The sequence below is a fragment of the Callorhinchus milii genome, unplaced genomic scaffold (genome assembly GCF_018977255.1).
Source record: "Callorhinchus milii isolate IMCB2004 unplaced genomic scaffold, IMCB_Cmil_1.0 Scaffold13, whole genome shotgun sequence".
Taxonomy (NCBI): domain Eukaryota; kingdom Metazoa; phylum Chordata; class Chondrichthyes; order Chimaeriformes; family Callorhinchidae; genus Callorhinchus; species Callorhinchus milii.
In genome coordinates this window covers 14093454-14237632 of record NW_024704754.1, presented here as the reverse complement: position 1 = coordinate 14237632, position 144179 = coordinate 14093454, and the positions used below count along the sequence as shown (strand labels likewise).

At 42.9% G+C, this 144179-nt stretch overlaps 3 protein-coding genes across 3 annotated transcripts; 1 reads left to right on the top strand and 2 right to left on the bottom strand.

Moving 5' to 3' along the window:
* Nucleotides 1–40821: 40821 nt before the first annotated feature.
* On the bottom strand, nt 40822–66432 carry LOC103177314 (fibroblast growth factor 18). The gene is made up of 5 exons (XM_042339963.1): nt 66287–66432; nt 65522–65558; nt 59758–59935; nt 45171–45277; nt 40822–41691 (listed from the first exon to the last, which is right to left on the bottom strand). The coding sequence occupies exons 1-5, from the start codon at nt 66316–66318 to the stop codon at nt 41425–41427; spliced, it is 621 nt and encodes a 206-aa protein (XP_042195897.1). The 5' UTR covers nt 66319–66432; the 3' UTR covers nt 40822–41424.
* A 13042-nt stretch (nt 66433–79474) lies between these two features.
* LOC103177312 (eukaryotic peptide chain release factor subunit 1) lies at nt 79475–116753 on the bottom strand. The gene is made up of 10 exons (XM_042339918.1): nt 116512–116753; nt 99721–99896; nt 96385–96524; nt 95459–95597; nt 93145–93335; nt 91478–91607; nt 89807–89962; nt 89583–89647; nt 88583–88730; nt 79475–82658 (listed from the first exon to the last, which is right to left on the bottom strand). Exons 1-10 carry the CDS (start codon nt 116595–116597, stop codon nt 82576–82578), a joined length of 1314 nt encoding a protein of 437 aa, XP_042195852.1. The 5' UTR covers nt 116598–116753; the 3' UTR covers nt 79475–82575.
* A 6905-nt stretch (nt 116754–123658) lies between these two features.
* Nucleotides 123659–136557, top strand: lman2 (lectin, mannose-binding 2). The gene is made up of 8 exons (XM_007891428.2): nt 123659–123815; nt 127574–127692; nt 128378–128495; nt 128962–129041; nt 129863–130024; nt 132731–132845; nt 133742–133861; nt 134837–136557. The coding sequence occupies exons 1-8, from the start codon at nt 123683–123685 to the stop codon at nt 134995–134997; spliced, it is 1008 nt and encodes a 335-aa protein (XP_007889619.1). The 5' UTR covers nt 123659–123682; the 3' UTR covers nt 134998–136557.
* Nucleotides 136558–144179: the final 7622 nt, after the last annotated feature.

Here is a 144179-nt window from a genome sequence, read left to right as displayed (position 1 = left end):
CCGGCTCCAGCCTGCTCCACGTACCCCGACCCACCCGCACCACCATTGACAGGAGAGCCTTCAGCCACTCTGCCCCCAACCTCTGGAATTCCATCCCCCAGTCACTCCGCTTCACCCCCTCCTTAGCCTCCTTCAAGTCCCACCTCAAGGCCCTCCTCTTCGACTATGCCATCGGCCACACCCCTTCCCCTCCCCTCCCCTCCCCCCCACAACCCCAGCTCGGGTCTGAAATGCTGTACTCTGTCCAGTGCCTTGGGACGTCCTCCCGACGTGAAAGGCACTATACAAATGTAATCTTGTTGTTGTTGTTGGTATCTTTGTATCTCCATCACATACAAAATTTAGCCAAGAGGGAAAATGGTAAACAAGTAAACATGCCCTGAAAAATGACCACAAATGTATAGGAATGAAAATAATGTGGTCTTACGGCAATGTCCGTCCTTCAGATGAAACGGTCTATCCTTTGGATGAAACATTAAGCCAAGATCCTGTTTGCCTGTTCAGGTGGACGTTAAACATCCCATGGCACTATTCAAAAAGAGAAGGAAGTTTCTCCCAGTGTGCTGACCAATCCCCCAAATATAAAAATGGTCACTGACTCCACAGCTATTTGTGGGACATTGCCATGCATAAACCAGCTCCCACCTTTACCCCCCAAAATATGCAGTCAATCCACAGTATATCTTTTGAAGCGCTTTGAGACATCTATGTCAAATGCAAGAATCATTATTATTACAACACTATCACCAACAAGCACAAATAATATACATGCTAATAGTATCTGAATCTGCAGTAGGTCTTATATAGATTTACATAGACTGTACAGCATGGAAACAGGCTATTCAGCCAATCCAGTCGGCACCAGTACTCCATCCACTCTATACTTTCACCCATACGCTTCCATTCCCTTCTCCCTAATGTGAAGGTCTAGCTTCCTCTTAAATACATCTATACTGTCAGATTCAACCACTGCTTCGGGGAGCGAGTTCCCTGAAGACCTTATTGGAACAGCTGAGAGGTGAACCAATTGTAACCTGTCCTCAGCTCATTTGTACTCATTTTTCTCTCTTACAGTCAAAGGATTTTCAGTTAAATTATGCAACGTCTCTACTTGTCAGGTGCATTGAAAATGACAGGTCGGGGGTCAAAGGTCAGACCTGATCAACTCCTCTTATAACACATACAATTGTTTTCATGAAAATGACATTAGGATTGGGGTTAAAGCAATGGTATTTATTGTACAATGTGTCTGGGTGTCTGTTTGTTGGCCCTCCATTGACCTTAGCCCTCAGCTATCCCTACTCCTCAATGTACCTCTTGAGTCATTCACAATCTATGCCATGAATGGAGTTGTGAATGGAGGCTCCGAAGTATCTATTTAACAGAACTATGCGTCAAATAGTCCTTTCTCACCCATTCCATTTCTGGTCAGAATCAAAGTCAGGTGCTCACTGTGAAGTAATGTCACCTCACTCCATGGTACAGCAAAATACATTGCAATATTCTTGCGACCTTAGAGAACAACACTGGTTTAGACAATGATATTCAGTCTTGTATCCCCAGAATACAGCGACTATCTGTCTCAAATAATTAATTCAGCTTAGATCTGACAGTCACTCCTTTCACAATGATTTCAATTCTGAACAGGTACTTCCTTGCACTCTGGTTTTCGGCTACTTTTTATTAATTCACAATAATCATCTGGCAAACCCCAGTGTCCTTTCCTCCTATGGTTTCCTGATGACAATCATTGACTTGGGTACTTTCCAGAAAGGATGATGGAATAGTGATCAGCAGCCAATTGCACCGCTCCTAATACTCACCAGGGATATATCTCGTGACCCAGAAGAAGTTCCCGGCTCAGTTTTACATTGCGCAAAGTCTTTACCAATTGAGGCATCGGGGAAGTCTAGTGCCAGGTTTTAATAAAACCTGACTGAGATCTAACAATGATTTACTTAAGTTTGCACCAGGCAACACAAGACACAAACATACTGGGTGAGCGTTTCTATAGCAACAAATAAATATTTCAAACAAATCTCAGCTGGTGTGACATGAAGCCTAGTCTGCCATTGAATTTAAACCCTAACCTCAATTCATAGGGTTGGTAGTCTAGACTCACTCAGAGTGGGGTAACCTATGAGTGAATGGAACAGATGTCACAGTCCAGTTTTCCTGTGCTTCTTGGGATTGGGGTCAAAGGACAAAGACTCCGAATTCAACTCAGAACTGAGATCAAAAGGGTTCTTATGATGCATTCCTCTTAATACCCCATGTTGCTCCTCCCTACAAAGTCTTGAGTCCCAATCACTCCCTGATATAACACTTCATCCTTTACTCAGCAATGCACAGTCTTATGGTGGGCTACAATACCACAGGCAATTACTCGTGTATTGTCCCAGTTCAAGAGTGAGCCAAGACAGAGTGTGTTTGACTATAAGGGGGAGGAAGTGATCAGAGCCAAGCCTAATCTGTTTTCGCACATCATCCACATACCTTCATATTTAAAGTCGGGGAATCATTGGGTAGCAAAAGAATTGGAGTAGCCCAGGGAGACTGTGACTAATTATAGGCTTTCACTCATTTGATAGTACTCTCACCTCTAGGTAAGAAGGTTTTGGGTTCAAGCCCCGTATCATCTGATTTGAGCTCCCAATCTAGGATAATACTTCAATGCAGTGTTGGGAAGGGGTTTGGTATTTTGAAGGTTCCATTCTTCAGATGCAATATTAAATCGATATCCAATCTACAAGTTCAGGAGGCCATTTAAACAACTCATAGCACTATTTGAAATGAGAAGGAAGTTTTTCTTCCAGTGTCCTGACCAACAATCATCCAGTTAAACTGGTCCTTCTCCAATATTTGTGAAAATTGGCTACTGTGTTCACCTACAAATGTAATAATAATAATAATTCTTGCATTTGATAAAGCACCTTATCAAGTCTTCGAAATGTTTCAAAGTACTTCACAGAATATACTATAAAGTGAATTGACTGTATATTTTGTAGGCAAAGTATATTTTGTAAAATCATTATATTTTGTAATGATTCTGTCTGTAATGTAAAATCATTACACTTAACAGTAATTATAGAAAGCGCTTTGATGGAATACAGACTATATAAAATGTAAATATTACTCATTCTTTTTATTTATTATTACATAGCAGCCCTATTGTCACCGTGGTTGAGATCAATTGATTTCACATAGACCAGGGATTGAACTTTGGAACTTGCTGATCTGTATGGTGTGGTATAGCGTACCACATTTATCCATTGAACTATTGAGAGAGGAACAATTAATTCCAAATAGCACTCGTTGTAAATCAGTTTCCCATTATCTTCACTACAGGTAAATCAATAATTGATACCTAGGCCTGGAACATTTTTAAACTTTTGTTTTCTAGTTGTCCAGGGCAGTCCAGCATTCAAATAGATGCACACACTCTTTTCAATGGGCAACCATCTGTTTACAACAGAATCAGCTAATCTTAGATCACAAGAGAGGTTTAGATGAACCAGGTCATTCAGGCCTATTTGATCGCATCCTTCCAGAATTCCCATTAATAATAATAATAATAATAATCCTTGCATTTGATATAGCGCTTTTCACGTCGGGAGGACATCCCAAAGCACTTCACAGATCACACTGTAAAGTGAATTGACTGTATACTTGTGGGCGAACGCGGCAGCCAATTGCGCACAGCAATGTCCCACAAACAGTCGTAGATTGAAAATGACCAATTTATTATTGTTTTTTTTGGAGGGATTATTATTAGGCTCTGTGTGGAGTAAGGAAACTTGCCCAAGGTTTCACCCTCTGCCTGGGATTGAATTCAGGTCTCTCACTTGCAAAGCGAGTGCTCTAACCACTGAGCTACAGGACTCCACATTGTGACTTTCCCCTTCAAAACTCTAAAGTCCTTCTGTCTGGGTTTACGTTCTTAATTTCACAAATGGCATTGCACACACCTTTATAAGGTGCCCCTCAAAGACATTCTAAAACCAACAAACTTAGTTGATCTCAACCCTACCCTCCTACCTTCTGACCATATCCCTCCATCCTTTTTTTTTCCTAGAAACACATGGGCTTGCATCTCTTCAACCCATTTATGCCATTTGATTTATAAGCTTTCCAAACTAATGGGTTCCATATGTCCATTGCCCTTCATGTAAAACAGTTCAGATTAACGTCCCCAATTATTCCAAACCTTTAGGAATTATTCAATTCATCTGAAATGCAAAATAATTCCTGACCCCACCCCCAAAACACCTCCTCGCCCTCCCCACCCCCACCAAACAATCCGGCACAAGCTAATGAGAAAGGTCCATTGAGTGGGATGTGGTTTCTAAAACCCGGAGCGGATCACGCGAGGTTCTTTTTTTGTGCCCTTCATCTGACCTCGGTTTCAGAAAAGTATTTCTCAGTGAATAATTTGTTATTCCTAGACCTGCCGTAGTCCCTATGGGTTGAGGTCTCCTTTGCTCGGAATCACTAGAAACAGCCATTGCACAATCTCTCCTAGCAGCTGGAGACAGATTCCATTAGTCACAGAAGTTTATTTTCTAATCTTTAGAATCCATTTCAAGCGCTGCTCCACTGTAAAGTACACTTTAGCAGTGCTTATTAAAATAAGATGTTTTAGAGGTTTTTTTTATATTTTGCTTGCTGTTGGCAGTACCTTGCACATGGAATATTCCAGAACCAGAGAACCGCATTGGAAAATTATTAGGTGGGAAAGAGTTAGGACAGGTTGATTATGGGAAAACATCTCCAATGATCTTCTCAGTTAATGGGAATGATTCAGATGAGTTCAGGCCCTTTTGTTCATTCCTTCCCTTGATTCCTTTGAATGTTTTTCACTGAAATAATGAGGATTTGGTAAACCAGAGCACTTTCCACTCTGAGATTTGGTTTGCAGGAGACAGAGGTTGAAGGGCCTGCCAGCACTCACTCTCAAGGCTTGCACATGTGTATTGGCTCCTTGAGTGAAGCACTAGAGGACGACTGGTGTTTTCTGAAATCATAGAGAGAGGAAAGAGGTGAAATGTATAGCTTTCAGAGCCCTTTAGCATTGAACTGTCTCAAAGCTAATTATTTTCTATTGTTTTTTTGTAGACAAAACAATTTTGCACACAGGAAGATCTCATATCAGCAAGTGACCAATTAATCTAGAAGATTTTGGCTGGGACACTGGGAGAAACTCCTTTTTCTCTGAGTATCACCAGATTTTTAATGTTCACCTGTTCATTCAACTCTAACAATTCAGCAAGCCTCCTGATACTGCACACGATGTCAGGATAATAATAATGATCTTTGTATTTGATACAGCGCCTTATATCTTTGAAATATCTCAAAACGCTTCACAGAATATACTGTAAAGTGAACTGACTGTATATTTTGTGGGTGAAATGCGGCAGCCACTTCCGCACAGCAGCGTCCCACAGACAGGCATAGATTGAAGTGACCAATTTTTTGGGGAAGGAATTATTACCCCCAGAAAAGCGATCCGCCAATCGACTAACAAACGGGTTCCTACTTACTGTGAGGTAAACAGAGGCGTTTGGAGTAAGGAAACTTGACCAACATTTCACCCTGCTGGGAAACGAACCCAGGTCCTCTTGCTGGCGAGGCAAGTGTTCTAACCACTGAGCTACTGAGGATAGACTGTGAGCTTAAGTCCTGTCCACGGCTTGAACCATTTTCTGACTTAGAGTCAAGAGTGTGATTGACTGAGCCAGGCTGATATGTTGAAAATGAGAGGAGAAAACAAAAGAAAAAGAGGAAAATCACAGGGCTTCCTATCTCATTGCTACTTTCTTTGTCACCTTCTTACCACATCTATTTGTGACAAAATACTGAAATAAAAGTCTAAACATCCATTCTTTTAATCATTGCCCCTCTGGTTCTCAAGGCATTGTGTGATGGATAGAATTAAGCTCTGCCCAATCTTCTGGCATCCCTCGTGGGTGAAATTGAAAGTTGTAGACGTCCCTCCATTTTGTATGATCCCTGGTGTATTAATGACTAACTTCTTTGCTGGGTCATTGGCCTCAGACTTGACAAAGAAGGTGACAACCTCTAAATTGAGGAAAAATGGTTTCATTAGAGAACCAAACATTGAACCTAATACAATGACTTGAAGTTCCTCTTAATGTGCCATAGATTTCTTTGGTTTGGAGGTTCTATAGTTTCTCTCCCAGTACCAGCTTCATACTCTAATCAACCAGACAGGAACTCATGGTCATGTGGCCCTGCAGTTAACACCAACCAACAACACAAACAACAACATCTTGCACTTATATGGTACCCTCAACATACGGTAGCATCTCAGAGCACTTAACAGTGGCAGAGCCTGACTCTGAGCTGGGGAGGAATTGGTGGCCATAAGCATGGTCAAAGAGGAAAGTTTTCAGGCAGGACTTGAAAAGGGGGAATGAAGGGGCAAGGCGGGGGGATTGGGGGAGAGTGTTCCAGAGTTTTGGGGTGTAGTGGCTGAAAGCGCGACCTCTGATGGTTGGGCAGACGGTGCGAGGGACAGGCAGGAGGCCGGTGCCAGTCGAGTGGAGGTGCCGGGTGGTGGATTGGGGTGTGAGGAGGTCAGAGAGGTAGGAAGGTGCCAGAGAGTGAGGGATTTAAACACGAGTATGAAGATCTTGAAGTTGATCCATTCCACAGTGGATCATCAAGCCTATGAACCATCTAGCACTCCACCTTGCAGTGTCCTTTATTTTTCCTTTTCCTTTATTTCTTTTCCAATTGTGTCCTTTTTTTGAGGCCACTAATTCACACTGAAGTACAGTACTGCTGCTATCAGCCACCTTCCGGTATATTGTCCCAAGTGGACATGTGAGCCTGGACATTCAGTGCCAGCAAGCTAAGTGAGATTGAATAAGAGATATTGCAGCCCAATTGTGTCTTCATTCCAGAACCATTACAAACATCGCCTCGAGCAGGGATTATTAGATAGCATTCGGACCAGGAGTACTGGCTAAATTCTGAGATCAAATTTTCTGAATAGCCTTCTTCACTCAAACCTCTCTCGTAATCTCGTGTGATCTTTCCCCTCTTGGACAGTAATAATGAGGCCGAATGTATCTTCCTTACCGCCACCCCAGCCGAAGTACAACAACAACTTGCATTGATTTATCTCCCCTCCACACAGGGTGGCATCCCAGAGCGCCAGTAAAATAACCTAACTCAGCACAGACCAGGAATTCAACTCAGGATCTTCTTACGTTGTATGGCTCAGTTCTACTCTGGCTGGTACAATGAACTCTGAGCCACCATTCCAGAACCTCAATTGAACTATATTATGGTGCTAATCAAACGGTCTTAGACTGGTTTCCTTTCTATTTGTGAACTTCCTGCCAGCAGAGATTCGGGTTGTTCTCTCTACATTCTTATCATTCTTCCCATCTGCCTGTCTACCATCACTAAATTTAGCAGGTGTCACAAAAGAGAGATAGAGAGAGAGAGTGAGAGAAAAAGAAAGAGAGAAAAACTGAAAGGGTAAAATAAATAGAAAAAAATATCCCAAGGAAGCATGCTACACTTCTATCTGGCTGCTTTGCTCTGTGGTTTTCAATCCTAAAAGGCTTGTATATTTACATATGTCTCGGCAAGTTTTTTTTTCCTGAAATAGCCCACAAATCCTGCAGCTCCAGAAAAATTCGGATCTTTTTTCTTTGGCTACTTGCAGTCCCGTGCAATGCAATCTCTCCTGAAATGTTTATACTGGGTGGGTAATGAATACAGGTTTAGTGGTTAACAGCACAGAATTCTTCCCTGTCTGCCTTTTACAGACTGTTTTTAAGAAATACTTTTATTCCAAAAAAAATCTCCTTGCAGCATTCCTCTCTACATGCGTCGAGATCCACACCTCACAACCCGCTCACTGTTCTGTTAAGAAATCCAACTTGCTTTTGGAACCCATGCATTGTCATAACCATGTAAAGTAGGTGTGTCAGTCATTGACAGAATCCCAGTAAAGAAATCCCAGTTAAAAGATCCTCATAACTAAAACCTTGTTTAATTTTTAGAATCTATTAAAAAGTACCAGCGGGTGGCAATGACTTTGTCTCCACACCTGGCATGGCATGTGTCCTGTCTGACCAGTTTAAAGAGATTAAATGACATTTTCTATTTATTTCCCAATCTGTTTACTATTGTAACACTCCTCGCTTTTCAATTGATGTCCGTTGGAATTCCACCCTTTTTTCCACTACTGTTTTCCCAGTCAGCGTGCTTGGATATGAATTGGGATCAGTACCACACACAGCACATCAGCACACTGGAGTCCCCTGTTGCCCGGAGGAGGAGGCAAGAGAGCGCACATCAAAAGCCGGTTCCGATGGCATACCAGGAATCCACGAATACTCTGCCAACACTAGTGTTACATCAGTCCAAAGACCACAGCCAGAGGGTGTGTTTTCATACCAGTATGATACCCATGTGGGGAGGGATTTACTCTGGCAGCTTTGTCCAAAAGTAAAGTCCGCACTGGAAATGCTCCCGTCTGAATTTGGCAGCAGAATCTCAGTTTGAGTTACAGCACATCAGCAAGCCCGAAAATCAAGGCCAAAGCAATGTTATCGCTCAGCCAAGGTGTAAATTGCCTGACCTATAAATTAAATAATCTCTTCTTTTATGTGTTTACATTCCTGCACACTAATGCATTCAAGTTCATCATCAAACAACTCCTCTCGTCCCGTGTCCACCTGACTGTTATTTTTAATACCAGGTGTTCCCTTTCACAAGAATAATTTGTTTTTGGAGCATTCTGACCTCACTGAGATGAGAGATATTAGGTTCTTGATAAGGTTTCCATGGGTTAAATGGTGAAAGTGGTGAGAAAGACTCTTTCTGCTGATCAGGGGTCAGAAACAAGAGGACATTAAATCGAGCATTAAATCGACATTAAACAATAATGACCAGAAGCAAAAGGCAGAAGTTAGGAGTAAATTTACACAGTTTTTGTACAACTATGCATTGCTTTACCACAATTAGCTCACAATGGAGTCCTGTAGCTCAGTGGTTGGAGCACTCGCCTCTCAAGCTAGAGACCTGGGTTTGATTTAGGGCGAACATTGGGCAAGTTTCCTTAATCCACATGACTATTTAATAATAGTAAGTAGGAACCTGGTTATTAGTCGATTGGAGAATTGCTTTTCCAGGGGTAATCATTCCTTAAATTTTTTTTTAAAAATTGGTCACTCAATCACGACTGGTGTGGGGCACTGCTCAGCGCAATTGGCTGCCACATTTCGCCCACAAAATATATAGTCAATTCACTTTACAGTATTTCTGCAAAGTGCTTTGAGACATCTCGAAAATGTGATAAGATCTCATTATAGAATTATATACAGTAAACCTCTCATAAATCATATCAATTGAGACCATACAGTTAATATGGTTTATGCAAAGTATGAGTTATGTGAAAGTTATATCATATATGACTGATGTAAATTTATGTATAAGTCAGATCTTATATGACTAACACATAACAAATATACAAGTACTGAACTGGCTGGTGACATTAAGGCAAGCTTTCTGGATCACGTTTAACTCGTGCATATTAAAGCTATGGTAGACCATTCTTCCCATACACAGTACTGCACATTACCACTGGATGATTATTCAAAGTCTGTGGCTTCAAATCAAATTTGGAGGCAATGTCCTTTTTCATTTCAGGATTTGCCTAGAAAAATTGGAGAATCTGATTGTTCTTCTGATAGATATTTAGTTGGGCTATCTGCATTGCCTGATGTCATGATGGCCAGTCAAAACCTCGTCTGCCGAACTTGTTCGCTGTTCTGTACTGCTCACGTGATCCTTCAGCCAGTAAGTGCACATGACGGTGGTGACTTAGGTTCCCACGATTGTCTCACATGGAGCACTGTGTGTGCTGCTTCACATGATCAGTCATTTCTCACCCACTCACTCACTCATCACGTGATCAGTTGACACTCTTTCCTCTCTCAGACACCCCACCCCCCACGCCCCTTATCCCTGCTGTGCGTGATGGCATTGATGCTATGCCCCCTGGAGGGAGGATGTGAAGAGTGTTGGGGTGTGCACGTGTGGAGGTAGGTGTGGGAACTGAAGTTTTGACTTGGTAGTCGATAAGTTTGTCAGGGTTTGTGTGGTAGCAATGTTATGAGTTGTGCAATTGTTAATCCACAGTAATAATAATAATAATAATCCTTGCATTTGATATAGCACTTTTTACAACTATTGCAGATACATTTAAATGGATTTAATGGAAAATTCAGTGGGACTTGGGCACATGTACAAGTTAGGTGATTATACAATTTATACAGATTAGCTTTATGCAAATTTTACTGCAGCACACAACACAATACAAAATTATATTTGTAAAGTGCATTGGGAAGACATCCCAAGGTCCTGGATAAATAAAGAAGATAAAAACAACAATAATAATTTGGTCACTCAATCCACAACTGTTTGTGGGACACTGCTGTGCGTAATGGGCTGCCACATTTCACCTACAAAATACACAGATACAACAACAGCAACAACAACAGCAACAAAAGTACATTTATAGAGCGCCTTTCATATCGGGAGGACGTCCCAAAGCGCTGAACAGTCAGATGTCAGGGTCCGAGCATGGGGGAGGGGTGGTGTAGGGGTGAGGGAGGGCAGAGAGGTGGGAGGGAAACCAAAGGCACGGTCGAAGAGAAGGGTCTTGAGACCGGCCTTGAAGGAGGCAAGGGAGGAAGCGAGGCGAAGGGACCGTGGGATGGAGTTCCAGAGCGTGGGGGCAGAGAGGCTGAAAGCCCGGACACCAATGGTAGGGCGGGAGACATGAAGCAGCCCGGAGCCTGATTAGTGGACGGAGTGGGCAGGTTGGTAGAGAGTCAGCAGGTCAGAGAGGTAGGAGGGGGCAAGGCAATGGATGGCCTTAAAGATGATGGCAAGGATCTTGAACTCGATCCTCCAGGGGATGGGAAGCCAGTGGAGTCGGGCGAGGGTGGGAGTGATGAGGTTACGGAGCCTGGTGTGTGATAGTACACGAGCTGCAGAGTTTTGGATGATCTGCAGCTTGTGAAGGGAAGAGTTGGGAAGGCCGATGAGGAGGGAGTTCCCGTAATCAAGCCTTGATGTGACGAATGCATGGGTGAGGGTTTCGGCAACCTGAGGGGTGAGGCAGTGGCGGAGTCTGGCAATGTTGCGGAGGTGGTGGTAGGCAGTGCCGGTCATGGCGCGGATGTGGGGGAGAAAGGACAGTTCAGGGTCAAACAAGACACCCAGGTTCCTGACTGGCTTAGTGAGGTTGAGTGTGCAGCCATGGAGGCTGATGCTGCCAACGCCTGAGGTGCGGAGGCGCTGGCGCGAGCCAATCAGGAGAGCCTCAGTCTTGCTGATGTTGAGTTGGAGAAAGTTGGCCCTCGTCCAGGACTTGATGTCGGACAGGCAGTCGGTCAGGACCTCAGTAGTCCTGGAGTTCAGGGTGGAGGCAGAGAGATAGAGTTGGGTGTCATCTGCATAAGGTGGAAATTTACCCCATATCACTTTACAGTATATTCTGTGAAGTGCTTTCAGATGACTCAAAGACATGATAAGTAGCTATATTAAATGCAAGGATTATTATTATTATTATTATTATTTGTATACCGCTTTTCACATCAGGAAGACGTCCCAAGGCATTGGATCCAAGTCCTCTAGTCACTGAATCCCGGAATCTTTCCAGGAAACCCAGCCTATCATCTTCCCATTACAGCACCAACAATAATAATAATATAATGCAATTATATGTGATATAGCACTTTTCATGTCAGGAGGATGGTCCAGCTGTTTTTTAATGTGCTGGCCTTATCCACCCTTACTTATAGCTGTTGATATCTTCGATATAAATAATTATAAGGGAATTAGAAGAGTTTAAAGTGGTTAATTCCACAACCCACACAAAGCTTATTGTAGATTTCCCTCTATCCACAGTATAACCTGGGTAATGTTCTGCACAGACACACCCTGATCCCCAGAGGTAATTAAGCAGATTACTCATGAATTCCTACACCTCTATAATTGAATCCCCATTTCCCTCTGTAGCTATATCTATGAGATCTCTGAAATATTCTCTAAGGCCATCTGTTTCCAAGATTTCTGTTTCTTGTACCTTGGAACCTACTTGAGATTCAACAGCTTTGCAATGGTCCATTTAAGAGGCTCACAATCTGCTGAGCCCTTATTAATAATACTTTTCACTACAGCCAACCATTAATCCAACACATGTGGCAACTGGAAAGAGCTTTCAATCTAACAAACCTCTCATTCATCACATTTTCCTTGTTCTCTTGTTGCTCCAACAGTCTTCCTCAAAGGCCCATGGACTGCTACCTCACTCCATTCTCCATAGTTCAGCTATAGGTTGCTCTTTATCTGTTGCTCTCTCTCTCAAAGTGGTGCGTCCTCCAGAGAGTAATACAAATCTATGTGGGGTAAAAATTGAGAGGTCTCTGATGAGTTACTCATCACATCATCAAGAATCGTTTTCCTCCAGTTGTTGAAGAATCAAAAACTAGAGGACATAAATGGCAGCAGTAAATCTAATAGGTGGTTTAGGAGGAACATCTTCTTTAAGACACACTGGGATGCATCTAAAATACAGTAATTGGAAGATTGATTTCAGACTAATCCCATCTTCAATATTGTTCCCATCCACTGTGCCAATATCAATAAAAATCCTTGCATTTGATATAGCGCCTTATCACACTGTAAAGTCGATTGCCTGTGGGGGAAACGTAGCAGCCAATTGCACATAGCAGTGCCCCACAAACAGTCGCGGATTGAGTGACTAACTTATTATTATAGGATATTGCCAAGAGCTTCACAGGATTTTTACCATAAATAATAATAATAATAATCCTTGCATTTGATATAGCACCTTATCACGTCTTCTAGACGTCTCAAAGCACTTCACAGAATAGACTGTAAAGTGAATTGACTGTATATTTGTGGGCGAAACGCGGCAGCCAATTGCGCACAGCAGTGTCCCACAAACAGTTGTGGATTGAAAATGACCAATTTATTATTGTTTTGTTTTGGAGGGATTATTATTAGTCGTGTGGAGTAAGGAAACTTGCCCAAGGTTTCGCCCTGCCAGGAATTGAACCCAGGTGTCTCGCTTGTGAGGCGAGCGCTCTAACCACTGAGCTACAGTGTACCAATTGCATTTTTCTAGACAAATGAAGTGGCCAAGGGGAGGTAACGCATTATAATTAACAAGTGACAAACTTTTATCAACAAATTGATAAATGTCACCTTGTAAAATCACACTTTGCATTGCCACTTTTAGGTCTGATGCCCCTCAGTTGAATTCTTCACTAAATGTCAACCTTTGAAAGGGCTGTTTGTAACATTTGTTAGTAACCTGAGTGTCATCACTATACCAGAAAGAGTACTTTTTCTCACTCTTCTCTTCGGTTTCGTGACGCAAATGCTGGTTCTTTACCCATGTTTACAGTCTTCATATAGAGGTAGAACTGGCATTCCCATGACCTAGAGCAGGAAATTGAATTAATGATCACTTAGCTCTAAGGAATATAACATATGGTAAAAAGGGAGGGGAGGGGGGGTCACTAGATGTAATTTGTTGTTGTAGATTATCGGTTTGGCTCAATTGGTAGCCCTTTGGCCTTTGAATCAGTAAGTTTGGAATCAAGCCCAACAGTGATCAGTTAAGTCATCACACAATGAGATCCAAAACTGCAACTTTCTAGTCTTACAGTGTAGCCCTATACAAGGCATCACCTTTAGCCACTAGGTCAGCTGTCTGATTCAACAAAATTTGAAATCAGGCAATTTAAGTCAGTGAATTAGTACATTGCCATGTCTCAATGAGATTACACGGGGTGGAGTGGGGTGGGGGGGGTTGGGGGAAACCACAGCACAGTACACAGAGAGCATGTCATGGCACTTCTTTGGGAGCAAGCTTTAACATGACTTGGGCTACACTTGGCTCATGCAGACTTGGCTGACTGGCAGGACGCTGTAGAACCTGGGAAGTGTGCCCACCACCAAATGAATACAGCTCCGAAACTGCGAGAATGTTGCCAAGTGTACCTGGTCCTGCCAGAGAGCAGTTATTCCTCAGTAAGTTGGTGAGATGTGCTGGAGAGATCCTGCACTTCACAAGATCTCACTTGCTGATCCATTATAACCCCAGCAGCATTCTATCCATCATAAGACACAAGAGAGATGGGATGAAGATCACCCTTTGGTCCATTTGATCTCATCATTCCAGAATACCTAGCAGAGTGTTTTACAATTACTGCATTTTAGATGACTTGCAGTGTCCTGGCCTCTACCACCCTACCTATTAGCTTGAACCAGCTGTTAATTACCTGTGGGTAAAGAAATGCTTCTTTGTATGTCTTACAGAAGATGTTCTTCCTAAAAGTTCAAAGTTTCACCCACAAAATACACAATCAATTCACTTTACAGTATATTCTGTGGAGCGCTTTGAGATAATAATAATAATAATAATAATAATAATAATAATATGTATCGAAGACGTGATAAGGCGCTATATCAAATGCAAGGATTATTATTATTACTATTATTTCCATAAATAACATACACCTTAATTTATTTTTTAAATAATCCTGTAGCAGCATTTTATCAATGCCTTTTGAAATTCATTTAACAATATCCACTGCATTCGGTTCATCAATGCTCTCACTTATTTCCTGAAAAGTCTAACATTTATTTTGCAAGACTTAAGTTTTACACATCCATATTGACTGTCAATAATTAACTCACATCTCTCTAAATTATTATTATTATTGCTATACCATATTATTTTTAAAAATATTTTATTCACTATGGATACCAGAAGAACTATGTACAGTTATTCCTTTCTGTCTTCTTGGACAGAGGCATTACATTGCCTCCAGTCTTTTCGCACAACGTTCACTTCCAAGGAGGTTTGAAAGATTGTGGTCTCTCTGCCATTGGTGTGGTCTCTGCTATTTCCTCCCTGAATTCTGAACATTCTAGGATCTGTGCTCTTAGGTTTTGATGACCTGTATACTTAATGTTCTGGTTCTGTCAATTTTTTTAGACGCACTTCCTTTTCTACAGCTATACCTTCAAATATTTTCATCTCTTTTTATATTTTCACATTCACACTATAGCACTTTTTAGTAAAAACTAAGGCAAAATACCCATTTATTATCTCTGCCATTCCTTTGTCTTCCATGTTGAGATTTTGTTTTGCTTCTCTAATTGTGCTTATGCTTTCTTTCAACTATTCTTTTATATAATATAATACAATACAATACAATAACTTGCATTTATATAGCACCCTTCATGTGGGGTAGCATCCCGGAGCAGTTGACATTGGTGGAGTCTGACCCAGAGCCGGGGGCGAGGGAGGGAGGAGGTGACCGTAAACACGATCAAAAAAGGTCTTTAGGCGGGATTTGAAAGTGGGGAGGGAGGGAGCAAGGCAGCAGAATTGAGGGACAAAGTTCCAGAGCTTCGGGGCATAGGAGTCCTGTAGCTCGGTGGCTAGAGCACTCGCCTCACAAGCGAGAGACCTGGGTTCAATTCCAGGCAGGTCAAAACCTTGGGCAAGTTTCCTTATTCCACACGCCTGATAATAATCCCTCCAAAACAAAACAATAATAAATTGGTCACTTCAATCCACGACTGTTTGTGGGATACAATTGGCTGCCGCGTTTCGCCCACAACTATACAGTCAATTCATTTTACAGCATGTTCTGCGAAGCGCTTTGAGACGTCTAGAAGACGTTAAAAGCGTTATATCAAATGCAAGGATTATTATTATTATAGTGGTTGAAAGCATGGATGCTGATGGCGGAATTTTTTTGCTAATTATGTGTTTAAAAACCCTTTGATATGATACCTAACAATCTTTCTTCATACCCCTCTTGGCCCTTCCAATTTCCTTTTTTACTTCTCTATATTTCTTTGACTTTCGTTTGTAGTATTATTGTCATATTTAGGTAGACATTGCTTGTTGAGCTATTGTTGGAAGGTGCCATTTTTCAGATGAGGAGATGCAAACTCAGACCCCAACTGCCTGATCAGGTAGATGTTAAAGATCTCATGGCCTTCTTCAAACAGAAATGGGAGCTCCTGTCAAGGCCAACAAACTTCCAGATACCTCCCAACACTCTCAAAGCATTATGCCTGCAACTCCTCAATTCAAAGAGATGGTAGCCCTGAGCAAGGTGTACCGTTGAGGTAGTTTATCTTCTTGGTCTGTGTCAACTTGTAGCTTACATTTAAGTGGATGAAGAATAGATTTTTCAATCAAGGTCTCCTTCTTGCTGACTGAAGCCATTGCTCCACTAGCAGCCTGTCGATCTCCTGAACCGTCGATAGAAGGTTCCCCATTTAGAATCCCTTTGTTGGAATTGGCAATACAGCCCCAAGTTGTTAGTGTTCCTATTTGGAGCACGAGGTGAAACCACAGAAGAAGGTGGGGGAAAGTTCCATTCATCTGGCAGCCGAGTTGGGTGGTGGGTAAAACATCAGCAGAGGTGAAGTGGGTTCAGTGAGGAAAGTAAACATTAAAGTAGAAAAGTAGGAAGTAGAAAATTGCATTTGTAGAGCGTTTTTCATGGCAGGAGGATGTTTCAAAGCTGATTTACTGTGAAGTGACTATGTTTGGAGGTGAAATGTGGCAGCCCAATCATGCACAGCATTGTCCCACACACAGTCATGAAACAAATGACCAACCAAAGCAGAATCAATACGGTGGATGCTGTAACACATTCAAAGTTGTACCACACATCCAGTACATGGCAGAGCAGGGGTGTGATCGCTAGCATCGTGATGTAATCATTAACATCCCAAGCGCTCTGGGACACTACCCTGCGTGAGGGGTGCTATATAAATGCAAGTAGTTGTTATTGAGCTCAAGAAAATGCAGTCAATTCATTTTACGGTGTATTCTGTAAAGCGCTTTGAGACGTCTCGAAGATGTGATAAGGCGCTATATCAAATGCAAGCATTATCATAAGTGATTCCAAATATTTTGAAAGAAATTCTCATCCTATGAATGAGTGCCAATTATTTTGTCCAACTAAAAAAAAAGCTGCAACATTCATAAATAGGATTTCATTGATTTGTGGTTTGTTGATGAGGTCCGTTTTGTCGAGAGAGTATTCGCTCTGGGTGTTTTTTTGGAAGAAGGTGTGCAAATGCTTTCTCAAAGCTGTAGCAGTTCTTCAAAAGAGCATATCCCTCCTTTCCTCTCTTTGTTGAATGTCTATCAAATGTTGAACTGATATCCTGTACTTGTTCAGTGAACGGATGTTACCAATAATAGCTTGATTCCCAGGTGATCTTCCCAACATTACAAAATCTTTTTATGGACATAACTCAGGATGAGCAAAGAGTCTCTTCCACAGACACTGCAAAAGACAGATATTTATGGCTGAAAGCAGAAATAGGTGAAATGAAAGAATGTTTGACATAAAGTAACAGATTCCCAATTCCACCTGTTTCTCCATTCACCAGGATATAATAATAATATAACAATCCTTGCATTTAATATAGTGCCTTATCATGTTATCAAGACACTTCAAAGCACTTTACAGAATATACTGTAAAGTGTAGTGACTGTGTATTTTGTAGGAGAAACGCAGCAGCCAATTGCATACAGCAGTTTCCTACAAACAGTCATGAAGTGAGTTATTATTATTATTTTTGACCGGGTTCCTACTTACTGCTAAGTAACCAGAAGAAAAATGGTGGTTCCTTGAATATTAATTTATAGGTTAAGACTAATGTATGATCTATGTTAGCAGTGGTGTTAAAAGCCTCAGAAAACACGGAATTTTAAAAAGGAAAACAACACTGCTCTGAACCCCACCCATTAATGAGGACCAATAAAGAATTTTACTCTAATAATGTGGAAATGTTTGCTGCACAAAAAAATGCCTACTATTTGTTTTATAGCAACAACTTGTATCTATGTAATCAATGCATTAATAAAAATACATTTAATAAAATAGGTGCTACATTCCCCCCACCCCCACCCCCCATTGCTGTTACCTTCAAATTATTTTGCAGGCATAGTGTGTGTTGGTGTAGGTCCTCCGGACTGCAGTGCCCCCTATTGGTCTTGGAGGTCTTATATTCAGCCCACATATAGAGTAATTGAGCTCTTTTCCCTTGGAGTGACCATATATGAGGAGTTTAGGCAAACCCAACTTCCCCCTCCCTCATACGTACCCTCCCCAACTCTCCACTCACACCACTCTCCACAACCATCTCTCCTATACACCTGAAAATCCTCTTCGCATCACTCTCTCCTCCCTCTCCTCCCTCCCCTCCCTCCAGCAAACCGTCCTGCATTTCCCTCCAAAACGTCCGTTCCCTCTCAAATAAAGCTCTCACCATCTACAACCTCATCCTGGAAGAGCACCTTAATATTCTTGGGCTCACCGAAACCTGGCTCTACTCCAATGGCCCCGTTCCCCGTAGTGGAAGCCTCTCCTCCAGGCTACACCTTCCACCACACCCCCCGTCCAAACTAACGTGGCGGCGGGATGGCCTTCATTTCCAAAGACTCCCTTGATCTTACCCCCTACTCCTCTGGCTGCTTCCCCTCCTTCAAGCACATCACCCTCTTCCACCCCTCTCTCCCATTGAAAACCCTCCTTGTCTACCGACCCCCCCACTAAGCCCCCCAGCTCCTTCCACACAGACATCTCTACCCTCCTCTCTTCCCTGTCCCTCTGCTCCGAATGCCTGCTCATAATGGGTGATTTCAACTTCCACCTAAACTCCCTTTGCACTACTTCTGCCGACTTCACTGCCCTCCTCTCCTCCCTAAACCTCACCTTTCATATACACTCACCTACCCACAACCGTGGTCATGCCCTTGACCTCGTTATCATCCACGGCCTTGACATTTCCGACCTCAGCATAGTGGACAAGGCCATCTCGGACCACTTCCTCATCTCCTTCTCCTTTCATATCCCTCTCTCCTCCACCAAGCCCTCAACCATCCTCTACCACCCTTGGAAAAGGCTACCCTCTGAGACCCTCACAAAGGCCCTCGCATCATCAAACATGCTATCCCTCTGGCCTTCCAACCACAGAGATCCTGAAGCAGCCGTCCAGCTGCTCCATGATCGCCTCTCCTCCACCTTCAACTCCCTCATCCCCCTGAAATCCAGGACCATCTCCAAACCCACCCAATCCCCCTGGTACAACAACCATCTCCGCCGCCAAAAAACCAAAGCCCGGCTGCTCGAGCGCAGATGGTGGAAAACTGTCCTGAAAGTCCACCGACAACTGTGGCTCGAGCATCTCCACAGCTACCTCCATTCTTTGACGCACAAAAATGGCCTTCTACTCCAACATGTGGAGTCCTGTAGCTCAGTGGTTAGAGCACTCGCTTTGCAAGTGAGAGACCTGAGTTCAATTCCAGGCAGGGCGAAACCTTGGGCAAGTTTCCTTACTCCACACAGAGCCTAATAATAATCCCTCCAAAAAACAAAACAATAATAAATTGGTCATTTTCAATCTACGACTGTTTGTGGGACATTGCTGTGCGCAATTGGCTGCCGCGTTCGCCCACAAATATACAGTCAATTCACTTTACAGTGTATTCTGTGAAGCGCTTTGGGACGTCCTCCCGACGTGAAAAGCGCTATATCAAATGCAAGGATTATTATTATAACATCATATTGGAGGCTAAACACAACCCAAAAATCCTTTTTTCCACCACCCACTACCTCCTCTGTGCCCCCTCAGGCCTCCTCAATCTTCATATCAAATGCCAAGTGCGAGGAGGTCATGGACTTCTTTTCATCTAAAAAACGCCCTGCCCACCATCCCCATCCTACGTTCCTTCCTCCCCATCTCTCCCTCCTCCCTCTCACCCACCATCACCTCCAAGAAACCCACCACCTGCTGCCTCGACCCTCTCCCCACCAACTTGCTGGTCACCCAGCTCCCCCTCCTCTGCCCACTGCTGGCTGACATCATCAATCAGTCTCTCTCCTCCAGATCAGTCCCTGCATCCCTCAAAACTACTGTCATCACCCCCCTCCTCAAAAAATTTTCCCTAGATCCCTCAAACCCCAGCCACTACTGCCCCATTTCTAACTTGCCCTTCCTCTCAAAAGTCCTAGAATGCATTGTTGCCAATCAACTTCGCGCACACCTCTCTTCCCACTCCCTCTTCGAACCCCTCCAGTCCGGTTTCCGCCCTGCCCACTGCGCTTGTGAAAGTCACAAATGACATCCTCTCTATCTGTGACCAGGGCTCCCTCTGCCTCCTTATCCTCCTGGACATCTCCGCCGCGTTCGACACAGTCGATCACGCCATCCTCCTCCACCGCCTTTCCTCCGTCATCCACCGCAGTGAGACCGCACTCACCTGGTTCGAGTCCTACGTCACAAACTGCCAGCAGTACATCTGCACAAACGGCTTTTCCTCCTGCTCTCACCTGGTCACCTGCGAAGTACCCCAAGGATCCATCCTTGGCCCCCTCCTCTTTCTGATCTACATGCTCCCTTGTGGGGATGTCATTCGCAGACATGGGGTACACTTCCACATGTACTCAGACGACACCCAACTCTATTTTTTCACCTCTCTTTGCAACCCCCAGGCTCCTGATGTTCTGTCAGCCTGCCTATCAGATCTCAGGGGCTGGATGAGCACAAATTTCCTTCAGCTGAACATTGACAAGATGGAAGCCATAGTCTTTGGCTCTTGTCAACATCTAAAATCTCACAGTTCTCACCACCTCCACCTACCCAACCTCCCCCTAAAATTCTCCGAATCCGTATGCAACCTCGGCGTCAGGTTCGACCCCCAATTATCCTTCCTCCTCCACATCCAGTCCCTCACCAGCACCGCCTTCTTCCACCTCCGATGCATCGCCTGTCTCCCCAATACCTCTCTCTGAAAGCCACTGAACCCCTAGTCCATGCCTTTGTCACCTCTTGACTGGATTATTCTAATGCCCTCCTCGCCGGTCTCCCATCCACTACCATCCATAAAATCCAGATCATTCAAAACTCTGCCGCCCGCATTCTCACCCGCACCAAACTCCACTCCCCGATCACCCCAGTCCTGGCCAGACTGCACTGGCTGCCTATCCCAGAGAGGATCGACTTCAAGATCCTCACCCTTGTATTCAAGTCCCTGCACTCCTCTGCACCCCCCGACCTCTCTGACCTCCTCTCACCTCAAAACAGTACCCATTGTCTTTGTTCCTCCGGGTCTGGCCTCCTCCTCACCCCCCGAATCCTCCGCTCCACCCTCAGCAGCCGTGCCTTCAGCCACTATGTCCCATGGCTCTGGAATTCCCTTCCTCACTCCCTTCACTTTGTCCCCTCGCTTCCTATTTTCAGATCCCTGCTGAAGACCTTTCTTTTCGACCGCGCCTTTGGTCACCTTTCTCCCCATCCCACTGGCTCAGCCCTTGGATCCGTTACTGTGAAGCGCTCTGAGACGCCGTCCGGCATGGAGGGCGCTATATAAATCCAAGTTGTTGTTTACTGTATTATTATCCTACTTTCTCTTCAATGCACTACCACCGTAGACTTTGATTCATGGGGACACAGCTGGCATTAGTACAGAGTAAAAACAGCTATGTATAAAAAACACCAGAGAACATCTAACATCAGTCGATGAGTCATATGAACAAAAGAATGCAATGGTGCCAGTGCTGTCTTAAAGCAAATTCAGTTCTCCAGTAAATAGGACCTGAATGATTTGTGGGCCCAACATTCACCAGTGGTTTATTTTATGATAAACCACCAACTTCTGTCTCTATAAATCTGCAAAAAAAAATTCAACAGAGCAAAGGAGAAAGGAGCCAACCAAAGGAAATAGCTTAAAGTTGGACGCTGGTTGAATCCTATTTACAGCTTTGATCTTGAAAGCTGGCATACTTTGGAGAGATGTGTAAATAAAAGTATGTCCGTTTTCTTTTTCCTGATGTAGTCCACAAACCCTTATAATTCCTAAAAAAAAGATTTTTTTTTCTTTGGCTACTTGGAGTCCTATGCAATGCAATCTTTCCTGAAATGTTTATACTGGGTGGGTAATGAATACAGGTTTAGTGGTTAACAGCACAGAATTCTTCCCTGTCTGCCTTTTACAGACTGTTTTTGAAAAATGCTAATACTTTATTTTGACTGTTCGCAAAGTTGGAATTCGTTGAAATTCAAACTGGATGTTTTGTTTGCGCTGAATGTGACCTCACCGAGCTACATTTATTAGGGTGTGAAGTGACAAATGGTACTAAGTAAGCATCAACAAACAAACTCCATGTAACACTTCCTCCAGACTCAGTGGGCAGGTGGATGGACAGGCCAGCAAATCAAGGGCCACGCAACAAATAGTTCTTGCATCGATGGGAGAGATGGGAACTGGATTGGGAATTTGAGAGAATCTGATTGGGATTATTTTGTTTCTGAATTTTTGGTTATATTTCACTCCTTTCAGAGTGAGTGTCACTGAGCACTTTAAGGCATAGCTCCATGGAACAACTAGTGGGATGACATTATGTACCTTCATATTCTATTGGTACCTATTAAAAATTAATGTACCACCTGCTTCACTAGCATCAATTGCCACATCAATTTCTTTACCTTGTCATCTCTAGTTTTCCTATCTTTAAAGCAACTATTCCAGTTACCCTGATATCCAATGGATATCTGTCCAATTGTCTACTATTCTTCCATCCACATATCTGATCATCCAGCATTCTGCCTACCCATCTGCAGCTCATCCAGCTGCCAACCTGTCTGTCCCCCTATCCATGCAACCACCCATCCATCCATCCATCCATCCATCCATCCATCCATCCATCCAATTGTCCCAGTGTCACAGTTACTCTGATCCAATCTAAGGTCTTTACTGATCTGAAGCTATCAAGTTTCCTGGCCTTTTGGTGATTCTGTGATGTCTGAATTCTCTGGCAAACTAGAGGGCCAGATGTCTGAGTTTCATTGTGGTTTAGTATATTTAATACATCTGAATTTTCTGGCGGTTTAGTAGGTACATGGTGTCCGCGTTCTTTAGTGTTTCCCTAGGTCCATGATACCTAAAGCTGCTCATCGTGTATGAAATCCAAAGTTTCTGATTTTTCTGGCACTTGTTGCTTTTCATCTGGGATATGCTCTTAGTCCTCCAGTGCAAGAATAAGGTCTCACTTTCCTGAAATAGTGAGGACAGTTTGGGGATAGAAACACTCATCGGAATCCTAAGAAGTAATGGGGATACTAAGTATGGGATTGGAGCGACAGAGGTAGACTATAGAACCTACAGTATAGATAGAGAGAGAGATTGGAAATGGAGAGGGATAGAGTGTGGAGATGGAGATATATTGAGGGTGCAGATGGAGAGAATTGAAGATTGACAGATCCAAGCCAGGAACATCCAACTTATCTTGAAGCTGCCCTCCTAGTGCTGGTCAACAGGACACTCTCAGAGGCAAGCAAGCTGTCAGTGTTCCAGAGTGCAATTTTGCTTTCCATCCACAAGAAGAATAACCCTAGTGAGACCAAGAACTACAGAGCAATCTCACTGGTTTCAGTGGTTCTTAAAGTGATGCTTTGGGTATCAGTTCCAGTTGTTGATTATTATGTTGGTGGACACCAACTTCAGCCTGGACACTGGACTGAAGGACCATTTAGAGAAATACAAAAGGCCACTCTGTTCCTGCTCAACTCTCTTCAAGGACAGCAAGGTCCCCATACAAGTGTAGCTTGCAGCATATAAGATCTGTGCATGGATCTAAGCTACTGGGGATGCAACGGGGAGGCTTCCTCTGACCCATTTGCAAAGTCCAGGATCAACCAGTGAGGTGGAATTGTGGCAAATACGGGAAGCAGCTGCAGGGAGGGAGGGCTCTGGCCTACACTGACCTGTCACTAAGCATCCTGGAGGCAGAGTTGATTTCACAGCTGTCACGTTTATTTGCCTAGGCTACTCAGATAAGAAACCCGATTAAGCAACTGGTGCTAGTAAGTACTCAGCATTGGACTTGGATCTCAAGAACATCATAAGATATAATAATAATCCTTACATTTGATAAAGCGCTTTTCATGTCTTCTCGACATCTCAAAGCCCTTCACAGAATAATAATAATAATAATAATAATAATAATAATAATAATCCTTGCATTTGATATAGCGCTTTTCACGTCTGGAGGACGTCCCAAAGCGCTTCACAGAACACACTGTAAAGTGAATTGACTGCATATTTGTGGGCGAACGCGGCAGCCAATTGCGCACAGCAATGTCTCACAAACAGTCGTAGATTGAAAATGACCAATTTAATTATTGTTTTTAGTTTTGGAGGGATTATTATTAGGCGTGTGGAGTAAGGAAACTTGCCCAAGGTTTCGCCCTGTCTGGAATTGAACTCAAGTCTCTCGCTGTAAAGTGAATTGACTGTATATTTGTGGGCGAAATGCGGCAGTCAACTGAGCACAGCAGTGTCCCACAAACAGTCATGGATTGAAAATGACCAATTTATTATCGTTTTTTTTAGGGATTATTATAAGGCATGTGGAGTAAGGAAATTTGCCCAAGGGTTCACCCTACTGGGAATCGAACCCAGGTCTCCCACTTGCAAAGCAAGTGCTCTAACCACTGAGCTACAGGACTCCAGCTGTCCTGTTATGGTCTTCCCAACATGCTGGAAGCAGATGTCCGTCAGATAGCTGATGAGGAAACTCTGAGGCTTTGGGTGACAGCTGATGGAAGGCGTTACCTGAGTCCAAGTTTGTGATCGGCCAATCCACCTTGATTGCCTTGCACAGAGGTAAGCAGCTGCTGCTTAAACTCGGCACCTCCAACTGGTCGAAATATTGTTCAATGGAAGGGATGTGGGCCCAATCTGCTCACAGGAAGATGGTGGCAATGTTCTCAAGTATTCATGCTGAGTGGTGTAGCCCACCAGGAAGCTCACATGGAGTTACTAGTACCTACCATCCACCTCAAACCCACGCTTGTTGGATGTCAATGATCAACTAGTGACTATTGTCCTTGGAGGTAAGTGCGGTCTCCTTGGAGCTGAACTGGCTGCAAAGTGACACATTTGGCAATGGAATGTTGGACTCGAGCCCTCTGTGGTGGTCTCGGCAGTCCAATTTCCTGAGCCAGGTGGTTTCGCAGTACTCCAGGCCACTGCTTTTGACAGCACAGCCAGGATGACTTATCGGCAGGACTTGGAAGGACAGACCAGTCATTGGGGGCACAGACTCTTCTCACTCAGCTCCCATTAATCCTGCAAGTCAAAGTCCTAAAGGGGAGGGTGGTTCTAGCTGGACAAGCAGCAGAGACAGCAATATCAATGGCAAGCTGTGCAGTTTTAGTTGTTTAGACTCCAGCTGTTACCCCAATACACACTTTGGGTTCCCAAAGTTTCTGTCATTATATAAGCAGGATGCATCCCTCCAGGGTGAGAGTGTGCATTCAATTTCAGTAAACATCTCTGGAATTTCCATTTATAGCTGGGATGCATGGAACTCTCAGTTTGGTTTGAATACTTTATCAACTACGGTGGTGGGTTTCTACGTGTGTCAGACTAGTCAGGCTGATCAAAAAAATATCTACACAGTGCTATCTCATGACTCTGTTGGAAATTAAATAGTATCTAGGGGAATGAATGATAATAATAATCCTCGCGTTTGATATAGGGCCTTATCACGTCTTCGAGACATCTCAAAGCGCTTCACAGAGTGTACTGTAAAGTGAATTGACTGTATATTTTGTGGGCAAAATGCGGCAACTAATTGCGCACAGCAGTCATGGATTGAGTGACCAATTTTATTTTGAACAAGAAGGAGCTGAATCAGAACTTGTCAAGCTCATCTATAATGCATTCCAAGAACACAGCATCTCACACAGCTGACATATTTTAGACGACACTACGTTAGTTGAGCTTTGCCAGGGCAGCAGTTGAGGCTTCATTTGGTCTCGGTATCCTGGAGAAAATCAGCCACTGTGAACACTAAGTGAAAATGGAATTGGGCTTCCCTGCCAACACTCATTTTAATGGCTCACAAGTGAAGTTTGTGTCTCAGTGTGAAGAAGTGCTCCAGATAAAAATGTTCATTCACTTCATGCTGTTTCTGGGACATCGCTGTGTGCAAATTGACTGCTGTGTTTAGTTACAAATCCACAGTCACTACAACTCACTGAAACTTTGCAAAGTGCTTTGTGACATTTTGGAAGTTACAGGAACTATACAAATGCAAGAGTTATTTTTGCTGAACACAAAATCCTGTAAAAAATTCCCAAATATTAATTTTACTCCCCATGTAAAACCCAGATAGGGTCCAAGGCAAACAGTACATCCACCGTACAGCAGGGCAGTTCTGAGAAGAGGCTCAGCCAACTCATTTGAGGCATTACCCAACCTCATCCACAATCCGTAGAACCACAGCAAGATATCCAATTCCTGGAATATACGTCTTTAAAACACGATGTGTCTCAGAGAACACAAGACAAAAATCCAGCAACATTAGAATGGTGTGCATTATGAGACGGAAATTGAGGAGGGAATTTTACCACTTGGATTGCATAGAACCTTGGCAGCATGAGATTATAATGAATTCTTGAATATGCATTGATACCACCAGGGTCCATATCAATGACTAGGGAATCTCCTCTTTACGCTTATTGAGGTTTTTGTTTCTGACAGGTCAAGAACTTTCTTTAACGTGAAACTAGGGGAAATTTTGTGATGTGTTAATGTCTATGTTATGATGAACACAGGTACCCATTTTAGCAACTTTATGATGTTTAACACATCAACTTATCCCTAGATGTACTTGAGGAATTCAATGCCATAATCCATTAACTGGATTAATTCAGTAGATGAACTGAAGTAATAGAGTAAAGTTTGCAGTGTTTCATAAAGCATTCCCAACTGCCCTACCATCAGTGGCCGGGCCTTCAGCCTCTCAGCCCCGAGGCTCTGGAACTCTATCCCCCAGTGCCTTCGCCGCCTCCTCCCTTTCCTCCTTCAAGGCCGGTCTCAAGACCTTTCTCTTTGACCGTGCCTTCAGCTCCCCTCTCGACTCTCTACCCCCTCCTCGCTCCCTCCCTTCCCTCCCCCTGACCATTTCCCCCCAATGCTCGGTTCCTGACCCAACTGTACAGCGCCTTGGGACGTCCTCCTGACGTGAAAGGCGCTCTATAAATGGAATCTTGTTGTTGTTGTTGGATGTCCATTTTTTCTCAGACATGATCATTAAGAAAGAGTCATTAATACAAAATCTTTGGTGTGTTAACCAGTTGTCTTATTAGATACTCCAATTCATCCAGGAGGTCTATAATGAGGGTAATTCAGTAGATGAACTGAAGTAATAGAGTAAAGTTTGCTGTGTTGCATAAAGCATTCCTTGTGTCACAACAAAATGTCATAAACTTAACCCCAGTGTGCCTTAGTATCACAATAAATCTGTTGAATCCTGAAAAAACAATTAGTTCTAAAAAAATTCTAATTGGGTGGAGGAGAGGACACCAGAGAAACTTCCTTATCATTTTGAATAGCGCCGTGCGATCCTGAACAGACATCACATTGCCAGAGATGCTGTCCTTAAGATGAGAAGTTAACCCAATATTCCCCTGCCTGTTCAGGTGGATAATAACAACTTGGAGAACTGTTTGAAAGAGAAGGGAATTTCTACTAGTGACATTGGCCAAGAATCTTCCAAACAAAATTGGTCATTTTATATCCCGTCTGAAGAGCTTCCGCTTTGACCTCCTGATCCAATTCCCAGCTCGGGTCCCAAACCCTTGATTGTCCAGCAGCCTCCTGGGACATCTTTCAGAAGTGAAGGGCGCTGTACAAGTGTAATTTGTTGTTCTTGTTGTTGTCATTCACTTCTTGACCATTTGTAGAACATTCCTGTTCATAAATTGGTTGCCATGTTCGCCTACAATCACTAAAGTACAATATAGCTTGTGAAGCACAATAAGATATTTTGACTACCTGATAAGGTGTTATATCAAATGTAAGGAATATTATTATTATGACAGCATTGTCCTACAAACAGTCATGTAGTGAATGACCAATGTTAATCGGGGGGAGGACAGAATACCTGAGAAACTCCCTTATCATTTTGAATAGTGCCATGGGATCCAGAACAGGCAAACAGTACCTTAGTTGAACATTGCATCTAAAGGACAGCACCTCAAACAATGCAATAAGCCACACTGTACTGGAGCATCAGTCTAGACTGCAAGTATATTCAATGCATATTGAAGAATTCTATTATAAACTTCACAGTTCAGAAATCCTGATAAAGAATGAGTTACAGCAGGAGATTGAAATCAAAGTCTGAGACCTCAGAATGGAGTTGGTAGGACATTTGTTCTCAATACACATCATTGTTCCTCACCACTGCAGTCAGGACTTAGAAAGTCCTGTACAACTGAGAAACCAATATCCTGGTGTCTTTAGTTTGGCCAAGTGTTTCTGACTCACAGCTTCACCACAAGTAGTCAAATCTGCTGACGGGAGGTAAATATAACAATGGCCATATTATTACTGTAATGTTCTGCAAAATATTTCTTGTTATTCAGCCAACCTCCCTCTTGCCCCTCTCTTAACCCTCTAAAGGGCTTAATATAGAAATATCCCTTTGAAGAGGGTACAGAATATCCAATGCTCCCCTACCCCATCATAAGTCACACAACAGCACCCCCCCACCCCTACCGCCCTCAAAACCTAGTCCCTCCAGGAAGTGCCCAGTATATTTAAAACACAGTGTGATTTCAAAGCTGTAATTTCATTTTAAAGTTAAGATGGTGGTTTTGAATGGTCCTAGATTACCTCTGATGCTGAATAGATATTTATTAGGTCAGGGTATTAAGGTATTATGGGCAAGGGTAGATAATTGGAGTTGAGGTTCAGATCAGCCATGTCTTATAGAATGGTGGAACAGGCTCAAGAGGCTGAATGGCCTACTCCTGTTTCGAGGTTTCTATGTTCTGTAAGGTCTCATCCAGAAAGCTCTCAGTCAGAATTATCTTGCAATAACTCCTAGCTTCCAGGTCATTCTCTATACTCACGACTTCTGCACTGAAGTGCTTGCACTCTCTGTGTGTCAGAGGTAAAACTAAGCCAGGTTCCAGCATAAACAGACATCTCAAATCTCCAGTTCAATCCAAAATGCTCTCTCCAAAAACTGATGATCATCCGATGTTATGGAGCTCTGCCAAGCAGGTTTGTAAACGCCAGTAACAGCAGTGACCTCAGGTAATGAAACTACCAGAAGCACTGGCAACCAAGAGCTAAATGTTTGAGCAGCATATCTTACATCTAAAGCACTTAATTTATATTCTCTGTTCCAACAATCCAAAAGTCAAAGCACATTTCTCTACACGTTTTGTTTTGTTCACTTCACACGAGTGGTGTGTGCGCTGAGAGATCTGCATGTAAGGGTTTCCCAACGTGATTAAATCCTTCTAGGTGCCTGTCTTGTAGAGATTTCAATTAGCCCTCATGTCAAATAAGTAAGTACTGCAGATGGGAGGAATGTAGTGCAATCTTTGGGACTGTTCCAGCAGCATGCCTAGGAACAATAACGTCAGTGGCAGACAGACTGGGGCCGCTATTATTTTATGGGGAAGATCAAGAGACTCAACAATGGAATATCTCTACATATTCTTTAGAGGAGACAGTGAGCAAGAGGGATATTTGATGCTCCAGTAGATCCTCTCCTCTTTGTCTTGATCACTCCAATCCCAACTGTCTTTCAAATCCCACATCTAGGCTTTTACCCACTCAGCTTTCTCTCACCTCCGTCACATTCCTGCCTCATTGGATAATACCAATGCCCTGCTCATCAAACTTCCCAGCTCTTCCCTACACAATCTGTAGATTATCCAGAACTCTGCAGTCCATATCCTCTCGTACACCAGGCTCCCAAACCTGTCGCATCTATCCTTGCTCAGCTCCGTATCCCCCAGCAGGTCATATTCAAGATCTTCATTATCACCTTTAAATCTCGCTGGACTGTTATCCACTGTTATAAACTGGGACTCAGCACATGACCTCCTTTGCTGTGTGTGCTCACAGGCCTGCCATTCTGGTTGGACACTCTGCTAAAATGATTATTTTTGTATCGTCATAACGAAGACATGAAGACATCAAGGGTGGAAATTGAAAAGGACATTAGAGTGTGAGTTGATTCTTTGTTCAACATGTCCAAACAGTGTGAGGCAACAATACACTAGGAAAACAGGATGCTAATTGACAAGTCAGTTGAGTTCAGGTCACCAGATGTCATGCTTAAGCTGTATCTGCTCTGGGCAGGGTGTATCTACCTGTGTACAGTTCTGGCCATCATGACATGTAGGGGCTACCCAGATCCCAGATAAACTAGAGCTCTTCAGCCTTGAAAAGGGTTGTCTCATCGGAGATCTTATTGATGTATATCAATCCAAGTTCTAGACACCACATCCTAACAACACAACCAAAATTAACCAAATTATTTTGATTAACCAAAAATGCTGAGCAAAGAGTCAACTGATACTCTCCCTCTGGTTAATCCATTCATTAAAGGACCCAAGTCAGCTGATGTCAACTAATGGGCCCTGCCAGGAAGCAGTTCTATAAGATCCAATATAGATTGGGTGGCCACTGCTGGAATGTTTGGGTTTTGATGTCATTGCATTGGCATCGGGAATGAAGAGTTGCATTGTAAGCTGTAGAGATCAGGATAAAATCATAGAAACTACGGCAAGAACTCCCACTCCACCCCGATCTGCCTACTCCAGTACTGCTCATTCTACAAATCCTTGAAATTCCTCTTTAAACACTGTATTAAACCTTCCCTTTTGAATGCCTTTGGCTTCAATTGCTATTTGCAGTACAAGATTCCATGTTCTAATAACCATTCGTCTAGATAACAGTATTTGAAATGTAACGTATGGTAGGAGGTTACAACCCTGTATTTTGTGGTATTTTATTTTAGTGAGTGACTCAGAAATATCATTTGTCTTGTTTGTGAGGCTATCACTTCAGAACTCTGCAGCTCGCGTACTGTCCTGCACCAGGCTTCGCGACCACATCACTCCCACCCTCGCTCGCCTCCACTGGCTTCCCATCCCCCAGAGGATCGAATTCAAGATCCTCATCCTCACCTACAAGGCCATTCACGGCCTCGCTCTGTCCTACTTCTCCGACCTACTACACCCTACCTGCCCATACCCTCCGTTCCTCTGGCTCCGGACTGCTCCACATTCCCCGCCCCAACCGCCGTACCATCGCTGGCCGGGCCTTCAGCCTCTCAGCCCATAGGCTCTGGAACTCCATCCCCCAGTGCCTGCGCCTTGCCTCCTCCCTTTCTTCAAGGCCGGTCTTTCTCTTTGACCGTACCTTCAGCTCCCCTCTCGACTCTCTACCCCCTCCTCGCTCCCTCCCTTCCATCCCCTCACCCTGACCATTTCCCTCCTGTTTGGGTCCTGACCCAACTGTCCAGCACCTTGGGACATCCTCCCGAAGTGAAAGGCGCTCTATAGATGGAATCTTGTTGTTGTATCTTATCCTTTGCCATCTCATGATGGGGAGAGAGCAGCAAATGGGATTAGAGTAGAGCGCTCCAGTGTGGGGAGTGAGCACCAACATGATGGGGGAGAGCAGGGAATGGGGATTAGAGTAGAGAGCTTCAGTGTGGGGAGCAAAACCCAGCACCAACACAATGGGGAGAGAGCAGAGAATGGGTTTGGGAGTAGAGAGCTCCAGTGGGAAGAGAGCACCTGCACAGACATGATGGGGAGAGAGCAGGGAATGGGATCACGACTGTTTGTGGGAACACTGTAGTGTCTGTAAAGCGCTTTGGGACGTCTCAAAGACATGATACGGCACTGTACGAAATCCAAGTATTATTATTATTTATTTATCGCTCTCCTGGACCTTTGCAGACAGAACTGGGAATCCTTTGAAACGCCCACAGTAATTCATGCCAACAAGACCTGCATTATCAGCTGATTTTGCACAAACACACAACTGCTGCTGCAGTGAGACTCATCATCCCCGCAGTATTCACCTGTACAGGAGATGACAAAGCAAAGGAAGATGAAACTCAATTATATTGGATCAACTATTCTCTTGTTGTTACTAATTTTATTAAACATTGATTTTGGAGTCTGGGTGGCAAAAATGTGCATTGGTGATCAAATGAGTGAAAAAATAGAGAGTTCAATTCCTCCCAAATCCAATGTGTGGAATAACTCACCTGAAGTATATTGCTGTGAGAAATATAAAAGGATCTGGGTAAAGGCTGGAGAATGAGACTAAATGGATAACACTTTAAGAGAGCCAGTACAGGCATGATAGACCGAATGAATTCACAGTGCTGTAAATTTCTATAGTTGTATAGTCATGAGACAAACACATGCTAGAAGGTGTGGACATCAGTTGAAGATAGAATGGGGCTCAACTGCATTCCCCCACCCCATAGTACATTGCCTGCTGACACTCACTGAGGACAAGATCCCGATGGGCACCATTACACTCTGCTCCTGATTCACCTACAAAAATACACTTTACAGTAAAATTCTGTGAATGTCTTTGAGACCTCTTCCCAATGTGAATGGTACTATTTTTAAAAAAATGCAAAGATTATTATTTATTATTGTAAAACTGAACAGTGAAAATTTACAATCTTACTGTCCTGTAATCCTGTTATTTTAGATTCTTGTTTATTGGATGTTCTCATGAGACGAGAAAAAGTGGTCTATTTGCTAGTTGGTCATGAATCTGGGAATGTATTGGCCTCTGTTGACATATTCTGAAAACTGGTAACTTGTCAACGGAAGGTGGCCTGGTGTGTTTGTCTGGTGTGAACAAACTCCAGTCACCAGTCATTGATCTAATTGTCAGACCTGTTTGTGGCCGACATTAGTCATTAGGGTTTCTGGTTTTCCATAGACACACAGATGTTGGAAAGTTCCAGAATTATTTCCTTACTTTGACATTTGTCAACAACACTCACCTTTCCCAAACCCCTCATGTCACCAGAATGGTCAACAAATGATTAACTGCCTGTGAACAGGAACAACAACAATAACAACAACTTGGATTTATATAGCGCCCTTCACGTGGAGTAACGTCCCAGAACACTTAAATAAAGCTCTGTAAGAGGGTGGATTGATATAGATGTCAATGAAACAGACATTATCAGCTTCAAGTAGGCGATGATTTGGGCTTACTTTTGGGGGGAAATGGGAAAGGTATTCAGGAAACATCTGAAACAATTTGCTGGAATCCCACAACATCTTACTAGCCCTGTGGCATTCATTTGAAGGGACGTACCCAAAGCACAGGGAAACTTGTTTGACAAAGACACCATACCTGACAATGTTTCACCTAATAATAAAACTAATTATTATTTTAATCTGATCTAACTAGTCAATAGAAATTATTATCACTGCTTAAGATATTTTCTGGGTCATAAGACAGTGAGATCAATGTTGGTTACCCCCCTGCACTGCAAGGCGAGACTGTACCAATGGGTGTATAGAAAAGGCCATGATGGAGTTGAAAATGTGGATTCACTACATTCTTTGATAGAGACTCCTATTGGTAACCAACAGTGAATCAAGCCACCCCTGGGAACTCTGTTGTAATGCACCTGGAAGTCTATTTTCATTGCATTGTTATTGAAAACCACATTAGGAGGCAAGGGACACCCGCCCCTGGCACATTCAATGTAATAAATATTGAATGTATCATTAAATTGACCCAAGGTCAAAATTGAAGTCCATGTTTTAGAAGTGCTTTTGCAGTGCAACTGATGCTCTTGGATTTTTAAAAGTCTTTGGAGAGAGTACATATTCATTGAATCTGTCTGCATTGGACTTATGCCCAGATCCTATTTATGAAAGGCCAGTGTTTCCAAACCAACACCACAGCCAGCCAGCATCCTACTACACTCAGCCATCTGTAAATAGAAGTTAAAGGAATGGACTCCCAGTGTTTCCACACAATACAGAAGTGCTAACAAGTTATTTCTATGAGTCAATATGAGATGTCATTCAATCAACATCTTTTTTTTCCTTAACCTTTAAACTATCATGTTGTCTGGAGAAATGGCCATATCCCAGGGCTGGTCAGTATTTTTTGCTTCTTGCTCAATCACTGTGATACTGAAATAAACATTAATACAGGGGACCTCTATGTCTTCATTATAGACTGCCTCACTGATAGCAGGAGTCTGTTGTGGACACACACCAACTGGAAACAGCTTCTGATGCGGACTATCTGTCTTCCTGCACTAAACAAATGGCAACTTCCAGGTTGCCAGATGATACTAACACCATTTCCTGTGTCCTATGCACAGTAAGCACTGCTGACATCAATTCTATTATTGCTGCTATCCATGGAGAAAGGAAAGTGAGTCAAGGTTTAAGGTCCACGACTCTTTGTCAGAACTGGGGCATGTTGGGAGGGAAAGGTTTTTAAGGGCTAATAGAGAGAAGCAAGGCAAGGAAGACAAAGGAGAACATGAGGTAGAGGACAGGGAATGATGCGTTAAAGAGGTGTTAATGATGGAAAACAAAGGGGGGGATTGCAACAAGGCAGGGGAATAGAGGTGTTAATACTGCAGAACAAAGGGGGGAAAAGATTGCAGCAAATAGGCAGACCAGAGAGAGAAAAGGCATGTCTGAGACCCAGATTATGTGGTAATGGTCCCAGAAGAGGGGAAGGGAGAAGGTGAGCTGTTATGGTTGGAAATTGTTGAAATCAATATTGAGGCCAGAGGACTATAATAATAATCCTTGTATTTGATACTAGTGCCTTATCACGTCTTCTGGACATCTCAAAGTGCTTCACAGAATATACGATAAAGTGATTTGACTGTATATTTTGTGGGTGAAACACGGCAACCAATTGCGCACAGCAGTGTCCCACAAACAATCTTGGCTTGAAGTGAACAATTTTATTATTATTGCTAGAAGAGTTAATATTTCTCTTTTTTAAGTATCTATGCAATTGAATTTGTAAGAATTGATGCACTCTGCTCAACTTTGGTTTGAGGTAGAGAATTCCATGTTCCACGTTCCAACTACCCTGTAAGAAATGTTTCCTAACCTCCTCTTTAATTATTTTAATGATCATCTTAAATTTGTGCCCCTGTTGTTACTAACTTGGACCAATGCATTGCTAGTTATACTTCAGAATATTGACAGCATGTCTCACTTCCTCTTTTAAGCATAGAGCTCATCCTGCCTCCACTATTACACTGTTCAATATAAAGGCTGGATATTGGCCTTTGATTGCTTCATTAGGTCATCTTTACAGCCATGAAATGGCTATGGTGTAAAAAATGGGCAGGCTCTCTCTCCCCAGCTTTAAAGCCCACATTAAGACCTTCATTTTCGATCTGCCACTCCAGCTTCAGACTGAACCCACACTCGACCATCTGTTCTGGGAAACCAAAAAGTTTAGAAGTTTCTCGAAAGGAGCAAAAGCCGTACAGGATGTGAAAAGGGTTAGAAACTCCTGGCCACATTCAGCAAGTGCCCAATGCCATTATTGGTAATTTTTGATCACCTTTCCCCATCTCTGAGCTCCCTCTTGACCCCAATTTAGACTCCCAGTTGGATTTGTGAAGGACTGTGGGACATCCTCCCGACATGAAAGGCTCTACATAAATGTAAAATGTTTGTCGTAGCCACTCATGTATTCAACATATCAAACACAACAAAACAGGATGGGCTACCGACTGAATCATCAGTGGCTCATATGCTCCAACTGTGTCCAAGTGAAACTCCCCAATGACATTGCAAGGGTGAGATATTCCCAGGAATCTGTATTTTAGTTACCTCTTCAGTATTGGAGGAACATCGCTGGGTGGATAGATTCCCTTCTAAATGTGTCAATGAGGAAGTTACGCTGTTACTCCTTTCTATTCTTGAACAATATTGTGTTTATTTTTTTAACAAACCAGAGGAAATTTCACTAAGTAGAATATAATAATCTGTCCATTTGGTGACTGTCTGTATTTAAAGTTGCTTGCGTCTTTCCGCATGCGGTTCAGTATTTTTGACTAATGCCACATTTTGTAAATATTGTAGTAAACCTAGGTGGGTGCTGCGTCACTCGCTGTGTGTGTCAGCTCTATATCTAAAAACCACACAACACTCTGTGACCACAATTTCACTGTGAGCAACTCCAGGGATTTTTACTTTTCCTCCCACTTACTACCTCCTTCTTCTCTTCCAAAGACGCAAACAGGGATATAGTTTTGGCAACAACTTCTCTCTGTTACTTTGCCCAAGAGGTCATTCTTCATGTGAGAGTGAGAACGTAGCCCATGAGTGTTTACTGGTGTGCAATTGCGAGTGGGAGGTATCACATGCTGAGCCCGACCATGTTCACACCAGTCATCCACATGTGTGGATAATGCTTCTCACGCCTCGCCCATCCTCCCCTCCAATGTCAACTTTGAGGTGATGCTGGACTTCCTTGAATCCAAAGTTGAGGGGTTACGCTCAGCTGCCTCTACCCATCTGTCTACTACCCCCTCCCCATCTTCCCCTTTCACCCCAGCCCCTACCCATCCCTCTCTCCACACCTTTGAACCTGTCTCTCACTCCTCCCTCACCACCACTATAATCCACATGAAACCAACCACATGCTTTGGCCCATCCCTACCCCTCTCCTTACCTCCCAGCTCCACCTCCTTGCCCCTCTACTCACAGACATCATGAACCTCTTCCTGTCCACTGGCACTGTTCCCAACCCACTAAAAACAGCGCCATCCCTCCTATCCTTAAAAAAACCCTCCCTGGACCCATCACTGCTCTCAAACCTCCCTTTCCTCTCCAAGGTCCTGGAATGATTTGTTGCTTCCCAGTTTTGCTCCCTCTCTCCTGTCACTCGCTTCATGAATCCCTCCAATCCGGTTTCCGTGCCGTCCACAGCACAGAAACAGCCCTGATCAAAGTGACAAATGACATTCTGTCCATCTGCAACCAGGGCTCCCTCTGCCTCCTCGTCCTCCTTGACCTTACTGCTGCCTTCAACCCCGTTGATCACTCTATCCTCATCCACTGTCTCTCCTCTCACCTCAACCTTCACGGCTCTGCCCTTCACTGGTTCAGATCGTACCTCTCAGACCTCCTCCACTTTATCTCCCCAAACGGTTTCTCCTCTAGCCCCCGCACTGTCTCGTACAGCATTCCTCAGGGCTGTGTCCTTGGTCCCCTCCTCTTCAATATCTTTATACTCCATCTTGGTGACACCGTCCGCAGACATGAGGTCGACTTCCACATGTATGCCGATGACACCCAACTGTACCTCTCTACCTCCACCCTAGACTCCAGGACCACTGCTGTCCTGACAGACATCAAGTCCTGGATGAGAGCTAACTTTCTTCAGTTGAACATCAACAAGACCGAGGCTCTCCTGATTGGCTCTTGTCAGCGCCTCCTCACCTTAGGCGCTGACAGCATCACCATCCATGGATGCACACTCCACCTTACTAAGCCAGTCCAGAACCTTGGCGTCTTGTTTGACCCACAACTATCCTTTCTACCCATGCCATGACCTGCTCTGCCTTCCCCCATCTCCGCAACATCGCCCGGCTCCGCCACTGTCTCACACCGGAGGCCACCGAAAGCATCATACACGTATTCATTAAGCCAAGGCTTGGCCATACAAACTCCTTGCTTGTCGGCCTCCCCAACTCCTCCCATCCATAGGTTGCAGATCTCCCCAGAACTCTGTAGCCAGTGTCCTCTCCTGCACCAGGCTCCGTAACCCTATCACCCGGCCGCCAATAGTGTGGTGGGCGAGCTGGGGGACGTGAAGCAGGCTGGTGCCTGCTGAGTGGAGGGAGCGGGCAGGATGGTAGGGGTTAGGAGATCGCAGATGAAGGGGGTGAAGCAGAGGACTCCTGGATAATAATGAATGATAATCCTTGCATTTGGGAAAGCACGTTTCATGTCAGGAGAATGTCCCAAGTGGTTCACAGGATAAAGTTTTGAAGAGCAGGACAGAATGACTGAAAGCTTGCCTACCAATGGTGGGGAGTGGGAAATGAAGGGTAAGCAGTGGCTGGGGTGGTAGGGTTACAGGAGGACCTAGGGTAGACAGATCTCAACGCAAAGTAACTCCTAAGTAATTACATTCTGCGTAGCACTTTGAGGCATTTATTTTATGTCAGGGTGCTGTATACATGTGTGTTGTTGCCGTCTTTCCCAGCTGTGTCATCGGAGGAGCTCAGATAGGTCAGGTGTCGGAAGAGTGGCAGGATGATTTAGAATAAACATTGGTGGTTTATTTTCTGTTGGAAGTAACACTTCGTCATATTTTCTGATATTTTCTCTCTGTGGCTTCAGTGGCTCATCTCTCTGGTCATCTTGGCCACTTCATAATACCTACTAGATTTAACATTTTCTAAGTCAATAAACTACAGTGACCACAGGCTACTCACGGCCTGGGGGTAGGAAATACTGAACCAGGGCATGCTGGCAGCACTCAGCTCCTTAGTCCATCAGCTCACATCAAGTGAGGATGCAGGCACTGATAACAGCAATGCTTTGGGTATCTGCATTAACTCGCATTGCACAAGTGCCTCTTACATGTAAATCAGGCACTTGCTTTTTTTTAAGAGACAAACGGTTCGTAACATTTATTTTAAGTGCAGTTATGTTACCAAAGATTTGTTTAAGTGAGAAGGCAGTGCACTAAATTCTGCTATAACCCTAAAATTTCTAAAGGAAGCTTGCATAGCTTTGTCTCTCAGCCACTCTTTGTCCCCCTTTAGACCCTCTTGTCATTTTGTGGCCTCATCACATGGCAATGTGAATTGTCGGCAACTCTCCGCAGATATATTGCGCTGCACAAAATGGCTGTTTCTGGACTATCTTCAGAGAGGTGAATGTCAGAACAATTTTTAATTTGGAGACCATGACAGAATATTGCAATATACCCCCACTATTTTAGATTGATAAGACTTATGCAAGACATTACTCAAGTGACTGTTGTGGGTACTGTGTGCAGTTCTGGGTGTCGCAGTACAGAGAGAACATCAGAGCCACGGTGGGTTGGATTCACACAGATGATATCAGGAATGAGGATTATAGTCCTAAGAAGAAACATGTAAAGTTGGGTTAAATATGTCTGGAACAGAGAGGAGGATTGAGAATGGATCTGAATCAGATTTTCCATATTGTGAAAGATTTTGAAAGGATATATAGCAAAAGATGATACTAGCTGGGCTGGGCAATCTGTAAAAAAGGGGGCAAAAGCTCAGGACTGTCCCTTGGAAGAGTTAGGGTGAAATTAGAAGAATTCTTTTCAAAAAGAGTAGTTGTAACTTGCCACGACTATTGAAATAAATCACAACATTTAAAAGAGAACTGATGAATATTTGACAAGGATGCAGATTAATCATCATGGAAAAGAGCAGGGAACTGGATAGGTTATAACAGTAAATATCTTGAGTGTAGGAATTAGCATCACATGGGACTCAGTGGACTGATCAGTCTCCTCCTAAGCTGTAATTTCTAATTCTACAATTTACAGAGAATTTCAGAATAATTCCTAGATCCAACACTGAGTGCGGTGAAATGGTCAATATGAATGTACAGAAACTGCAACTCAGGCCCTTCTGTGGCCATAAACTTTAATATACAGAATCGTGGGATTCTGCAGCAAAGAATCATGGTTGTGCCAGCTCTCTGAAAGATCTATATTTAGTTCCACTCCACTGCCTTTTTCCCAAACATCTTTATATTTTTCCATTTCAAATATTTGTCTAATTCCTTTTTGAAAGCTATTACGGATTTTGCTTCAACCACCAGTTTTGCAGGTTATTCCATGTCCCAATAAACTTGTGTGGAAAAAAAATCTCCTAACCTGTTCCTTTAATATTTTGGTGATGATCATAAATTTATAAGAGTTACTTTATTGCTACAACATGGAAACAAGCCAATTTGCCCCAATTAGTCTGTGGCAGTGTTTGTATTCCATTATATAATTATTGCCTCATTGACCAGTGGAAACATTTCTCACTATTTAGCTTATAAAAACCATTGTATCTTTAAACAAGTCGGTCAGGCCTCCACTCAACCTTCTTTGAACTAATGAAAACAGCATTATAAAATTAGGCTATTAATCTCTTGTGTCTGTGTTGGTGATACTGAAAGGCTAATTTTCACTCCAAATGTTTAGGGAGTGATTTACCACCAATTCTCACTGAGTTTGTGATTTTATTATACTTAATCGATTTGTATCTTCATTTGACCAGTTTTGGTGGCTCAATTTACAGCTAAGAAACAGAGTAAAGCTCCCTCTACATTGTCCCTTTCAGCACTCCCAGCTCAGGTACACCATGAGTTAGTTGCAGAGTAAAGCTCCCTCTACACCATCTCGAAGTGGTGCACTTCCAGGTCAGGTACAGAGTGGGTTAAGCTCTGAATAAGTCGGTTTTCCACCGATTTTAAAAAGAACTGGCTTCCAAGCTAAGACTGAAACTTAACAATTTTCCTCATTTCCACATTATCTTAAAACTTTTGGGGGTAAAATGGCCTTACAGGCTAAGACTAGGTGGAATTTCTGCCTTTCCAGATGTCATGCACAGCACAACACAACCTATTAAGAAGGAGAAGATGAGACAAAACTCCAATCGGGATTTTGAAATGTCCCAGTAGAGCTGACCCTATACAACCAGTAAAATTACCTCAGCAAAAGAAATTGGCTTTGACCATTCGACTTGTGATAGGACACAAAATCCCCCCACCTGCACGCTGTAGCATCCCAGCAGTGAAAAGCTCTCTATTTTGCAAAGAGACGGAGAAATGTTTGAAATATTTTCTTGCAATTTTAATCACTGAGGCAGTATAGTTTGCTTCAAGGGACTGTAATATACACAGAGGTGAAATAAATAGTTGCTCACAATACAGCTGGTTTTAAAATATTTCCTCGTCATTGTAGCTTTCTTTTACTGGAGGGGGAAGGGGAAAGTTTTTCCTTTGATGTATAGCAGCATATTGGTAGCAATCCCCGGTGTGGAACACACGGCAGAGTTTGACTGTCGGTATATGGTATTTATATCACAAAAAGTTTGGTCTTTGCTGCGAGTTCTATGGTACTCCCTGGCTGCAGGTGTGCCAGCATTGATCAAACTAGCTCCACGCAAATCCCACTTTGATATTCACCTTTGAAGTTGTTCCGTGTTTCGTTGCCTGCGGAATCACGGCCATCCGCTTGCTTGCAGATCCAGTCTCATACACAATATATCTTCATTCCTTTGACAACCACCAATGCACCTGTTCGGTATGGGACACCTGGTCATAGTTGAGTACGCTCAGCTCCCCGCAGTTTCCGTCCAGTTTGACACACAAATGTACAAAAATAGAATATCTTCCTTTTTTTTTAAAAATGCAAAAATATTCCTCTGGTGCCATTAAGAGTCTGTGAAGTTCCTAACTGGGGTTTGAAGGCCGTATTCGCCTAGTCCTTTTGGTTACTGTGGTGAACTTAAACGGTTTCTGTGTCTCTCCTTGCACCTTTGGGTACCTTTTCATAAAGTGTACGTCCTGCTGATTTTCCTGGGTCTTTGGCCCTTTTCTCGGCCGTCCCTTTTTGGTGAAGCCGACGTACCAGCCGGTGTACTTCGCAGACATCAGTGCAGTGTAGTTATTTTCTAGAACTTTCTCTATGAAGACACATTCTTTGCTTCGACCATTGAGCTGTGTTTTATCAAAAAAAAGTTTTAAAAATTTAAACAGTGACATTTCTCTGCTGACAAGTTCTGACAAGCTTTCTGTTTCTATAAGATTATTTTAGGGCTCTTCAACCTTGACAAGGCTCCACTACAAGGACCTTATAGAGGGCTGTAGAGCGCTAAAAGGATTTGAGAAAGTGAACCCAGAATAGTACTTTCAATGCCTCAGGATGTCTGGACAAGTACCTCTCCCAGGTCAAGTACAGCATGGATTAGATACAGCAAAAAGTATGTTCTGCCCCAACTATCTCAGTCTTACCATCAGCAGAGGTCCTACTGCATCTGTGTGATTTTTGGGTCCAACTTGTGAAAGGGTGTTAAACAACAGGTCCTGTAGGTAGCTGGGACCAACACTCAGCAACTCCCCTTGGATGCTGATCTCAGTTCTGGCTTTTGTGAAGCCGGGCAAAGGCTATTTGTGCTGCCCGACACAATTGAAGAGTTGAGTCCCAGCACGTTGGCCCAAGACACATAATAATAATCCTTGCATTTGATACACTGCTTTATCACACAGTTGAGACGTCTCAAAGTGCTTAACAAGATATACTGTGAAGTGGATTGATGTATTTTGTGGGCGAAATGTGGCAGCCAATTTATGCACAGCAATGTCCCACAAACAGTCATGGAGTGAGCGACCAACTTTATTTGGGCGATTGTTGGTCGGGACATGGGAAAAACTCAATTTCCTGCTTTAACATTTTGATAAGATTAAAGGTCAAAAGTCAATTTTCAAAACAAAACATCTTGCCGTTTTATCACTTGAGGTAATGTTAACTCCAGCCTTAGCCTCTGAGCAGTGATCATTGTAATCCCACAATGATGAACTATTTTTTTTTAAATTACATTTTCTTTCAAGATTATTGGGGTGGGGGGTGGGAAATTGATTCGATTCTGAAAGTACTGCACGATAGTACCGTTTACAGTTTTGAACCGGTAAAACAAAGACAGCAGTGTGAGTAGGTTTCTGTTTAGAAGCCATAGTGAAGGGGCAAGGACCCAGGAAGAGCAGGATAGAAGATTAAATAATTCAGAAAATCGTGGTTAGTTTGGGTTAAAAAGCCTGTAGCATTCAAAGAGAACCGAGGCATACAGCTAACCAGGTATCCTCAACTTAAATAGAGGCAGGCAGTGTAACTGTGTTCCCATAGCTCAGTCTCTCATTCATGCTGTGTTTTGTTTACTAAGACTATCCTCTATGGAGAGAGCAATTTAATATTTAGCTCATCGTACAGCCCAGGTGACTTGTTACCCCACCTCCCTCTCCCCTCCCTGAACTCCAATCTCAAATGATGGGAGCTTCATTCTGCTGCCAGTTAGCTGGATACAACAATATCAACTTGGATTTATATAGCTCCTTTCACGTGGGGGCAGACAGTGGTGGAATCTGACCCCGAGCTAAGGGAAGGAGGGGTAAGGTGACCATAAGCAAGCACGATCAAAAGGGAAGGTCTTTAGGCAGAATTTGAAAGCTGGGAGGGAGAGGGCAAGGCGGTGGATTGAGGGAGGGAGATCCAAAGCTTCGGGGCGTAATGGCCGAAAGCAAGGCCACTGATGGTGGAGCAGAGGGGGTGAGGGGACAAACAATATTTGGATAATGTCACCAAAATAACAGAAAATATTGGAACTAACTGGCAGTCAATGCACAACTTCTGTGAACCACAGGTTCACTGCCCGACTCACAGACAATGCAAGTAAACATAATTTGATGGACCAGAGAACTTACTGTGTGTGACAGATACATCCGGGTCCATTTAACATTCTAAGAATGAAATATATCTTGTCTCTCATTTGTTTTTTGGTGGCTTTTTTTAATAGTTTTGTCTACTGATGCTTTCTAAGTGATAAACATAGGAATCCCAGCCTGCACAGAGCAATAAACAGCTCGCACACACCAAATAAACACCATGGCTGCAAGACGACGTGTTTATTGGTGTGCAGGACCCATTGTATTTCTGAGCACACACTGCTATTGTACTGAATGGGTTTTATTGCAATCTTTGTTCAGGAAGAATGGTTTACAGGTTAGGTGGGACAGGGTGCACGGCACAGAGACCAAGAGAGGCTCCAGGTGCATCCTTCTGCTTCAGGAGAAGGGCTTTGTGGAATGTACTGCCATAATTGCCTGTTACTGTCCATCTGTTTAAGAAAACAGTTTGAGTCAAGGCAGCATTGCTTGAATAAGCTTGAAAGGTATTGCCTATCCCAAAATCCCAGGGTGTTTTGGCTAGGTTTGGGCCCTAGATTTTTTACCTGGTTATCCGGTTTTATTTCCCCTCTTAATCCAAATTCACCTTAATTAACATCTCATTTCATTGTTTCTTATGAGACATTGCTAGTGCAGATTTTGCTGCTGCAGTTTCCCCTGTTAAGCACTTTTATTTTATTTGAAATGTGTTATATAGATGCAGCCAATTATTGTGACCAGTATTCAAAATTCGGGGTGGGATTTTAAAGCATAGCTTAATGCCGTTCCTTGGCTAAGGAATAGACTGTATTTAGGAATACTGCATTTTTTAACCCCAATTTAGCTGTGTGGTATAATGCTTTTTTTACCTGGAATAGTTAAGGTGGGTGAGGAGGCTGCTCCAAGGCATCATCTTATTTGGTGACTTTTTGGGGTTTTTGACACATGCAGTAACCTATCACCTATCATGCTTAAGGATATCCCAACCAGATTGAGGATTACATGCATCCCACCTACACATGGAAATTCCCATGTCTTACGCCAATCCCAATTCAGAGCCAGCCAGTGGGAGGAGTACAAGGGAGGACTGGATTTCATCGCTGTAATCTTGCATTAAGCCCCAGGACTCTTGTCCTCCCTTCGTGTAAAATCACCCTACAGGAGCATCGATCATAGACATAGTACCCATTACAGCATTCAGTGCATCAGTGGATGATAATAAACACTGATCGTACTGAAAGGGAAAAATATTGTAAACACTGTAGATGGTAGGACGATGGGAAGACTGAGAGGTGAGGCGTTCCACAGTCTTGAGGTGCTGAGGAAGAATGAATTAAGATGATGAGATGGTCTGATAAGCATTCGTTTGCTGTGCGTTGTTTAAAGTTTTAGAGAATTAGAAAAGAAATCAGTGATCATAATGGTACCAGCAAAATAGAAGACAATAAAGCTTGGCGGTTAGAAATAAAAGAAAGTCGCTTGTCAGACATTAACATTTAGTTTTGGGGAAAAAACTATAGAATAAAGTAAGTAAACTCAAATTTTAAGAACTATTGGGAGATTTTACCGTAACCATTATGTCAACTGCATCCTTTAGCCATTTGCTTTGTTAAGGAAAGGTCCAGATGGACAGGTCCATTGTCAGTGTGCTGTGGCCCAGCCCATTGTAACACTAGCCCAGGCACAGAGTGCAATCAAATAAATAGTCCGGTTTCATGAGTAGCCAAGCTTGTCAGAGCGCTTCAATGAGCAACACTCACCTTTCCCACCAGCTTCCCCTTCTTGTTCATACAGAGGTAATGGTCCGTCTCCTTCCCTTTGATCCTCACCTGGCTGCCAAATGTGTCCGTTTCCACTAAGAGCTGGGCTTGTAAAGTCAAGAGAGATAGGTATTAAACATGGCTGAGAATTCACAAGCCTGAAGTCGCAAGTTAAACTATAGAAACTTCACCGATTGCAACTAAAACTTATCAGTACTGTAGAGATTATTTGATGGAATAATCCATTGGACACCTCACTCTTTCCAGAGGCATAGATAAGAAATAGGTTCATGGATTCAAGAAAGAAATGGATAGGTATTTTGGAAATAAAACTCTGAAGGGATACAATGAGAAAGCAGAGGGATGGGACGAGAACGGTAGGATGGGGGAGGTGATCATGCTCTTATGCTACTGATTAGCAGGAGAGCCGACCTATTGACCTAATGACCCTTTGTTCCTAATTTTTAGATAATCATATAAAAAAAAGGAATATTAAAGAGTATGGGAAAGCATGCAGGAGAATACGATTAGATTATGTGACTGACGTGGAGAAAAACACCAGCTGAGATTTGATGGGCTGAATGATCTGTTTCAGTGCTACAATTTCTATGAAACTATGAACACTGAATCCTACAGGTTTATTTCAGCATCAGTCACCAATGTTTTGCCATGAACGCATTGAAGATCAAAGCTTGTTCAGCCTCAACACACCAACAACTATTAGCTCCTGAGCTGCGAGGTCCAGTTATGGGGAGGATGACTCAGAGCTGATTAAAGGCTCTCTCCTGTACTCCAGCACTAAGCAGTTCAATGTCAGAGCATTTTCCCAGGTTGAAATACCTAAGGAAGGCTTAACTAGCTTGAACTTGACAGGCAAACCCTTTCATGCCGGTGAATTACCCTACCATTAGCCCATGCCAGGATTAGCTTGTAAATACCCCCTGCCCATTGAGGGTGTCCTTTCATCTCTGCAATTCTAATTTCTAAACAGTTTGTTTATAGGCCTGTTCCTTCTTGTAGTTTTATCTGTATCTACGGGATAATGAAGACCAATCGCTGAGTGACTAGCTGCCCAGAAATGGCCAGATTTGGACCCTGCACACAGTCAGTCTCCTATATTAGTGATCAAAAATCATCCTAGTCTTAACCTTTAGGCCCTCACTTAACATTTGGGATTGCACAGAATTTTGGAAACGTCCCAAGTTCAGTCTCAACTTGGAAGAGTGTGGTTATTTTTAGCACTTCTTAAAAGGAACTGGTTTCCAATTAAAACTGAATTAAGGATTTACCCCCAATTCTGTATGATGTTACATTTTAAAACAATGGGCTCGAGCTAAAACCACAAAGAATTTTGGACTCAGAGATCAAAGAGAGCTGCAGATGAAGACAGGCCACCAATTTATCTCATCTTTCCAAATGCCAACCCTACTATCTTCCTATGATATTATTAAGCTGTTTCTTAAAGTGCAGCACAGGTTGGAGCACAACACATAGCACACAGACACGCAGCTGTGTGATCTTCAGTGTTGGAACAGACATGGGATCCTGGATTTTTCTACCTTTTCAGTCCATTTGCTGTGGAGAGGCAGTGATGTGTTGTCACGTCCCCACAGCAAGGGACCTCCAAGGCAGAGCCGCCCTTGTCCTGCTCTATACTGCTTCCTAGTGACCACATTTGGATCAGCATCACTAGAGTCCTGGGAGCAGACACAGTCAGTTTGGAGGGAGGGAAGAAAATGACTATTAAAAAAAATAACAGGGAGGTGCTGGCCACATATGCTCACACTCACACACACACAAAGATTCCCATTTGCACAACCCCCACACATAGATATTCACATTTGTGTACACACATGCACGAACATATAACCAACATATACATGCACCCAGAGCTGCAGTCACATGCCTGCACAAAAGCACATTTGTGTGCACCAAACAGGTGGTAGAGATGTTACAATTGGTCTCAACATTTCTCGCCAGAGACAAGAAGGTCAGTAAACATTCTCGCTCCTCATCGCCATTCGGTGACCTCTGGTGGAATGTGTGTGTGTGTGTGTGTGTGTGTGAAGGCAAGAATTTGTACATGTACATTGGATGAGGACAGCTGAATGGCCTACTCCTATTACTATATTTCCTCCAACTACAACTCACATTTATATAAGCACCTTCATGTTGGATAACTCTCATTGTGCTTTCAGTGAGACTCAGACACCGACCGAGCAGGAGAGTGAATCAGCTGTCAATCTGTACAATCTGTACACACATAGAAAGAATATCCACCTGGTGAGGAACTAGGTGGGTCTGGCACCAGGATGCCATATCCATAGCATTGGTGGTGCTCACATGTTGGCCCTTCTGTGCAGAACATTTCTGAGTTCTGTTTTACCTGAGCACTAACAGGGTAGATACGTGGGGAATCCAGAACAAGGGGACAGTCTTAAAATTAGAGCGAGGTAATCAGGAGTAAAATCAGAAGGCAGTTTTCATCCAAAGGGTAGTAGAAATCTGGAACTCTCCCCCCAAAAAAGCTGTGGATGCTGGATCCATTCACACTTTCAAGACTGAAGTGGACAGAGATGGGTTAGGTCAGGGTATCAAGGGATATGGGGCAAGGGTAAGTAATTGGAGATGAGGTACACGTCAACCATGATCTTATAGAATGGCGGAGCAGGTTGGAGGAGCTGAATGGCCTACTCCTATTACTATGTTTCTGACCATCATCTTCAGCAGAAGAATGAAGAAAAATTGGTGATGGGGGGAAATATAGCCAGACCTTTCTATACTTAGACCAGACTTTCAATATTACTCATATTTACAGCAGTGAAAGCAGATGGTTAAACATTAGCCCTCCCATCAGTTGATCATTGCAGCAGGCAATCACTCGTGTCTTGCTTGAAGCTCCAGCCCAAATAACTTTGTTTAACACGCTTCGGGAGCAATCAATATAAAAAAAACCAAAAGAAACAGGATTGCAATACAATCCTGGCAATTTTATATATGAAATACTGTTAATTTAAATAAAGGGAGTCACAGGTGAACATACACATCTGCTTAGTTTGAATTGGAAAGTCTCAAATTATTTTGGTCAGCAGGATGAGGCAGATTAACACTGACAGTTGGAACAATATCTTATTTCAGGCACCTGGTGTCATCATTTCTCTACACAGTTCCATCTAATACTCCCAGGTCAAATAGAGCACGGATTAGACACAACAAAGACAAATTACATTTGTATTGTGCCGTGGAGTCCTGTAGCTCAGTGGTTAGAGCACTCGCCTTGCAAGCGAGACACCTGGGTTCAATCCCAGGCAGCGCGAAACCTCGGGCAAGTTTCTTTACTCCACACGCCTAATAATAATCCCTCCAAAACAAAACAATAATAAATTGGTCATTTTCAATCCACGACTGTTTGTGGGACGCTGCCGTGTGCAATTGGCTGTCGCGTTTCGCCTACAAATACACAGTCAATTCACTTTACAGCATATTCTGTGAAGCGCTTTGAGATGTCTAGAAGACGTGAAAAACACGATATCAAAATGCAAGGATTATTATTCACGTCGGGAGGACATCCCATGCAGAGTAAAGTTTCCTCTACACTGTCTCTTCCAGCATTCCCAGATCAGGTACAGCATATGTTAAGTACAACCCCTTTAAACATGGTGTGGCCTGAGGTGTGATTGGCATTGTGTATAGTGTGGCATGCAATGGTATAGCGTGGCATAGTGTGGTGTGGTATGCTGTGGCGCATGTGTATATGAATGTTGCCACTGATTATTGTACACATGGATGCACAGAATATGAGTTCTTAATATTGACCTGATTATATATCTTGTAGCACCCTTAGTATTGAACAAATCAGGAAGAATCTGTATTAATGGTTCACCAAATGAGCTCATTGTTCATTCCAATGTGTTTTTTCCTGAGGGAGCATTGCATGGTCAGAGGTGCTGTCCTTAGAGGACCTGCCTGCTTGTTTGGTGGAATGTTATAGATCCCATGATACCATTGGGGAAAAAAAATCAAGTTTCTCCCAATGTACTGGGCACAATCATTCCAGATAAATTGGTTATTCACTTTGTGGTTGTTTATGGGACCTTGCTGCCTGCAAAACTGGTGCCACGTTTGCTTACAAACACCTATTCTATCATTTCAACCTTGTAGTGGGTCCTATTCACACAGCAGGGTATCATTTTCAGGCAGAGGTTCATCCGAGCATCCAACAATCAAAAGATTCATTTGACACATCAATCTGGAAAGAGGCAAGGTAGCGATCTGATTGAAATGTTTAAAATAATGAAGGGAATTAACAAGCAAGGAGGCAGAAGAGACCATAAATACAGAATCGATGGGGATCTTTAAAAGGGAGAATAATACAGGAGATACTTGAGAAGTAATTGGCTGCCGCATTTCGCCCACAAAATATGAAGTCAATTCACTTTACAGTAATATTCTGTGAACCGCTTTGAGACGTCTTCAAGATGTGATATGTGATATCAAATGCAAGGATTATTATTTACGGATATGGAGAAATGGTATTAAAAGATCTGCCATGATCTACGAAACATCAGAACAAACTTAATGGACTGAACAACCTCCGCTCATTCCTAACCACTATATTTGTCATTTATCTTAAGTCTCTCTCCTACTCTTCTTAACTTAGGTGGTGTCCTGCGCTGTGGGCCTTGACCCTTTACTTAAGCTTCACAATGAAAACTACAAGAGGACAAGTTACAAAGAGCCATGGTTATGATTTGTGTCCCAAGGGAACTGATCTGCTTTTCTTAAAAGTAAAGTCACCAGGAGGCTAGTGTCAGAGTCTTGACTTAGATATAAATCACATCTCTAAAGGTCAGGTAACAATCAGAAAAAGACAAAGTGAAGCACTAAATGGCTTCATAATGGGCAGTTCACAAGATCATTAATAATAAACAAAATGTGACCAGACAGGAAGCAAATACTATTTATATGACCAGGCAATAGAAAAATACAGTAAACCTCTGGCTGTGCGGAATTCGTATCTAGCCAGAAACATTTAAAAACATTTGTAGACTGTGGATTACCGCCAGCCCACTGTTATATGCTTATTCTCTATCTTCTTTTCACGGGATTCAAACAATTAGAATGCCGCTACCTGCGTTTTGCGGCACTAAAAAGCCGGTAAATGCCGGTACTAGTATTATAATTGCAATTAGCTGGAAATTCCAGCTCGTCAAAGAGACCGGATCTCCCCCACCCCATCTCCCCCAGGAGAAATAGACGACAAGAGGGATAGGTTTCACCGAGGCTCAAGTTGCATAGTCATTCTATTTTTTTTTAAGATTTGTAATTTTGAGTTCTTATAATAAACCATTAGACTGTCAATATCACTGAACTGTTATTGCAAAGAGACCAATTGCAGGTTCCCTGCGCTCCTCACTGCACACCTCACAGAAGTCAATGTGGATTTGCAAGGATACAAAAACTCAAGATCAGATTCCCTCTGAACTCAGTGTCACACATACACAGCACTGGTACAACATCTAAAGCATTCTGAGCCAGGCGGGTCTGCAGTCCTGTACTACTCCATGGCACTGCTGACAGACCGATCTGTCTCATTAGCAGGATTTGGGGGACAGCCAACAGCAACTTGCATTCATTCAGCGCCCTTCACGCACGGTAGATCTTGGGAGACCGGTTACTAGGAGCATTCTTCCCACTCATCTTCTGTTAACACTGCAAGTCAAAGCCATGAAAGTAGTGTAGTTCTAGCTGGACAACAGCAACAACTTACATTTATATAGCACCCTTAGTACGATCTCAGAGCGCATGAACGAGCAGCAAAAAGCTTTCCACACAGTGCTCTCAACGGCAAGCTATGCGGTTTTAGTTGGTTAAACTCCAGCAGTACCCAAACACGCACTCTGAGGTTCCTAACCCTTGCCAACCTGTACCTAATACTTTCCAGAATTAGGTAAGCAGGATGTGTTCCTCAAAGGAGACAATACACTTGAATTCAATTTAATTCCAGAGACAGGGAAAATTCTATGTGTAGGTAATATACTTATTATGTAGAACTCTTAGTCTGGTTTGGATACTCTTAAGCATGTTTATGGGTTTTCACAGGTGTCAAACATCCAGCTGCCCAAAAGAAATCTGAACCAGCTCTCAGCCCTTAAAAAGAGCTCGCCAAAAAACGGCTTCAAAATTGAGATTGTGTTTTTACGAGTTTTCCATAATTCTGCACAACCTTACATTTTAAGACAATGGTCTTAAAGCTGAGATCATGAGATTTGGAACTCTTACAGATGGACAGCTGGAAATATTATTTCTGTATTAATCACAATAATCCTTGCATTTGATATAGCGCCTCATCACGTTGTCGAGACGTCTCAAAACACTTTACAAGTTTTTATTGTGAAATAGTGCTATGAGATCTTTCTCATTCTCCTGAACAGGCAGTCGGGCCTCAGTTTATAATAATAATAAACCTTGCATTTGATATAAGTACCTGATCACATCATGAGATGTTTCAAAGCACTCCACAGGGTATACTGTATAGCAAAGTGACTGTATTTTGTGTGCAAAACCAGTTTGCGCCCAGCAATGTCCCACAAACAGCTATGGAGTGAGTGACCAATTTTACTTTGGGGATTTGTTGATCAGGACACCAGGAGAGAGGAACTCCCTTCTCTTTTCAAATAATGCCATGGGATCTTTAACGTCCACCCGAACAGGCAGTTGGGACCTCGGTTTAACGTCTCATCCAAAGGACGGCACCTCCGACAATGCAGCTCACCCCCAGCACTGCATTGGAGCGTCAGCTTAGACTGTGTGATTCCAAGTCCTGAAGTGGGGCTTGAACCCACAACCTTTAATTCAGAAGAGAGTGTTACCACTGAGCCAGGCTGACACACTTTGGATAAGACCAAAAGCATGATCAAAGAGGAATGTCTTCAGGTGTGAATTGTAGATGGACAAAGAGGGAGTAAGACAGAGGGAGCTCCAGAGATTTGGGGCATAGTGGCTGACAGCACAGTGTTGAAGTGGAGTGGACAATGGACATGCACAGGTCTGTGCCAGCTGAACGGTGGTGGTGGGTAAGGAGTGCGGTGTGAACAGATTGGAGTGGTAAGGAGGTGCTAGGGCATGAAGAGATTTGAAGTGATGAGTGATGATCTTGAAATTGATCCGTTCTGCAACATGGAGCCATTGAAGCATGGCAAGAACTAGGGTGATAGCAGTGAGGAGCCCGGTATGAGTGAGAACGCAGGCGGCAGAGTTTTGAATCACTCGAACCTTGTTAATAGCAGAGTTGAGGAGACCAGAGAGGAATACATTATGAAAATCGAGGTGGGAAGTAACAAAAGTGTGAATGAATGAAAATTTCAATATGAACAATATAGCTGGATGTTTGTTAGAAAAGACACCAGGAAAAAATTCCTTCACTTTTCAGTTAATGTAAATGTAATAGTCCACTCGACCAAAATGCATACAGGTCCTCTGTTTAGCATCTCACCTAAATCGCCAGTATGTATCCACATAGAACCACTACCAAGTGTAACTAAGCCCAGCCATCAGCCATTACAGACTGTCTGGCTTTAATTTATGAAGAAATTAATCAATAAATGAATGCAGCGATTAATCATTGAATCAATCAATAAATAGGACTACAGGAACAGGAGGCCATTCAGCCCACGTCTACCACTTTATTAGATCATAACAGATCTTTTCCAATTTCCTAATCTATTCTCCATATACCTTAATATGTCTAGCTAGCTGATTATCCCCCTCTTAAACATCACAATTATTCCACCTCTATGACCTTCTGGGGCAATGCATCTCACATTCTCACAATCCTTTATGTGAAGAAATGCTTTCACTTCTAACAGTCTTTGTCTAATTTTACGATGATATTGCCTGGTTTTGAATCCCTCTATCAAAGACAGTCATCCACTATCTAGCTTGTCAATTCCCAGCATTATATTAAACACTTCAATCAGGTCACCCCCTTAAACTCCTTGGTTGGTAGGAATGTAACCCAATTTCACCCAGTCTCTCAAAGTAGCTAAACTTCTCAATTTCTGCTAATAATAATAATCTTTGCATTAATATTTTACTTGTTAATGGTTAATCACTAAACCAGTCAATCGATTAATGAATCAGTCTCAGACAAAATCAATTCCGCGATCATTAATTATCAGTTATGAATGTATGAACAACCAATTGATCAAGCATCTATTGATCAGTGAACAAATTCATCATCAAATCGATGGAATGGGCCATTGACCTAGTTTTTTCTGCAGAGATCTCAAGTGCTATATGAGAAAGCTGTGGGTTTCTGGAGCTGTGTTGCAGCCTCACTCACTGCACATAGAATTATATCTGGGTAGAATTGGGTCAAGAAGTAAAATAACGGAATCTAATTTGTCAATGGGATTTTGTAAGAAATTCAAATTGTATCAATCCGCTTCCAGGAGGTCGACAGGAATTCTAATGAGATTCATAATTAAAAATTCCCATCAGCAATACTGTAAATGAGAACCCAGTAGGGTTCATCCGTGCAGTACAATGCTTTGCAGAATGGATCCAGTTCAGCTGCAGACATGGGAACGCTCACATTCATTTTGTGCCTTCATTCTCCTGTTTTCTGGCCACAATCTCCCTACTGGAGACAGCTCACTGAAAACCCCTTCTACTTTGTTGATTTTCTTTGCCAGCGTTTCTGTAGATAAAACTTTGCTAACTTTTTAAATGTTGTATTTATTAACAGTTACTAACAGTTAACCTGAGCCTCACCATGCACACCAACTCAACTACTCATGTCGACAAGTCACCAGAATGGTCTGAAAGAGCTGAGCAATGATGAGGTAGGGGACATTTGGATACTGTTCCCCAAGTCTTGAGGAGGTTAAAGGATAATCTAATGAGACATCTAAAAGTTCCCTACTTACTCCTCTTCCAAATATTTCCATTGATCTTTAAAGTCTACCTAAACAGACAGACACACAACAGTAACACAGAGATGTCGTCGATGCTAACCATGTATAAAATTGTAGTCAAAGCCATTGAAATTATATTATATAATAATAATAATCCTTGCATTTGATATAACACCTTACCACATCTTCGAGAAGTCTCAAAGCGCTTCAGAGAATATAGTGTAAAGTGAACTGACTGTATATTTTGTGGGTGAAATTGAAAGCCAAATCGAGACCATTGGTATTTAATCTAATATGATTTGCAGTGCGATTCCTTAAAACCAGAGTAAATCACACCGACCTGTGGACATTCTACTCCAATATGATCCAATTAGCTTGGTTCAGCTCGGAACTCTGTCGCCTCTTGATTAGAAGGTTGTTGGTTCAAGCACCATGCTGAGACATTTAGCCCAGAGTTCAGGCTGATGCTCCAGTGTGTTACTGGGAGAGTGCGACATTGTTGGGAGTTGCCACCTTCAGATGTGACATTAAATCGAAGCCCTGTCTGCTTGTTCAGGTGGATGTTAAAAGACCTCATTATACAAAAAGAGAAGGTAATTCTCCTAGTGTCCTGGCCTTGTGTCATGCACCTGGTTACCAGTAGGAGTCCTCACTAATATTTGTTAAGCAATCCCAGAAGAATGTACTGTATATCTGAGCTAAGTGTGTATTAATTTCTCAATCTGTCCGACAAAGTAATCAGACTGACTATAAATGCCATAAGGTCTGCTGGTACTCACTTCCTGTGTCACCTAATGGTGCTAGTTATTAGCAGAGGCCATACAGCTTCTATTCTGCAGCAGGGCACCTTGAGCTGACCAAGTGATTACTCTAAACTGCTGTAGCTCTGTGCCAGAGCATACCAGCGCCATATCCCATCGACCAATTAATTCATTTGTAAAACAAGATGGGCATAACTCAGCACAATTTGAAAACTGACCTCCAATTTTGCTGCCTCGTTTTTAGCAGTTTCCACTGCTGGCTCCTCTCACAGGCTGACTTGCAGGTTTACATTCCATTAGAAACATTGCACAACTGAATTTAACATAAAAATGCAATGGTATGATAACAAAGATTGATTAAAGCACTTTGGAGACATTTTGAGGTGATAAGCCACTATAAAAATGGAAGTTCTTTCTTCTTTTTATGAAAATACAGGATAACCCTGTTATAATGCGATGCTCTGGGCACTCAGACCTCCCCACCCCCCCGTCAAAATGAAAGCAAAAATCAGCCAACTTCTGAGTCATCACTTAAGGTCACTGACCGATGTCCTTCCTGTGAAATGCGCAGGAACTGACAAGTAGCGCTTCCTGTGCATAGCGCTCGCTCACGGTGCTTAAAAAGTGATAACTGGGCTTTTCTGAGCTATCTATTAGTGCGGAAAACCAACAATATGTGCCGTACCGTGCTTCCAGTAACAGATAATTAGCAAAGGTTGTTTTTATCTCATTTTACTTATCAGGAGATTCCACACAAAACTGTTACCAATCTCATTCCGAAAGGCCATAGATAGTTTATGTGCAACGTTGGAACAATTGACAGGGAGCTTTACTTGCTAATTAACTTCTGCTGTATGTATTAAACATGCACCTGTGAGTGTTAGGTAAGACAGTGTGGAGCACACTTTACTCTGTATCTAACCTGTGGTGTGTCTAAACTAGCAATGGTAAAGAAAGTATAGAAGAGGTTATTTAACCTATGCTACGAATGAACTGGGATTGGTGAATACTGTACTAAAAAAACGTTCGATTAACAGCACAGAAGAGTCTCCTCTCGACGAGTGCATTGACTGTCTAACAGGAAAGGTTGTATCTCCATTGTTACCAATTACCAAGCGGAGCTGAGATGCTTGATTTTTTGTTTTTTACCAAAATCCCATGAGTTATCATTCAAGGGGAAACAGAATATCAAGACTCACAGCCTTGTCAGCAGGTGTAAATAGAATGAATCATTCACCGTGTTAATCCAGAAAAGTAGCCACACAGCAATCCTTTCTGTCTTTACAGAAGATGGTCTATATTAATGAAGGTTAAGAAGGCCAATATCAAGCTTACTTTGCAAAAACAACTTGCTTCAGTCAAAACTGCAACCTATCCGTATAATGGAGCAGGATTTCGGTGCTGACACAGTATATCTGATGCCTCTGCTGTGCATCAATATCAGTCCTTGAGAGGCTGACCACAGCTTGCTGGAGGTCATACAAAAATCAATAGCCACTCTACGCTGCCTACAATCAGGCCATTCCAAACAAAGGCAGGGGATTTATTAGCTGTTGCAAACACCTAACACAATCATCCACTGCTCCCTGCATTTGGAATAAGCACCGGAATTAAATCACAGGACAAGGTGCTTTAATGTTCCCACTGTAAGCTTTCCAATTCAGCAACAAAGGCCCTGAGTCTACCATTTAAAGCCATTGATCGCTTTTAATTGATTAGATTTATATTTAAAGGCTCTCGTCAATTGTTTGAATGCCAAAGAGCAAACACTCTGCACCCCTGAGAGACAGAAAGTGAGCATCCCTAGCTTTCCTAGGTTTATCACATTCACAGCAAGAGTAAAAGAGAAAAGCGAATTCAGGGGCATCTGTCACTCAGCTGATCAGCTTGATCTTTCTCACCCCCCCCACCCCACCACCACCCAACATACACACATACACACTCACTTTTCTACCCTCTCTCCTGAATGTACTGCCTCAGGCCAGGATTCCTGACAGGACCTTGTCCCAAGTGCCCATTCTTCATGTTAACCCTAGACAGCGTGGCCAAGGCAATTGATTACATAAGAAATGCTGGACGAGAAAAGATCAAGGTCCACCTAGTTTGCCTTCCACCTTCCAGGCGGTCGCATGCACATAGTGCCCAAACTACCTATTGTCTGGGGGGGCATCACAACTGAGCTTGATTACGGATGTGAAAGACGCTATATAAAATGTAATTTGTTGTTGTTGTTCTCATGATGTCCACACAAAGGCACATACTCATTCGCTCACCCACAGAAACACAGTTATACATGCATTGGATGGAGACACACACACAAATACAGGCTCATACACGTATACAGACATGTACATACAGATACGTATTTACATACATGCACCCACACAATTTTCTTTGTCAGAAGTTAGTTTTGTAGAGTGCACAAATCCTTGCATTTGATATAATGCCTCATCACGTCTTCGAGACGTCTCAAAGTACTTCACAGAATATACTGCAAAGCGTACTATTTTGTGGACGAAATATGGCAGCCAATTGCACACAGTAGTGTCCCACAAACAGGCGTGGATTGAGTGTCAAATTTATTTTGAAGGAATTATTACACCTGGAAAAGCAATCCGCCAATTGACTAATAACCGGGTTCCTACTTATTGCTAGGTAAGCAGAGGCGTGTGGAGTAAGGAAAACTTGCCCAACGTTTTGCTCTGCCAGGAATCGAACCCAGGTCTCTCGCTTGCGAGGCGAGTTGCTCTAACCACTGAGCTACAGGACTTCATGTTGCTCAGTGGTATAGCTCAGTACCACACTGCTAGCAATCATATGTGGTATATTTACTCACTAAGCCATCAGAGGAGTCTCTGCCAACCCCTTGTGATTGTTTAGAGCTTTTCTAATCCACAAAATAAACACACTGTCTGCCAGGCTGGTCATGTCGCAGTAGTTAATGCTATTAAAGGAGTTTTTGTCTATTGGTGAAGGAGGGATCGCAATTCAACATCTATTAGAAGCTGTGGCATTTCAGGTGCTGTCCTGGAGAAGTGGCTCTATCCCGAAAGCAACATTTTAAATTTATTTATATTGTTTGACCATTTCTAAACCATACCAACAATTGGATTGCCACAACACAATAGATGGGGGAGGTGGGGAGGAGGAGAAGAGAACAGGTGGATATAATAAACTCAATTCACACAGCTCATGATTTTGTTAACTGTGTAAGGTCGAGATTAAAAATAATTCTTCAAATATCAAAAATGGAATCTGTTTCTCCCTCTGTCCCTCACTTCCAATGAAGGAAACTGTACGATATAGGGGAGAAAGAGAGGGTAATAAAATAACACAATAAAATTTGCACCAACATCATTGGATTTTTCCCCATAATTTTCAAGGAAGAATTATGCATCCAACTATATAGTTTAGTGACCATATATACATATTTTTAATTTTACTTTCTTTTCAGTCAGTGATACGCCACCATCGGTTCTTAACTGTAGTAATAATCTTATGGGAAGGGAAGTAGAAGAGAACTGCAAACAGGGAATGATTGAAGATTTTCCACTAGTTATATGAATAATAATAATCCTTGCATTCGATATAGTGTCTTATCAAGTCTTCTAGACGTCTCAAAGAGCTTCACAGAATATACTGCAAAGCATACTCCTTTTGGATGAAACGCGGCAGCCAATTGCGCACAGCAGTGTCCCAAAACAGTCGTGGATTGAGTGACTAAATTATTATTACCACCGGAAAAGCAATCTGCCAATTGACTAATAAACCGGTTCCTACTTACTGCTAGGTAAACAAAGGCATGTCGAGTAAGGAAACTTGGCCAATGTTTTGCCCTGCCAGGAATCGAACACTGGTCCTCCTACCTGCGAGGCGAATGCTCTAACCACTAAGCTACAGGACTCCATGTGGTACTTAATTGCACTTGTGTATACACACAGAGGGTTAGAAATATAATTACATAAAAAGCAGTGAGACACGGACAGGGCAGCCTGATAAACTAATGTATAAACACAACACGTGAGGATTTAACTTACCCTGATCATAAAAATAACCAACCTTTTTGCTACGTCTAAAGATGTATGACAAGGTACAGAGGGGGAAAAAATCTCCTTTAGTTGGAAAAAGAGGCATAAACTCAGTGTTGCTAGCAAAAGAATCAGAGGAGAGATTAGAAGGAATTTCTCCAACAGTGGCTTAGTAGGATTTGTGATTTATAGTCATAAATGATGATTGAGGCTGGATCAATAAAATCATGAACAAAAATGCATAAGAACTAAGCAGTAAAAACATTAAGGGATATGTAGAAAGAGCTGCAAAATGGGATGAATAAAAAAAACAATAAAACAAACACAGATGTAACCATGGCAAAGACATGGATGGGCCAAATAGCCTCCTTCAGTTCCAAAAAATGCCTGTTCCTCTCTCGGTATTTTGTGCTGCAGGATTTACCCCATTATAAAGACTGAGTAAAGAGATCGCTATGTTTAAGGATCACAGTAAAATAGTCATTGTGCCTTATAGACCATGAAAATCCATGCTGAGTCAGCTGACGTCAGCCAGAGTAACAATGAGACATTGCAATAATTGGGTAGGGGGTGAAGGCTATAGCCAGATTCCTTCTCATCACTATACTACGCTCCAAAACACACTCTCAATATCAGGGGGTCTCGGATGAACAATAACAATTGAGTCGCACTGTCCTCAGGAAGAAACAAATGGGAGAAGATTGGGACAAGGACAAAGTGAGGAAAGCAACTGTATGGTAAGCTACGGGGTGACAATGTACTGAGTGATAATTATCACCTCACAGACTACATTTTTATCCACTTTTCAATTATTTTCTTTAGCTTTACTCTCAGGCCCACGTACGATTCCATTGCCCTCACCCTGCTGGTCAGTGCTTACCATACTTGGCTCCATCCTCTCCCTTAGCGTTGATCCGTCTCCCCAGGACCTGCAGGTGTTTGCCGCTTGTGCGACTGTACAGTTGATAGAGGCGAACGTGCTTTCGGCTCACATCATCCCTCAGCCTGGTGTGATTCTCCACATGATTCCGGAAATCCACATTCTCCTCCGTGGAAGCCTGTAATCAACACCATCGAGACAGATAACAACCCCATCCAGCAGTGTCCAATCAACACCCGCGCACAGCTAACACTAAGCCCAACTCAATTATCCCTCTGAGCTCCACAGCAGCACCTTATGCGAGAAATTGTTGAGTTTCACTCTGTCAGATTGTTCAGAGAATAGCACTTACTGGAAAATTATTTTGCCTCCTTAATGCCGGATAATTTTTATAATAGCAATTATTCGGCCTTTCCAGAATTTTCGAAAACTTCCGATTGTACGAAAACTATATCGAGATGCATCCTGTGAAGAATAAAGGGTGATGTAAAGCCCCCTGCCCTCCTCCAACCCTGGCACAGCTGGTAAAACCCCCATTACCCAAAGTCATTGACATCAGGAAGTTCACATATTCAAATCGTGTTCTGCACTGATCTATCTGATCAGCCAGTGGAGTGTTTAAGACGATACAATTGACCTGAGTGGTCCTGACTGGGAAGCGAAAATCAGGGAGGGGTCTTGCCATTGATCACTATTCGGTTTTGTCACTCAAATTATCCCCCATCCACTTCCTCACCCCCAGTGGAAAATTTCAAGTGAGCATAGGAATGGCCTCAGCGGTAACACGTTCACATGAAGAATGACGTCAAGTGAGGTACCAGAGCGAGAGGACACCTGTCACCCATTGAACTATAACCCAGCATGAAGGCAGGGCGAAGAGAAAACCGAAGGAAAACTAAATAACAAAGGGTTAATGAGACACTAGCGACTCTATACCCTTCCTTGGGCTGTCTGACCCACACAAAGTCTCAGCCAGGTAACAAGAACAAGTTGCAATTATACAGCATCCTTCAAGCAGCACAGTGTCTGAGAGTCCTGACTGTTCGGAAACTGGGATTTATAAAGCAGAACTAAATCAACAGGTCCTCCCTGTGACAGACTGAGAGAGAAAGTTGCATGAATGGCAGCAACATGTAAATGTAACGATTATTTATTATTATTATTAGTGTAAACAAAATGCCACATCGTCTTTGTTATATAGTTTCATGATTTACTTACAGAGATACAATTGGTTTATATTAGGACATTCTCAAAGGAAATCATCATAATAATAATCCTTGAACCTGATATAGCGTCGTATCACGTCTTCTAGATGTCTTAAAGTGCCTCACCGAATATAATGCGAAGTGAATTGACTTTATATTTTGTGGGCAAAACGCGTACAGACAGCAGTGTCCCACAAACAGTGACCAAATTATTCTTATTATTTTGAAGGAATTATTAATCAGTCAAAACTTAGCGATGTTTAAATTTATCGCTTGCTGATCCGTAAGCTTTATATTACGATTGCTCTCCCCTCCTCTCCAGAATACATTTGACTCTCACTGGGGCTCAGCTCCATGGGCGCCAGACACCCTCCAGAACTTCACAGCCGAGTGTTGAGTGACAATGAATATCAGCCATTCAACCATGAGGGCTTCACAACTCGGGCCCGATCCCGTCCTGACATTCACGGACAACACACCCTGGCAGGATCTCGGAACAGGCGTCACAAATGGCAATCTTGCCTTGTTCGATCCCTGCCTCGCTAAACCAGTGGCTCTGAGCCCTCGCTGCTGCTCCAGGTGAGATCCAAATCAACTTGGGGATTAGGATTTGGGATGTTCCTAGTCCGTGCGGTTTACGTGCTTTAACTGGCTGAGCCATCGAAGGAGCACACGGTCGATTCGCAATATTACATATTTGTTTCGTTGATTTTCCCATTGTGGTGGAGTATCCGAATGCGTTGAGCATCGGCAAAACAGGCTTCAAATTGTGGCATTGCAAATCTGGCAGCATCAATAGGCACATTAATTAATTAATCAATCAATTAATTAATTAATCACTAATTGATTAACAATTAATTAATTAATCACTAGGTAATTGGAGTTGATGTACAGATCAGCCACGATCTAATAGAATGGCGAAACAGGCTCGAGGGGCTGAATGACCTATTCCTGTTCCTGTGTACAATTCAAATCACGGACGGGTTTTGCTTTGGGGATGTTTTTCAACCGAGAAAAGACTTGAAAAGTCTGACAAACAACTGGCAAGTAAAATCACCAGCCTAAAACAGGCCTCGAGCACTGCAATGTTTGTCTTGTAGTCCCCAGGTTGGGTTCCCAGACAATTCTGTAAAAGAGATGAGTCATCCTCGCGACGTGAAAGGTGCCATATAAATGCAAAATTCTTGTTGTTGCTGTAGTGAATCATGTCAATTCATTCACAAACTGCAAGTAACAATTAGCCCAACAAATGCTGCATTTTCAAGCCCAACATGAGTGAGAAAGACAACGTTTATATTAGCGCCTTCCACATCGGGAGGACACCTCAAAGTGCTTCACACAACCGACTGAGAGCCTGAACATTGCCGAGGTGGATTGGAGGAGGGTGGAGGAAGGAGACAAAAAGGCTGGTGAAAAAGATAGGTCTTATGGCGGGTTTTAAAGTGGGGAAGGAGGTTATGAGGCTGACGGAACGCTAGGGTGAAGAGCGGCAGAAAGCAAACAACAAACACCACTCTTGCCTCTGAGTTAGAGGGTTATGGGTTCAAGATCCACATCAGCCTCAGAGAATTTCCAAGCAATGAGATAACGTTTTATATAAAAATATCAAAAATATACAAAATAATCATTGTGAGCGATGAATGAGAAGCATTTTAAAGAGAAGCTGTACTTATATCAAGACTGAACGGCCCTGTAACTATTAGTTAACTACCGTCAGCTTATTTCTTGAGAGAAAAATGCTCAAACATGCTTCATAAAAAGCGTATGATTTTTATCCGTACTTGCAATTTATTTTTTCAAATGGTAAGTATTGGAAGTGATTTTAATATAAAATATAATATTCATGTAAATATGAACTCACCCACTCACCCACCTATATATCCACCATGAGTACTGCACACACGTTATCAGTACCAGATTGTTCACTATCCTAAATTACCTTCAATGTATTATTTTCTAAAAGGATAAATTAAATGCTTCCAGGTCAACAGAGGTTCTACAGAGTTCAGCTCTTTCTACACTGTTTCAGCCAGCACTCCCAGGTCAGGCAAATCACAAGTCAATGCAGAATAACGTTCCTTCTGTTTTGCCTCGACAATGTTTCAGCCCAAGCTCAGAAGAGTATCTAGTATTGCACCAACGTGACATTTTTCATCTCCCACACCACCGTCTTCTTTGAGATTACTAATTTAGTGCCAAATTAAGGGCAGCCTTTTGCTGTGAATCCAACCCTGGGGGAATTCGGTTAAGACAATTCTTGGATCTAAACGGAACTAAATCCATTTCACTTGAAATCTGCAGATAGAGACTTTCAGCATAAACCTTTTTCAATTATCATTTTAAATGATGTTCCTTGCCCTTCGATAAAGTTTCAAAAACATCAGGACTATTGCAAAATAAAATGTTATCTCTTTAAATGATTAAAGCATGAAAGCAATTTACAAAGATGATATGGCGTTTTATTCATTTATAATAAATAATCCTTGCAATTAATATAATGCCTGATCATGTTGGAATATCTCAAAGTGATTCACACAATAAGTTACTTTGATGTGCAGTGACTGTTATGTAGACAAACTTGGCAGCTAATCTGTAGCAGCAACAAACCCCCACACCCCCCCAACCCACACACACACACACAAACGACACAGCAAAAACTAATTAATCTGCTTTGGTGGGTGAATTTGGCTGAGGGAGGAATGTTGGGCAGGATACCAAGAGAACTCCCTGCTCAGCTTCCAAAGAGAATCTAACCTTCACCTGATCCAGCAGAACAGGCGGGCGGGAGAGAAGTTTAATTACAGCACTGCAATAATTATGGTTTCTTACTGCATTGCTGATCAGAATCCTCTGACAACAACTTATGTTTTACACATCTGTTCGGCATCTGGTAAACCAGATCAATACCTGGTAAACTAGGATCTGGATCAATAGACTGCTAGACCCTCCCTCGTACAGGATTTCATTCACATAAAAGCCCGTATTCGAGTTCAATCTAGCTATAGACTCGTGCGTTTTTTTTAAAAAACGTCTTTTCAAAAGTAAAACTTTCTTCTCACAATAGATTAACACACCTATCACCCTATTGCTGTGCTCAATTGGCTGTTGCGTTTCGCCCACAAAATATACGGTCACTACAATTTACAGCACATTCTGTGAAGCACTTTGGTACATCTCAAAGACCCGATAAGGCGTTTATCAAATGCAAAGATTATTATTATTAACAGGTAAGGACTGAGCCTTGCACACAAGTGGGTGTGGGTTCATCCACAGTGGGTTACTGCAGTAGAGTAATGTCTGGGCGATCAGTGCCTGATAAATCAGGACACATTCTTTTCCAAAAGTCTGCTTAACTTCGGGAAGGGCAAAAAGCCTCATTAATCTGAAACTGGATTCATTTACACGCCTGTGTTTTTTTTTGGGAGGGGGCGGTGGGAGAAAGAGTCAGGTACAGAGTCCTGAGCCATCTTCCAAGCCAACTCCGAGCCGATCGATTGAAGGAAGGAAAGGAAGGAAGCCCCTGATTTAATCAAAACCTTTATATATATATTTCGGGGGGAAAGTGGGGGCGGGGGGTTTAAACAGCAGCCAAATTGAGGGGAGCAAAGGGCATATTCGCAACCTTCATCCGCCCTGTTACTGACTGCTGCTGAGTGAGAGAGTGAGACAGAGAGAGTGAGAGAGAGTGAGAGAGAGAGAGTGAGCGAGAGAGAGAGAGAGTGGCTCCCACGGTACTGCGGAGTGGGGCGTTTCTGGTGAAATGTTATGATTGCAAAGTCCATGGGTTTGACAGAACATCTGGAAATATTCGAGCTTTTTTTTCCAAAAAATGATATATTTTTTTGGTGGTGGGGGGAGGGAGGGAGGGAGAGAGGGGGGAGAGGGGGGGGGGAGAGGGGGGGGTTAAACTCCTTTCTGTGCAGTTCACAAGCTTTGCAAGGCAATCCCTTTCTAACCTTATTTACCCCCCACCCCAGTTTCTTTTAGTTTCAGAGTGGGGGGGGGGGGAATAAAAATATAAATTGGGACACTTAATTGGATATCACCAAACAAATCAAGTGTCAAAACAGAGAGAGAGAGAGAGAGGGAGAGAGGGAAGGGGAGAGGGAGAGAGGGAGAGGGAGGGAGGGGGAGAGGGAGAGGGAGGGGGCTGTGGGGTTTGGGAGACAGCGCCCATCTCTGTTACATGGTGTGTGTGTGTCTGTGTGCGTTTCTTTTCGGGGGAGAATTATAAAGAAAATAGTAATTCTCCTTAAAAGTTCAAAAGGGGTTGGTATTGCAAAATGCAATGCACTAAAATGCCAACCCCTGGAGGTGCTGTGACTCTCCTTTTCTTTTTATATAAAAAAAAGACACACACATAGAAATCGATCCCCACGTTTCATAAACCATCGGTTTAAAATCCAGCTTTAAATACTGTATATATATATATATATAGATATGAAAATATATAGATGATATAAAGTGCCTGGGGGTGATGGGGTGGGATGGGGGGATGGAGTGGGGGGGGTGCAGACAGAGGCAATGTTAATCACAATCCTAATAAGTCTTACACTTACCGGAATCTCGGAACAGAGCAGAAGTGTGTGTAAACATCTGTGAACAGGACAGAAAAACACAGTGTATTAACAGCCACGATCACTCCTCCAGTGGTGGACACCCCAAGATCCCACTCCATTTCTCTGCTCCAAATAAAGTCCATTAACATTTTCCTCCTCCACCACCACCACCACCACCGCCAGCACCAGCACTCTGATGAATTAATATATTTTGGTGTATATATATATAAAAAAAACATCATAAGCTTCTTTCATTCAAAAAACAGCACATATACACACACACATATATATATATATATATAGAGAGAGAGAGAGAGAGAGAGGTGGAGAAACATATACACATATATATATAGAGAGAGAGAGAGGTGGAGAAACATATACACATATATATATAGAGAGAGAGAGAGAGAGGTGGAGAAACATATACACATATATATAGAGAGAGAGAGGTGGAGAAACATATACACACACACATATATATATAGAGAGAGAGATGGAGAAACATATATATATATATATATATATATATATATAAATAGAGAGAGAGAGAGATGGAGAAACATATACATATATGTAGAGAGAGAGAGAGATGGAGAAACATATACATATATAGAGAGAGAGATGGAGAAACATATACACATATATATATAAATAGAGAGAGAGAGAGAGATGGAGAAACATATACATATATATTCGTATCGCTGGAACTCGCATCAAATGGCAATCAAACACTGTGAGAAAGTTTTCTGCTCGGGGTTTGCTTACAGGCAGGTCAGTGCGGAGAGGACTGAATGCATAGCGCACGGTGTCGGGGTCTCTTGGCACTTCGGGGAGGAGGAGAGGAGGAGGAGGAGGAGGAGAGGAGGAGAGGAGGAGGAGAGGAGAAATGGTCCAATGTTTGGTGTCTGTCCCCTGGCAGCTCAGTCCGATGGCAGTGGGGCTGTGTGTGTGGGGGGGGTGTGTGTGGGGAGGGGGTGGGGGGCTGTGGGGGGAGGGCTGGCGATGCTCTGTGGCTCTGTGGCTGTGGTGCTGATGGGGAGACGAGGAGGGGATGTGGGCGACCCCGGCATCAGCGCTTCCCTTGTCCACTGTAAGGGAGGGAGAGGTCCGAGGGGTGGGTGGGAGGGAGGGTGGGAGGGGAGGAAGGGTGGGGGTGGGGGTGGGGAGGGGGTTGGGGGGTGTTGGAGGCTCCTTAACCTCTGCGATCCACTGGAAATCACCCACTGGGGTCACCCTCTGATGATGAGGTCCACGATCCGCTGTGTGTAATAAAGCTCCTCCACAGCCGTGTGTCCCCCCGACTGCCCCTCTCTCCCCCTCTCTCTCTCTGTGTCCCCCCGACTCCCCCTCTCTCTCTCTGTGTCCCCCCGACTCCCCTCTCTCTCTCTCTCTGTGTCCCCGACTCCCTCTCTCTCCCTCTCTCTCTCTCTCTCTCTGTGTCCTCTCCGCACCCAATAGGTGTAAACACACAGAACGCCGAGTCTTCTCCTTCCCCCTCTGTTGGTGCTTCTGTGCTGATGGCTGACGGGTTTTCCTTTGCCTCTGATCTGAGCTTCGATCTGTCCTCTCCCCCTCTCCCCCTCTCCTCCTCCTCCTCTTCTCCTCCTCCTCCTCCTCCTCCTCCTCTTCTCCTCTCCTCCTCCTCCTCTTCTCCTCCTCTCCTTCTCCTCCTCCTCTTCTCTTCTTCTCCTCTTCTTCTCCTCCTCTTCTTGTCCTCCTCCTCCTGTGTGTGTGTGTGTGTGTGTCTTGTCTCCACGGCCTATAATAGCAGTTGATTAATTCACCATATGTGTGTGTGTGTGTGTGTGTGTGTGTCCTCCCGCAGGAGTGATGGAAGGGGGAGAAAGGAATGGTCAGCCCTCCCTCCCTCCCTCCCTCTCTCTCCCTCCCTCCCTCTCTCTCTCTCTCTCGGTGTGGTTGTGGGGGGTTTGGTGGGTGGGGGGTGTGTGGGTGGGTGGGGGGTTGGGGGGTGGGGGGGTGGGGGGTGTGAGAGAGGTGTCAGGAGAGCCTGAGGGCTGCAGAACAATGCTGTTCGCTGTCAGTGTCCTGGAGGGTCATACTTGGTCCTCTCCTCCTCTCTCACAGCATCTCCAGCTCCAGACCCGCACCGCACCCGCACCCGCACCCGCACCCACCAGCCAGTGCCCCCGCACCCCAGCCCATCCCAACCTGCAGCCAGTGGGTAGGGGGGGGGGGGGAGAGGGAGGGAGGGAGAGAGAGGAGAGAGAGAGAGGGAGGGAGGGAGGGAGGGAGAGAGGAAGGCAAATAATTACTGATATGAAAATAATGTCAGCAGTTTGGCAGATAGACACCCAATAAATGTGTGTGTCTGTGTGTCTCTCTCTCTCTCTCTCTCTCTCTCACTCAGCTCCCAGGGAGAGGTGTGTCCCCCTCCCCTTCTTTATATGTGTCACACATTCCCTCCCTCCCTCTCTCCCTCCCTCCCTCTCTCCCTCCCTCCCTCTCTCACTCTCCCTCCCTCCCTCCTTCTTTCTCTCTCTCTCTCTCTCCCTCTCCCTTCTCTCACTCACTCTCTCACTCACTCACTTCACTCACTCTTCCCTGACATCAGACCTGTCCACTCAAGAATTTCTCAAACCTCCTTCACGGCTATAATTTGTTTAAATAAAGCAAATAGGAGTCATTTGGGTTTTTTTGCACAAGAAACAGCTGTTTTTTTTCAAAAAAAACACTCGTACATATACAACACACAACTGGAATGCGTGTGTGTGTGTGTGTCTCACCCTCACTCCCTCTGTGTGTGTGTGTGTGTGTCTCACCCTCACTCCCTCTGTGTGTGTGTGTGTGTGTCTCACCCTCACTCCCTCTGTGTGTGTGTGTGTCTCACCCTCACTCCCTCTGTGTGTGTGTGTGTGTGTGTCTCACCCTCACTCCCTCTGTGTGTGTGTGTGTCTCACCCTCACTCCCTCTGTGTGTGTGTGTGTGTCTCACCCTCACTCCCTCTGTGTGTGTGTGTCTCACCCTCACTCCCTCTGTGTGTGTGTGTGTCTCACCCTCACTCCCTCTGTGTGTGTGTGTCTCACCCTCACTCCCTCTGTGTGTGTGTGTGTGTCTCACCCTCACTCCCTCTGTGTGTGTGTGTCTCACCCTCACTCCCTCTGTGTGTGTGTGTCTCACCCTCACTCCCTCTGTGTGTGTGTCTCACCCTCACTCCCTCTGTGTGTGTGTGTCTCACCCTCACTCCCTCTGTGTGTGTGTGTCTCACCCTCACTCCCTCTGTGTGTGTGTGTGTGTGTGTCTCACCCTCACTCCCTCTGTGTGTGTGTGTCTCACCCTCACTCCCTCTGTGTGTGTGTGTGTGTGTCTCACCCTCACTCCCTCTGTGTGTGTGTGTCTCACCTTCACTCCCTCTGTGTGTGTGTGTGTGTGTATATGTGGTGGGGGGAGGTGTATGTATGTGAGGGGGGAGGTGTGTGTGAGGAATATTTGTGTGTGAGGGTGTGGGGTGTGTGTGTGAGGGTGTGTGAGGGTGTGTGTGTGTGTGAGGGGGGGTGTGTGTGTGATGACAGAGGTATGTGTAGAGTGGGGAGGTGTGTGTGTGAGGGGTATGTGTATGAGGGGGATGTGTGTTTATGTGAGAGGGGGGAGGGGTGTATGAGGGTGGAAGAGGTGTGTGTGTATGTGTGTATGGGGGAGAAATGTATGTGTGAAGGTGTGTGTTTGTGTATGGATGGGAGGTGTGTGTCTGTGGGGGGAGTGTGTGTGTGTGGCCGGGGTGTGGGGGGGTATGTATTGAAGTTTGAGATCTGGGGAAGAGGAGTTGGAGTGAGTTGAGCCAATATGGGGCGGAGGGTGATAGACAGACATTATTGGTTGTGGATTGCAGATGGAATTTACAAAATGGACACAAACAATATCATCAGAGGTTCGGTTCCTTCCGCCTCCTGCACTTGACCTCAGTAACCAGCTTTTGGCTGGTAGTCCTCGCCCAAGCAAGATTTCTTTTGATTTTAATTATCGTTAATTTAATTCAACAATGAGCCTTTGACATGAGTCGCAGCAAAATAAAACCTTTATCAAGACAAACTTGCATCGCTAACATGAGTGGACGCTGTATGGGTGTACGGGTTGCGTCAGTTTCATTCACAATCTTGATTCTACATGTTTATTAAACAAACAGTTGGAATTTTTAGGGGAGAATATTTGAGAGTAGAATCCTCGTTGTGGTGAGGATTAGTGCCATTTGTACCCTGCCCTCCCCACCCAGCTAACACCTTCCCCCTCCCCCTAATTCACTCTTATTTCAAATTGGGTGTGAGAGCATTGACAAGTTCCAGAGAGAGAAGCATTTGGTAGCTTTTGCCATTGGGTTAGTTTGAGCCCCTTTCTGTCAAATGTACCTTTGATACCCCAGAATGCTGGTCACTGGCCAGTCCCATTCCTAAACACAATCTCCTCTTTTACATTTTTTGGGGGCGTTGGAGAATACATTGTGAACTGGGATCATTGATTTCCCTATTCCTCAGCCTCTCTCTCTCTCTCTCTCTCTTGCTCAGCAGGAATCCAGAGCAGGAGACGATTTGAGATTTTTAACAGGTTCAGTAAGGTTTCTTTTTGCGGAACGAAAAGTATTTTTTATATAGAAATACCTTGACGGTGGCAAACGATTGTTCTCCAGGTCGAGATTTGAATTCAATAACAATGTCAAATGTTTTTACTCCGTGTATTAATTGGGTGAATTATAGGTAAGGTTAACTCTATCATCTAATGCAGTCACGAATCCTTTGATGTTGTAAGTACTTATTCGGCTGGTTGGTAGCTTTCTTTGTATATTCCAGTTCCTCAGAAGGAAGGTATCAGACCCTGAGCTCTAGGTGCTATCCTTGCCTAACAATGGCTATCTGCTCTTCTCAGCATGTGACAGCCACTCTGGCCTGGAGCTTTTGGTTATAAAGAAACACCTCCGTGATGGGAGGATTTTCACTTACCCTTTAATTCCAGTGGATTTGTGTGTGTGTGTGTGTGTGTGTGTGTGTTTGTGTTTCCATGATAGTGGGGGAGAGAAATGTGTCAACACAAATTTTCAGCAGAGAAGGAGGTCAGTTCAGCCATGGCCAACTCTTGTGTTTTTTTAGTCACTTTTGTTTATTAATAATGACCCATGCATTTGATATCCGTACCATAACCTCGCATGGCGAGCACTGAAATGTCTCAACGCGCTTCAAAATAATTGCTGTGAACTGTAGTAACTGTGCATTTGTAGGCAAACACAGCAAGCCAATTTACGCACAGCAAGATCCCACAATCAGCCCTGCAGTAAAGGAGTAATTTATCTGCGGGAGTGTTGGCTGGGACACCAGGAGAACTTCTCTTCTCTTTTGAAATTGCAGTTTTCAGTTCTTTTCCCACGTAACAATGTTAGGACAGATGGAGGTGGTTAGAGTGGGGTTTGCTATCAGCCGGCACTTATTTTTGCCAGAAGACGGCTGATGTTTTTTTTGCAATAGTGAGTTTGACGCCAGACTGCGTGCTTTGCCTCGCCACATAGAACTTGGGAGTGGATTACACCACGGTGGCTTTTATACAGTCTCCAAGCTTTTAAATGGACAAGTCATCGATCTCAAGAGAGGTGTCGCCATTATGTTTCGCACCCAACGACTTCATGCACCTTACTGCACGTTAGGTATTCATAGATCTCACACACACACATATTTTATCTGTATTTGGAGTTTGAAGTGAAAGAGAATTAGTGGAGTCAGGATAGCAGCACAGACAAGGAGTTGTCTGAGTATTATGTGCTGCTGTCAGTCGCTGCTAACTTTATCCAGGTCGAGCCAGGTCCATGTGGAACTCCACAAGATCACAAGAGAGATGGGGAAGAGAAAGGCCCCTCAGTCCATTTGGCTTCAACCATCCAGAACACTTAGTCCACTATCTTCCCGTTAGATATCAAGCTGTTTCGTAAAGAGCCCAACATCCTGGCATCTACTAACATTTCATTCATTCCAGCTGTTAATTACCCTGTGTGTAAAGCAATACAACCTGGTCTATTCTTAAATTGCCCTTCACAAGCTGAACCCGTGCCATCCTGTCCTTTGCATATTTGAAAGGTTTTCTAGATGTATTTTTTTAATCCCATTTACCATCTTCCATAAGGCTCTATCTGAGCAAAGTGAGCGAACTTGCACATAATATGTCAAACATCCTGATGTCATGGTGATGTGCAGGCATTGAAGAGAAGGGAATAGAGTGCCCCCACCCACTGGAACACCATGCCACAGTTCCTCCGCCTCGCCCCCCCTCCCTTGCCTCCTTCCAGACCCGTCTCCAAACCTTACTCTTTGACCGTGCCTTCGGTCACCCTCCTACCCCTCCTGATCCCAACCACCAGCTCAGGTGCGGTTCCCTGACTGTCCAGGGCCTTGGGACGTCCTCCTGACGTGGAAGGCATTGCAAAAATTAATTTGTTGTTGTTGTTGAACAAAGAAACGGTAAGAAGTGGGACCTCCTCTTCCCCATTGTCAGGGGTCCCACTCGATCTGCCATCAGCAAACAGCCTAAGCGAGGCTCTGAAAAGCCTCAGCAACTACATCTGTTAATCACACCAGCTCGTCCAAACTTTTTTTTATATAAAAGCGTGTTTTTAAAATCCTCCTAGGGCAGCAGGGTGACTGGTTTTATTGCAGAACCTGTGTCAGGATTTCCAAAAAGCATTCAAATATTTCTTTATGCTTCACTGACTTGGGCACTGGGAGCGAATCAGTTCATCGAGGAGACCCCAGAATCTAGTAATATTGATTGATTGTTGTGGCGGCAGAAATGTCTCAGATCTCTGATGAGACTGGGAGACTCTCACCGAGAGGCAAAGAGGAAGAAAGATTGGGAGTGAAAAAGACCACCTCGCTGCAGATGAGAGTTACCAGTTACACTGGTACTGTGGGTGAACGTGCGTGAGAAACTCTATCGACTCCACTGTGGATACAGAACAATGCTGCCTGGACTTGAACACATAGTCCAGGCTCACACTCCAGTGAAGTGCTGGGGGAGCCCTGTGTTATTAGAGGTGCCACTCTTCAGAGGCGCCAATAAAACAGTCTGGTCTGCCTGTGCTTCAAGTAGATGTTAAGGTTCTCATATCAGTATCTGAAAAGATCTGATCTCCTGGATGACAATCCTCCAGATTAATTAATCATTCACCTCATGCCTGTTTGTGGAATCTTTGCTAGTGCAAATGGTTGCACAAAAAAACAGTTACTACACTTGAGAGCAATTGCTTATGAAGCACTTTGAGATGTTTCAATGTGATAAGGTGCTACAAAAGTGTAAGTTCTTTCTAACGGTCAACGTTTATATCACCTGGGAGAAGAATTCCATTTGATTTATTTGAACACAGGAAGGTATCCCTTTATTATCAGAATATTTTGTATTTTGCAGAACAAAAGAAAAGAGTTGTTGGGCCTGTAATTTAATTATAACTGAAGGTGGTCCTCAGTAAATGTTACTCGATAATGAATAATCCTTGTGTTTGATACAGCGCCTGCCCACAATGTCTCAACTTACTTCACAGATAAACTGCGCATCATATGTAAGGATTGTATCTGCAGGCAAAATGTAGCAGACATTTTGCATACAGTAAGTTCCTACAAGCAGCCAGTTTACCTGGAGGACTGTTGGCCAGGACATTCCCTTTTCTACATAACATGGTATTGCATGGACTGAGAAAAGACCATTCGATCCATTAAGTCCACTTCTTCCACGGATGAAACCAAACCTCGCCTATTGTGGACTTCACCGCCACCCACTCTGACCCCCGAGGGAAAGTTCTGCCCGTGCTCTGTGAAGTTCCGTGAAGATTCCTCCCTTTTCTCAGACAAAATACAAATGATTCCAATGCTTTCTTTCTGCCTCTGAGTTGAAACCTTCCATCGCTCAACTCAGGGAATGGAGCCCAGGAGTTTGAGACACAGTTTTGCTGCCACCTACAGGTCATTGTGAAGACTGACAGTCAGATTAACACCAGGCAGAGCTCTGGTCAGACTGAAACTCCAGAAGTTTCTTGTTTGTAAATGCTCCAGAAACAGTGGTGTAACTGGCTCCCTGAAAGGGCTTGGGATTGTCAAGTAAAAGGAAGTGCTGTGGGGTGACATTTCATGGGGTGCGAGCAGGCATGGATTCATTGGGATGGAGCAAAACCCATATCACCTCAGCCTATTCAAAAACTTTGTTGGACTTAAATGGAAGAGGAACTGGGACTTAATTATGACTGTTTTTGATCATTTCAATATAGTTAGCAACATAGATTTGTTAGGTGTGCAATGCCATGATGGTTGAAGCAGGATCCAACTTTGCTTTCAAGTGGCAAAGAGATAGACAACTAAAAAGAGTAATTTGCAGCGAGTATGGGGGGGAAAGGCAGGAAAATGGGACTGAATAGATTCCGCTTTCAAAGACACGATGGATTCTTCTGTGCTGTAAAATTAACCTACCACAATTTCACTTTTCGTTTCCAAGATACTGAATTAAACACAGGAAAATTCTAATTAACCCCCTGTACACACTTCACTTCAATTAATTAATTAGCAGCATGCTGACAATTTGCAATAATTTCTGTAGAGTGATTAATAATAAAAGTAACATTTGCATTTGATACAGCACCCACCACAGCATCTAAGAGCTTCACAAAATAAATGACTTTGAAGTGTACTGAGTGCTATTATACAAATACATATGGCAGCTAATCCCTGTCAGCAATGTTCTGTCCAGAACAATGAGATGAATGTCTACCTTTGGTTACATTTGGATGAACATTAGCCAGAACACTAGGATGAAACTCCCTGCTCTTCATACTATCACCACATGATCTTTAGCATCCACCCGAGTATTCAGAGAAGGCAGATGGGATACGATTATTTAAGATAGTTGTCAAAAGAACCGGGGCGATGAGGAGAAATGTTTTCACACAGAGAGTTGTTCAGATCTGGAATGCACTGCCTGAAAGAGTGGTGGAAGCAGACTTGATAACAACTTTCAAAAGAAAAGTGGATAGATATATGGGGAGGACAAGGCGATGGGGAGAGAGCAGGGGAGTGGGATTAATTTGGACAACTCTTTCAAGAGCTGGCATGGGCACAGTGGGCCTCCTTCTGTGCTGTATAATTCTATGGCTCTAATATCTGAAGGATGGATTGGAAATCCAGCAGTGCTTTACTGTTAGTTTCAGTGAGAATAAGAAAAGTATTTTAGGAGCAAAATAATAAGAGCAAGCAAAGCATTGAGTGACAGCAGCATTTGCATGTCTTTAACTCCTGCCTTAAAACCTTACCTAAAAGCAATGTGTTGCACATGTTCATTCAACTGTAGCCAGTCACATCTCCCTTCTCCTCTCCCCTGCTCAGTGTCCAGCTCCACCTTTGTAAAGTGCTCCGAGACATTATATAAATGCAGTTGTTTTGGAGAGAAATTTTTTTTTCATATTGTCGTATCTGAAAGTACTTTACAGCAGTCACTGTCGAGTGTAATAACTATTCTTTGTCCGCAAACGCAGCAGTCATTTGCGATAGCAAAGTCCCAAAATAGCCATGAGTAAATACCATGCAAAATTACATTTGTATAGCACCTTTCAAATCGGAAGAACATCCCAAGGCGCCGGGAGGTCAAGAATGACTGATCTTAAGGACTGTTGAGCAGTACTCCTTTCTCTTTACCAATAATTGGTGAGAGTTGTATAATATCTACATGAACAGACAGATGGGACCTCAGTTTAACATCTTGTCTGCAAAAAAGAAGTTGCACACAATCAAAAGAGATGATTCTCCCTTTTCATCTAGAGAAAACAAGAGGCATCGGCACTATGTAGTCCTCAATGCTGTTTGTCATTAAGACAGATGTTAAAGATGTCAGGATATAGGAATAGCATCAAACCCAACAATGACAGGAGGAAAGGAGTTAAGCAGCTCTGAGACTTTAGACTTTGTTGAGGTTCCCACAATATCAAAAATAATAACATAGATAACATAATAACATAACTCAAGTGCCTGATCTGATTAGGGGATGGGGGGGGGGGGGGGGGGCGGGGTAAGGGTATTTGTAGGTATCAAATGCGAGACCAATCTTGTTCTCACTAAACATATAGGCAGCGGGGGTCAATATATACTGCAGCAATCAGATGCTTCAAATTCCATCTAGTCTTGGCCTGGAAGATCATTTTGTCTTAAAATTTGAGACGGCACAGAATTGTGAAGAAAATCTTATGTTTAGTCTAAATTTAGAAGAAGGCCGTCCTTAAAAAGATCCAACTTCTGAGACTGAATTCAAGAATTTTCCCCAAATCTGTGATCATTACATTTTAAGACAATCTAGGTGAGATTTCGGACTTTTGGGTGCGGGAACTCTCATTGATTTTCCTCTCTAACCCAACAGATGCCTCTGCCATTTAGCACGACTGCTACCCTGGTTGAGATCAGCAAGTTCAGCATTGACCCTGGGGATCAAAGCTGAGAACCTGCTGGTGTGCATGGCTCAGGCCCACACCAGGAAAGGAAATACTAGAGGACCTCACCCCTCACACAAAATACTCTGTGCAGCAGCCAATCTTTCAGTCTTCATAGGAAAGGGTGAAACTCTGCTCCAGCCACAGCCAACAAGAGCTTGGCAACAATCACAGTCCAGGTTGGTTTTAGGGAGTGACCGAGGCTGGCTGGAACACACAGTAAATAACATGAGAACATTCCTGTTAAACACAACAGACCTGGCGCAACGAGGTGTCTGCATTCCAGGTAAACCCACATCATAGTTTCCAAAAAGGTGCAAAAATTTATAAAGGATGTGAAAACGGGCTAGAAACCCTGGGTCATCCTCAACAGAATCCCGAAGTTAGGTGGCAGATTTGCCTGCATTCCTTTCGTGTGTCAATAATTTACAATTAACTTATATCGACCCGTTTTCTGCAGAGAGAGGGATCATTTAGTGAGGGGTGATGGGTGTGAATACGTTATTGAACTAGGGGTGAAGAATGGAGTGGGGTCCTTCAACCAGCCATGAGGGTATGGTTCGGGTGAAAGTGGAGTTATTGAGCGAGGAATGAGGGATGGAATTATTGAGTGATCAAAGAGGATTGTGGTCTTTAATTGAGTAAAGTGTAGTTCTTTAGAATATCTGATAATAATGATCTTTGCATTTAATGCAACGTCTAAAGCATCAAAACTGAAAGTGCTTCATAAGGAATTGCTGTAAAGTATGTATTTGTAAGTGACGGCCAAAGCTATTTGCTCCAGTCAGAACCCCCGTAGTCATTGAAGTGAACGATCAATTTATCTGGAGGATTTCTGGACAAACACTAGGAGTAGCTTCTTCTTCAAATAGGATCCTATGGGGAGGGATGAGTGGATATCACTATTGAGAAAGATTAGACAGGTTATAGCTTTTCTCTCTGGAGATAAGGTAATTGGGAAGGGACTGATGGAGGTGTTGAAGGTTTTCAAAGGATTCATTAAGGTAATATTATTACCTTTAAATTTGTTGGTGAGTCCAATACCTGGCAACATAAATATAAGATAGCCAACAACAACAACTTGCATTTATATAGCGCCCTTCACACGGGGTAGCCAGTAGAGAATCTAAAAGGGAGTTTAGGAGGAACCTCTTCATGCTGAGAATGTGGAACTCACAGTTCAAAGCTGTGGCTGTGGTTGAAGCAGAAAGCATCCACATACTTTAGAGGAAATTTGATAAATAAATGAGTGAGAATATAATAGTGAGGTATGGGAGAAGGAGTTAGATGGGTGGAGGCTCATGTGGAGTATAAAGAGTAGTATGGACTAGTTGGTCAAATTGCTTATTTCCATGCTATAATTTTTTTATGATTCTATGTAAAGTGTGATGGGATCTTTAAATGCCCACTTGAAATGCAAACACATAGGACTTCAGATAATCATTTCATTTGAAGGATGGTAATAATATAATAATAATCCTTGCATTTAATATAGCGCTTCTCGCATCTTCTAGGGGTCTCAAAGCACTTCACAGAATATGCTATTGACCGTATATTTGTGGGCAAAACGCGGCAGCCAATTGTTCCACAAACAGTCGTGGATTGAAAATGACCAATTTATTATTGTTTTTTGTTGTGGAGGGACTATTATTAGACATGTGGAGTAAGGAAACTTGCCCAAGATTTCACACTGCCTGGAATTGAACTCAGGTCTCTCGCTTGCAAAGCGAGTGCTCTAACCACTGAGCTACAGACTTCACACTTGTGACAAAGCGTTGGAGTGTTGAGCCCAACATAGGGTCTTTACATTACATCATTTATGGACATTTTCTTGACATGAAATGACAGATAATGTTTGGCTGGAGGCTTAGAAAGCACACTTCACTCAAATAACACAAGACACTGAACTCATGTAAGAAGCAGATGAGATCCAATGCACTTAAGAGTCTTATTCATCTGTACCTCTCTTGCGACTTCCTCCCGACGTGAAAGGCAATGTAATTTTGTTGTTGTTGTGTTGATTCAGTGATGAAGTTACCATAACACAAAGGTTCGAAGAGATGAATTAGGCCGGCCAATTCAGAAATTTGGTTCCAACTTTTTTTGCAGAATATGCTCTAAGATTCTTGGTTGGTGTATGGCCCCTGGCTGGCATACCATTTCTAGTTGGCATATAATTCCTGTTTGGCAGTCTGCCCAGACAATTGAGTAATAATGGGAGGACACAGATGAAGAGAATTGAATGACCAAAGGCAGTATAGAACAGTTTCTCCAAACATCTTAGTCGCCCAGTCAATCAGTCAGCCCATCACAGAACTAAGTCAAATATCTCATCTCAATCAGGGCAGCAAGTGGGGTGTCTCTGTATCCAAGGGATAGGGTGTGGTGGGGGAAGAAGAGTAATCATCTCAATTTCCTTTGCCTGATGCCAATTCAGAGATTCAAGTGGAAGATGCGCGTGTCTACAGATCAGATGAGACAGGGTCTACAATGCTTTCCTTGATATAATGTGCTGACACTCACTATTGATTCATACATAAATGGTCACCAAGGTACTAGGAAGGGAAAAAAAAACTATTTACATAGAGGCTTTCTAATCAGAACATCTTAAAAATGCTTCACAGCTAACCAGACACACAAGCTCGGGGGCGCGGGTAATAGGATGGGATAACCGAAAGCACGGTTGAAGGAGGGGCTGAAACGAAAGGGCTGGAGATCCAGAGTGGGGCAGAGTGGCTAAACCTCACACAATGGTGGGGTGGATTGGTCTGGGAGGTCACTTTTAGCTGAGCAGAGGGAGAAGCTGGGTCAGTCAGACTGCAGATTGCCGAGGTAGGGCAAGGCCGTGGAAGGATTTGAATACAGGACCAGGATGAAATGTAAGGATTTATTTTTTGTTTCAAAATCGATCCGTCTTAGTCGCTGTTTGTCCCAATTTAAATTGCCTACTTACCTCATTGTTTGTGTGACATTGATGGCAGATTGGTTGTTTGCCTATATAACTTGCACTTTTAATTAACATAATCAGTATTGATCCTGGATCTATCCTACTGATGACTATCCTCCGGCGGGGGGGGGGGGGGGGGCTTTAATTGATAAGATGAGGCCGCAGGTGAGGAAGGTCCGACCCCAGGATTGGGTAGTTGTGGAGCACAGCCGGGGTGGAGATGCGGCTGACGAACACAGCTCTTAAAAGTTGAAGATGAACAAGTTTGAAAAGGTTTACGTGCAAGTAGTGAGAGGGGCCATCTCTTAACGTTCCAAGTTCTTGGAAAACAAACACAAGTCAAAAATTAAATGATACTGGGTCAGTCTTTTGCACGCTTTGTTTAGAGTGCATTCATTTCAGGACTTGAACAATCTGGAATATTCTTGGAATGTGAGATTCTATACTGTATCAGTTCATAATGTACATTGCAAGCTCTATGGTACACAGTCTCTTACTAAGAAATTTTGTGTACAAATCTTGTCTGTGGAAGAACCAGAATAAAGACGGAACCAAATTTTATTCTTAAATATGGTTTTTAATACTCTTCTCCATGTCTGTACATCACAACACCAAGTAACGCTGCTTGGGATCTTTCTGCAGAGGCTGTAGTGCATGAAAGCTGAGATCTACCCCCTTTCTGAATTCACATCAGTTCCATTTCGGAGAATACATTGGTCAAAGAAATACAAAACATTTTGGCATCATTTCCAAACTTAAATAGTAAACATTAAAACTACAAAAGGAGCTGCACTCATTGCAATGCATACTTCTTATTCCAAGCAGTGGGCTATCTGAAAATGTAAATATATATTCGTCTGGTCTATGTATCAAAATGGCCCCATTTACACAGATTGAGCAATGCAGTGTTGAAAGCATGGTCCGCGCCAGTTATCTTTTGGATAAGGCTGGGTTTGGAGAACGCAAGGGCATAGCCTATCCTTCAAGGAAATCAATAGGGTGGTCGGGGGTGGGGGGAAGAGAGGGAGTGGGGGGGGTGGGAGGAGGAAAAACGTTCTGCTCTAATCCTTCGAGTACTAAAAACCTTAAAGGCAAATACAAAAAGATTTGCAATCCTTATTTGTGAAGACTGTAAATATTCTTTACATTTCCCAAATTCTACTTTACAATATTGAGCAGTTAGATAGTCGCAGAAAAGCATTTCCAGATGGTATGGCCAAAAAGTGCATCTCAAAAAGCTGTAATCAGATTCAGGACTCAAAGAGTTAAAGCATCTCAGTGGTAAACAGAAACACAATTGGGGATTGAATTGACAACTTTCTACAGTGTATAACACTGTATTAAATAAAATATACATCCAAATTATGTGAAATGGACTTCAGAAACCATGCAAAAGGCAATCATGCTATGGAAGAGGAGTGAAACGTGATGAATGGTGTACATAGGAGTAGGACATACATACATCCCACAAGCGTGGGAAAGAGGTGACCAATTCTACATTGTGCTAGTTACAGTAACCCCCCAGCTAACCAGACTCCCAAGTATCCCGAATTCCAAATTAGGCAGGCCGGAAGATTCAGCCAAAAATCCACCCCCACTAATTCCAAACACCCGCCAGCCCACAAGATGCCCCCAGCTTGAAACTTTTGCCGAGGGCATCAACACAGCTGCATCGCATCAGTGGCGAGTACAGAACTATACAATATTTTGGTTTTTCTATTTCATTTAAAATTAATTTGATCCATTTTAAATGTTAGGAAGGATTTATTGTTACTTATTTTATATATTAGGATTAACACTTAGCTGGAAAATCCAGGTAACCAGACTGGATCTCCCCCCGATTAGTCCAGTTAGCCAGGGGAGGGAGGGATTTACTGTCAATTAACTGTGCTGCACAATCTGGAACAAAATCAGGTTCCATTGAGGGAGGCGTCCGTTGTCAGACCCCCAACAGTCACCCTGCCTAGGTAAAATAATACCATCACTTTGTATCATCAATCACCATGCTAACATCAATCAGTTTCTTGCCTAAAATATCTCGCTCTGCAGGTTAGTAGAAATGGGTTCAATTCCAACGCAGGTGCAGTAGTGCAAGAGGCGAGCAGTTACATCAGACGATATGCCCCTGTACATGCAGCATCAGTTTACATTCATTTGGCAAAAGCCCCCAATTAAGAAAGGAGTTCCACTCCACTTTCAACGGCCTTATGGAGATATATGGGTGATCAACGGAAAGTTGCTCATCTGTCCACATCAGTGATCTTGTACTACAGTTGTCCATCTACAGTTGTACTATTAAGCAACTGTTCCAGTAAAACCTAATTGCCAGGCTTTCTGTTCATATGGACACTTCCTCCCCTTGCACCAACACATTCCCAACTGTCAGGAATGCCAGATTCACTTTTCAGTCTTTGTACTTAGCATTGAAATCTCCCTGCAGTTTTAATATTCCCCTTCAAGTCATATGTACTTTGATTTGTTTTAAAAAAAATTCTACTTTCATATCAGCACTTATAAACAGCCCAACAATCTACTACCCGCCCTGATTGTTGGGAATAGAACGGGGGGTGGGGCATATGGAGTACATTTTGTCCCAACACAAACCCAAACCTCAACACAGAGTGATTGATCAATGCTGCGTTATACCTTTGTTGGATTTTGCAGCACTTTTCCCAAAACATACGTCAACCTTTAGTCGACAAGAGGCTGCATTTGGCAGCACGGTCTGAAGGGTAGTACCAACTCTGGTTCAGTTTTTACTATGACCCCAATATGGAGCAGGTCCTGGTTAACAAACAAAGTTGGGCCAAATCAAGACATCCTAAGTCCTAAGGTTAGAACTCACTTGCTCACACTCGTGCTGGCCGGTTAGCATGCCTAGCGAGAGTGGGAATTCAGGCGTCTAGTTGAAAGTATAACCCAAACTTGTGGGGGAATTACACCACCACTGGATATCTCCTGCACACAATGTAATAAGTGTACCGGTGACATGCAGAGGCAGCACAAGTACTGCTCAAACCTCTTTTTTAATTTAAAAAAATTGTAGAGGCAGCCTTTTTCCTCAGAAGGTGAAAAAGGCTTAAAAACTCCCACCCCTTGCTTATTAAAAAGTCACTAACTTTACATGTATGACTAAGGCTATATTTATTTCTCAAATACAGCCACAGCTCAAGTTGCCCATGTAAATGGGGTCATACACTGCAGTAGTTGCTCAAATTTATCTCCTCTATTTATTACAGTAGAAACTGGAGGTCTCCGGATGAAAATCGGGGGCTGCTCATATTCATCAGCTTGCAGAAATGAAGTTTGATAGCATTCCTTTTTATTATTTGCCTCTACATATGGAGGTAAAAAATCTCATTTTCATAAAATACAACAGCAACAAAAGTCCCATATTTTTAAGTAAAAATAAAAATGAAAATTTCTCAAAATATTAGTCCAATCTGGCATTGGGAACAGAGTTGGGTGTTGCTGTTGCACTGACACAATGACAAATCAAAGTGTGTTATTTTTTATTCACCATCTCCAATGTATTTAGAATATCAAGTTCTGGAAATGTCTGTTCTAAGGCAGGGATTTTTTTTCCATTGTGTTTTTCTCTCCTTGGGTTGGATGTGGGAGGGCTAGGCACATGTAGCCGGACCTAGTCCCGTCTACCTAGTAGTCGTCTAGGTCAAAAAAGTCTTCTTCATCTCCTTGGTATTCCATACCTTGAAAGTCCACCCGATATCGTAAGATACCTGTTGTGAAACAGCATTGCCATGTTAGGAGAGGCATTGTACATCTGTCGAGTTATACTTACTTAACGGGACTAGATTAGCTAATGTGAGTTCACTCTAGTTTAGAGGATGAATTGGTTCTAGGCTGGAGAAAACTCACAGAAATCTGAAATACACTTACAAATCACCCTTAGTCAACTTACATCTGTGTTCGCATGCTGCATGGTTCACACTCAATGAGCTGGGTCTGCTAAGTGCTTGGATGGCATTATAATAATAATCCTTGCATTTGATATAGCGCTTTTCACGTCGGGAGGACGTCCCAAAGCGCTTCACAGTACACACTGTAAAGTGAATTGACTGTATATTTGTGGGCAAACGCGGCAGCCAATTGCGCACAGCAATGTCCCACAAACAGTCGTAGATTGAAAATGACCAATTTAATTATTGTTTTGGGTTTTTGGAGGGATTATTATTAGGCGTGTGGAGTAAGGAAACTTGCCCAAGGTTTCGCCCTGCCTGGAATTGAACTCAGGTCTCTCACTTGCAAAGCGAGTGCTCTAACCACTGAGCTACAGGACTCCATTGTGCAGGAAAGGGCTTCATTGTTAATTATGGCTCCATAAAGGTTCCTCCAAGGCACCCTCCCACAGACCAGAAGCCTAGAGGTGTCAGTGCCAGGCTTTGCTGAATTAGCTGATCTCACTGCCCTTTACATTTGGGAATAGGAAAAAGGACAACCAGGTTTCCTGCTGGTATTTTGGGTGGCAGTCAGGTGTGGACAGCCTGATGTGATATCCCAATTATCAAATATTTTACCAAAATTCAAGGATTCAAGCTCACACAAGGATCTTGGACACCTGTAGAACAGTAGGAGCTCAAATTTCAAGACAAATAATGGCTCCAAAGGAAGGAAAGGATGCACATAGGTAAATACCCTGTGCTCAACCATTCTCCTTCCTGATTCTGTTACCACCACCTCCCTACCCCATCTCACGCTCAAGGTTGCTTCCCATACTCCAATTACCCAAGGCTAGGTTGGGTTATTCCCAGTTGTGGGTGTTTGGAGCCAGCAGGAATTTTCAGTTGTGCAAAGCATTCTGCCATTGTTTTTTTTCCCAGGACACTTGAAATGCAGCTTCTGGTTGTTTGGTTGGAAGCTCAGTGTCAGTAGCCCTGACTTCTCGCTTAAAGACAACCACCTACTATGAGGAAGTAAATTAGAGCACATTTCATGTAGCCTTTCAGGTTTACCAAGCTAACTGCTCATTGAATCTATTAATAATGTTACAATACCGAGTCACTGGACATAGTGATTGATAAGCATATTAGCATGAAAAACATTTTTTCCAAATAGACAAATACAAACCATCAAATGACTAGTTTAAGACTAAGCAAGCACCATTGAGTTCAAACTGAGCAATGCAACATTTCCTCCATCAACCTTCAAAGCATTGTTAAAAAGCCTAGTTATCTGATCATTAGTTTGTATTCATTGCTCCTATGTCTCTCGTGATCCATCAATCAGAATCTAAATCTTAAGTTGCATTAATACAAGAAGTGATGAGAAGCAAGTACCTAAACAAGTCACTCCTCTGAATGAAGTTCAATCATAATGTACAAAATGGAATAGCTATTTCCCAAACGTTATCTCTAAGAAATTCACAGCCTGATTGGTCGGTATCTGGCTTGCGCACACTCACACACACTCAACTACCTACCTCCTGGAACAGGTTAGTTCTGCAGCCTCCCACCCACACACAATCCAGTGATTTTGAACATAATGCAACACTTTCAAACAACATCAGGCGAGGAAAACAAAGGCAAAGTAAGGGTTAAGAAACAGAGCATGTGAAGGCTGAATTGGATTTGAAAAATTGGGAAGATTGTGGCTCACGCCATTCCTTGACACCGAATAGTCTCATCTAAACCTTCCACACACAAGTTATAATAAGTGTACCAAGACTTAAGAGGTGATCCAGATCTGAAGTGCTTCATCTTCAAGTTACTATTTTGGAACACAGCAGCAGCTATAGCTTGTTATCTTGAGCTAACAAAAAAGATTTGTTTACATAAAGCTGCATGTAACTATCTTGCTCCTTATATGTAGTAATGAGAAGAACTCTCCTCATTTTAACTCAAGCAGCACTAGTGTGTAAAGTAGTTCCACCTTGCCAGGGAGCATCATAATAGCCAAACTCTGTTTCCCAGCCCTCTAACCTCGTAGCCATGTATTTTTTGTTTTAACTTAAACAATTTATTTGGAAATCAAGAGTGGTGAAATTCTTTACGTTTTAGCAACAATTTTAGGTCAGCTTGGAGCACAGTAGCTTTAGGCTCTTAGCATTTAGTAGAAGCACAAAAACACACTGCTTCAGGTCAGTGCCATATAGATAGTTTGAAAAACAAATCTCCACATGTTGATTCAGAGTTAGTCAGTAAACTAGATCCAACTGCACCTGTTGAGTTGAATATCCTAACCTGTTTGGTAATGAGTCCCAGAGGACAAACTATTTCCTTCACTGACAAGATCTTTCGCTCAATCTGCATCAAAGAGCTGCTCACGTCAAATATTACTTTCGCAAGGAAAGGCCGCGAGACAATGGATACAAACTTAGAACGTCTGACCTGAACCCCACTATCCTGAGACAAGTAAAGCAAAACATAACCTTGCAGAAAGTTGGGAAGGAGGTGGAGAATCGCCCCATCTTCAGGACAAAGTCATGGTGGAATGTCCCATTAACATCTGAAATGCTCTCTCTCTCTCTATGCTGAAACAAAGATTTAAAAGCTCACAGGAATGCACAGACTCCAAAAAGATCTGAGACAGTTACACTCTCAAAAGCAGTCTCTGCACTTGAGCCCAAGTGTGCAAATGCAGAACATGATAGATAGGTGGAGGCACACTAAGGCATCAAGGGATCAAGTGCAGCTGAGAAAAATGGTACGCACTAGGAAATAAACCTTGTGTAAAACATCTGCACATCAGCACTGCTTGCAAATACTTCCATAAAGTCAAAACAAAAAGATGTTTCACCTTTTCATTGCCTAAATATTGATATTCTATCCACTGAATCTCATACAAAGATTCCCAATAGATGTCTCTGAAATGGTCCTGGACAGAGTTTAGAGGATAGACAGCCTATGGCAGAAGACTGAAACATTATTGAGTGGTTTTCTGAGCAAATGATTTGTAAGTGCCAAAACATTTTGCACCAAAACAAAAACCAACACAATTTAAATCTGAAGTGGCTTTTTCAAAAGCTCACTTAAGATGTGAATATATGGTTTTCCTTTGTTTTGTTGGGGTGAGAGTGGGTGGGAAAGCAGGGGAAAGAGAGACGTTACAGAGTTTTCAAACTACATAAGCTCTGAGACACTACTCTGCATAAATGGTGCTTTATAAATGTAAGTAGTTGTTTTTGTTCCAATGGAATCAAACCCCTGAAGCAAAAGTAGCTTACGTGAGATGCAAGAAAACTCTTACATTACTGAACAGCGAAAGGGGGAATTTTGTTTTCCAACCTGCATACATTTTTTCTGAAAGTATGAAGAATATTGGACCTACATCTACATTAAGCACCAAGGATGTGGAAATGTTTTAACAATAAACTGAAGAACGAGTACAGATCTTACATCAGATGTCTTCAGGAGTTGCAGTGACATCTGGGCCTTAGCTTGGTGTGCTTTGAACAAACGATTCCCTGAGCTAACGACAGTGCCTCGAGATGTCTTTCTGTTCCATTGAATAGGGCGGATGCAGAAAGATCAGTTTCTATGCACAGCGCCTGCTGCAAGACAACAGACACTCAAATCAAAACGGAGAGGGAGTAGCTTTCTACCTGCTGCCTGAAACTCGGGAAGCTTAAGTTTAGCTTTGTATACCTTTCTTTGATACAATCTGAAAACTGGATCAATATGGTTGCATTGTGATACAACTGCATATCAATGTTTCTACAGTGAAATGCACATCTTTCTAAAAGTGCTCAGGCATGATCCACCTGAAGTCTATCATCATCCATTCGATTTATAACCATGAAATTTGAAGGAAAAACAGACCTAATAACAATACGGTCCTGGTTAAGCTGAAGGATGATGCTGTTGGAACTTTGTGAGTAAGCTAAATTATAAAAATGAACTTGAAGTTAACCAAGAACAGAGGGCTTCAACAGTTTGTGAACAAACTAATAAACACCAGTTTTTCTGCCAAGTGTCTTCTGCCAAGAATGGGGGGAAAAAAAGTAATGGGGCATATCTGAAAAGGCTTTCTATATTGTAGGTCAGAGGATAACATTCAAAGCACAAAGTTTTTTCTTCTCTCCTCCTCTCCCCCAGTGGTATGAGTAATTCTGATTTCCAAATGATGGCTAAATCAATACTACAATACAAAATTACATTCGTAATTACATTTGTTAGCTATACATTTGTATAGCTAACAATACACAAGTTTTCAGACTTTGCTTTTCATAAATCTGTACAATTACACAAAGGTACAAATTTGTATCTTTCAGCTCAATTGTATACAAAATTAATTTACCGGTTTTATGTGTTTATGTAGAAACAAAAAGGGATTCTGTTCACTGCTGAGGAGTATTGGAAATAATGAAATGATTTGGATTTTCAGATCTGCTTTTTCAGTAATTAACAACTAGCCCAAGTATCTCCTACTGCACAGATCTATGATAACCTCATGGCTGGTCCATACTAGTAATCTCTTTATATTGAGTAAATGAATAGGCTCATTTACATTTATGGAACAAACAATCCATGGTATCAAAAAGGTTGAGAAACACGGCACTAGATATTCTTTATCATAATTGAAAGTTAGCCAGGGTGGCGTGAGCCCTGGCTCAATGCCCCAGTGTTTATTTTTAGTGCAATATTAGAAATGCTCTACCCACCTCGGACACATATCAAGATAACATAAAGCATTTCATAATCATTTAAATGTGTCAAAAATGCTTCACACATGACTTTGAAATATAATATTAATAATAATCCTTGCATTTGATAGATCACCTTATCACGTCGTTGAGACGTCTCAAAGCATTACACAGAATATACTGTAAAGTGACTATATATTTTGTGGGCGAAACAGGGCAGCTAATTGCAGACAGCAGTGTCCCTCAAACAGTCGTGGACTGAGTGACCAATTTTTAAAAAACATTGAAGGAGTTATTTATTACCCCCGGAAAAGCGATCCGTCAATCGACTAACAACAGGCTTCCTACGTACTGCTAGGTAAACACAGGCGTGTGGAGCAAGAAAACTTGCCCAGCGTTTCACCCTGCCGGGAATCAAATCCAGATCTCTCATTTGCGAGGCAAGTGCTCTAACTACTGGGCTACAGGACTCCTTGTTTGTATTGTGACTTATGTAGGCAAACAGCAGTTGATCTGTGCCAGCAGGTTCCACACACATCAATGAGATGAATGAGCAATTAATCGGGAGTCTTTGTATTGCAAGTATAAATTTGGGGAGAAACCATTCTTCCAAATTGTACCACAAGATCTTTAATTTCTACCAGGGAGCCCATTTCAATATCATCTGAAGTACGGCACCTCCAACAAAACAGCACTCCACCTCACACTATACTGGGATGTCAGCCTAGAATATTGGTTCATAGCCTAGTGGGGGACCTGAACTCACAACCTTTCACCCAGAAGACTGTCAAGTGAACCGGTCTGACATTGTGAACAAAGATGTGAAATGTCAGAGGAAAAAATGGTTTGGGGAGGATAGAATGCATTTCTATTATTTTGCAGTAACTGGGGTCAGCTCTTAAACTAGAAAATTATGTCCCAGTGCCAGCTACACCAATTGGCAAAAATTTGCGACACAACCCAAGACATTGCTTTGCTGTTACGTGGATTTGCTAGGTGAACATAAATCAATTACAACTCTCCCATTCCCTTTCCTGCCTAAAGCAACAGAAAGGTCCTTACCACCAATGCCACCAAAGCCCTTCACAAACTGAGATCCTTCTTGTGACTTGTCTGTGACAATTTCCAGCGTAGCTCCAAATTTTTTGTAGTTATTGGCAAACCATTCCAGGAGAGGCATACTTTCCACCATCTCGTGCTCTTGCCCAGTCTAAATCAGTTTATAAAAAAACACAAGCATTAAGACAACAGGGCAGGGACACTCATCTACAGTGGATACTGCAATTGCAGCTAGAAACTATTAATCAACAATAAATTACATTGTTTAGTGCCTCTCATGTCAGGAGGACATCCCAAAGCGCCAACTCCCGATACCTTGGTTCGACTCCTAAGGGTTCCAGAAAACACAATCTACTGATCTCATCCCTATGGAGTTCCATCAATTCACGGTCTTGAGCAAAAAACAGCTCGAGATTCTGACCCGCGACATAAAGTTAGGAAGTAAATTGCACTGTTTCAGAGCTCCGATATGCTACACCTTGTGAAGGGGGCGATAGAAATGCAAGTTGTTGTTGCACTGGAGAGCACAGTGCACACACACTTTCCATTGTTTGAGGGAGAACCAATCCAGACTATTCTGACACAACCAATCAGCTCATACAGAGGAGCGCTTTGGGAGAAGTTTGGGGAACGATTGCATGGTGTAAACATCCTCTTCTGTGAAGATCTGAGATCTTATACAGCAAGGATAAAGGGGGAATCAAAAGCTAAACAAAATACCTGCCATGAGCATGAAAAGTGAACCTGAACCCCCAAGAAACAGATGGATAATATTTTAGTTACAATTACTAGTCTTATGGTGGAAAGCTTCAAGCGTTCTCCTCCTCCCAATACTTTCCACCATTATAACCATTGCTGTAATACTAATGGACTCCGATGTTTGTTTATTTATTCAGGCATCAACAATTTCCAACCCAAAGGGATTTGCTGAATATACAGAACATTTAAGACATTTAAGACAGCTCATTTTGGACCCACTCTGAACATAACACGTCAACTGTACCTCTTTGTCTGTGAAGTGGGATTTATCCTTCTCCTGCTCAGGTGTTAGATACAGGATTTTCTCTTCTGAAAAATAAGAAAAATGCAATTGAAGAAAAGTCCCGTCACTTAACAGTTCCAATTTGCTGGCTATTTTACTTCCTAAGACCAGTTAACAGCCAACACTTTAATAGAAATGAAATAGATGTTCTGAATAACAAAATTTGATGGTGAAAGATCACCTACCCTCTGTGCCATGACAGCGCAGAACATATCGCATTATATCCAGATTTTCATAAACAATCAGAATCTCTACTGCCCCCATCTCCAGTGCTTTCAGCGTATCTTCTACTCCAAAACAGTACTTTCCCGTGTCCTGGCTGATTTCATCAAAGTATCGTCCTGAATTCAAAAGAATTGGGAAGCAAAAATTAAAAATTAATTTATGATTTTAAGCAGACATTCGATCATCAGGAGACAATCAGGAAGAGTTTTTTTAAAAAATGTATTACTCCTTTTTTCTCCTCCACTGAAATGTAGATCATGGATGGAGATATTATACATAGTTCTAGTAAAAGACTTAAAATGTTAGGGATATATTCACTCGAGTACTTCAGAAGAGAGTGTTCAAAGAAAGGGAGTAAGTTGATATTCAATCAACACTAAAGGAACACGAACTATGAAGATTTCATTTATCCTCAATACTAATCAAGAACATGTTGTACAAGTGGCTATTTGAAGGCAGGTTAAAAAAAACTATTGAAGAACATAAAAATAAGGTTTGGGAAAAGGGATTCAAAGCACATAGCTCAGTGGGGGAACTGGCACAATGGCTCTTTGTGAGCTGAAATGTCCATCGTTTCACACAATGAACTTGGAGACTACAACAATTTAGAAAATTGATGGAAATTTTCCATTCTCTCTCTCCACCCCACCATGTCTCAATTTTATTCCATTTCTTTTCAAAATATAATTTTTCACCCCAGTATTTTAGTAACGATAAAGCTCCATGAATTTAAAGAGGAATCCAATCAGAATTTTAATCATGCCACAGGTTTGGTGCCCATTTCAATTCTTAACTCATACTGAAAACTCTTTTGACTGCCGGCACAGAATAATTAGCCAAATTTTAATTTTATAGTATGTCTAACAATCTTTGCATTAAATATACAAAGTTTACATACTGTTTATTGGTAGCTTCCTTCCTTCACATAACATTGCTTACCCCCAACTCTACCTCTCTACCCAGGTTTTGAGACACTTGAGTTTCAAGCCCCTCCACCCAATGTCTATAACCTCTGACAACTCTACTGAACTGGCTGTTCCCTTCACTCAGCAAACACCCGACTGCTTCATATCCTCCACCCTATCCATCATCAGCCATTCTGCTCCCGGGTACCTTTGACTTGCCTCTCACCAATTTCAAAGAACCATCTCAAGATTCACCTCTTTATGACTTTGCTTTTGGTCATCTTTCCCCACATCCCTCCCGCCTTCCTCAGCTCCATCCCCAGCATGAGTGTCCAGCCAGCCATGTAGAGTTTTGAGATGTCCTCTGACGTGAAAGACACTACACTATATAAATGTAAATTGGATTGAAACACTGCTAAAGAAAAATTGACTAAAATGGTTTATGCATAACATTGTCACATTTCCCCATTGGACTTGAAAACTTTCCAATCCAGCTTGCGGACTCAAGTAAAGAATATTAATATTCAACAACAATTTACATTTATATAGCACCTTTTACAGTCAAACATCTCAAAAGAAATGCCTATCAGCTCTAGCACTTCATTCAAAATGTATCAAATTAAAATTGGAGTTTAGCAAAAGTTGATGTGTTGGCTGTAAATCAACATAGCAAAGTTTCACAAGCAATAAGAGGAGAAATTTATAACATTTTAGGACAAATCTTACCTATTAGTTTCTTTTCCTGTATGAACTTGACACTTGACAAGACTTCTGCTGAAAGCTCGATTGCTTGATTGAAACCATTTTCTCCCCCGTATGAGATATCCACCAATTTCAGCACTTTGCTCTGCAACCTCTGCGCACAAACAGACCCCAAAGAAACACGGTTTACATCAACAAAAGTTAATAATAATACTTGCATTTGATATAGCGTCTTATCAGGTCATTGAGATGTCACAAAGTGCTTCTCAGGATATACTGTGTGGTGGATTGTCTATATTTTGTGGGTGTAACATGGCAGTCAGTTGCATACAGCAACATCCCACAAACAGCCATGGAGTGAGTGACCAAATTTTATTTGGGGGATTGTTGGCTAGGACACCTGGAAACTCCCTTCTCTTTTCAAATAATACCATGGGATCTTTAATATCCACCTCTACGGGCAGATGGGACGTTGGTTTCATATCTCACCAGAACATCAAGATATTATAGCAGTATTATGGAAAAGATCATTTAAATTAGACAATTTAGAAAGCTGGTCAGTAAAATCTCAACATTTGAGAATCAACAAGGATATTCCCATTCCTATATCAAGCTGTTTATCAAATGAGTCCAGTATCCTGCCTATAACCATACTTCTCAGTAACCTGTTCCAGCTGTTAATCAACCTCTGTGTAAAAATACATCAACAACTTGCATTTATATTGTACCCTTCATGCAATGCAGGTAGAGTCTCAGAGTGCTATCCACGTGAAAGCTTCCTGAGGCTTACCTCTTGTCTCGATGACTTGGCATATCTGGAAGTATTGTTTTGGATTTACTTTATCCCACTTAGCAACTTAGAAACAACAACTTGAATTCACGTTTAATACATCTCAAAAAATCAAAGTGTTTTATAGAAGCTAGCGGTGGGGGTGAGGGAGGAAGATGACTCTCATAAGGACAGTGTGAGCAAGGTACAAAGTGGGAGAACAAAGGTCTGTTAAAGAAGTAGGTTTGTAGAAGGGAAGAAGGTGAGTTGGAAAGATTTTGTGAGTAAATTCCATAGAGCAGCAGGTGGCTGAAAGTTTGGCCGCGATGGTAGAGAGACATACTGCAGGTATGAATGTGGAGGCAGTGCGCATAAGAGTGGTGCTACAGGAAGGAGGGATTTGAAAATTAGAACGAGGTCAAATCTGCAGAGGGCAAGTTGAGAATAGGATGATGGGAACCCGTAGTACAGACAGTATATGGGTTGTGGAAGAGCTAGAGCTCATGTGATGGAGGAGAAAAGCAGTCTTAGTCACAGACAGGATACAGGGTTTAAAAGAGCTGAGTGTCACAAAATACCATAATTAGGTGCAACGTGAAGAAATTGGAGCTCACAGGATAGCTATGGCAGGGACTCAAATACATACACTACCTTGAAACAATTCCCAAATGCTGTTTTCACAGGCCTTGCAAACAAATACATGAGATTACAGGTGCACTTATCAACTGTCACTTGTTTGTTGATTCATTAGTCTTGCTTTTCCTTTCATGTCGTACTAGTTGTATCTTCCATGCTGACTCGCAGCAGAGGTCATAAGCCAAAAGAAAAATGTCGCATTTTGTGCGCAATTTAAGATAATGCAAGGGTTCTTGGGCTGTCATTTTTAAAATTGCATTGCACTGAGGTTTCAGCATGGACTTACCGGGTCAAACATGTCAGACTGACTGAGCTCAGTTTTGAAGTCAGCTGATCCGGCCAGAACCAAGCCGGCAACGTTCACCTTATCGCTGCTGATGAAAAGCTGCACGGCTGTCTCCGCCACTTTCCGCACGTAGTTGTGCCTCTTCTCCATTCTCAGACGAGCAAAACGCAATGCAGATTGTCCTCCTCTGCCTTCAAATGCAAGAGACTTGTTTTTAAAGCTCAACTAGAAAACACCCACAAAGAACTGACAGTGCAAGAAATATGAATCAAACTTTAGTCCTTTAAAGATCTAAGGGACAAATACAAATTGGAACAACAACAAAATTATATTTATAGAGCACCTTTCACGTTGTATGCATTCGATACGGTCGACCACGCTATCCTACTCCACCGCTTGTCCTCCCACCTCAACCTTCAAGGCACTGTCCTTGAGTGGTTTAGGTCGTACCTTTCTCACCGTCTTCACTTTGTCTCGACGAATGGCTTCTCCTCCACCCCCCGTACTGTCTCATGTGGAGTCCCTCAGGGCTCTGTCCTCGGTCCCCTCCTCTTCACCCTCTATATGCTCCCCCTCGGTGACATCATCCGCAGACATGGAGTTAACTTCCACATGTATGCGGATGACACCCAACTCTACCTTTCCTCCTCTACTCTCAACTCCACGACCACCGATGTCCTGACAGCTGCCTGTCCGACATCGAGTCCTGGACGAGAGACAACTTTCTTCAGCTCAACGTGCGAAAAACCGAGGCCCTCCTGATTGGCTCACGTCAGCGCCTCCGCACCTCAGGCGCTGACACCATCAGCATCCAAGGCTGCACTCTCCACCTCTCAAAGCCAGTCAGGAACCTCGGCGTTTTGTTCGACCCTGAGCTGTCCTTTCTCCCTCACATCCGCACCACAACTGGCACCGCCTTCCATCACCTCCGGAACATCGCCAGACTACGGCATTACCTCACCCCTCACGCTGCTGAAACCCTGGTCCACGCCTTTGTCACCTCAAGGCTGGACTATGGGAACTCTCTCCTCGCCGGCCTTCCCGCCACCTCCCTCCACACTGCAGGTCATTCAGAACTCTGCAGCTCGTGTACTGTCCCGCACCAGGCTTCGGGACCACATCACTCCCACCCTCGCTCGCCTCCACTGGCTCCCCATCCCCCAGAGGATTGATTTCAAGATCCTCATCCTCACCTACAAGGCCATTCACGGCCTTGCTCCCTCCTACCTCTCCAACCTACTATCCCCCTACCTACCTGCCCGTACCCTCCGTTCCTCTGGCTCCGGTCTGCTCCACGTCCCCCGCCCCAATCGCCCTACCATTGGTGGTCGGGCCTTCAGCCTCTCAGCCCCGAGGCTCTGGAACTCTATCCCCCAGTGCCTTCGCCGCTTCCTCCCTCTCCTCCTTCAAGGCCGGTCTCAAAACCTTTCTCTTTGACCGAGCCTTCAGCTCCCCTCTCGACTCTCTTCCCCCTTCTCGCTCCCTCCCATCCCTCCCCTCACCCTGACCATTTCCCCCCTCCTCGCTCCCTCCCCTCCCCTCACCCTGACCATTTCCCCCCTGCTCGGGTCATGACCCAACTGTGCAGCGCCTTGGGACGTCCTCCTGACGTGAAAGGCGCTTTATAAATGGAATCTTGTTGTTGTTGTCGGGAGGACATCCCAAAGCGCTGAATTACTATTCTGGTAGCATTAAATGTTTTCCCACTAAAGTGCATCGAATCAAAGCATCACCCTCAACTGAACATTAAAATGCATACCCACTGCACATCCCATCTGGCCTTAAACATGGATCGTATACAAGACAGCATTATAGTATAATCAACTAAATACAACACCACTCACCCTCCACAAAACACAAATGAGAGAGTTATGTCTTGTTTTTTTTTAAAAAAAAATAGCATTGAATGATTAACAGTTAAAATATTTGGCAATTTGAAGATGGTTTGAATGCATGTTTCTTCCAATGTGTTGCCACTTCAGCCTCAAAGAAGCCCCTCTCCAGAATCTACAGTGAGGCTCACTACACACAGTAGTACTGAGAGCATTAAGAGGTTCGACAGGCAAAGTATGTGTCTACTGGCTAAATCCTTGGTGTATCAATCTTGCAAACCGAGCACTTGATGCAAAACGGCATGGCCACAACTTGCAACATTACAGGAGTCTGTAAGGAAAACTATGGAACTATTTATTAATCAACAAGGGAAGCCTAAGCATTTAAAAAGTAGATCTGGAAAATCATCAGGATAAACGACAATCAAGTTAGCAGCACCCTTACAATCCACTAATTTACTCATAGAGCTTCATTTTCTTACCGTGCTTCTTTGGAAGATCCACTGTGAACTTGTGCAGTACTTCTCGCGTGTTTCCCTGGAGAGTGCCGAACAGTGCACCACTGCCATCGATAACAATGAATCCAAACTTGCTGTCATCCGACAAGAGAGCAGTCAAAGCCTTTGAAGGAAACAGCCAAAGTTAGCCACATCAACTCACAAATACTCAACAATCAAAGAATGTCAGGAGGAGGAAAATCATGACACTTTGGAAACTACTGAACTGTACTGGAGCATCAAGGATCAGGAAAGAATCTGATCTACTTGTGGATGATAATATTCCTTACTATTAGTATAGTGCCATTCACATTGGGAGGATGTCTCAAAGTGCTTCAATGGATATACTGCAAATTGCAGTGACTGTGTTTTGTGTTGTGTTTTGCTACCAACCAAGCCAGGCATTTCATTCCAGATACAGGAAAATTTCCATGTGTAGATAGCCCGGATGTGGAATTCTCAATGTAGTTTAAAAACTTGTAAGCATGGTGCTGGATTTCCATGCATATCAGCAACCTGGCTGACCCAAGTAAAACCTCTGCTAAGATGTCTTAGATTCCTGGATACTTCTCATTTGCCACACGTCTAAATTTGATATGTATGATCAGCAAGATCTTGATCTAGAAATTAATCCCTCTACATCCATTTCAAATCACAGCCAGATCTTTGGACACCACCACCAACAGCATATGGAATTGATTTAAACTGAAGCGCACCCTTCCTGAACTGTTTGGTTTAGCTTAACAAATGTAAAGCAATCAATTCACTTGAAATCTGTTCCTTTATGGATAGCCAAATATTCAATATAGCCTTTAAAAAGAGTATTTGATGAGCAAAATAGCTATTTGGCACATGACCGAAAGCAAGTACAGTACCAACTTAACTGAGCACAGATCTTTCAGGTTACTTACCTCTGTATGAAATTTGTTGTCACAGAGATATAGTGATGTGTTTATAGGTTTAAAGGGCTCAAAATCTATGTTAACTTTCTTTTCTTTGCCCTCTTCAGTTACAATTGTTCCACAGTAGACAACGAGACCATTAGGAGGTACTGAAAAACAAGCATGAAAAGCTCAGTATTCAAATTAAACAGCACTCCTGATTGCTCGCATCAAGCAAAAGACAAAGGCAAGTCAAACACTTTCTCTTCACTTTGTGAAGACTCAGTCAGATCGGGAGGAACAACATTTCCAGTTTTCATAAAAACAAGCCAAACACGAGGTTTGGAACAACCCCCAACCCCCCTCCCCCTCAGAGAAGTGAGCACCAAAAACAGTTGGTGCAGTTCCCACACAAGATTGGTCAAGAATATCATTGCATCCCCTAAACCAACAAGAGTTGGCATTCTTTGTTTCAGAATCGGGAACATAACCAACAACTGATAAAACACTTATTTAACATATAAATTTGAAAATTTTGAACTTCAGTAGTTTTGGTTACTTGTAAAGTTCTCTTTCATGCTTTCAAAAACTACTGTTCTGCTCTCCCCCCTTCCATCCCTATTTCCACATTTTGGTTCTGCTGGGCTTCTGACATCACTTTAGGCATCTTCCTGGCCTCATTTTTTAAAAATGAACAAAATTCACAATTAAAAGGCTCAGCTCCTCAGTAATATGATTAAATCATTTTGCTCTTCACAGGTTGGTTTCTGTTCTGTAGATTCTACACGTATTGCCTTTGAGGGTATGTAAGCATAAGCTGACACTCCACCATCTTACCGGGAGATTGCTACACTATGGAAGCTCCATTCTTCTGATGAGATGCTTAAGTAGATAGTAAAGATTCCATGACAGTAATGAAGGAAGCTTTGCCTGGTGACTAACATGATAAAATGCTACAAAAATATAGAACTTCTTCACAGCTACTGCAGCATCCTCCTCAACAGCTACTGCACCATTTCATTTAAGCTTGTATGGGATTTTGACCTTGATCTATGGCATGTTCAAGTTTCTCCAACTCACAAATTACCAAAATACATTAAAAATACAATAAGGTCAGATATCTCTACTGATTAGGACTGGACCTATTGTGGATATGAAACTAGTCCAGATATCAGGTTTGGGTATTCCACCTCCTTATCTGTCTGAGTTTGTGTGGATGAGAATTCCTCAGCCTCCAGCTCTGTGTGTATGCATGTCCATACATGTACTTGCCTGGATCACACCTCTTCACTACACGGTTTGGGTAAAATTGTGAATCTGATTACATCATCAGCCTGCACAGATTTCACAATTTTACCCCACAAAAAGTTTTCACCCCTATATCGGAGCTTAACTTAACTATGTGCAGTAACCAATGTTCAAGCAATCCAGGACACTAACCCACGCGAAGGGTGCTATATTAATCCAAGTTGTTGCTGTTCTTGACAATCTAGAAGGTGGTCATTTTTTTGTCAGTAAGTGATAATGATGGTTATGGTTCTGATGAACCTTTCTCAGACACTGGTTAGGCCTCATCTAGAGACTGTGTTCAATTCTGGGCACCCACTTTAGGAAGGAAGTCAAGGCACTGGAGAGGGTGCAAAGGAGAGTTACCGGGATGGTACCGGGAATGAGGGACTTCAGTTATCAGGAGAGGCTAGAGAAGCTAGGATTATTCTCCTTGGAGTGGAGAAGGTTAAGGGGAGACTTAATAGAAGTTTTCAAAATTATGAGGAAATTCAATAGGGTGAACAAGGAGAAACTATTTCCACTGGCAGGTGGGTCAGTAACCGAGGGCATCGATTTAAAATAGTTGTTGAAACAGAGGGGAGGTGAGGAGATTTTATATATATATAATATGTATACACACACACATACAGCGAGTTGTTCAGATCTGGAACGCATTGCCTGAAAGGTTGGTGGAAGCCAATTCAATAACAACTTTTAAGAGAGAATTATTTGGGGAGGACAAATTTGTAGTGCTATGGGGAGAGCGCGAGGGAGTGGGATTGAATTGGACAGCTCTTTTCAAAGACACGATTGGCCGAATGGCCTCCTTCTGCACTGTATGATTCTAAATGGTAATGCATTAATTTGTCACTGCAGCTGCCAAGTGCGCATGCGGTGACGGTTCAAGACTACATTTCCCACGATTCAATGCGCCTCGACCCTCATCGCATGCACACGCAGCAGCAAGCAATAGAATCACAGGAAATGAAGTTATTCTGCGCAGGAGGTGACCTCGATTCAATGCAGTCGGGAGGTAAGAGCACATGTGCCGACGGGTAAGGACGTCACTTCTCGTGATTCAATGCAGATGGTAAGTGCTGGAGTAACGAAGGATAGGGGAACGATGTTACATGTTAGGAGGTGATTAATACGAGTTGTGTAAAGAAATCAAAGTGGTCTTGATGAGAATCTGAATGAGGCTCGGGTGAATGCAAGACTAGGCGATTATAAGATTTCTAAAGATAAGACTTATGCTTAACCCTAGGGTTTTATTGTACATGTAATAGGTTCCCTTGTAGAAACTTTATGTGTGTACACTAGATTCATTACATACAAAAGGTAATCTTCAAAAAGACATGAGCAATGTGACTGAAAATAACATATTATGTTTCTAAGAACAGTTGCTGGAATTTGTGTCGACTGTGAAGCACTCTACAGCTCCATTTCGTTCCCCCCTTTCTTATATTTGTCATAAATACTTTTATAAAAATTAGAAAAATGCAAAGGCACATTTTCCAAGTTCATTTGCTCTAGCTGTTGTTAATTTTCTCTGGTTGCTGATCATTTTCAATCCAACATTTGACTTTGGGGAAGAAAGCAGCTACATTCTCAGTACAATGAGCCACTAAAGCAAAGTTATGCATGCATCAATTTCCCTTAAGTCTGAAAAATTCTCTCAAGTTTAGTCAAATAAAAACAAAGAACAATGACGAATAGAACCAATTTTTAAATAGACTTACTTACTAGAGGAGAGTCTGGCGTAAACGATCTATGTTTTGGTAAAAGCTCAAACATAACAAGCCAAATCAAACTATTTCTGTATATTCTAACTACATGTGGTGATATTAACTGCCAAAAACAATGATTACTAGTGCCTCCCTAGGAGGGGCCACACCTCAGATGTTAAAGGAAAGAGTATCCGAGGATGTAGGGTTTGTTCTCTGTTACATAATCTAATTCAAGCAACTTTAAACTCAAATTATTTCAATCTGAAGAGAATAGTCAAAGCACCTGGAGCTGGCAAGAATAGTGCAGTAACATGCCCAACAAAAACAAACTAAACCAGAGAAATTGATGCTTCATGGCAAAGAACCTTACCTTTATTGTATAGTTTAAGACGCTGCTGTACAGATGTAATGGCCCCCAGCACAGACAGGCGGTTCACTCGAGATTTGATGTTTGATGCTGTACCAAACTCATCTGCCAACATCTTGGCAACTCTTGAGATCTGGTCTTTGGGAGGAATGATGAGCGAAATCATACTGGTTCCATTCCTAAACAAAGAGGAATTGATTAGTAAATTTTCTGTGCTTCAAATAAATTACAGCTAGAAACTGTAAATACAAAGGGCTCCAGACACATTATTAACTAAAATTAAATTAAAGTATTGAAGCTCAGCAGCATGCACTGAGATTTTTTTTCAAGTTGGAAGGTGGAGTTGGCGATGGGACAAATAGTCAGGCCTGGTGTTTTGGGTGCACAGCTACTTATATGTAGATGAAGACATTATAGGAGAAAAGATTTTCAGTAAGGGGTAAATTTGGCTAAGCATATTCAACCAATATAGTAGCCAATTTGATTTTTTAAAAATTAAGTGATTGTATCAAGGTTTTATTGAAATATGGCCTAAAATGCAAGAATTCCAAATAATAATAATCCTTGTATTTGATATATCGCCTATCAGGTCTTCGAGATGTCTCAAAGCGCTTCAGAGTATACTGTAAAGTGAACAGACTGTAAATTTTGTGAGAGAAACTCAGCAGCCAACAGCAGCATCCCACAAATAGTCGTGGCATGTACAACTAGATCCAAGCACGTAAAAAGTCTTAGGGAAATCACATGCTTCTCGGTGAAAAAAATCCATTTGTGCATTAAAGCACCTCTTTTACAAGTCAATTCTCCTTTCATATTTATGAAGCTGTGAAAGTCTGCATTGTCCTATCTGCATTGGAGGGGGTTGGAAATCAACCTTATTGTGATTAGAGTATTGTGTGCGGTTTAGAATATAAACATTTTGTCCAGATTGCCTGTACACAGAACTGAATATTTTCACAAAAGAGATGGTGGGGTGGAAGGGGAAATCACACAATGAAGTGAATGTGTTCAATTTGATGACATCCTGCAGTCTCTCTGCCTTTCCCTCTCCATTCCCACTTCCAAAATCCGTCTTTGCGACCAAGCTTTCGCATCCCCCACCCCACAACCAGCAAAGTTCGGGCTCATAAATCAACTGTGTGATTTGAAGTGCTAGATTAAAAAAAAGTTGTTTACAGCAAGTGTGTTGCACTTAATTACAATATTACTTTAATGCTGTGCAAGATCAACACTCAAAATGCGTGTTTCAAAAACCATCTCTAGAGACCATTGTTCAAAATAACCACTTAATGTCAATCCCAAATCATACCACTCACTTAGATACATATGGCAATTCGGTTTGCGGCAAAAAACAGCAGAAAAAAATCACAATGAATTTCAATGCGGCAAATGTAAGCATTCATGCAAAGTGCAAAACTCAAAATTTGTTTTGCAGATAATTAAATTTCTCAGATGTATTCTTGCAGATGAATATTCCTTTTAATATATTAAAGCAGTAACATGTTTGAGACAATCTAGTTGAGTGATTGGATCTTTTTTTAAACAGGCACCCATTATAATATCATGCTACATGATATTATAATGGGTGCCTATTTAAAGAAAGATAGAAACACAGCAAAGTCATTCATATTGAAACACACCAGTTACTATGTTTAGTTGATTCACAGAAATAAATGCCAGTATAATGTCAAACATTTAGAATGCAACAAAAGTCAGAGGAAAGTCCATTACATTGCCAATCCACAGCGTGACACAGAACAGAGCTTCAAAACACAGCAGGTACCAGACTATCCCAAGTAACTTGCACTTCCAAATCTGGCATGTAAACACATTGGATGTCATCACGTCCAAGAGCGTTCATTAAATCAATGTTTCTTCATCAGTCTTGTTTACCGCGTAGTTCACTAAGTTTCAAATATTCAACTGTTAAAAAAATCATGAAATTGCTTCCTACATAAGCTTGCAGTAGGACCTTTACATTTGACCTGTTGGGATATTACATTTGGTCTCAGCAAACCACAAGCTGGGATGAAACATAATAGAACCAGGATCTTCGTTCTGAATCATATTAATCTAAAAACTATACAACTCTCAGACACCTCAAGCAATTTACTTTCCAAATAGCTACTCTGTATCTAAATTCCTCTTGAATTTCCTGACTCTTGAGTTTATTCCACATACCCTGTTGTAATATGGTAGCCAGTACAATCAAGAACAACCTGTGCATTGTGCACGTACACAGAAAGCCAACTGACTTTCATCAATGCTAAAACATGGCCGACTTCTGGGTCAGACATGTTTTGGGACAATTGCCATTACTTCCGGTCTCGGAAGCCGGAAGGTCAGTGTACCAGAAACCAATAGTGGCACCCTCTTTATAAGGAAACCAGCATCATGTGAAGTAGCTTCTAACACACTGGCGTTCAATAATGTACAGGTGTAGAGGGTTATTAAGGCTAATGGATTCAAGTAGGAGATAGACATGAGTTGGTAAATAGAAACATTGAGAGAAATGTGAAAACATCGGGGGAGGATTGGGGAGGAGGTAGTGCTACAGTGTAATTGATGCAGTTTGCCATTGGGCTGAAAACCCCTCTGTTCATTTATATGCTCCAAGTTCAGTTCATCAGTAATTTACCTCCTTATTTAAAAAAAACATGATCCAATTAAACAGCTGAAACAATGATATTTTTTAACAGAGCATATTTCTTATGATTTTAGCCACTCAACTTTCAAATAGTGTTATTCCAGAGGGGAGAAAAAAATGATTAAAAAATTTAGAAAACACACTTTATCTAACATCTATAAATTTAAATTGATGATCACACCATTTTTAGTCTAGTTTACGATCACAAGATTTCAAATAAGGAAGTGAGAAGCTCATGCACATTCTGAAAATGTTTAACACCTTGAAGGCCAGATTAGGAAGTCAATGTAAGAGGCTAATGCACATATACTTTTATAGAAATGCCTCCCAGTAGACACGTGTACATTTTCAACACATGCCTCATGCAAAGTAACAGATGAACCTTTAAAATAAAGCTCAAATGATGAACTTCCAGTATCTGGATTCTCAGCAGTTTTGCAATGTATGGAACATGAATACTTAAATCAGCAGCACTTTGGCCTCTGAATTAAAGGTTGTGGTTTCAAACCCCACAACAGGACTTGACTTCATGGTGCGGTGCTGGGGAAGAGTTACACTGCTGGAGGCAACGTTAAACGGAGATTTGTCTACCTGTTCAGGTGGATAATAATCCTTGCATTTGATATCGCACCTTATCACTTCTTCGAGACGTCTAAAGAGCTTCACAGAATATACTGTAAAGTGAATTGACTGTATATTTTCTGGGCGATACGTAGTAACCAATTCCGCACAGCAGGGTCCCATAAACAGTCGTGGATTGAAGTGACCATGTTAAAAATTCCATGACATTGTTTGTGAACAGACGGGCGTTTCTCTTGGTGTCCTGGCCAAATCCTCCAAATAAACTGTTCATTCAAAACCTCATGCCTGTTTATAGAAACTTTCTATGTATAAAACAGCTGCTATGCTTGACTACAAAAACAGTGACTGCAATCCACAGTAATTACTGTAAAACACTTTATATTCCAAGAGAGGTGCTATAAAAATGAATTCTCTCTTTTTCCTCAAGGGCAAATGCACATGGTATGTTTCAAACCCAGCTTAATGACTTAGATGAGGAAATAGAGCTTAACGTATCTAAATTCACAGACGATACAAAGCTAGGTTAGGAAAGTAAACTGGGAGGAGGACAGAAGGAGAATGCAAAGGGACATAGACAGGTTAAGTGAGTGGGCAAGAAGGTGGCAGATAGAGTATAATGTGGGGAAGTGTGAAGTTATTCACCTAGGTAGAAAAAAATAGAAAAGCAGATTATTTTCTAGAGCGGGAGAGACTAAATAGTGTTAGTATTCAGAGGGATTTAGGTGTCCTTGTATACCAATCACAGAAAGTTAGTTTGCAGGTACAGCAAGCAATTAGGAAGGCTAATAGCATGTTAGCATTTAGTGCAAAGGGATTAGAGTATAAGAGTAGGGAAGTCTTGCTGCAATTGTACAGGACCTTGGTGAGACCGCACCTGTAATATTGTGTGCAGTTTTGGTCTTCTTATCTAAGAAAGGATATACTCGCCTTAGAGGAGGTGCAACGTAGGTTCACTAGGTTAGTTCCTGGGATGAAGGGGTTGACCTACGAGGAGAGGTTGAGTAGACTAGGCCTATACTCTCTACAATATGGAAGAATTAGAGGTGAACGTATAGAAATCTAAAGATTCTTAAGGGTCTTGACAGGGTAGATAGTGTGAGACTTTTTCCCCTGTTTGGAGAATCTAAAACTAGGTGTCATAGTCTCAGGATTAAAAGTCAGCCCTTTAAAACTGAGTTGAGAAAACATTTCTTTACTCAGGGGGTAGTTAATTTATGTAATTCTCTACCCCAGAAGGCTGTGGATGCTCAGTCATTGAACATACTCAAGACTGAGATCGATAGATTTTTAAAAACTAAAAGGACTAAGGGATATGGGGATAGGGCAGGTAAATGGAATTAGGTTAGAAGATCAGCCACTATCTTATTAAATGGCGGAGTAGGCTCGAGGGGCCGAATGGCCTACTCCTGCTCCTATTTCTTATGTTCTTGTGAATCAACAATTCATCCTCTTGACCATCCTATTTTATACACTAAGTACATGCAGGATTTTTCTTTGTTTTGAGAAATGTGGCACAGGACAATTGGATAGACACAAACAGAAGCATAAAATCATAGGCTGTATTGATAGAAACAGACCATGCATCCCAACAAGTCTGCAATGGTAGTTTCTACAAATGAGCCATCTCATCTAATCCCACTCTCCTGCTCACTCCCCATTTATCATGCGCCCTTTTAAAAGAATTGATGGACTTTCATGTACCAACCACCCACTGAAAAGCTCCGACAGACCAGAACAAGAGCAATTAGTTTCAGTAGGCTAAAAGGGCTTTTCTCATTCTTGATGCTGTTTGTGTAAACTCAGCACTAATCAGATGTCCATTCAGTCTCTGCATGGATCCATATGCAGTATTACCATTGTCCACTTCATCCGACATTCGTTACATGCCAACACACAATTCCGCAATGCACTGAGGCAACCCATAATCATCTGTCAGACACATTCTCCTCAGCAAGCTTAATCTCACTGCCCAAAAGAACAAGTTTCTACATCTAGGCACCAGAAATTTCAAATATAATGGAAGGACAAGGTGGAAATGTTCTGTAATTGGTTCAAGAGGTAGAAAGCACAGCACACTTATCTTTGATACTTTGCACACCTCTCCCTTGTTCTATCTGTTAGGCCGCTGAACAAACTGGGGTGTGTGGGACTGAAGACATGATACACTTTTTTCTACAGAGCTCAAAAAAAACAAAATGGGGGTTGCATTGGAATTTAACTGCGCCAAAGCCCTATGGAAGTTCTGAAAAGGACCGGCAACCCACAGAAGAAATTGTAGTCCTATGAACAGTTCAGTAAACAAAAGACGTTCCTACATTTTCTCTTCTCTACAAGGCACACGCAGCAATGCCTTTTCAAGAACAATTGACTGACTTACCCACAGATAGTGGTATGCTAACCTTTTTCCAGCTTTATGCCTTAGAGCTACTTTTGAGATGGTTAAAAAGGAGGCATTTTGTGTAGAGTGGAAACGTGACTTGGAGAAATTCAGTGCAATGACATGAATTAAGATGTGGATTGTGAGCAGCATTCCCACATACTGAAGCAACCACAATGAATAGGGAGGCCTGAACAAGACTGTCCAGTTCCAGATAGCCGTCGGTTTACACGTCTTGAACAACTTGAAGATCTAGCTTCACTGGGTTTGTGACGAGATTGTAAATTTGGTATCTTATTAATGTCTAACAGACATCATCTTCAATGTTACTTATCACATCATCTGAAATTCAACATACAAAGTCTACTCCTCAACGGTTTCAAATACAGTAAACCCCAGATAAATTAGCAACAAGTTATCTGGAGAGTTGAGTTATGCATAGATCCTGCCTGGTCACACGGGAGCGCTGTGACTGATGCGGATGGTTGGAGGAGGCTGGGTGCGAGTGCTCAGATGCATTGCAGAAACCTCCAGTGTATTGGAGGGCCGTGCATTGCATTTCAGGGGCCTTCCATCCTATAAAAAGATTAGAGTGAGAGGCAGGGGAGGAAGCTACAGCGCGACCCTCCAATAGACTAGAGGTGCATCTGAGCGAGTATGAGCGCCCAACCCACACCAATCACAGGAAAATGGGACCCCTGAAATGCAACAAAGCACTTACAAGAACTTCTAGAATGTGGCTACAGTAAAACTCACATAAGTCGCATCAGCTGGGACCATAGCATTTAATACAACAAGCGAAGTCCAAGTTGCAGGTAAAATCCAAGTCAATCAATAATCGACTCTGCACGAGCGCAATTCAGTGCAGCCAGTAAGTGCACATGCGATGGCGGGTCAGGACTACATCTCCCACAATTCAATGCCTCTTCACCCGTTGCCACATATGCACTTAATGCAAGCATCAGAAATGGAAGTTCTTCTGCGCATGCGTCAACAGGAAATGCGATTTAATACATTTACCGGCTGCATTAAATCGCATTTCTTGCGATTTAATGCAGCCAGTAAATGCAGGAGTAATATGAGGGTGGGGGTTATGCATGAGTTAGGAGGTGATTAATACGAGTAGTGCAAAGAAATCTAATTGGTTTTGATAGGAAACTAAATGGTACTCGAGTGAATATACAACTTAGGCAATTACATGATTTATAAAGATGCAAGTTTTACTGTAATTACATGCTAAGCAGAGTGACAAGTAAAGCTGAGTCGCTAATTAACATTTTGCATGAGAACCAGCTAGAATATTGACAGCATGGTGATTTAAGCAGTAGTGACTAGTTAAGCCAGGGTAGTGTACTGTAACATTCACAATCCCCTTCCAAATGTTGCGAAATCTATATCGAATAAACAGCAAACACCTGTGGAAGCCAACAAAGTTTAAAAGTTTAAGTAGTACAGAGAAATCTGGGAAGTGGGGTTAATAAAAAAAAATTGGATTTTAGAAAAATGGCAGGCAGAATAAACTTCCCATCCACTGCTGGAAAACTAAAACACGCTGAAAAAGGTATCCACACATCAATGCATTATACAGATCACCACATTAGACAGTCATAATACAGTTTATTTTGTCCAGAGATATTTATTGTTGTGTGAACACAAGTATCAAATTTTCAATGTTTTTCTTCCAAAGCAGCTATATATCAGAATATTTATGCAACTGATGCAATTGACCTCCAGCATCTGAATGCTTTCAGAATTCTTCAGTAATCTTGTGTCGACAACAGTTAACTACACTCACCTCTATCACGATGAATGAAAGTTTTAGGACAATTTCTCTGGCAGCCGATAAAGGTATATGCTGAATCATACAGACAAAAGGTTGTTGGTAGGTACACTTCATGGTCGATTCTGTGATGGCTGATTTCAGGGCAGCAGCAAGGTTTCAATAATTAGGCTTTGCACAGTGAGTGGGGGGGGAGGGGGTGGGGAAGGCTTTTGAAGGCATTAATGTTCATCACTCATAATCTCTATCCCATACTTCTTGTGCTTGCATTGAATAAGGTGACTGTGTGGGTTTGCTGGTAACATCTAAAAGTAATTATTTACTCTAATTTCTCCCTTCCTTGATTCATGTCATAGTGCAGTATCACAGGACTTGTAGCTTAGTGGTTAGAGCGCAAGTGAGAGGACCTGGGTTCAATTCCCGGGCAGGGTAAAAAGTTGGGCAAGTTTCCTTACTCCACATGCCTCAGTTTGCCTTGAATTTTCCACCTCGGAGCGAGTACCATGAATTCACTTTCAAAAAGCTGATTTTCAAAGAAATGACTCAGCAACCAGTACTTTGATAACATCAAAAAGTTGGAAGGTGGCCTAGAAACTTCAAAATATAATTTCTTTGTGATTTTAAAGTTCAATTTTAGTCTTCCATACCAGAACCAGTAAATCAATTCCATTTTGAAAGCACCTTCTGGTGGGAGTTTTGGAAGCAGGTTCACAGCTGAATCAATCTATTTTAAACACTGTCAGATCGTGCTAATTGTGAAATATGATTGGGGCATTGAATTCTAACTACAGCATGACAATGAAATGTTTTTCATTACTGTGTCAGTCTTCTCTCTGATACTGTAAACTTTCCTCCATTCTCAATTCTTTAGTCACAACACATGGTCTAGGCCAGGGTAATCCAACCTTTTGGCTGTTGATGGCTGGATGCGCTATCTGGGAAACACCCGCGGCCTCATAAGCAATATTTTTGTGTTTCTCTTCCAGAAACATAACATTTACGGGTTATGGAGGGAGTGGGTAGGCCAGATGAAATGGAGGGTCAGATGCGACCCGCCAGTTGGACCATCCTGGTCTAGGCTATCTATAGTCATGCCATCTTTCTCCTTGTGACAATTGTAGGTCTCTATAGATAGCGATTCCTCAACTCCTGCCTACCGTGAAAATTTTTAATCGGCTCCACAGTGCTTGCTTAATTACAAGGAGCACATTCCTAAAGCAAGCACACAAAATGGTTAAAGAGTTCCATCGACTGATACAGTATGGAAACAGGCCATTTGGCTCTGTCCCTGCTGGTGCTAATACTCCAAACTACCCCATCACCTTTCTATTCCCCTTAGCTCATCTCCTCTATTCCTTTCCGCCTCCTGTAGTTCTCTTAAATATACTGTAGCTATTTGCTTCAACCACAACTTCCTCACTATGCTCTGCGTGACAAGGTCCCTCTCAAACTTGCTTTTAAATCTGCTGTCCCGTCATCGTATATTTATCGCCTTACATTTGTTTCCACTGAGTGGAAACGCTCTAAAATGCTTTTACAAATCGGTATTGAAAGAAACCAGGCACAAATGGATTAACGGGGAAATGGCTTGCCATGCAAAAACAACCAGTTAGTCCCCAATAGAGGGTGATGGGGGGGGAAGCAAAGAGAGCCCCGGAGACAAATTACAAAACATTCTGGATAACTCAAGAACCTGGCATAACTGATCATGACCACTTAAGTAACCGTGATGTCATTATCCCACTGCCTCCCATGCAAAATGTTAACAAGGGACTCAGTTTAATTGTCATTCCACTTAACACACCACTTGTCACATTCTAGAAATTCTTGTAAGTACTTACAATGTAACATTGGTTGCATCTATAAGAATGGCGTCTTGCATCATTAAGGCCTCCTGCCCTATACTGTGACTGGTGCAGGCCCTCGGCAGAAATTGGACGTGCATGCTCAGATGCATTAGACCTCTGGTCTATTGGAGGGCCACGTGGTGGCTCCCAGCCCCAACTCCAGACCTATTCAACAGCTTGCTTTTTTTCCATTTATTCAGGGCCCTTCATGCGAGGTAGCGTCCGGGAGCACTTATTCTTTGACACTCCGGAGGCATAAACGAGCATCCAACCTTGCAAGGCAAAGTACAAACAGGCAGGACCACACTCTATGGTAACCATAAAAGCATCAATTGATGGTGCCGAAATTCCCATTTGCATTCCTCATACAAGATAACAATTTTCAGGTTTAAACAAGCTTAATATCTAATAGAAAACTCGAGGGTAGAGTGACAGGAGCGTTAAAAACTGAAATGATAGTGTTCATAGAAATAAGTACAATTAAATAATTTGCATTTGACTTTATCATGTAACTAAAGCAATTCACATAATGTGTTGTAAAGTGTTGTGACCGTGTATTCGTTAGCAGCAGCCAATTTGGGTACAAAAGCCCCATAGCCATTTTCGCTCACAAAATAGTCAAACTACTTTACAGTACATCTAGTGAAGTGCTTGAGACATCAACAACGTGATAAAGCTCTATATTAAATGCAAGGATTATTATTATTAAATGAATGACCAATTTAAACTGAGGGAATGTTGGCCAGAAAACTGGTAAAAACTCACTGCTCTTTTCAAATAGTATCATGAAATCGTTAGTGTTCCCCTGAACAGGCAGACAAAGACCTTGGTTTAATCCACCCTTTCCCACAAAAGCCATGAAGTGAATGACCAATTTTATTTATTTTAAAGATTGTATGGCACTATTCGAAAACAGAAGGGAATTTCTCCAAGTGCCCTGGGCACCAATCCTCCAAATAAAAAAAATGCTCATTCACTTCATGGCTATTTGTAGGACAATGCGGAGTGCAAATTGGCTGCCATGTTCGCCCACAAAATACATTCACTACACTTTACAGTATATCCTGTGAAGCACTTTGAGACATACTTTGATGTGAAAAGTGCTATGTAAAAAGTATCATTATTACAGATACAAACCTACAGTTAAGAGGCAGAAAGAGAGAGACACGAGGGAGAGACACACACACACACGTGTACATTTCTTCCTCACTGCTGTGCAGATTCAAGACAGATGGACAGAATGAACATATATTGGTTGAGGAAAAGCCTGCATAAAAAATAATAAACTGACTAATTTAAACAGTATACGTGAAAAAAATTATCAAAGATTACTGAAAAATGAAAGGGAATTTGGAACTATATGCAGGACATCTCCAAGGTTGAAAAGATCAGAAGGCAGGAAAAATAAAAACGGTAAAGACACCAAAGTCATTTTTAAAAATGGAAGCAGATCATAAGAGGACCGAAGACTAAAGGAATCAATGATAACAACAACTTGCATTTAGCACCCTTCACCAGGGGCAGCTTCTTGGAGCGCTTAACAGTGACAGATCCAGACCCCCAGCTGGGGGAGGGAGAAGGTGACAGTTAGCACGGTCAAACAGGAATGTCTTAAGTCGTAATTTAAAGGAGGGAAGGTACAGGTATTGGTGGAGAGTTCAAAAGTGGTTGAAAGCGTGGCCGCCAATGGGGGGAGGGGGGACAAGCAGAAGGTCAGAGCCAGCTGAGAGGAGGCAGCACGTAGTGGAATGGGGAGAAAGCAGGTCAGAAAGGTAGGGAGGGCGAGGGTGTGAAGGGATTTGTAGACGAGTGAGAGGATCTTGAAATCGATCCGTTTTGCAGCACGTTTCCAAATGCAGCCGAAACCCTCGTGGATGCATTTGTCACCTTCTGTTTGGATTACTCCAAAGCACTCCTCGCCGGTCTCCCCAGCTCCACCATTCACAAGATCCAGCTCATTCAAAACTCTGCCGCCCGGTTACTGACTCGGACGAAACTCCGTACCCACATCTCACCAGTTCTCGCCAGGTTCTACATCACTGAACGGATCGACTTCAAGATCCCCACTCTCGTGTTCAAATACATTCACTTCCTGGCACCTCCCTACTGCTCCAACCTCCTCACTACCCAACCTACCATCTCGCACCCTCTGCCCCACTATCGGAGGTTGTGCTTTCAGCCACTATGCCCCAAAACTCTGGAACACCCTCCCTCAATCCCTCCACCTTGCCCCCTCTTTCAACTCCCTCCTGAAAACTTTCCTCTTCGACTGTACCACCTCCCGCCACCTCGGAGTCAAGATCCACCACTGTTAAGCACTCTAAGGTGCTACCCTGCGTGGGGTGCTATATAAGTGCAAGTTGTTGTAGGGAGCCAGTGGAGCCGAGCAAGGACTGGTGTGATGAGGGTCTGGAGTTTAGTGCGGATGAGAATACAGGCGTCAGAGTTCTGAATCAGTTGTAGTTTGTGGGTAGTGGAGCTGGGGAGACCGGCAAGCAAGGTATTAAGAGTAGTTGAGCCGGGGGTGATGAAGGCATGGGCGAAGATTTTGGCTGCCTTGGGGGTGAGGTACGGTCGATGGTGGGGAATGTGACGGAGGTGGAGGAAAGCGGTCTTGGTTGGGGACCGGATATAGAGGAATGATAGCTGTGGGTCAAACCTGGTGCCCAAATTCCGAAAAGGTTTAGTAAATCTTAGGGAAAAGCCAGGAAAGCTGAGGTGAGATCTGCAGTTAGTTTGTGTTGAGCGACATACTCTGAAAGCTGACAATTCATCCAAATAACTCCAGCTAATATTTGAAAGGAATCTAAAGTCCAGGAGGATCTTTTTTGTTCTAGGAAATAGAAGAATAAATGACAAATCTCTCCAGAGGTGGAGGTATTTTTACTTTAACATAGCACCCAAACTCTCCTCCACTAGCATCCGTTACATGAAGGATCCATAGCAATTGCATTACATTTAGCTGTGCCTCTTACTGGCGTTCAAATAGTTAAGCCAAATCCTTTGATTGCTAACAAAAGTTCAGTTAATGCTGGATGTTGCAGCATACTCATTGCTAATGTTCCTTCCAAGTTTGTGCAGATACACATTGAATCTCAGGGCAATCCAAAGGTACTGATGCCTCTCTTCACTCAAGAATAGTTTTGGGACAATGGCATTTTCTCCATGTCTGTCACATCAAAAGAAACGATTTAAGGATCCTAAGGATTTAAAGTTCCAAACAGTCTGCTTAAAAGATGCAATTTGGCACTATAGAAAGCATGATGGAATGGTTAAACAAGCTAGTTTTAAAGGGATGTAGTCCTAGGCCTGGCAGTTACATTCAGATCATTGGAGAAGAGTTTAAAATGTAGTTTCACAGCGCTTTGATAACTGGCTGAGTTTGTAAAACCACTGTATAAAGGGACACTAAGCCGTAGAAATGGGAAGTTCCAGGTTCAATTGCCAGTTTCTGCTAAGTTGGCTGATCTCAGACAGGAAGACAGCGGGAACGCAAATTTGACAAAGCATCCACAAGCTAGGAGGGAAAAATAAAATACGGTTCTTGTTTTTGATCAGTATCCAATGACCCGTGCTGCAGAAATGTAGATGTCAGGATTAACCTGCTACATCTGAAGAATTGCTAGTTAAGCAAGATCGAGAACAGGTTATACCCAAATCGAGTCTTCAAGATAGAACAGAAAATAAATCGAGAACAATTCCATGCAGAATCTCACCAAAGTCTTGTTGGTATAAACACTGTTGGTTAGGTACTAAGCACTAGAAAAAATTCCCCAATTCAAACCCTGCAATGTGTTGAGGTAGCTAATCGGAGCTGCAGGCAAGCGTAACAGGATTAAGGAGTGACAGGGCACTAAAGCTAGCCTCAGCAACTGCAAGCTTGGAGGAAAAATATTGAAGCTTCACTTGCCCCTTCCTTCCCCATCTTCAGATCGAGCCTGAAGACTTTCCTCCATCACCGGACCTATGGTCACTTCCCCCCTTCCTCGGCATCGTGCTCCATCACTGTCAAGCTCACTGGACGCTACCCTGCATAAAGGGTGCTATATAATTGCAAGTTGTTGTTAAAGCTTCACTCTCCAGTAACTATTCCTTTCTAACAGTGTAGTTACTGGGTAAAGAAAAGCTCTATGTGGATCTCTTTTTTGGGGGTGGGGAGGAGCGAAGAAAGGTAAGGTGGGTCCTCTTCACACTAAAACGGCTCAGAGATGTTCAGCAATGGAATATTGGAATCGCGTCAATAATCTGTGGTGGTCTCGTGAGCCCTATTCCCAGGCCATGCAAGTGAACAGTACTCCAGGGCACTGCTAATGACAGGCCAGCCATTCTGGCAGGTTGGCAGGACCTGGGAGGGGCAGACCTGTCATCGGGAGCTGGGTTTCCAGCAGTATTCAAACATACACTCATGGGTTCTCAAGCATTGGCTCTTGCTATCCTACTTCTAATACTTCCTGAGATTGGGGAAGGAAGGTGCACCCTCCAAAGTGAATCTAAATACTCCATTCTAGACAAAGGGAAATTTCCATGCATGCTGCAGTTTGGATACTCAAGCACGATGACAAATGTCTACATATGTAGGACACCTGGCTGACTAGAAAAAATCATTAAGATCAAACACTAAGAAAGGCCACCTTGATTAGGGGCGAGAAGGTTGCTAGTGACCATAGAACCGCATTCCAACATGAAATCAGCACCTTCAGAAGTGGAGAGAAAAGAGAAAAAGTTAGCGGGTGGGTCAGCTATTGAGCAAAGAGAAAGCTCTTAATCAGTGGGTGAAAATCAGCAGAATGATTTTGAAGTATTTATGTCATACACCTTCTACTGGTCGATTCTAGAGCAAAGACTTGGAAGCAGTTTGTGAACCTTATTGTACCTTTACCACAGTGGCAATAACTTTGTTCATGTACACGCTGCCAATACTCCAGACCAATCTGGAAGCAGCCATTTTCAGGAATATTCTGGAATCAACTTGGTATCATGCTTCACTGCACAAAACATAATGGACATGGCATGGACATTTCAGGATTCCCTTCCAATAAATACCAACTTCAAACCTCTCCCCTTCACTTCAAATAGTACATGATGCAGTTGGGGAAGATTCTGTAGCATCTATTGTACATAAACTGTTACTCCAACGCATGCGTTGCTGCAATAACAAACACCGCAAACAGTCAAGAGCGTATTTTAACTTGGGTTTGGTAACTGACACCAGACCTGCAGAGTGAAAGACTAAAGAAACTGCTGACTATGCTGTAGTTTACTTTTTCTACTGGGTTACTAAGTTCATTTCCATATGCAATATAAATCAGATATTGCACAAAAAGCAGAAAACAACCTTGACAAAATTAGCAACTGTAATGGTTGCGGGATTCAATCTTTATGAGTTTTTTTGCCGGTAGTTACTAGCACAAAATTATTGCTGAGCTCAATCTGGTTTTATGCCTATTCTGATTTAAATGCCTCATCTGGGTGAATTCGACTTACATTCGCTACTTATAATCATATTTAGACTTTAAAGCAGCTCAAATTGGGGATTAAATCCACACCCTTAGGGTGTGACAAGTATAATCAATGCTGCAAACTGGTTGCAAATTTTCAGGCATGGCATCTTTATTTGGGTCAGCGGGTATCCGAGACAATTGCATTTGATATAGCATTTTATCATGTCTTCGAGACATCTCAAAGCGCTTCACAGAATATACTGCAAAATGAATTGACTGTATATTTTGTGGGCGAAACGCGGCAGCCAATTGCGCACAGCAATGTCCCACAGTTGTGGATTGAAGTGATTTATTATTATTATTTTTATAAAGGAATTATTACCCTCTGAAAAGCAATCTGCCAATCGACTAACAACCGGGTTTCTACTTACTGTTAGGTACACAGAGGCGTGTGGAGTAAGGAAACTTGCCCAACATTTCATCCTGCCAGGTCTCTCGTTTGCAAGGCGAGTGCTCTAACCACTGAGCTGAAGGGCTCCTCGTGGAAACCCATCACCGTGCTTAATATCGACCCAAACCAAACTGAGTTTCATGTATCCCACATCGAAATTCCATGGAATCCACATTCTCTACCTGGAGGTACACATTCTGCTTATCTAATTTCAGAGAGTATTAGCCACAGTTTGGTGAAAGTAGAGGCTTGTGGACCCCATTATGCATGCTGGAGTCTAATCAACTAAAGCTTGCCATTGAAACACCGTCTGGCAAGCATCCCCGCTGCTTGACCAGGTAGGCCACCCTACCCATTCGGGCTTTGGGTGCAGGGTTTAACAGGAGCTGAGTGGAAAGAGATCCTACCCCAGTGACTGGTCGTGGTATTGAGTTGAGGACTTCTCTGTAACTAGATTTACATCTTTCCCAAACTACAACTGTCATGGCTGGCACTTAGAACTGCAATTTTGTCACTCGATACTCGGAGGACATGTTCCAAAGCACATGGTCCAATTTAAGCTGCTGTAAACATTTCTTAGAAAGAAACGATTAAGGTTACTGCTAATTGTAATCTTCCAGGCTTTATATTTAAAACTAACAAACAAAATTGTCACAACTTGTTTCACGATTCAGAACTGTACTTATCAACGTCAGCCATGACTACAGATCCCATCAGTTTTCAGTCCAAACTATACTGCTGTGTGGACATTTTGTGGCATGGACTGTGATCTAACCTCTGTGAAAGAATTTTGAGCCCCATGACAATCATTCTTCACAATTGACACTCAGGTAGCCAAGCCAGTCAGTCAACAAATAATACACATATTGTTGAAACCAACATTAAATGGTCTTCACGGGCAACTGCTCTGATCTCTTCCAAAGAGAGTTTAAAGACAAAAGCGATTTTTATTTGCACAGACCAAAATTAAGATGGGTTTCCTCCACATTTACAACCCACATCCTCCTAGCAAGTTGAACCCTTTCGTGAAACATCAGATAGATAGTCCCTTTTTGGCGATTTTTGCTTAAAGGCATATATATATATATATATTTTACTCAACTTTTTGATATAACCAGCACTTATTTTTTTTAAAAAACGGGAGTATATCAACGTGGCTCCAGTTAGTTAACCTTTAACACATTGTGTGGGTGTCTGCAATGGAGAGAGATGATGAAATAGTTGCTTTAGAAGATTCCGAAAAAGCATTAAATCGGAGGTTTCCCCCAAACCAGGATACCGCAAACCATTCATTCTAAAGGAACCTCTCCCCCCCCCCCCCACACCCCAACACCCCCACACCCCCAGAAGAAAAAAAAATTACCTCGACCCATTTTAACCATTTTTATCAAATTAGAGTGAGAGAGAGAGAGAGAGGGGTCGGTCGGTCGGAATATGCGTAAGGCCCGAGTTGTAAAGTTGTTATAATAACAATAACCCTCTGCGGGTTGACACACAGCGCCTTGTCACGTCTTCGAGGCGTCCCGGAGCGCTTCACCGGATACCCCGTGAAGTGAACCGACTGTACATTTTTGCGGGCGAAATAAGTGAAGTTATTTCTCGTGCCCTCCCCCCGCGGCCCTCGCTGCGGGGGCCAGGACTCGGCGCGGGCGCCGCTCCGCTCGCTCACCCTCGGGCGGCTTCCAGGCTCTTGATGAGTTTTTTGATTTTCCAGATCTCCACGTTCCTGTCGGCCGCGGTCGGATCGTCCGCCATCTTTTTCTTCTTCTTCTTCTTCCTCTGGCGGCTGCCCTGGGAGCGGGGAGCGCGGCGGCGGCGGGAGGGGCGAGGCGGGAACGGAGAGACCCGGGGACACGTATAAAGACACACACAGAGACGGGCCGGGATGGCTCCTCTCTCTCTCTCTCCCTCACACACTCACTCACTCCCTCCCTCACACCCACTCTCTCTCTTCCCCCCTCTCTCTCTCTCTCTCGCTTCTTCTCTCCGGCAGCTACGACCTGCGACGCGACCCCTCTCTCCCTCTCTGACGTCACGACACCGGCTCCCGCATGTGCCACAGTCACGTGCCTCCGCAACCCCCCCCCACAACAACGCCGCAGCCCATTGGCCGACCTCATCCAACAACGCATCTCCTCATTGGTTGCTCCGACTGCCATGCGCTGGTCGCCGCGCTGCCCTGTGGGACTTGTAGTCTTCCCCCGCCCCCGCCCCACATGTTCCTTGGCTGCTGTGCTCTGCTCAGACTTTCATTTTTTTTCTTGTAATTTTTTTAAAAAAAGACAAGAAGTGGGGCTTACAACACGGAAACGATTAGCCACACATAGTTATTGATGCACAGTGATAATGCACTGTGCATAGGTCATAATAATGATTCGGTAACAACTTTCAAGAGAGAACTGGATAGATATTTGGGGAGGACAAATCTGCACGGCTATGGGCAGAGAGCAGGGGATTGGGATTAATTTGGACAACTCTTTCAAAGAACCGGCGCGGGCACGATGGGCTGAATGGCCTCCTTCTGTGCTATATAATTCTATGATTCTATCAATAATGCTTAAAATGGAATTGGATCAACATTTCCTCTCCCCCGCCCCTTCAATAGGCTTCCCGGATGCCTTTTTTTCCCTATCTTAGATGTTTGGTGAACTTGCTTTCTACTTCAAAAAAAACATTTACGACATGTAACGTTTGGCCCCAAATTTTAAAGTGTCATTTGATATACATGAAGAGGAATAAGAAAGGCCTGGAAAGAACAAGGAAATAAGAGTACATTGGTTTGGTTCAGTGCGGGAGATGGCCAGCTTAGCCTCAAAGGGCCAAGAAGCCTTTCTATGTTGTAATTTCCATTCTTCTAAATGTTCTTTGAAGTCTGAAAGTTTTTTTGTGTTCAAACAACAGGAACACTTTTTTGGTAGAGAAGGGGGATCTGAACAAATATCTTATAATTGTGCCAATCTATTCAAAGCACACTTAATGTTGCTGGTGCCAGTGCCCATCCTGAACGTGAGAAGCACAGAGGCGAACTGTTGACCCGGCCGAAATCTAATTTCAGTTACGATGAGACTGTTTGGCAGAGTATGTATCGTAATAGTGTGTAACAGTGAGACTATTAGGCAAGACATGTGCAGTAAATCCTCTCGCCCTGACAATAGTCACCTCTGTCAAGCACCTCAGGGCTCCATACTTGGCTTCCTTTTCCTTATCTACATGTTCCTTACTGATATAGGGTGTTAGAGGGAACAGCTTGCCAGGAAAGTAGTGGAGGCCAGGACGCTGGACTCATTTAAAAAGTAGATTGATGCAGTGTGGGGACGCAAGGGTGGGTATTCTGGAGGGATGAAATCAGATAGGTCGAAAAACCTTCGTCACCCAGACCAATCTTGTGGTCTTATGTACGCGAATGACACATGCATCTACTTTTCTACTTCTACTCTTAATTCCAGGGACACTGATGTTCTATCCGCTTGCCTGTTAGACATCAACCCCTGAATTAGCCGCAATTTCCTACAACTTAATATAAATAAGCAGAAGCCACCATCCTTAGTTCTTGCCAACATCTCTCTTCCTGCTCTGATTTCTTTAAGCCCTCCAAGCCTCTTCGTCAAATGTGCAACATTGGCGTCTGGTTCATTCCTCCCCTCTGCTTTCTCCCTCATATCCAATTCCTAACCAAAATCGCTTTCCTTCACCACCAGTACATTGTCCACCTCCAACCTATCTCACACCAAGCACTTATCCACTCCTTTATTACCTCCTGCTTAACGCATTTCTAATGTACTCCTTGTTGTTCTCCACAGAGGTTCCAATGTTTCCATAACTCACATCCTCTCCTGCACCAAATTCGGTTAGCTCATGATCCTAATACTTGTTAAGCTCCATTGTCACCCTGTCTCTCAGCAGATTGATTTCAAGGTCCTCATCCTCACCTGTTAAACGTCCTTTGTTTACCCCCTCCACTCAGCAAACGCAGGCTTGCTGTGCACGCCTGCATTCTCCGTGCCATCATTGATGGTCGGGTTTTCAGTTTCTATGCCACTTACCTTTGGAACTCGTTTCCTCTCATTCCATTTTCGTCTTAGAGCCTAGCTCTATGGACATCTCATCAATCCCCCTGCTACTCTCACTTGCTCAGTGACCAACTACATCTTTATTCAGTGCTCGAAGACATTGTGCTACTTGAAGGGCCCATTTTATAAATTGCTGTTGTTGTTCTGGTGTGCTAAAGCGGTCAAGGTGTGTGTACAGTAATAAGTATTACAGCAAGACTGTGAAGGGCATAGCCTTTGTATGATTGAAGACTGATGCTTGAAAGATGAAAAGATGTGTCCCAGCAGATAGATGGCTGAAGCTGAGCTGCAGGGGTTGTGACAGGAAGAGTTGAGGGGAGGAGTGACAATGGGAGACAGCTGTGGGTGTTGGCAGAGGGAAAAGCACGTTGGTAAGGTATTCTTGTGATCTCACTGTAACAACTGATTGAATGCCCTTACCCAACAGTGAAGTCAAAGTATTGAATTATTCGTATTTCATAAACTGTTCCAAAGTTATACAGTGCAACAAAAAAAAGCCAAAACCACATAAAAGTACAACAATTGAAGGTATTGAGTTAAATCTAGGAGGTTTCCGAAGTGCGCAGCTGTGTTTTTATTATTGTAATGTATCCTTCTCCCTTTCACCTTGAGTCTGTTTGAAGGTGTGTTTGTGCAGCTGAGAGGACAGACAATATTCTGCTCTCAGATCTCTCCCAACACACTCTGTAGCCAGCTGGAAGGCAGTGCCAGGTGCTGCCGAGTCAAAAAATTCCTTGTCCAGTTTTTCCTCTTCTCCCCACCCACTCCTCCTCCTCTCCCCCTCCTCCTCCTCTCCTTGGCCTTCCTCCCCCCTGTCTCCTCCTCCTGCCCCCCCCCCCCCCCGCCCCCCCGCTCAAGTGATGTCATTGTTTCTGACCAACTTGGCTCAGATCAGAAATAGAAAGGTCGCAATTTTATAGTACCTTATCACACAAAATGTCTCAAATTGTTTCAAAAATCAAATGTAGTGACTGTTTGTAGAGGCAAATGCAGCAGCCAGTTGTGCCAGTGAGTCCTACAATTAATTATGATGTGAATGATCAATTAATCTGGAAGATTGTTAACCAAGGCACCAGGAGTAACTCCATTCTCTTTTCCAATTGTATCACACGATCTTTAATATTCCCCTCAATAGGTAGAAGGATGTAGATTGTATGTTGGCTGACCTTCTCATCAAAAGTTGGTAACTGAGCGGAGTGAGGGGAGACTGACTTCAACCTGTCCAACTTTGTGGTTGGTGCTAATGCAGCACCATTAGTTTGCCCTCTACTGTGTTATTTTTCTAATGTTCTTCCTTTAACTCTCCTGTTTTGAATGTGTTAACATATGTTCGAGCAGGATTGCTTGGGAATCCCACATCCACATGTGAGTCTAGACAAGATAGTTATTTTCAGTGGGATTTTCAACCAAGAAGCTTATCACAGTTGATCCTGCTCTTATTCAACACTCGCACTTTCCAATATTCGATCACTGGATAGCATCCCCAGGTGAGATCAAGTATCTCAGCGAAGATAAAGGAGTAGGAAGCTTGCCAGACAGCCTTCAATGATAGTTTTAACTAGTCAAACTGCAGCAGTACCACAACACACTTTCGGTTCCCCAGTCCAATACTCTCCAGAATTAGGAACGCATGATGCATCCTTGAAGAAAGCGTGTTTATTTCCAGCCACAGGTAAATTTCCATATATATTGCATGCATGCAACAACAACTTGAATTTACATAGCACCCTTCATACTGGATAGTGTTTCGGAGTGCTTAATGGAAGCATGGAACTCTCAATCTTAGATACTTTTAAACACAGTAATGAATATCCTCATGTTTCCACCATGCTGACTAAACACATTAAAACCTTAGGCTAGCTCAGTTGAACTCTCGCCTCTGAGTCAGAAGGTTGTGGTTCAAGCATCAAGTTGGAACTTAAACTCAAATCTAAGCTGACACTCCAGTGATGCTCTGAAGGTGTGCTGCATTGTTGGGAGATGCCGTACTTCGGATGAGACATTAAACTGAGGCCTTGTCTGCATATTCAGATAGATGTTAAAGATTCCATGGCACTATTTGCAAAGAGAAGGGAGTGTCTTCTGGTGACCTGGCCAATAAATCCCCAAATGAAATTGGTTCTTTGCTCCGTGGCTGTTTGTCATATATTTCTGTGTGCAAACTGTCTGCCATGTTTCACCCACAAAATACACAATCCACTTTACAGTGTACCCTGCGAAGCGCTTTGAGATGTCCTCCTCATGTGAGACACTATATCAAATGTAAGGATTAGTCTATTAATATTTATGGGCATGTTTCAAGTGTTAATTTCTTCGAATTCTGCCTAGTGAAAATCACCACTTGTCAATCATTTGTTCTGCCAGCATCACACTGTAGAAATAGGCTTTGTGATGGAATCCTATGAAGCTCATACAACTAGTCCAATAAAATAATCTATTGAGATACAGTAATTCTCTTTCTCATGTGAGCAATCACTAACCTTCTCCCAGGCCTGTCTTGTCACAAGTTGATATTTTAATGACAAGCTAAAAATATTACATCTTAAAACATAATATTTGAGCCAGCTATCATTGCGAAAGTTTAGGTTTCTTTATCAACAATTTATTAATGATCCTTAACCTTTTATATTTGTGAAAGACTGGACTTTGCAGAATTGATGTCATCAGTCACATTGGCTGCTTGCTCCTCTTTGTAGCTCTTTATAATCCTTATAAGAGTAACCAGTGGTGAATGCACACAGACTGAAAACTGTAATAGGATGTTGTGATATCAACATGACAGAATAATACTGTTAAGTGATACAGAGGGGCAGAATACACAAATTCAGTCCCCATTAAAAAAATCATGCTCCATTGGATATTTCAGGAAATGTTATCTTATTGGGGTGTTTAAAAATAAGAAGATGATTCTTCCATCTGGTCAATAGCATAACAACAACTTGCATTTATATAGGGCCCTCCATGCTGGGGGGCGTCCTAGATCGCTTAACAATGGTGGAGCCCGATGCTGAGCCAGGGGTAGGGGGAAGATGACCGTAGGCACGGTCGAAGAGGAAGGTCTTCAGGTGCGACCTGAAAATGGGGAGAGGGGGGGCAAGGCAAAGGGATTGTGGGAGGGATATATGGTTCCAAAGCAACAGGTTAAAATTAGAGCTAGAATTATGAGAAGTGAGATCGTAAAATAGTTCTTTCAATAGAATTGGTTCTTCCAATAGTGGATTGTGAGAACGTGGAATTACACTACCCCAAATAGCTATAATCAATGGTTACTAGTCAAGAAGATAATGGAGGTTTCTGCTGTCTGATATGTGCAAGTTGGCTACTGCGTTTGGGTGGAAAGGCAGAGAGGTGGGAGGGCGACCAAAAGCACGATCAAAGAGGAGGGACTTGAGTCCGGCCTTGAAGGAGGTAAGGGAAGAAGTGACGCAAAGGGACCATGGGATGGAGTTCCAATGAAGTAAAGTGTGTATTTTGTAGGTGAACAAGTATTGCTTGGGTTCCCTCATGATTCATTTGGGAAACCGAGTGAAACTGAGCCATTCACTCCAATGAGTACCAGGGGAAATCCCTGACCTGTACTATATTAGTTGATCCCAGCTAAGGCAGTGGCCGGTACTACAAATAACCTGTGTCTCTGGGATAAGGAAAGAAAAAATTAGCTACGGTTCTTGCTCACTATTTTATGACCCTGCTATAACTACTATGTTGATATAGCACCAGGCTTTGTGTAACCACCCTCACCGCCACCCTGTACATATCGTTGGTCACCCTGTACAAACTGTTAAGGGGTCCATATATATTTGAAAGTTTCCTTTTTTCTGGAATGGAGTAGTCACTTTCTATCCAGAGGAACGCTCATTGTTAACCAAATCCCAGAAAGTATTGGATCCAGATTGGCAAGAGTCAAGGCTTGGGGCGAGACAGAGTGTGCGCGTGTTTGAGGATAGGGCTGGAGTTTAAGTATCTAAGACCATATAGCGTTCTGTCGCAATCGGTCATTCACTTCACTTCACAACTATTAGTGGGACATTTGCTGTGTGCAAAAATGGCTACTAATACTAGTAATAATCCGTGCATTTAGTACAGCGCCGGATCACGCCTTCGAGACGTCTCAAAGCGCTCCGCGGAATACACCGCAGAAGTGAATCGACTGTGTGCGCTGTGGGCGGAACACGGCAGCCACGTACACTAAACCTGCGTACAAACGCCCCGGTCACTACACGGAGCGGTCACCGGACTGAGTTGGACGAAGAGGGCCCCTGGGCCCTGGGCCCTGGTCTCATCCTCTGAAATGATCTGAGATGTTTTGGCGGTTGTGAAAATAATAATAATAATAATAATAATAATCCTGGCCTTTGATACAGCGCCTTATCTACGTCTTCTATAATCGTATTAAATTATATCGACCTGCATCGAACCCACGGATCACCACCATCATGATGATGATGATGATGATGAAGATGGCGGCGTTCAGGCCGCAGCCCCAACGCTTCCCGTCCCGTCGCCTTGGCCACTCGGTGACGTCACTGGACGTCCCGTGACCAGTTTCCATGAGCTGCTCTCCGGTGATTGGCTGGAACCAGTCCGCCCCGCTGCTCGGGTCCGACTGCAACACGTGCCCCTGGATAATCGTTCCCGGGCCACTCGCGATTACATCGGGCAGCAGGTGTCCGTCGCTCTCTCTCTTCCCCGTCCACCGCCGCCCCCCTCCTCGCCGCCCCCCCCTCGGCCTGAGGTTCCGGTGCGGGGCCGGAAGCGCCGGGAGAGAAGATGGCGGCAGCGCGCGGCTCGCTCCTTCTGCTGCTGCTCCACAACAGCCTGGTCCAGCTCGCCTCCGGCGACATCACCGACGGCAACAGCGAGCACCTGAAGCGGGAGCACAGTCTCATCAAACCCTATCAGGGTGAGTGCGCGAGCGGGGAGCTGAGGGTGCAGCCAAACACAGGGCCGGAGCCAGTGCGGGGGCTCAGGGCTGGGACAGGGTCTGGGTTTATAATAATAATAATAATAATAGTAATGATAATAATAATAATAATCCTTGCATTTGATATAGCACTTTTCACGTCGGGAGGACGTCCCAAAGCGCTTCACAGAACACACTGTAAAGTGAATTGACTGTATATTTGTGGGCGAACGCGGCAGCCAATTGCGCACAGCAATGTCCCACAAACAGTCGTAGATTGAAAATGACCAATTTATTATTGTTTTTGGTTTTGGAGGGATTATTATTAGGCTCTGTGTGGAGTAAGGAAACTTGCCCAAGGTTTCGCCCTCTGCCTGGAATTGAACTCAGGTCTCTCACTTGCAAAGCGAGTGCTCTAACCACTGAGCTACAGGACTCCACGATAATAGTAATGATAATAGTAATGATAATCCTTGCAGTCGACACAGCGTCTTGTCACGTCGCAGAGGCGTTTCAAAGCGCTTCACAGGCGACACTGCAAAGGGAATTGACTCTTCGCTCATTAAATGGAGTCGGATCCCCCCCTCCCACCCCCCTCCCCCCACCGCCGCTCCTTGTCGGGTAGGTTTGGTGGATCACTTTTCCTGGGGGTAATATTCTCCCTCTTAGGAAAAAAAAATTACTAAATCCTGAGAGTGATGATACATGGCTGCGCGCGATCGGCTGCTGAGTCTCACCCACAGAATACGCCGGTGATTCACCTCACCCTACACTGTGTGAAGCGCCGTTGGGACGATCACCCAGAACTCTGCAGCCCGTGTCCTCTCCCGCACCGGGCTCCGCGACCCCATCGCCCCCATCCTCACCCCGACTCCACTCGCTTCCCATCACACAGAGGATACAGTTCAAGATCCTGGTCCTCACCTTCAAAGCCCCTCCACAGTCTTGCCCCCACCCCCCGACCTCTGCAACCTCCTAACCCCCTACTACCCTGTTCGTTCCCTCCGCCCAGCGGGCTCCGGCCTGCTTCATGTCCCCCGCCTTGCTCGCTCCACTATCGGGTGGCGGGCCGTCCACCACTCTGCACCCACCCTCTGGAACTCCATCCCGCAGTCCCTCTGTCTCGCCCCCTCCCTCACCACCTTCAAGACCCACCTCAAGATCCTCCTCTTCGACTGTGCTTTCAATCTCCCTGCTTCCCCAACTGCCCTCCACCCTCCCACACCCCAACCCTCAGCTCGGGTCTGTAACTCTGTCTGTCCAGCACATTGGGACGCCCTCCCGATGTGAAAGGCGCTTTACAAATGTAATTTTGTTGTTGTTATCTCGAAGATGTGATAAGACACTATATCAAATGATAATAGTACTTGCATTTGAAATAGCGCCTTATCACATCATCGAGACGTCTCAGAGCTTCACAAGATACACTGTAAAGTAGATTGACTACGTATTTTTGTAGCCAATTTGCACACAGCAGTGTCCTACAAACATGGAGTGAATGAGCAATTCTATTTGGGGGATTTTTAGCCAGGACACCGGGAGATGCTCCTTTTTTTTTGAATAGTGTCATGGGATATTTTAATGTCCACCTGAACAGGCAGACGGGACCGCGGTTTAATGTCTCATCAGAAGGATGACCCCTCTTGACAATGCAACACACCTCCAGCACTGCATTGGAGTGTCAGTTTGGACTATGTGATTCTGTCCCGAATCCATAATCTTCTGAGCCACAGACAAAAATGCTGAGGCAAGCTGATACTTAAGATGGATGGTGGCAGTTATTCACACTGGCAGAGCAGGAGTGTTCTCTAAGGCTGATTAAAAACAGTTTTGAAGAGACCTTTATTTTATAATTAACCATAGCTGTATGTGTCTTGAGAGTGCTTGATTGTGGACAACGGTTATGGTACATTACAAACTGTTCCTTTCTGCTAATGTGTAATTAAATGCCTTCTACTGGATAAAACCCATGCATGATTGAGCACGTAAGATCAAACTGCCATAAAGACTGATATTCAGATACTCCCGATTTTTTGAACAGTCGACAAAAGATAAATCAATAAATGTCTTTATTGCAGCTGAGATGAAATCTTTACTATTGCTGCCCAGTAATCTGAAAAGAGTATCGACTGGTTCGACTGCTGCCTTTATAGTGATTAATGGAGTGCAAAGCTGGATTTATAGTGAGACAAAGAGGCAAGTGTGCTGTCAACTGAGCTAGGCTGACACACAGAAGAAACAGACTTCCTGTTTTTGACAACTCTGTGCTATTTTGAACATGATTGTAGAGTCTCTTTTTAATAGCAACCAAATATTCTGTCAAAATTGGACTTTGAAAGAACAGGGGAGTGCATTGCAGTTCGCACCTGTTGTTAAAGCTGCCCGGTTGCTCCTCATATTGTGCCTTGTGTTCCAAACAGTTTGAGGAGAACAGCTCCTATGGTGTAAACACAGCATAAAATATGTAGTAGTTTAATTTTTCAGAATCCTCTGGTGTTACTGTAATTGCTTACAGTAACATCAGAGCAATTATGAGGAGGATAATAGTATCCACTTTAAACAATATTTAACTTAGACTAGAGTAATAGATATCTTTTGTAGAATTGCAATAGTAGTCTATCAAATAGCTGCTGCAAAATCGATTGAACAAAAAATATCTTGCAATTATGATCATTCATTTAACTAAGTGCCTTATCTTTCTCTTTGACCATGCGTATGGTCACCACCCCTTCGTCAGGCTCCACCACTGTTTAGTGCTCTGAGAAGCTACCCTGTATGAAGGGTGCTAATATAAATGCAAGTTCCCGTTGTGCAATTTGTACTTAAGTTAAAAGCTAGTGTCAGCACCTTGGGACGTCCTCCCGATGTGAAAGCATGTGGTACAATTAATATTTTATAAGTAATGTAGCTTCATGGAATATTTTAACAGAAATGTCCAGAACACTTTTTAATGTATCACAGCTTTATTGAAATGTCGCTAAGCATTGGGAATTCAGTTTACAGTTTTCAAACAATAACTAATGTGTTGTTTATTACATATAACTCCACACGATAGTGCGTATTTAACAAGAATTCTAATGAAGTCACCTAAGATTGAGGTGTTCCAGATGTAGGTTCAGTTAAATGCGTAGAAAAGTTGAAAATAACCTTAATACAATTAGCAGACAGGTTTTCCGAAGTAACCTGGAAGCAATCGTGTATGAGCGTAGATTTGGAGGGAAAGAATAGACTTTTGAGACAGAGGTGTTCATGTTCACTTTTTTCCTTCCTTCAATGGTCTATTCTAATGTATCATTTATATGTAGGTGCAATTGAAGTTCTTAGCTAGAAATTTAAAACCTGTGTATATTGTACATGAATCTGTATCTGATAATTGTCCAGTTCAGACATGATTGCTCATTAACTCAGCCTGATCTTGGAGCCTTGCTATTAAGCCTTGCTAGATATTGTCTATCTAGGTTTATGTTCCAGCCCCCACGGTGAGTCATTGATCAGAAGTGTTTTATATGTGAAAACATTATTTCTATAATTAGTTTGTAGTTTGTAAGTAAATGAAGACTGAGGGGATAGTTATTTGTTAGGTCAGACTATCAAGGAACACAGGGCAAGAGCGGGTAATTGGAGTTGAGGTACAGATCAGCCATGATCTTATAGAATGGTGGAACAGGCTCGAGGGGCTAAATGGCCTACTCCTGTTTCTGTGTTTCTAAATCTAAGTTGTATTCTCAGTTGAGTGTGACTTGCTATTTTTCCTGCAGGAGTGGGATCCAGTTCAATGCCACTATGGGATTTTGGTGGAAGCACAATGTTGACCAGTCAGTATGTTCGACTGACCCCCGATGACCGCAGCAAAAGAGGATCAATTTGGAACCGAATGGTGAGTGAATTACCATGATTAAAAACCTGAGTACCTCATGCTTTCAATGTGTGGTGATGATGACTGTTTGTGGGACATTGCTGTGCGCAATTGGCTGCCGCGTTCGCCCACAAATATACAGTCAATTCACTTTACAGTGTGTTCTATGAAGCGCTTTGGGACGTCCTCCCGACGTGAAAAGCGCTATATCAAATGCAAGGATTATTATTATGATGGTTCCACCAGCAATGAGCACTAGCTATCCTTGTGCAATATTATCCAGGTGTATTAATTTATTCTTCTCAAATTGTAAAATAATGTATTGTCAAGCTGGCCACTTGGTAGAATTTTTTTCATGATACTTTCTTTCCTTTCTTTCCTTTTATAATTCTGCGGAAATGCATAAATTGAGTTGACAAATTGGTTCTGAAATGTTAACTGAAACACTAACTGAATAGTGTTCTTAAATAATTTAATACATATGGATGCCAACAGCAGTTGTCTTACATTGGCTCTCTATTACCTTTGCACAGTTCATGTGTTAAAATTCCCAAACTGGGCTTCCACCCCCCAGCTCAGGTGCCAAGCCAGGACTGTTGAGAGAGAGCCTTGGGATGTCCTCCCAATGTGAAAGGCAGTACATAAATGTAAATTTGTATTGTAATATTTTTCTAGGACTATCTAATCTAAGACTTTCTTATTGCAGCCATGTCACCTGAAGGATTGGGAGCTCCATGTCCAGTTCAAAGTTCATGGATTAGGGAAAAAGAATCTCCATGGTGATGGGTTTGCTGTGTGGTACACAAAGGATCGACTAATCACTGGTAAAATAGTGCTTTCTCCATTATGTGAATATTCACTGTAAAAATAAAATCTTTCCATAATTGGATGACATTTTCACTGATCCAAAGTCAGTAATACGTATTTCCTACTTTTTTCCCCTCCAGTCTTTAACATTACTATGTTTCATTTATTTAATTTAAATTAAAATTACAAGGGATGTTTTTAATAGGTCCTGTGCAATTCTGCTTGAACAAGTCATCCTTATGACAGCTGTTGATGAGAATTGTGTACATTTTGCCAAAAGACCTTTAAAGTCAAACCTTTCAATTCCTCGTGACGAACCCAGTAGCTTAACAAAATGTTTCCCGCAGTTTTGTTTCCTCCTGCAGTACCAGAGTTTAGTAACCAGGGGGAGTTCATGAGCCTGTCTTCAGTGATACCTATCCCAAGGATGGCTATGATGAAGATCATTTATAATGTTTGTACATCTCGTTGTTTTGCTTGCAGGCACTGTGTTCGGAAGCAGAGATAACTTCCACGGGTTAGGATTGTTCATAGACACGTATCCAAATGATGAGAACACTGATGTGAGTGCTGTGTGGCAGCCCACTGTTTTTTTATACTTTATATATTCTAGGTGATCTCCCTCACTTTGTTCAAGGTCCTGTGCTTTTGGGTATAATTATAACAATTCTTGCATTTGATATAGCGCCTTTATCACATCTTCGAGGCATCTCCAAGCGCTTCACAGAATATACTGTAAAGTGAATTGACTGTATATTTTGTGGGCAAAACGCGGCAACCAATTGCGCACAGCAGTGTTCCACAAACAGTCGTAGATTGAGTGACCCAATGATTATTTTTTCAAATTGTTTTGAAGGGATTATTACCCCCAGAAAAGCAATCCGCCAATCAACTAACAACCAGTTTCCTACTTACTGCTAGATAAACAGGCGTGTGGAGTAACAAAACTTGCCCAACATTTCGCCCTGTGGGGAATCAAACCCAGGTCTCTCGCTTGAGAAGCGAGTGTTTTAACCACTGAGCAACAGGATTCCGCATTTCTGAGTTAGCTGATCTTAGCCGATGCTGCTTCAGTTAGTCTTGGGGTCCCTTGGGAAGGAACATACGGACACAGTAAGCCATTCAGCCCATATAGTTTATTCTGACATTTTATTAAATTATGGCAGCTCTTTATCTTACTGATCCTTTTTTCTTGCCTTTTCTCCACATCCCCTAGTTCTATTACTTATTGTATCTCCTTCACCTCAAATCAATTCTCTATTTATTGCCATCTGGTGGAACAGCTGGACTGAAAGAGGGAATTTAATTTTGGTCAGTCTTAATTAAGGACAGAGTAAGATGCTTGATCTTTGAAGTGATTTTAATTACACTCTTCTGAATGCAGCGTGCCTTTCCTTATGTTTCGGCAATGGTTAATAATGGGTCCATGAGTTACGATCATGGCAAGGATGGACGACCATCAGAACTTTCAGGATGCTCCTCAGAACTTCGAAATGTGGACCATGATACCTACTTGGCAATTCGATATTCCCGCGGCAGATTAACAGTAAGTGGGTGGGGAGAGGGACGAGAAATGGTTGTTGTGCTTATGAGCTTGTGCTGCAGCAGGTGTGTTTGAAGGGAACCCATGTTTGCGGGCATTTTAAAACAGCAAGGCATCAGAAGCATGACTAAGAGAAGAAAGTTGCTGGGTCTAAGAAATCTGTAAATCATCAGAATAAATCAGGAAAATAAATAGGATGCTGAGGTGCGAGGTTCATTTAGAAATAGTAAGAACCTGCAGTATGAATTGATTTTTTTAGCACTTCACAAGCAAATAGTGGCAAGTGCAGCAGTTGTTTTTATAGGCAAACACAACAGCTATTTTTGCTAGCAAGGTTCCAAAAACAGCCACGAGGGGAATAACTAATGACTCTGAAGGATTGTTGGCCAGGCACTGCCTAGTAACTGGACAGACAGTTTTTAACTGTCTTAACTTTTTAATGGCCTTGCTCCTCCCTACCTCTGTGACCTAACCCCCACCAATCTGTCCACTCCCTCTGCTCAACGGGCTCCAGCCTGCTTCACATCCCCCACCTTGCCCGGCCCACTATTGACGAGTGGACCTTCAGCCTTTCTGTCCCCACCCTCTGGAACTCCATCCCACAGTCTCGCCACCTCCCTTGCTTCCTTCAAGACCCATCTCAAGACCCTCTTCTTTGACTGTGCTTTGGTCACCACCTTACCCTCCACCCCTCGTGATCCCAACCACCAGCTCGGGTGCGGATCCCTGACTGTCCAGCTCCTTGGGACGTATTCCTGACGTGAAAGGCGCTATACAAATGTAATTTGTTGTTATCTTATTTTGTATTGTTCACGTCTATTTAAAAATTGTGCACTCTTGTTGAGGATGCTTGTCATTGAGTTCAGAATAGGTTGGTTGAGCGGAAGATGGGGCCAGACTTTGAGTATCTCCTGTAACACATGCACAACGTTCACTGAATACTGCTGCATCCTACTCTGAGACTTCCTAGTCTGTGAATTGAAACTTCTTCAAAATCAGCAGTTGTTCTGAAGCCAAGTGTGATGATCAAACAGTTGGAATTAATTGTATGTAATTCTTATTCGTTTAATTTCCTATTCAAGATGGTAGGCAGGCAATCTGTCGCCAGGTGTCTGCCAATTGTTTTCTTGGGCCAGTGGCTGAGATTTCCTCCTTGTTTCTTCCACTGCCACCTGAAGAGCTGGCTGACCTTTTGTGTCTCTCTAATGGGCATGTTTTGAGACTTCACATGTCAGGTGTGGAATCACAGTTGGCTCAGCATGCTGGCCACCTGCACAATGCCGTGCAGTTGAACTTTTTGCCAGCTATGAACTGTTTCACTAATCAGCTGCTAGGGCCAAAGAGCCCTGCACTATGGGAATTCACTTCATAGTTCATTAACTGGGGTATTTGATATCTATTACCAGGGCCATTGTGAATATGGAAATCATGTTCCAAAATCAGGCCATCACACAAAATACAACGCATTAAACTAATCAATAGTACTTCTGTTGGATGTTACCTGTCATTATAGTGTCATATAGTGCATTGTCAGTTTCTTTCACACGCCATTCTCCCCCCGTGTATTCCCACGTACCATGCATGCGTGTGTGGGTGCAGCCCTTTGTCTCTTTCTGTTTCTCTGTCTCTCTCATTCATCTTTGTTCTCTCTTGAATTCGCTCTGCCTCATTTTCTCTCTCTTCCCCTCAGTTCTTCATGTTCTCTCTCTTTTTACCCCCACTCCCGTGTTTTATCTCTCCTCCCCCATCCTCATATTCTCTCTTCTCTCCTCCCGTGTTCTCTCTCCCTCCCTCCTTCATGTTCGCTCTCTTGTGCTTTTTTCTCTCTCTTATATACCTGTTCGCTCTCTTGCCTGTGCACCTGCTCCCCAGTAGGTTATTTACGCAGAGGATGGAAAGGGAAGGAATAACAGCTGAACCTGATCGTGTTCATAAATGCACTTTCCAGCTGGAGTTGAGTGCAAGAGCGGAAACTCGGGATGAATTTCATTTTCTTTTTTTTCCTTCTCCTCCTTGAACCTACGGGTGCATTTATAGCCTATGATGCTGCCAAAGCTGAGCTTAGTTATTTCAGACCAGACCAGCATTCAATCCTGCCACCTTGTGGACTATGTTGGAGTCTTGTTATAAGGTTGCGGTTGGAGTTCATAATATCCAACCTGTTTCACTGCTCCTTGCCTGGCGTTGTGTGCTGAGCTAATGGCCACCTCCTGTGTAAAGCATGTGACATCGCCAGTGACCTGGAAGCTGGCTGTGTGTTTATACTCTTATCCAGTGAATGGCTCCATGCTACAATCATGTTATAACTAAATTTGCACTTAAAAAAAATTCTCACTATATATAATATAGTACAAAATTACATTATTATAGTGCCTTCACGTCGGCCGGATGCCTGTCCCAAGGTGCTGAACAGTCAGGGAATTGGACCCGAGCAGGTGAGGAGGGGTTGGAGTAAGGGAAAGTGGGCAGGGGGTGTAAGAGTGTGGCCGAAGGCACAGTGGAAGAGGAGGGTCTTGAGATGTGCCTTGAAGGAGGCAAGGGAGGCAACAAGGCGAAAGCAATGTGGGATGGAGTTCCAAAGGGTGGAGAGGCTGAAGGCCCGACTGCCGATGGGATGGTTAATGCTGCACCCAACTCTGCTTTTACTCACTTGGGTGTCAAGAGAAGCTATTATGTCCATTGCTTATAGTTTGTTTCTCATTCTCTCAGGTGATGACTGACGTAGAGGATAAGAACGAGTGGAAAGAATGCATTGACATCAGTGGAGTTCGATTGCCGACTGGCTATTATTTTGGTGCTTCCTCAGCCACTGGAGATCTATCAGGTAACAGATCTGCTTACAAACTTTCTGCACTATTTTCCAGTTGAATGGTTGGGTTGTGAAAAGAGCATTATTTATGTTCAGCAAAAAGTTTGTATGGAATTGCATTTATTTTCTCCCAGGGGGTGGTAGGGTGGATGGGATGGGGGAAGGAGGATGAAGTCTACAGAGGGTAAAGTGAAACTCAGTGTTAAGGATAATCAGTAGACTAGCTTAGTTTGCTCTGGTGAGGTGCCCACAATAGTGATTTTGTGTGTAATAATTTCAAATTTATAAAATAATTGAATTTCCCTGAACACTTTCCCACAAGGTGTGTTTTTGGTTTAAATATTCCCACAATAGAATTACCATGAGAATTAGAATTCAGAACAGTTGCTGGATTTGCCTGGAGCAACGCTGTATAGTTTGAGGAGGAGCTGCCTATGCCTGTGCCTAAGAGCAACTCCCTTTAGTTTAACAGGCCAGGACTGTGGGAGAAATTGTAATGTGGAATTGTCCTACACCCAAGAGTGTGCAGTACTACTGGACAGCGTGGTATATTTGCTGGTGTAAATAAGCAGGACACACACAAGCTGTTTATTGCAGCAGTCCAGTGAAGAAGTATGAAAAATAGAGATAGCAAAATTACCCACCATTCAGCTGCAAATTGCCCGATTTGCCAGGTCACTTAATTGAAACGTACAATATATTAATAATAATCTAATTTATATATATATTAAGGATAATCTTACATTTTGTACAGCGCCTTTTACATCTGGAGGATGTCTTAAAGTGCTTCACAGATATATTGTAAAGTGGAGTGATTGTAGTGAAGACGAACGTGCCAGGTGATTTCTGCGCAGCAATATCCCACAAAAAGCCATGGAGTGAATACTCATTTTATTGTTTGTGTTTCTTAGATAACCATGACATAATCTCCATGAAGCTTTACCAACTCACAGTGGAGCACACACCAGAGGATGAAAGTATCGACTGGACAAAAATAGAGCCTAGTGTAAGCCTCTTGAAATCTCCGAAAGGTGAGAAGTGTTTTATGAGTGGGGGTGGGGTGTGAGCGGGAGGAGAATGGGGCTCTAACCTTCAACAACATCAGTGAAGATGTGGTGAAGTATAACAATGAATTGTTTTGGATCAGAGATTCCCAAATGCTGGAGGTCATTGTAGATTGGAACTCTGAAGTCATTGCTCCCTGACTTCAACCCACAGTCACAGATGTTAAGTTCACATGCTCCATCCTCTCTGATACAGGGAAGGAGGTCAGGCTGAGTTAATTGCAAGAATGGCTGAGCTGTAATTGTAGGGAGAGGTTTACCATTCATCTGTTTCTCACTGAAGATCAGAATTAGATCAGTGAAGAAATGGCTCCAGGGAAGATAGCGAGGGGTATGAGGTATAAGAGGGAATTGGATGAGGAAGACTGGCACAGCAAGTGTGATTAGTGAAAGAGTGTGACAATGGCCATAAGTGGAGTTAGTATGCTGGCACTTTTACGTCTTTTAAAGTTTTACCATTTAATATATATTTTTGTGCCTTCAGCTGTACTCCCACCCCCCACTCCTTCCCCACCATCCATGTTGACTCCAACCCCCAGCTCGGGTCCAAATCTTTGAAGGTCGAGTGCCTTGGGACGTTCCTAAAAATTGACATGTTGTGGATATTAGTCTAACTAGTCTATGGTTACTCGACTTAACGCTTTCTCCCTGTGTGCGTGTAGGCATTACATTGGGAATCTTCCAGCACGACTTTCATATCCAAGGCTCTTTGACCACATTTGGATCAGCTTTCCCCTTCCCACCCCCTGACTCACCAGTCACTCCGGTCACCACGAGCAGCACTCTCTGCTCGGCACATGTGCAGCAAACAGAAAGTGACATAAGCAGTTACCTGGAAGTCGGCCATTTTTTCTTTTAGCTTGGGAAACTCGCTCAGTCACTTCAGACTCTTATGCCATTGCACATCTAATTTCTGGGTGTGTTGTCTTCCTTGTCTTCCAGATAACATAGATGATCCCACAGGGAATTTCCGGAGTGGGCCACTTACTGGCTGGAAGGTTTTCCTGCTGCTGCTCTGTGCCCTCCTAGGAATCATCGTGTGTGCTGTGGTGGGCGCTGTGGTTTTCCAGAAACGCCAGGAACGAAACAAAAGATTTTATTGAACAAAAATTTGGCCGCAGCTACCATTTTAAAAAAAAAAGTGAATTTTTTTTCTACACGATGGTTTATATGAAAAGTTTATATCTAGAAAGGTGTAGAAATTACAAATATTTTCATACGTTTCTATAGACGAGAAAGGGCTTGTGGTAGCAAATGCTCAGCACGAAGGGGACAAAGGGGCAGCCACAATCCCTGACACTCTGTAGAGAAGCGCCTTGTTTTCTTTTTTTATTAATGTGTTTGTTGGAAACAAATCTGATTTTTATTTTTGGGGGGAAATTGTTTCACCTAAAGATGTTTGCTTTTAAATAGAACCTTTGCCAATGGAGTCCAGCCCTTTTCAGTTCGTGAATGTACGGCGACCAAGCCAGATAGATGTACAATGTGCTATCGGACTAGCTAGCGTCATACCTTACGATGCGTCCTGCTTGATGCGTGAAGTCTTTTGCGGTTATACGTGCTAACTGCATCAGTCTGTCACTTCAAAATTAAACTCAGATTTTGTGGGAATGGAGGGGGCGGAAAAGGAGTTTAAAAATAAAATTGTGTTAGACCACTTTCTGTACTTTCTACAAATCAATTCTTGCTGGTGTCTTTTGAACTGAATTGGATCTACCTGCTCTTGGCTGTGCCTGTATTTGCCAAGGAGATCAATGCTTTAGACTACCTTCATGTAAACAAGCTGAAGCTTGCATACAGGCTTATGAAATTAAAATGTAGCTCCTTCATACGTACTCAAATGATCGATGCTAGATCGAGGTCCGGTCTGCTTATTCAAGGTGAACACTGAAGATCTTGTGACATTATTTTAAAAGGGAGTTACTTCCAGTATCTTGGCCAGGGATCCTCTTGATGGGTTCTCTCATTGTGGGACTTTTATGTGCACAAATTATCGGGCCAGCAATTGGTGTTTTGTTGTGATCACTCACTATTTCGGAATTTTTTTTTTCCTTTTGCTGTCCATTCTCCTAAAATGCTCTGGTTGGAGATTTATGGCAGTCCCCAATCTGCAAGTGAGCTCGTGATTATAATTCAGTTGCTCTCTAACTAAAAATGGCCCACATCAACTTGCAATTCATTGTCTCACATGGCCTGGTCATGACCTGTTGGAAATAATGTGAATTCAAACTCCTTATGAAGTTACGCTCATTCCGTCCGAAAGAAACCGCTTTCTTCTGCTGACTCTTAAGTCAGTTGAATGAATCTGAATCCATCTGTTAACTGTTATCAGAGTTCAAACATCACTGACTGCCAGTTTATGATGAATTAATATTTGTTCTTGTTTTGCACTACTCGTATGGCAAAGGGTCCTTGTGCTATGCTTGAGATAACTGCTGGTTCTTCCTGTGATTGATTGCTCTAACTAGTTCAATTGGATTGTGGGCAGAAGGTTCTAATTATTGAGATTCAACAAAGTTACTGTCCTGTTTAAATGAGGGGTTTCAAAACACAAGTTGTATTCGTGTGACATCTTTACAATAATGTAAACTGGAATAAACTTTGTGTTCTGGGTACTGGTGTAATTAAAACCTGGTTAATTTATAACCACTTTCTGCTGTAAACTTGTTTTTCTTCTTGCCCCTCAGATTGCCTACCAATGTTAGAACTGTTCCCTTATGCATCACTCTGCTGATTAGCTTGTGTGTTCACATGGTTTGTGTTCAGGGTACATTTCCTGATGTACCTCATTAGATTTTTAAGTCCAAAAGGATATGATCATTCGAAGAATTCTGAAAGTATCAGATATGATTTTTGCTCTCTCTTGTTTTCCAACGTTTTGCCTTGTTTTACACTGCACTGGGTCTGGCTACTAGAGACCACCTTGAGAAGATTTTGGCAGTGTTAAAATGCATGAATATAAACTAATTTCGTCTTCACTTTAAAAAAACGGTTTTCGGATTCTTGTCTACTGCTCACTGCTCCATTAGCAGCTGAGCTTTCAGCCAATATACCCTCACTCTCTCATCACTCTCCTAAAATTCTGTTGCCCTTTTGTCGTCTTTCACTGCTTCAAAATCTTTTTTAAAAAACACTCCTTAGTTTTGCCTTTGGTGAACACCCTCAGACTCCACCCTCTCCTGTTTGCTTGGTTTCCCATTGTCTTTAAATTCAAGCGGCCCATCCTTCAGGTAAGTTCCTGCTAGTAGTTTTTTTCTGGCAGCCCATGCAATCGACTATTCCTGAATTTGAAATGCCGGTTATTTTCCTAACTCTCAAACCCTTGAAAAAAGACCAGTGCAATTCAGCAGGAAATCTAAATCTGACTAGTCATCCCTTTACTCTTTAGAAGCGATGCCGGATCACATTTACTTGGATAAACTGGGCACAGATCCTATTATTAGTCTGGAAAGTATCCAACCTGCTGTGTGTAGCAATGTTTTTCCAGTGTTGAGATAAACTAAAGCCCATTGCTCTTCCTATAAGCAACTGGTGTAACATTGCTGCATTATGTGCCGTACGTGATGACTACCCAGAGCGTTTTGCAAATGTTCTAAACTTAAGGATCCCATTTCTAAAGCTGGAGCATGAGCAGGGTTTTTTGGTGGAATATTTTCCAGCTCTGATCCAAATTAAAAGGATTATGTTACCAGAATGACAAATGAATCACTATGAGAGGATTTAATACTTTTATTTGAGGACACTGCTGCCTGGTGTAAGCATGAACACTGGAATATGATGGATCTTTTAAAGTTGTAGAAATTTGGCACATAATGCCTGTATTGTGCTTGCTTCCCTGCTACTCAAGCAGAACCGTAAGGTTGTACTTGTCCTGCTCCCCATTTTTCAGGTTGGGACATGATCTCACAATCAGAAGTGCTGTGTTGTTGGGAGGAAAGGGAAGAGTGGAAGTTGCTTACTGCAACTTGGAGAATCAGTGCACAATTTTGTCTCATTCCCACCTGAATTTGTAAAGTGTTACCAGTTCGGCAAGGCTCGAATGTTTGTAAAAATATCGAAGCCGTAAATCATGGAAGCGATTTATTTTGGGTTAACTAAGTCTATTAAGGTTTAAACACAAAATAAACTCAAAATATCACCTGATTCTAGAGGAGCACTGGGTTTCCTTTGTGTTTTTAAGTAGAACTTTACAGGTGATTGAACTGCTGAAGAGCTTTATTAACACTCATAAGGCGGGCCTGGAATGTGAAATAACTGAAACAACCTGAATTATGTGGGTAGGAGGTGAAGAGAAGGTGTATTGGGGGTGGGGTGGGGTTTGATAGTGAGAATATGTGTAGGAGAGAAGACTCAGCTTTGAGGAGGCTCAGTCTGCTCTTGGACCTGATACTGTACTCAGGACGGCAAGTGTTTGAGCACCAACTCCCACCAGGTCATGAGTTCTGATCTTGTGACTGACTTTGTTTAAGTTGATGGTGGTTATGTTGTACCAGATGGTACTGATAAAGCAGTCAGGAGGTATTTTGCCTTGAAGAAAACTGGTCGGGGCCAAGGGGAAGGGGAGAGTTTGCAATGCCCACATTTTCCCCTCTTGTTTGAATTGCCCACATTTTGCGTTGGAGATTGTGGTGAGAGGCTTAATAATTATTGTTAATCATAATTATCCTTGCATTTTTGAATAGCGGCTTATTACGTCGGAAGGACGTCTCAAAGCACTTCACTGTAAAATGGAGTGACTATTTCTACGCAAACACAGCAGTGCAATTGTCCCACAGTCAGCCATGGAGTTAAAGACCAATTTTATTTGGGGGTTTATTGGCCAAGACATCGAGAGAAATTCCCTTCTCTTTTCAAATAGCACCATGGGATCTTTAATGTCCACCCGAACAAACAGATGTGGCCAACAAAGTTGGTTGAGGCTGTGTATAATAATAATCCTTGCAATTTGATATAGTGCTTTTCACGTCTTCTAGACGTCTTAAAGCGCTTCACAGAATACACTGTAAACTGTAAAGTGAATTTGTGGGTGAAACGTGGCAGCCAATTGCGCACAGCAGTGCCCCACAAACAGTCATGGATTGAGTGACTAAATTATTATTCTTTTTCTTGAGGGATTATTATCGGGCGTGTGGAGTAAGGAAACTTGTCCAAGGTTTCACCTGCCCAGGTCTCTCGCTTGCAAGGCGAGTGCTCTAACCACTGAGCTACAGGACTCCATGGATAGAGAAGAAATTGTAATATTGGTAGAAATTTTACTTATGTTTATTTTACATACTCAATTTACATTTACTTAATTTTTCTGCATTGTATACTTGCGTGTTGTACTTTGAATTAGTAGTTTACTTACTCAGAAAATAAGGGGTTAGAGGAAACGCACATTTATGAATTACATCAGACTTAATAACGGAGCACGGTTGACAGTTCTGCTGGCTGAGTCCTGATTTTATGAGTGACTAAATCTATGACCTAAATCATCAAGTGCTCTCAGCTGAAGACTGATGGATGCTATAAAATAAGAAGTGCATTTTGGAAGATTACGTGGCGTGGGAACCATTTCTTACTGTAGATTTGCGATGATGTGTTTAGGTTTTCAACTCTGGTTACAGTAGAAATATTCCACACGCCGTTAGACAATTAAGTATTAAAGTAGTGCAGTGTGTCCAGATGCTGACATTTTACCTCTGACCTGGGCTTTAATACATTTCCAGGCAGCAACTTTGTGTGGTAAGTAACGAAAACAAATTGAATAAATTCTCCCACAAACAGCTATCTAGTGAATGAGCAATTTTATTTGGGGATTGTTGGCCAGGACACTGGGAGAAACTCCCTTCTCTCTTCAAATAGTACTGGTGGATTTTTAATGTCCAATTTGAACAAGCAGACAGGGTATCAGTTTAATTTCTCATCCGAAGGACGGCCCCTCCAACAATGCAGCAATCCCCAGCAATGGATTGGAATATCATCTCAAACGACGTGCTGTTCAAGTCCTGACATGGGGGCTTGAACCCACAATCTTCTGACTCAGAGGCGAGAGTGGTACCAACTGACATTTTTTTTGTGTGTGTGGTGAACAGGGTTTTTCCCACTGTGCAGAATTAAACCAAATCCTGTTCCAAATGTTGGAACTTGAACTGGTTCCCAGGCAACCTTTCATTCCAAACCAAAAGCGGGGCCCCTAACCACCAAGAGACAGCACCGGCCTGATTCATTGCACCAGAACATCATGAGCGAGTGAATTGGCCTGATGGCCTCGCTGACCAGGCAAGCCTGGGCCAAGCCTGGTGTTCAAGAGCTCAAGGTAGTTCTGTATTATGTGTATTTTTAATCAAGGCAGACATTTTATCTCTGTTAAACTGAGCGCAAAGTCTTGACATTAGGCTTGAACCCAACAATATTCTCGTTCAGAGGCAAAAGTGCTACCAACTGCCCCCTTGGCAAGTTCTAATTCATCCATGTGCATGTGCCCCCTATTCCTACCACTTGTATCCAGTACCTTCAAGACGCTATCCTGCACTATTTTGAGTGAAGGCCGCTATATAAATGCAAGTTGTTGTTGTACGTTTATCTGTATTGAACTTCATTTGGCATTCATTTTCCGATTCATTTAAAACAATAATAAATTGGTCATTTTCAATCTACGACCGTGTGTGGGACATTGCTGTGCGCAATTGGCTGCCGCGTTCGCCCAACAAATATACAGTCAATTCACTTTACAGTGTGTTCTGTGAAGCGCTTTGGGACGTCCTCCCAACGTGAAAAGCGCTATATCAAATGCAAGGATTATTATTATTATTATACCTTATCAAGTTCTATTTGTCGGACCTTTGATGCCTGCTTTGATTCTGCAGTTCCCTCCCATTCTGGTGTCACCTGCAAACTTACAACAACAACACAACATTATATTTGTAAAGTGCCTGTCACATCGGGAGGATGTCCCAAGGCGCTGGACAGACAGAGTTATGGATGCAGACTGAGGGTCGGGTGGGGAAGGCAGGGGGAGGGAAGCAGGGAGATCGAAAGCAAGAAAGGAGGGTCTTGAGGTGGGTCTTGAAGGTGGCGAGGGAGGGGCCGAGACGGAGGGACTGCAGGATGGAGTTCCAGAGGGTGGGTCCAGAGTGGCGATAGTGGGGCGGGCAAGGCGGGGGACGTGAAGCAGGCCAGAGCCCGCTGAGCAGAGGGAGTGAGCAGGATGGTTAGGAGGTTGGGAGGTAGGAGGGAGCAAGACCATGGAGAGCTTTGAAGGTGAGGACCAGGATCTTGAATTGTATCCTCTGTGTGATGGGAAGCCAGTGGAGTTGGGCAAGGATGGGGATGATAGGGTCACGGAGCCTAGTGCGGAGAGGACACGGGCTGCAGAGTTTCCAAACTTAGCAGTTTACATGCTTCAGAAACTACACATTGAAGATATTGAGAGTTCACAATAGGATTCACTAATAGTAACTTAGTCATACGCAGTCACTGGTGATCACGCCTTTGGCACAGGAATCCCACAAATTATTATAAATTGACTGTGATATATTGCGGCTCATAAGCAGGATTCCCATTTAGTGTCTGAGTCTCTATTAGTGACTAATTATTATCATCAATATTTTAAATCCCATTATACTGAGTGCTTTCAGAACTGTATAAACTGATGAGATGTTCCCTGCCACCAATGCAAGACATAGTTATTTGTATCTGATTTAAGTTTCCCCCCAAGCAAAACACTAAAAAAAACAAATAAATAAATACATGAATTCAGTTCCCTCTTTAAACTTTGTGATTTTATTGCAGGGAGGGAGGGGGGAAGGGGATTGAGTTATTGCTATCCTAAATGTTTGCTTTGCACTTTTGATTGGAGTACTCACTTCCGTAACATCGCCCGACTCCCCCACTACCTCACCCCTCAGGCCGCTGAAACTCTTGTTCATGCCTTCATCACCTCCAGGCTCGACTATGCAAACGCTCTGCTTGTCGGCCTTCCTCCCTCCACAGGCTGCAGATAATCCAGAACTCTGCAGCCCGTGTCCTCTCCCGCACCAAACTCTGTGACCCCATTCTCGCCCGACACCATTGGCTTCCTATCCTTCAGAGGATCCAGTTCAAGATCCTGGTCCTCACATACAAAGCCCTCCATGGCCTCGCCCCACCTTTCTTCTGCGACCTCCTAACCCCCTACCAACCTGCCCACTCCCTCCGCTCAGCCGGCTCTGGCTGCTCCACATCCCCTGACCCATCCGCCCCACCATTGGCGGGAGAGCCTTCAGCCACTCTGCCCCCAACCTCTGGAATTCCATTGCCCAATTACTCCGCCTCACCCCCTCCTTAGCCTCCTTCAAGTCCCGCCTCAAGACCCTCCTCTTTGACCACGCCATCGGCCACCCCCCTTCCCCTCCCCTCCCTTCCGCCCCCAGCTCAGGTCTGAAATGCTGTACACTGTCCAGCGCCTTGGGACGTCCTCCCGATGTGAAAGGCGCTATACAAATGTAATCTTAATAATAATAATCCTTGCATTTGATATAATGCTTTTCAAGTCTTCTAGACGTCTCAAAGCGCTTCACAGAATATACTGTAAAGTAAATTGACCGCATATTTTGTGGGCGAAACGCGGCAGCCAATTGCGGACAACAGTGTCCCACAAACAGTCATGGATTGAAAATGACCAATTTATTATTGTTTTGTTTTGGAGGTATTATTAGGCGTAATCGTGTTGTTGTTGAGTAATTTACACTGTCGGCACAAACTCTTCCCTCTCAAATATAATACTGTATATAACATGCAATTCTGTCCATCCAATGACATAAGGAGTGACGAAATAATCAAGGGCACTAGTTTATATACATTAATAATAATCCTTGCACTTGCTCTAGTACCTTATCATGTCTCACAGAGTATACTGTAAAGCGTAGTGACGGTGTATTTTGTGGGCGAAACTCGGCAGACAATTGCGCACAGCAGTGTCCTGTAAACAGTCGTGGATTGAGTGACCAAATATATTGTATATATTGTAAATATATATTGCCATGTATGTGTGTATGTATATATATATATATTATCATATATAGAGATGATATATTGCATACAATATATATTGCTGTGTGTGTATATATATATTACTATATAAAAATATATATTATATACAATATATATTGCTGTGCGTGAGTACATACATATAATTACTATATATAGAAATGATATATTACATACAATAATGTATTGCTGGTGTATAGTTTTCAATTTACACCGTTGTGTTGTTTTTAGTGAAGCACTTTGAGAGAGGAAAGGGAAGAAGTAGTATTTTCCAGTTATTTATTGTAATATATAATTTATTATTATATATTTATTGCCTGAAATGAACGTGATCCATCGTTTGCCATTCTACGCCCCTCCTGTTGTTTACCCACACACTGCAGTGGGGTCATTTCATGGTGATTTCAGGGTGTTTCACCTTGTGGGTGAGATCTGTGCCCCCCCACCCTCAGTCACCCTCACAGTCACCCCCACCCTCACCCTCCAGCCTCACTCCCACCCTCACAGTCACCCTCACAGTCACCCCCACCCTCACCCTCACAGTCAGCCTCACTCCCACCCTCACAGTCACCCTCACAGTCACCCCCACCCTCACCCTCCAGCCTCACTCCCACCCTCACAGTCACCCCCACCCTCAGCCTCACTCCCCCCCTCCCCCCACTCTCACCCCCCCCCCCCCTCACCCTCCAGCCTCACTCTCACCCTCCAGCCTCAGCAGCCCCACCCTCACCCCCCCCCACACCCCCACTCCACCCCACCCTCACCCCCAGCAGCCCCACCCTCACCCCCCACCCCCAGCCTCACCCCCCCACTCCACCCCACCCTCACTCCCAACCCCCAGCCTCACTCCCACCCTCACCCCCCCCTCACTCCCCCACCCTCACCCCCCCCCTCACCCTCCAGCCTCACTCTCACCCTCCAGCCTCACCCCCACCCTCCAGCCTCAGCAGCCTCACCCTCACCCCCCCCCACTCCACCCCACTCTCACCCCCCCCCCCCCAGCCTCACTCCCCCCTCACCCCCCCTCTGGGCTGGAGACAGAGGGGCTGTGAATGACGATGTATTTCATGTTTTGATCTCTATTCATATTTCTAAAAAAAACTATTTGGATTTTTTTCTTTCGCTTCTAACCCAATGGGGAGGGGTTTGGTTGGAGGTCATGTGATTAGAAACGTGGAGGAGAGAGGAAAAAAAGTCGATTCCAAAGTTGGGGAAAAGTTTTCCAGAGCTCTGTGTGTGTGAGAGAGAGAGAGAGGAGGAGGGAGAGAGAGAGGGA

Coding starts and splice junctions, on each gene's coding strand:
- LOC103177314 (XM_042339963.1), bottom strand. CDS start 66,318: ATGCATTCAGTCCTCTCCGCACTGACCTGCCT. Junction 59,936..65,521: donor TGCTCTGTTCCGAGATTCCG/GTAAGTGTAAGA, acceptor TGTTGATTACAG/GCTTCCACGGAGGAGAATGT. Junction 45,278..59,757: donor AGAGGATGGAGCCAAGTATG/GTAAGCACTGAC, acceptor TGACTTTACAAG/CCCAGCTCTTAGTGGAAACG.
- lman2 (XM_007891428.2), top strand. CDS start 123,683: ATGGCGGCAGCGCGCGGCTCGCTCCTTCTGCTGCTGCTCCACAACAGC. Junction 128,496..128,961: donor AAAGGATCGACTAATCACTG/GTAAAATAGTGC, acceptor TTTTGCTTGCAG/GCACTGTGTTCGGAAGCAGA. Junction 129,042..129,862: donor CAAATGATGAGAACACTGAT/GTGAGTGCTGTG, acceptor TTCTGAATGCAG/CGTGCCTTTCCTTATGTTTC.
- LOC103177312 (XM_042339918.1), bottom strand. CDS start 116,597: ATGGCGGACGATCCGACCGCGGCCGACAGGAACGTGGAGATCTGGAAA. Junction 96,525..99,720: donor TCTTAAACTATACAATAAAG/GTAAGGTTCTTT, acceptor CTTGTTTTTCAG/TACCTCCTAATGGTCTCGTT. Junction 95,598..96,384: donor ACAACAAATTTCATACAGAG/GTAAGTAACCTG, acceptor TTTCCTTCAAAG/GCTTTGACTGCTCTCTTGTC.